This window comes from Salvelinus namaycush, chromosome 10 (assembly GCF_016432855.1).
Source record: "Salvelinus namaycush isolate Seneca chromosome 10, SaNama_1.0, whole genome shotgun sequence".
Classification (NCBI taxonomy): Eukaryota; Metazoa; Chordata; class Actinopteri; order Salmoniformes; family Salmonidae; genus Salvelinus; species Salvelinus namaycush.
Window position 1 is genome coordinate 18,948,914 of NC_052316.1, and position 144,179 is coordinate 19,093,092.

At 44.7% G+C, this 144,179-nt stretch overlaps 1 protein-coding gene across 1 annotated transcript; it reads right to left on the minus strand.

Moving 5' to 3' along the window:
- Nucleotides 1-8,789: 8,789 nt before the first annotated feature.
- On the minus strand, nucleotides 8,790-80,545 carry sema6bb (sema domain, transmembrane domain (TM), and cytoplasmic domain, (semaphorin) 6Bb). The gene is made up of 16 exons (XM_039001895.1): nucleotides 80,440-80,545; nucleotides 79,214-79,328; nucleotides 75,517-75,577; nucleotides 75,358-75,420; nucleotides 62,514-62,612; nucleotides 60,275-60,365; nucleotides 59,812-59,931; nucleotides 59,226-59,314; nucleotides 58,092-58,309; nucleotides 52,611-52,742; nucleotides 51,525-51,674; nucleotides 50,514-50,693; nucleotides 48,692-48,832; nucleotides 47,917-47,994; nucleotides 45,446-45,504; nucleotides 8,790-9,658 (listed from the first exon to the last, which is right to left on the minus strand). Exons 1-16 carry the CDS (start codon nucleotides 80,543-80,545, stop codon nucleotides 8,790-8,792), a joined length of 2,571 nt encoding a protein of 856 aa, XP_038857823.1.
- Nucleotides 80,546-144,179: the final 63,634 nt, after the last annotated feature.

Sequence of the window (144,179 nt, forward strand, 5' to 3'; positions counted from 1 at the left end):
AGCTACTGTATATTCTGTTTTGGCCTAGTGAATGCTGTAACTTGAAAAATCATAAAAAATCTGATAGTTATACCAATATATTAATTATATACATATTTTCCAGCTGTGTCGTCTTTTTTGAACAACTGAAGGGTAGCTTATGTTAAAAACTGTTCTGTTTTTCTGGACTTAACTTTTGGCAGGTTATTGTCTCCCCCCTTGTGTTCAGGCTGGTCATCACACACTGCTTTATGCTAAAATACATTCACATTTATATTGAACGATAGATATTTACATGGTTTATATTGAATAATCAATATTGACATTGTTTATATTGGATAATGGATATTGACATGACTTCTAAAATCTGAAAAAAATTGTTGAGGCAATATAAGTGAGAATTGTACAAATTATATACAGTTGAAGTCAGAAGTTTACATACACTTAGGTTGGAGTCATTAAAACTCGTTTTTCAACCAAACTATAGTTTTTGCAAGTCGGTTAGGACATCTACTTTGTGCATGACACAAAGCTTGGAAACAGCTTGGAGAATTCCAGAAAATGATGTTGTGGCTTTAGAAGCTTCTATAAATAATTGACATAATTTGAGTCAATTGGAGGTGTACCTGTGAATGTATTTCAAGGCCTACCTTCAAACTCAGTGCCTCTTTGCTTGACATCAGGAATGGGCTAAAATTTACCCAACTTATTGTGGGAAGCTTGTGGAGGGCTACCTGAAACGTTTGACCCAAGTTAAACAATTTAAAGGCAATGCTACCAAATACTCATTGAGTGTATGTAAACTTCTGACCCACTGGGAATGTGATGAAAGAAATAAAAGCTGAAATAAATCATTCTCTCTACTATTATTCTGACATTTCATATTCTTAAAATGAAGTTGTGATCCTAACTGACCTAAGACAGGAATGTCAGGAATTGTGAAAAACTGAGTTTAAATGTATTTGGCTAAGGTGTATGTAAACTTCCCACTTCAACTGTACACTCAACATTGAGAGTCATGTACACTGAGTGTACAAAATGTTAATGACGCCTTCCTAATATTGAGTTGCACTGCCGAAAGCGCTCCACAGGGATGCTGGCCCATGTTAATTCCAATGCTTCCCACAGTTGTGTCAAGTTGGCTGGATGGACCATTTTTGATACACACAGGAAACTGTTGAGTGTGAAAAACCCAGTGAAAAACCCAGCAGCGTTGCAGTTCTTGACGCAAACCGGTGCGCCTGGCTAGGGCGTCACGAAATGTCGTCAGCCAGTGATTGTCAAGTAAATACCTGTCCGTCTCACGGTAATTGACCGTTAATTAACAAACATATTTAGCACCTCCTGGCTTCCACACATGACGTTAGCCTACAAGCCACTGATGCAGACCTTTGGAACATTTACATTTTAAAAAGTCTAATAAATCTATGTAATATAGCCTGCACCTTCACAATAAATCCATTATTTATTTTAGACAGGTCTAAGGACACATGATATGAAGAAAATGTTGTCTATTTCTGAAGAACAGAATAGCATACTCTGAGTTGTCCTTATGTCAGGTCCTGATCTGGCTATGCCATATGGCTGTGGGCTACACTAGTTCATTAAGCAGACAAGATTTGTTTAGAATTCCATGGCATTAAAAAAAATATATATATATACTGTATTATTTTATAGTATGAAGAACACAATTGAACAAAGCTGAATAAAATAGAAAGGATATTTTCTCCAAACGATTTGAGGGAGAGCGCACATGCGGCTATTCTGTGTTGAGTGGTTAACAAAGAAATAGGAACTCCTATATGCTAAATTTAGATTTATTAATGTAACTTTAGTTGTTCTACGTTGGGCAAATGTTGGGCTATATGTTTTGATTTTTAATACATTGTAAGGCTGCATGATGCGACTCTAATGATGATTTGAAAAAGGTTGCTTGAAAGACATGAGCTCTGCTTTGTTTTTTTGCGCAGGCTGTACACACTTCATCAGTCTCTCACTCACAATTTGACAAGCACTTGATAATGCCTCGAATTTCCTGGCGGCATCCCCTTTGTGTGGCCATGATGCACCCTAAAAAAATCCATGCCTTTTGCAGCCAGTGGCCGTTGTGCCCATCTCCCTGAGTGCTGCGTACTCCGAAGCACCTCTCACTCACATGGCTCTCCATCAGGTGATCGGGTCTTTCTCACAGGCTACAAGTGAAGACAGACACTTCAGGGATGCAACTCGGCACGTCCTTATCCAATTCTGAGGTGCATATTGAAGATATTGGAAGAACTGTCCACATTTACTTTTCATCAGCCAACAAGATGAGTAGGCCTAACAAAAGCACTAGCCTCTATCAATCTACTATCCCTCATAGTACAAAAGTGGACCTATTCTATTCACCTATTCTATTCTGTGCGAGAAATAAATATTCCAACAAGTAGTCTGGGACAGTTGTGGGATGCAATAGATCCCAAATTAATACAACAACTAGCTTCAAAAAAACGTTTTTACGCATTGAGGCTGAAGCAACAGATCAGAACATTTAGTTTAAAATGTTGATCAACTATTTGGCTATTTCTTCACATTATAAGCGCAGCAATGCGCACACTGCAGTAGGCTATAAGCACAAATGTTCCATTACGGGGAAAACACTATTAACAAAAGTGACCACAAATGAGATTATGCATGTAATGCTTTTATTATAAAGGTGCATTTTTTGGTGAAAATTATCTTCCCCAAACTTGAAACTCACCCGCTGCTTGTATGCCAGTTAGGCTCTACACCCCTTGTAGAGCGAATTGTGCTTAATTTTAATAATTTATTTGGCATGTAGACCAATGTCCACACTTATATTGATTGTGTAATTCTATAGTCCTTTACTGGATGTGTTGTTGTCAAGCTTACTGTACATCTGTCCGGCCCTCTGTGCTTGATTGTCTGTGTTGGTGCCTGAAAGCAAACAGACAGAGCATTAAACAGAATGACCTTTTCCTTCTCTCTCTCAGAGGTGCCTGATAAATATGTCAGATAGATGGGCCTCAAATTACACACTGTGTCTTGTATCATGTTCATGATGTTAACACCATTCAGCCCTGTAATGAATGCAAAAAGACAAGGTGTGGCTGGAATCTGAATACACAGAACAGGGCTGTGAAGCTGTGAGTTAGCCTGCAGTGAGCTCAGCTGTGGGTCAACCTGACAGTGTCCGCTGGGCTGGCATTGGTCCAATCCATTAATGAATCAGATTCATCACATGAATGTGCCCCTGGCTCAGCTGATTGATTTTGAGATTTATGATTACGTGATGGCCAGCAAGGGCTGCGGTGGCGGAGGGAGGGAGGACTGCGGGGCAGGCAGGGCTCCAGCTCCATACTGCAGCACCAGGGGCTGAGGACCCATAAAGCAGCACCAGGGAATGGGCAGCTCTGACAGGCCTCACAGCCCCTTTACCTGTCAACAGATGTGTTACTGTCTCATACACTCCCCTGAGAGAGAGGTGTGCTCATATCATTAATACTGACAAAGCTATTTGAGTTCATTTCTATTATTCATTCTGATGCTTTTCGATGGTAATCCTCAGAATTGTCAACAGTGGTATTACTCATGTTGGCAAAGTGGAGGACCACACTGGACTGCCATGGCATACGAAGAGGCATGGTTCAGGTCTTATTTTATGGCTGTCAAAGGCCGTTGATGGACCAACAGCACCATCTGCTGGACAGTGGGGGTATTTTCAAACTACACCATAGCTACAAAGAGAAGTGTACTAATGTATTTGACACAAGTGATAGCAAAGTATTCATTTTTGTGTTTTATTTAACCTTAATTTAACTAGGCAAGTCAGTTAAGAACACATTCTTATTTACAATGGCGGCCTACCCCGGCCAAACCCTAACCTGGACGACGCTGGGACAATTGTGCGTCGTCTTATGGCCAGTTATGATACAGCCTGGAATCTAACCAGTGTCTGTAGTGACACCTCTAGCACTAATATGCAGTGCCTTAGTCCGCTGCTCCACTTGGGAGTTAAGAGAATGCCAAGAGTGTGCAAAGCTGTAATCAAGGCAAAGGATGGCTACTTTGAAGACTCTGAAATCTGAAGTATATTTAGATTTGTTTAACAGTTTTTGGTTACTACATGATTCCATATGTGTTATTTCATAGTTTTGATGTCTTCAGTATTATTCTACAATGTAGAAAATAGTAAAAATAAAGAAAAAACCCTTGAATGAGTCGGAGTGTCCAAACTTTTGACGGGTACTGTATATATACATATATCCTTGAGGAGGAGAATAAATAGTCAAAATAACTGGAGTAAAAGAAGATACAAGAAGATAGTTAATGTCTGAGTGGTTTATTAGAATAAGAAAGTTGACAGAGAGCAAAGTCTCCATGCTAAGTGACAGGCAGAGCTGAGGACAATGTTGAAATGGTGTTCAACTGCTGAAGGGTGTGTGTGTGTGTGTGTGTGTGTGTGTGTGTGTGTGTGTGTGTGTGTGTGTGTGTGTGTGTGTGTGTGTGTGCAGTTGTTTGAGGGTGCATGCATGTGTTTGTGTGATGGACAGATTTGCAGACACAAGCACACACACTTGCATGTACTGTATAAATTCACACGTTGCTACTTCTGTACACACAGAGGCTGTGTCATGCAGCTACTGCACTTAAATTACATTTAAGCATTGAGATTATGTACACACAGGGACACGTTGTGTCATTTAATGACAGTGTCCCTGGTCACAGGCAGGGACAGACAGCCTCTGGTGAGAGCCACAGGACTGCAGGAGTCTGTCACTGTAGCAGGAGACTCGACTCTGGAGGAGTGGAAAAGTTCTCTTTGTTGTGATTCCAGTCTGTATCCCCTCCTCCTCTCCTCTCCTCCTCTCCTCTCCTCCTCCCAGACACAACTCAGACACAGCACAGGCATCAGAGTGGGAGCAAATACTGAGATGCTGTTCACAGTACAGAATCTTCATCATCATCTTCGTCAACTTCATCATTATCATCAAACTCACACACCAAAGAGGAAATAGAAAATCCAATACAACAAATCCCAAAAACTCAAACCAAATATTACCACAGAAACAAACAAAAAAAACATGACAAGAATGATCAGTGCGGACTAAATAGAATGCTCTCTACAACTTTACAAAAATGCTAACATTTTTTTGTGCTTATCTTTCGATGATAAATATGTCTGCTGCCCGTGTTTATTCCTTAACAGATTCGGTTACATGTCTTCTTATTTGGTTTGGGTCTTTCTAGGGCATCCCATCCTGGCATTGGCAGTTTCTGGCTGGGGGGCATTAGCTAAATCACTGGGTTACTCAGGAAAACAAGCCAACAACAAACAATGGCATGGTTTCAGGGACACACACAGTCCATGATATTTATACACACAGATCAGGTCATGTGGGTTGGGGGTGGGTGGTGGGGGTGGGGGGAGAGAGAGGAACACTCTGTGAGCTACATATCATGTCCAGCAGAAAGTAATGGCTGCCAAAGAAAGCAATTTACTGCATCAGCGGATTGCAAATGTAGATAAAGGGTTAAAACATTTAAAAACTGATTTCAAAAGAACAAAGATTTTTGAGCGCTTCACAGTAAATTACCCAGATTTCTCATTCTGGTGTTGACACATTTAAAACTACCTCTGTTTGATTGTAGCTGCTAATACAACATATAGAGAGGGAAAGGCTGATTGTGTGTATGTGTCTGTTTGTCTGTCTGTGTGCAAACCTGAAGGGTTGTATTATGGGGAACCACAGATTCCTTAACTGTTTAGTCATGGTGGACTAAGATAATCATGTGTGGCTCTTCCAACGAGCAAATCCCTGGGTCTGAGCCACAAGTTTGGCCTCCCTCCTCCCTGGCCTGGGGATAACAGCGGATCGTAATTCAATCGCATCCTGAATTTGATTAGGGAGCAGTGTGTGTGTTTGAGTGTGTGTATGTTTATGTGTGTTTAACTGTGTGATTGTGTGTGTATGGGGGGATAGCTGCAAAGGAGAGTGGGTGCTCGTCACCCTCTTGATGTGTCTGTGCTAATCTTCTCAGGGGCTCATCACGCCATTAGGGGCTGGGATGTACTTTGCCTAATCAAGCATGTTTAGTGAAACAGTGTAAGAGAGGGAGCTGGAGCATGCCTGGCTGGGCAGGCAGAGTAGGCCTCATTCACTCACTGCACTTAGGGGACACCACTAGCTGGGAGAAAGAGAGGAGACAAGAGGGGGCACCAGGGGGCCACTACTGCTTCAAGGCCCCATGTTCTCAACCAATACTCCTCTCAGGGCTATAATGGAGATAGGAGGAGGACGACGACGACAACGTGGAGGAGTGGTTTTGTCTACTACAGTATGGAATGTGCTATTTCAATATACTCCCCAACCCACCCGACTACTTTACTCATTCATGGCAACACTCACTACTAATATACTTCAAGTACACAAAAACCAACACACTCACATGAACGCACACATGCATACACACTCATTCAGTTGTTGCTTTGTCTCCCTGGACTCAGCCATGAGTGGGCATTTTTACCCAGCTAGATCATGTGTTTACACTCCATGAATCTCTTTTAGTATTCTACCTCAGTGGTTTAGCCCTTTACATATTAAGACAAACAAATCCACCGTAAAACCTGGCTCCTCTCCTCAGCCCACCACACAGCTGGCTTTCTATACAAGGCCAGGCCTCCCCTCTATCTGCTCCCCCTGTTTCAGAGCAGCTCTGAATGTAGCCATAGCTTTGTATTGAAGCCCTGCTAAGATTTATGTTTGTGCTCTCTGGCTCTGTTGTGTGTTTCTCTAACACCACTCTCTGCCAGTCCTACCCAGATCAGCCCAGCCTCTGCTCCTCCCATGCCCCTCCAGCTCCATCTCTCTCCAGCTCTCCTTCTCTGCTCCTCCCAGCCCACAGACCCACTAATGAAGCCAGTCTATGCGCTCCCATGCGTGTTGCCGACGAGCGCTCAGGGTGAGGGTGCAGTTAACACTGATTTGTGAATGTTGGGGGATTGCGGCAGAAATCACTCAGATAATGGCTACCGGGCCAGAGAACTAGAGGGAGAACAAGGAGATTATGGACAACTTCCGCTGTAGCCTGAAACAGAGCAGCATCCACACACACAAGTCATGACACGGATGAAAAAACACGAGCCACCGGATCTACAGACAGGGGAGTGAGCAGAGAGGCGGACAAAAGGAGAACATCAAACAGAGAGAGAGAGAGTGGAGGGAGACAATCCACGCCCAAACAGTTCTACTTTGCTTTGTTGAGCCAGTGTCCCTTGTGTATAGATGCTGAAAGGCAGGGATATAGAAGTGATAGCAGTCTGAATGATGCCAGTCTCCTAGCCCCAGCCCTATCGGCCCATCCCTGGCCTACCACCCTGACTGGTCCCAGCCCCAGTCCCAAACGGTGCCAGTGTCTGTGAGGGGGGCCGGAGGGATGGGCAGGGGGGCACTGCTGTCCTCATTGATATTCCGCTGGGCTGGGGCACTGGGTTCGCCCCTGACTCTTAACGGCTATTTGTTGCAGCCATCTCCTCCTGCTCCGGGGCACAAAGAGGCTCAGTGTCAGGGAGAGGAGCCTGAATGGAGCTCCCCAGTGGCAGGGCCCTGGGCCCGCTAACTCCCACAGCCAGGCTCACATTCCCCTAAATGGGCTATGTGCACTTCTCTCCTGTCCGCAGGCCTGCCGGGTAGCCCAGGCCTCAGGTCAGGTCACATAGATCCAGGGAGAGACAGACAGAGAAGGAGGAAGGGAGTGGGAGGGACAAGGTTGTCTTATACCACTGTGCCCTCTGACTGTCTTTCGCGGTTCCCTCAACTTCTCCAAGGAAACACAGAGATGTTAAGGTACCATCCTCTCTTATCTCCTCCCTGCTGGTTTTTGTCCCCTCCACCTTAACATGTTCAAGTCCAGTGCTGTTGTTGCTAGGTCTGGGCTGCAGACTGGGGGAGGAAACCGTTACAAGGTCTGATTCTAAACACATAATAGAGCTTTAGAAACACACTAGAAATGTGTGGTTTTTCCATGATTGTTAACACAATGGGATGGATCGTTGACATCATTATCAAGCATATTCCAATAAAGATCCAGTGTGTTGTATGCCCACATTAAGACAGGAACCCTTTCCCATACTGCATGATCCAGTGCCACCTGGCATTGCTAATATCTATCAAACACAAGCTGACTGATAGAGCTGACTGATAGAGCTCACTGATAGAGCTGACTGATAGAGGTGGCCAGAAAAAAAACAAGGAAAAGCACATGGTTGTCTGCTGGATGCTGGCACAAAAGCAAAGCAGAAATAAAAATGTCACACCCAAAGAATGACTTGCAGAGCACAAGATAGTAGAATGAGACCTTTCACAACTGAAACTGAACTAAATTATCAGTGAAGCGGTTCTCATTTCTTTTTGTTTTTCCTTTTTCACAAAATGTCCTTTCCCTTGCACCCCTTCCTAGTCCTTGAGGTTGGTTTTATGGTGTCCAGTCCATGCTCTGTGGGTTAAACCACGTACGGAGCAGAGGGGTGCACCTCTCAGGGTGATAGCAGAGCTGCAGCCATGAGGAGAATAACCTCATCTCTTTAACTCTCTCTCTCTCTTTCTCTCTCTAAACTGCTGGCTTCTGGAGACCCAGTCTCTTCAGTCAGTTAGTCAGTCAGGCTTCACGCCGGGGGATGTCAGAACATTGAATGACAGTGAGAGAGGACAGACAGGGCAGGATTCGGGAAGGGAGAGTGAGTCTGAGGGGTATTCCAGTTGCTGAGGGGAAATGGGTTTCAGAGAGGGGGGTTCATTGCGCTCTTCTCCTCACTGGCCACTAGGGGTGGGCTCGCCGACGCTCTTTCCCATTAGGTGACTGAAGTCGGCAAGGCCGTGGTGGTTGGCCCGGATCAGGCCCGGGCGCTGGGAGGGGTAGGGCGCTCCGTTATTGCTGTTATAGTTGAGTCCCTCGTGAGTCCAGCGGGGAGGCTCCCCAAAGTCCATCTGGGTGCTAGGGGCTGAGACCACCCTCCTGCGGTCTGGGGAGTCCTGTGGCGTGGCTGGGTAGTTGTATTCACCTGCAGAGTTCCTCAGGGTGGTCCTGGGTTGTCCCCCATGGGGCTCCCGGTTGCTGGCCAGGACCAGGTAACGTGTTCGCTCCGTGTTGGGGGGCCCCACATCCCCTGGGCCCTCGTGCCTGCCACCTCTCTCCTGCAGGAACTTGGAGCTCAGGTAGATGACGGAGTTGGCTGGGCAGGGCATGCCCACTGAAGTGAGGAAGGTCTGACTCTGGTCCCAGTCTACATCTCTCATGCTGGGTGGAGGCCGTTTCTGCTGCAGGGGGGTCTGTTCTGGAGTAGGTAGGCCTGGATCCATCTCTCCTTTAGGCCAGCCGTTGGGCATTACAAACGGGTTGTCTGCCTGAGAATGTGACCGGGGTCTCTCGCTGCCGCTGGTACGTGTCACGCTCATCACTGAGCCGCTCCGGCCCTGACCCAGCATGTTCTGCTCCTTGTCCCCTTTACGGCTCCTGTTGGCTCCTGCCCCTCGTGTGCGGTGGCGATGACTCATGATCCAGCAGACAGCCAAGCCCGACAGCACCGCCCCCGTGGCGAAAGCTGAAACTGCAGACACAACCAGCAGGTTGACTGACACCAGACCATCTGGCTCGTCAATGAAAGACTCCTGCAGGAGACCTACAGACAAAGAGAAAGACAGACAGATGAACAGAAAAGGCTGTCAATGAGTCAGTGGATACGGTGGATATGTGAGAGGGTTCAGACACTCCTGGGGAACAATGATGTTGAAGAGAAAAATACATTATAAAACAACAATACATTTCTGCATTTAGCCTTCATCAGGGTTCTAAAGTCTGTAAACAGAGCACAGTTAACATCATCTCAGCTCTGGCCTTAGTAAAGTGGGAGATTACAGCTTGAGAAAGTGGCCTATTTCCCTGTGCCTCAGTGGGTGGGGAGGAATGCTCTTCTGCGAAGATATGCTATTGGTGTAACGGCTAATTGTGTTCATTACCTAAAGTGGATGGTGATTTTAATGGCTGTAATAACTGTCTTCCTGATTGAGAATATCTCCCAACCCCGAAGCGTTGCAGAACATTTACTTTGCAGCGGAAGATGCCTGTACATTCCGGAATTAAAGGGATAGTCCTGGACTCTGAGAAGTGGATAAAGGGCTTCATTGAACTATCCCTTTAATAGTGAGTAATTTTTTATTTTATTTATTTTTTATTTCACCTTTATTTAACCAGGTAGGCTAGTTGAGAACAAGTTCTCATTTACGACTGCGACCTGGCCAAGATAAAGCATAGCAGTGTGAACAGACAACAACACAAAGTCAATAACACAGTAGGAAAAAAATAAAAATAAAAAATGAGTCTATATACATTGTGTGCAAAAGGCATGAGGAGGTAGGCAATAAATAGGCCATAGGAGCGAATAATTACAATTTAGCAGATTAACACTGGAGTGATAAATCATCAGATGATCATGTGCAAGTAGAGATACTGGTGTGCAAAAGAGCAGAAAAGTAAATAAATAAAAACAGGAAGGGGATGAGGTAGGTAAATTGGGTGGGCTGTTTACAGATGGACTATGTACAGCTGCAGCGATCGGTTAGAGTGAGAATTGCTTTAAGTTGCATACTGTATTAACACATGAACTTCACAAAGTTATTTTCTTCTAACGGCATGAGAAATGGTTTTTAAAAATACAATCACATCTGAAAGAGGACTACGACAATATGCTTATTTTCCCTGCAAAGAACTTGAGAGAAGCTCCTCTGGAGAACAGAATATATGAATTACTAAAGCAGTGGAAAAACAGCAGAGCACAAAGCTGCTGCCATGGATCAATTAAGAAAATGTCAGGAGAAAACTTGTTCTTTGCAGTGCAAGCACCAGGGACAATACCAATAGAAAACAAAGAGCTTACTCCCAGCCAGAGGAGGAAATGAGGGAAAAACTATGAAAGAGTGAGCGAGAGAAAGACAGAGAGGGAGAGCAAGAGAGACAGAGTGAGAGTGAGTGAGTGAGTGAGTGAGTGAGTGAGTGAGTGAGTGAGTGAGTGAGTGAGTGAGTGAGTGAGAGTGGAAGAGTGAGAAAGACAGAGGGAGAGAGAGAGAGACAGAGAGGAAGAACAAGAGCGAGAGAGAGGGAGAGGGATAGAGAGAGAGGAGAGAGGGATGAAGAAAGAGAAAAGAGGCCTTCAGCAAACTACTGCAATAGAGGCCCCAGACAAACAGTAAATGTTTCTTAAATTACTAGAACAGCAAAGGGATGGTGATGGGTGTGTCAGGGAGATAAGATAAGGCCCCACAGGAAATAGATGGATGTCATTAATGGATGTTGGGAGCCACTTATTCACCCCGCAAAGAAAGCAGAGAAAGAACATGCCAGAATGCAGGGAGCAGAGGTCTGCTTTAAACAAACATACCTTTATCATCTGATACATTTATTGTAATGGAGACAAATGGCAATAATTAGGAGCAGGTAGGAGAAACTAGCTAGTAGCTAATTAGTGGGTTTTGGGGCTTGGCGAGACACAGTATTGTTCTCCATGCGTTGACAGGCAGAGAATGGGGACGGCCTACATTAAAAACCATAACAATAGAAGGTGCGAATTGAAAGGCCACAGTGAAAAGGATTTAGTGCTAATCAAGTTGCCATCTTGGTCAATCTAGGTCCTTTTATACTCTTATTAGTGTTTGATCACTTATTTAATAGACCTCGGAAATACATGGCGGATCGCTGGGTACCATAGTTACAGTGAGTGAAATATGTGTTGTGTGTCTATTGCATCTTCAACTATAGAGTGGATATCCACAAAGTACCTGTATGGGTTTTTGGTTTCATATTAACGTGACTGATTTTCCCTTTTCTTTCTTTCCCTTTTACTTCCCTCTATCTGTCACATAGAGAGCTCATCATTCTGCTGGCTAAGCATAGTCCTTCCCATTGTGCTTGTGTTTTCTGCTAAACACTCATTTATCTCTCTCTCTCTCTAAACATATCCCTGATCCATCATCACCAGGCCAGCCTAAAAATATCCCTGATTCATACACTATTTATTTTCTCTTTTCGGACCAATATTCAACTTGGATTCACTGCCAGTATCTATTACATTACTCTGGAAAGTACTGTGCTCCTAAATGATGATGTTCAGTGGCAGCCAGGCAGCAGAGAGCGACAGTGGAAAAAATGACAGGATATGGCACTGCTGTCATATTTATTTACTGCGGCCTGTTTTATTCCTAAACCAATGAGGTAATGAATTGGTTCATGGGTTTGGTAATTCCTAAAAACCACAAGCCTTGATGGCTCTCTAACAACTTTGGACCATAATTTCATCCACATCTGGAAATGTTCATACTTCACTTACACTGAGGAGTTCCCATTCCCTTTTCCCTTTCACATTTCTCCCTGAAAATGCACGTCCGGGGTTCACTATGGAACATCAGATTCAATTCTGTACGGTGCAATAATACGCTGTCGTTTCAGTGTGGGGAGAGGTTGTGATGAGCGTCTGTGTTCCCACACCTCAACTAGAGAATACGGCGAGGAGGGTTGCCCTTTCCTGGTAATGATACTGAACCACCATTGAAATGCATCCGCCCTATCTGGAGCAGCATCATTCTCCTCCCATTCAGACCCAATGTGTCTCCTTTTTTCCCCTCACAGTGAGACGATGCACATCGCACTCTGAAAGGCCTAGGCCATTAGTGATTGTCGCCTTTGGAGCCACTCTGCTTTGTGTCAATGGCTGGGGGAGACAAAGCAGCTGGAGCAGGGAGGGGTGAAGAGGGAGGAGAGGGGAGGGGGACAGGTCTCTCTCTCTGTCCCACCGGGCTGACAGCAACCCTCTCCTCGCCGACTCACTTATTAAACCTTAATGGAAGCCGCCCTGACTGTCAGCCTGACGAACACTGAGCACGTCTTGGGCTTGCAGCTCCAATTACAGGAGAACAACACTGAGGCAGGAGCAGCCTAGTTAGTGGAGGAGATGGGAATGGGCCAGGCGGAGGGATATGGCGCTATGAAGGCAGACTAACTAACTGTCATGTGTTTGTGTTTCTTTCAGGGGGTAGTCACCAAGCTACGGAGCTCACACTCTTTCACAGTCTTTCATTTCTATGTTGCGGTTAATCTTCCCCATCTCTCTTTCCATTTGTCTGCAGCCACCGTCTTCTGTTCCCTCGCTTCCCTGATCTTCTCCTCCTCTCTCCTCCATTCCAGTGGCATGTCCTTTAATCTTCTTCTCTCTCTCTCGTTCCATCTCCAGGGATATCCCTCTGATTCCTTCCCTCCATTCCTCCACCCTCCATCTCAACCTCAGCCCTCCTGCCCTCTCTCCCTCTCCTTCTCCCCCATGGACCCTGGCTCGGAGTAGCCCAGCCTAATGAAAAGCCACAGTGGCCCTGGCTCTTGGTTAAGATTCCCTTCATTAAAACACTGGCAGCGTATGGATTTGCTCTGCCCATGCTTGCAAATTGGCTGGCCTTTTAGTGGTGGGGTTATTGATTTTCAAACCCAACATGGTGTCAGTGAGGCCGGGTATGTTGTGACTGGAAACATGCAGTTATTAACTGTGATGCTGCCTGCTGCAGTGTAGGGGGATAGAAACTACTGTACCAGCAAGTGGGTTGGCTCACACATGAAACACATCCTGCTTTCAAACTACAGCACAAAAGCAGCAACACACTCCCGATGGACATGCATATGACACAAACTGACCGAATACAAACAGTGTAGCTATTCCCTCCGCAAGGCAATCAAACAAGCTAAGCGTCAGTATAGAGACAAAGTAGAGTTGCAATTCAACGGCTCAGACACAAGAGGTATGTGGCAGGGTCTACAGTCAATCACGGACTACAAAAAGAAAACCATCCCCGTCACGGACTAGGATGTCTTGCTCCCAGACAGACTAAATAACTTCTTTGCTCGCTTTGAGGACAATACAGTGCCACTGACACAGCCCGCTACCAAAACCTGCGGACTCTCCTTCACTGCAGCCGACATGAGTAAAACATTTAAACGTGTTAACCCTCACAAGGCTGCAGGCCCAGACGGCATCCCCAGCCGCGTCCTCAGAGCATGTGCAGACCAGCTGGCTGGTGTGTTTACGGACATATTCAATCAATCCTTATCCCAGTCTGCTGTTCCCACATGCTTCAAGAGGGCCACCATTGTTCCTGTTCCCAAGAAAGCTAACGTAACTGAGCTAAACGACTACCGCCCCGTAGCACTCACTTCCGTCATCATGAAGTGCTTTGAGAGACTAGTCAAGGACCATATCACCTCCACCCTACCTGACACCCTAGACCCACTCCAATTTGCTTACCGCCCCAATAGGTCCACAGACGACGCAATCGCAACCACACTGCACACTGCCCTAACCCATCTGGACAAGAGGAATGCCTATGTGAGAATGCTGTTCATCGACTACAGCTCAGCATTTAACACCATAGTACCCTCCAAACTCGTCATCAAGCTCAAGACCCTGGGTCTCGACACCGCCCTGTGCAACTGGGTACTGGACTTCCTGACGGGCCGCCCCCCAGGTGGTGAGGGTAGGTAACAACATCTCCACCCTGCTGATCCTCAACACTGGGGCCCCACAAGGGTGCGTTCTGAGCCCTCTCCTGTACTCCCTGTTCACCCACGACTGCGTGGCCATGCACGCCTCCAACTCAATCATCAAGTTTGTGGACGACACAACAGTGGTAGGCTTGATTACCAACAACGACGAGACGGCCTACAGGGAGGAGGTGAGGGCCCTCGGAGTGTGGTGTCAGGAAAATAACCTCACACTCAACGTCAACAAAACAAAGGAGATGATTGTGGAAAGTTTTAAGTTCCTCGGCGTACACATCACGGACAAACTGAATTGGTCCACCCACACAGACAGCGTTGTGAAGAAGGCGCAGCAGCGCCTCTTCAACCTCAGTAGGCTGAAGAAATTCGGCTTGTCACCAAAAGCACTCACAAACTTCTACAGATGCACAATCGAGAGCATCCTGTCGGGCTGTATCACCGCCTGGTACGGCAACTGCTCCGCCCACAACCGTAAGGCTCTCCAGAGGGTAGTGAGGTCTGCACAACGCATCACTGGGGGCAAACTACCTGCCCTCCAGGACACCTACACCACCCGATGTCACAGGAAGGCCATAAAGATCATCAAGGACAACAACCACCCGAGCCACTGCCTATTCACTCCGCTATCATCCAGAAGGCGAGGTCAGTACAGGTGCATCAAAGCAGGGACCGAGAGACTGAAAAACAGCTTCTATCTCAAGGCCATCAGACTGTTAAACAGCCACCACTAACATTGAGTGGCTGCTGCCAACATACTGACTCAACTCCAGCCCACTTTAATACTGGAAATTGATGGAAATTTATCAAAAATGTATCACTAGCCACTTTAAACAATGCCACTTAATATAATGTATATGCATATACTGTACTCTATATCATCTACTGCATCTTGCCATCTTTATGTAATACATGTATCACTAGCCACTTTAAACTATGCCACTTTTATGTTTATATACCCTACATTACTCATCTCATATGTATATACTGTACTCGATACCATCTACTGCATCTTGCCTATGCCGTTCTGTACCATCACTCATTCATATATCTTTATGTACATATTCTTTATCCCTTTACACTTGTGTGTATAAGGTAGTAGTTGTGGAATTGATAGGTTAGATTACTCGTTGGTTATTACTGCATTGTCGGAACTAGAAGCACAAGCATTTCGCTACACTGGCATTAACATCTGCTAACCATGTGTATGTGACAAATAAAATTTGATTTGAACATATCGGAGGTTGAGTGGGACTGACATTATCGGTGTTATAGAATGATCTGAGGGACTTTGATCTAGGAACCTACTGTTTCTCTGCATGGCAACGTATTTTATATGTACCCTGTGCATGCACGTGTCAGTGCATGTGTGTACTGTATATATGGACATGATTGTGTGTGTGTGTGTGTGTGTAATAGATGAGAATAAGGGACTGCACTCATGGTTCAGTGATTTAGCTCATTATCCTCTCTTTCTTTATCTTGCTACCATTCTTTCTCTCTCTGTTAAAAGACAGACTGCAGGCTCTATCTTGCTACTTTCTCTCGTTGTCTCTATTTTTCTTTCTCTGTCTTTCTCTCGCTCCCTCTTACTCTGTTGGAAGTCTGCAGGCTCTTTCTGGGCCACTCTCTCTCCCTCTTAACCTCTTCCTCTCTCGCTCTCCTGCTGTAATCTGGGTCCCCCTCCTCCACTGCTCTTCGGTCAGACAAATTGGAGTTTCAGAGTCTAAGCCTTGCTACACCATAAACACTGTGTTTACTCATAGGGCTGGTGGTCATGGCATTTATAGTTCCTCTGACTACATTACCAAGGTAGAGTAGTGACTGAGTGAGATTTCTGGAGGTTGTGTAGAACCTTATAAGGTCTGGTCTGAGGTGCCTTTACTGATCAATATGGTAAAACATTTATGAACCCCAGCATGTGTTTTCAATTAAAATTCCATAGCATTTCCACAAAAATCTGCTATTGGAATCAGGCTTTCACATTTCTATTAGACATATTAAAGTTTTACTTAAGGTAGCTAATTCTGTTCTAATTGCATCCACTCAGTAGTCCACTGTGCAGCTACAATGCCCGCTCTGCTGCTTGGGGTAAATGATAGAGTACAGTTGATTTAAATAAGGGTGTGTTAAATTCATATCCATTGCAGGAAGTTAGCGCCCTCCCATGCTGTGGACAATTTGTTGAGCGGGAAACCGTCAGTCAGTTAAGTGGTTCGTTTGTGATATACAAAGCATGATTTTTTTTATTTTAATACATTCTAACCTTGCTTTTCATATCATGCCAGCCTTTTGCAACAACTTAACAAGGTGGATGCTGTTAGCACTTTCAGCTGCATTCAATCCAAATAAAACAGCTGGGCTGTGGATTGTTTTTCAGAAAAGTGTGTCTCGGAGGGATACCGTTTCCAATAACACCCTGTAGCCTACAGTTATGGTTTTGGCTGGCGTTGGGTAGTAATTTATATCCTCAATTTAGGTGTAAAGGAAAAGAACACCGTGTAAACTATTAATAAATATTCAGGAGATACGTCACAGGCAATAAATTATAAACTTGGGCCGTGTTATTAGTCTAACGATCCACCGGGAGTTTCAATCTCTCATTCCCCAATCACGTACATCGCAATTTCAACTTAATCTTTCTCACATGCTAAAGACATACATCTAGTGTGCCATGGCTGTATGCACCATGATATATGACCGCAGGGGAAAACGCACTACTATTTGTTGAGGTTAACACCTCAGTGTTGAAGTGTTGGATTTGTTCCCATCAACATTGCTGAAGGTTTATTAGGTGGATGATTAAACCATCCAGCCTTGGTTGAGACTCCAGCCCATCTGGTTGACTGATTTAATCTTTTCCTCTGCCCTGCTCCTCTGATTTAAGACACACGTTTTATAAAATGTCTCCTGCACCATACCTCCTACGCTGATCCTCAAAATGGGGGTCCCCCAGGGGTGTGTGCTCAGCCCCTTCCTGTACTTCCTGTTCATCCATGACTGAGTGGCCACGCACGACTCCAAATCAATCATCAAGTTGTAGAGGCGCAACAGCACCTCTACAACTTCAGGTGGCTAAAGAAATTTGTCATGGCCCCTAAGACCCTCTATTACCAGGCCATCAACCTGTTTAACAGCCATCACTAGCGGTCTACCAGGTGATGCACACTCACTCACACAAAACACACAAGCTAGCACACACACCTCATACTCACAAACAATGTTTCCTCTAATATTTTTCAGGCACTGAGCAAATTTCAAGTCTGCTGAGCACAAATTTGAACATTGTGAAAATGCTGTGCAACTTCCAGCGTGCGTTTACTGTGAACACTGAGGTTGTGTTTAAGTTACAGTTTTAACAGTGGCCATGTAGGCCACCGTGGCTATTTGATCAACATGTAAGCCTACCAGAGTTGCCTACCATCAAAAACAATGGAGCTAATGTATCCCATTACATTTTAACACGGAAATAGCTGTTCTTTCATTCAATCTACAGTAGCAGCCAATGTGTGGTGTTCAATGTAGGCCTACATTCCATAAGGGGCGGCAGGTAGCCTAGTGGTTGGAGCGTTGGGCCAGACACCGAAAGGTTGCTAGCTCGAATCCCCGAGCTGACAAGGTAAAAATCTGTCATTCTACCCCTGAACAATGCAGTTAGCCCACTGTTCCTAGGCCGTCATTGTAAATAAGGATTTGTTCTTAACTGACTTGCCTAGTTAAATAAAAACTAAAAACATGCAAGGCTTGACATTAACCTGTTTATCCACTTGTCCTTCAGACAAGGAGGTGACTGAAAATGTTGTGTTGTCTGATGCAAGAAACCCCTTTACAAAATAAAATAAATTATTATTCCTATACCATTATTACAGAAAATCTGACAAATTATGCTACCCTCTGCCTTTTGGCTAATTAGTTTCTTCAAAATACAACACTGCCCCTTATTTTTTTTTTTACCTGACTGGCTTTTCAAAGATGTCTAGAAATGTACCCATTTTGTGCTCTTGTAGGAAGCAATCACTCCCCTATTGCTGACTACAAATTATCTATAACTGTGCTAATAATTGAATTTGCTAGTTAGTGAGTTAACAAAATATGCACACGTGGCTACATGCAGCTCTCGCTTTGATCTCAAAACGAGCGCATCTACTCCTAAAATGTCACAGATCCATACAGTATGTGGCAATGGTCTATTTGCATGTAGGCCTACTGCAGCTCTGATTGTTTATGCCACACTGGTCTGTGTAGAGTACCGGCTGAGTGGTGCATGTCAATGCAATACAATCCTACTCCGATGCGTTCTACCTACAACAAAATCTCTTGCATAGTTAGTTTTGCATACTAAGTCTTGCATAGTTCATTTTGTTTCGGTATGTTGCATTGGAAGTGGCTAGTATTGCGTTGATTCGATTACAATTCCCACAGTAAAGGGAAACGTTAATAGTGTTAACAGGGAAAACTCTAGAAAATTGAGTGAAGTTCAATCTTGTGCTTCTCTGTAGGTTGATACTGTATTTCTTCTGCGGGGCAGTCGCACATACACTTACACACACACACTCCCAGCCAACGCTGCTATCCCATGTTATAGAGACATTGAACCACTGGTCAATTCCTGTTTCACACTGTGTATTTAAATACTGTATCCCCGACATAGCTTATTCTAATATTTATTCTACTGTACAATGTATTTTAGTTACACTGTTTATACACATCGGATATTTATTTATATACTGGATTCTTGACATAGCTCACTCTATATTCTATGTACTGCTGTACATTCTTGACATTCGACTGCATGCTTAGGAGGAAGCAACATAAGCATTTCGCTACACCGCTATAACACCTGCTAAACACGACCAATAAACTTTGATTTGATTTGTTACCTGCGAACAGAGTGCTGGATTAGGGACAGTGCTAATCCCATGGGTCTCAAAAGGATGTCACTCTGTGGGGGGTAAGAATGAGGCATTGGCCTCCCGGGTGGCGCAGTGGTCTAGGGCACTGCATCGCAGTGCTAACTGCGCCACCAGAGTCTCTGGGTTCGCGCCCAGGCTCTGTCGCAGCCGGCCGCGACCGGGAGGTCCGTGGGGCGACGCACAATTGGCATAGCGTCGTCCGGGTTAGGGAGGGTTTGGCCGGTAGGGATATCCTTGTCTCATCGCGCTCCAGCGACTCCTGTGGCGGGCCGGGCGCAGTGCGCGCTAACCAAGGGGGCCAGGTACACGGTGTTTCCTCCGACACATTGGTGCGGCTGGCTTCCGGGTTGGAGGCGCGCTGTGTTAAGAAGCAGTGCGGCTTGGTTGGGTTGTGCTTCGGAGGACGTCAACCTTCGTCTCTCCCGAGCCCGTACGGGAGTTGTAGCGATGAGACAAGATAGTAATTACTAGCGATTGGATACCACGAAAATTGGGGAGAAAATGGGATAAAATTTTAAAATAAAAAAAAGAATTAAAAAAAAGAAAAAGAATGAGGCATTATGGGGGCTCTGGGACCCAACTAACTGCTGTTAAGAACACTATTTCTCAGCCATGCAGCATAAAGATGTCGGATCTTAACTTGATCACTCTTTTGCAGGGACTCATGAGTCCCTGAAAAAGAGCAGTTCTCTTTCTCTCCATGTGGGGGCAGTCGAGTCATTGGGATCAGGGCTTGCGATCAAAATCATTTTCTCTCAATGTGTAATTACATGAGTCTGACATGCACAAATTTGGTATATTTGGAAAGAAGCCATCTGGGAGATTATGAGGAAATGATCAGAAGATAGATAATAGTTACATAGTTCAGAATACACAAGATCAAGCACACACAAAATCACCGTTTAACATTTTTCATTGACAAGCTATAAGTGAATTATTGATGGCTAGAGCTGGAAACATATCAGATGGCTTCCACAACATGTGAACAATATCAGAAAAAAATGGGATTGATAGATCTAACAACTAGAAATGGGCATATGTGTTAATAAGTGGTGTCAGGTGTGGTCACGGGACGTTTCCAAGTGTCCTTAAACCTCTCCAAAGTGGCATATGTCTGTAAATTAGATAATTCCAGCGCTATTACATATTTGCAATCCCTAAATGCCATTTGTTCAGTATAAAAACACAATTTCTACCATATCAACCTCACTCAAACATTGTGGTGTTATGGGGTATCCAGGATACATTCAAGTGTCCTCTCAACCTCTCCAAAGTGTCCGAATGTGGTAATTGCACTGTTTTTACACACTGGATGTGCCTAAAAGGGACACTTTACTATAAAAACTAAATTTCTACAACACCAACCTCTCTCAAACATTGTGGTGGTGTTGGGGGACATACAGGGGATATGGATACCTACAGCACGTAAGCAGGCAACATCATATTTTTGATGCACAAAGATAGTCACTCGGTGGACATTCAATGTTGCAATTAAGTCATACATCCCTACCAACCTAAAGATGAATTTGATACCCCCCATGTAGCTAGAGCTCAAACACAGAACGTATCAAAGCTTACCTTGAATGTTTGCTGATCAATAACAGTAGGTCACAGGCAGACAAATAAGATATCCTCATGATCTGTGGCGTCTTGGCTTTCGCTGTGTATCAACGGATTCTGTGTTTATTTCGTTTATGCTTCACAACACTGACCGGAATGTAGATAGCAGCCATCTTGAAATGAGGTCATCGGCTCGGCCTGCCATTATAAATGTGTTTGCCCATATATGGTAGTAAGTCATTCCAAAGATTTGAAGGTACCGATCAATAACCAATATACTCAGCTTTCCACAGACACCCTGCTTTTGCAGATAGGGGCTACCGTTCTCATACCAGACTGAATAAAAAAAATAAAAAATAAAATAGGGTCCCCAAATATGGGGACTTTACATTTAAGAACATAACATTAATAGGAAAATAATAAAATAATAACAAATAGGCTACACCAACATTAGTTTCCATTCATACAGTAGATTTGACATGGTAAACGATGAAATACTTTATTTCTATTGTAAATCGCCCTTAGTCTGTTTGAAAAAGTTGTTCCAATACCAACTAGAGGGCGAATGTACAGTACCAGTCATAAGTTTGGACACATCTACTCATTCATGGGTTTTTCTTTATTGTTTACTATTTTCTACATTGTAGAATAATAGTGAATACATCAAAAATATGAAGTAACCAAAAAAGTGTGAAATGTCTTTCCTTCTTAATGCGTTTGAGCCAATCAGTTGTGTTGTGACAAGGTAGGTGTGGTATACAGAAGATAGCCCTATTTGGTAAAGACAAAGTCCATATGGCAAGAACAGCTCAAATAAGCAAAGAGAAACGACAGTCCATCATTACATTAAGACATCAAGGTCAGTCAATCTGGAACATTTCAAGAACTTTGAAAGTTTCTTCAAGTACAGTTGCGAAAACCACCAAGCACTATGCAGTGGTGTAAAGTACTTAAGTAAAAATCCTTTAAAGTACTACTTATGTCGTTTTTTGGGGATATCTGTACTTTACTTTACTATTTCTATTTTTGAAAACTTTTACTCCACTACATTCCTAAAGAAAATAATGTACTTTTTACTCTTTACATTTTCCCTGACACCCAAAGGTACTTGTTACATTTTGAATGCTTAGCAGGACAGGAAAATTGTCTAACTCACGCACTTATCAAAATAACCTCCCTGGTTATCCCTACTGCCTCTGATCTGGCAGACTCACTCAACACAAATGCTTGGTTTGTAAATTACATCTGACTGTTGAAGTGTGCCCCTGGCTTTCCGTAAATGTTTTTTTTTAAAGTGCCGTCTGGGTTGCTTAATATAAGGAATTTGAAATGATTTATACTTTTACTTTTGATACTTAATTATATTTAAAGCCAAATACTTTTAGACTTTACTCAAGTAGTATTTTACTGGGTGACTTTCACTTTTACTTGAGTCATTTTTTTTTTAAGGTATCTTTACTTTTACTCAAGTATGACAATTGGGTACTTTTCCACCACTGGCGCAATGATGAAACTGGCTCTCATGAGGACTGCCACAGGAAAGGAAGACCCAGAGTTACTTCTGCTGCAGAGCATTAGAATTACCAGCATCAGAAATTGCAGCCCAAATAAATGCTTCACAGAGTTCAAGTAACAGACACATCTCAACATCAACTGTTCAGAGGAGATTGCGTGAATCAGGCCTTCAGGGTCGAATTGCTGCAAAGAAACCACTACTAAATGACACCAATAATAAGAAGAGACTTGCTTGGGCCAAGAAACATGAGCAATGGACATTAGACCGGTGGAAATATGCCCTTAGGTCTGATGAGTGCAAATTTTAGATTTTTGGTTACAACCACGGTGTCTTTGTGAGACGCAGAGTAGGTGAACGGATGATCTCCGCATGTGTGGTTCCCACCGTGAAGCATGGAGGAGGTGTGGTGGTGCTTTGCTTGCGACACTGTCAGTGATTTATTTAGAATTCAAGGCACACTCAAGGCAGCATGGCTACCACAGCATTCTGCAACAATACGCTATCCCATCTGGTTTGTGCTTTGTGGGCCTATCATTTGTTTTTTCAACAGGACAATGACCCAACACACCTCCAGGCTGTGTAAGGGCTATTTGACCAAGAAGGAGAGTGATGGAGTGCTGCATCAGATGACCTGGCCGCCACAATCACCCAACCTCAACCCAATTGAGATGGTTTGGGATGAGTTGGACCGCAGAGTGAAGGAAAAGCACCCAACAAGTCCTCAGCATATGTGGGAACTCCTTCAAGACTGTTGGGAAAGCATTCCAGGTGAAGCTGGTTGAGAGAATGCCAAGAGTGTGCAAAGCTGTCATCAAGGCAAAGGGTGGCTAGAATAATCTAAAATATAAAATATATTTTGATTTGTTTAACACTTTTTTAGTTACTAAATTATTCCATATGTGTTATTTCATAGTTTTGAGGTCTTCACTATTATTCTACAATGTAGAAAATAGTAAAAATAAAGAAAAATCCTTGAATGAGTAGGTGTGTCCAAACTTTCGACTGGTACTGTATCTTGAAAGACTTTGTTTGCAAGCAGGACTAATGTAACACTGACATCATCTTTTAGGGAGCGGTAATGGTGACCAATAATGGTTGCAATTGAGATCAGCTGTGCGGGTGAATTTAGCGTGTATTGATGGTTTAACGAGACATCAGCTTGTGATAATCTTAGTGCGATCGATGGTTGCAATAGGCCCCTTGTTATTTGGTTTATTTTCCATTAGGCTACATTCTGTAGGCTAACCGTTAGCCTACCCATTGTTACACAATGAAAGGTGTGAAAACTAATAATAGGCTGCTATGTTTCCCTGGCTGAGTTGATGAGCTGATTTGGGCCATCAGTTGATTGACAGATGTAGGCCTACTGTAGAACGATACATTTTCCTCCAGTGTGGATGCTCATCCACGTGTTATAGTTAGGCAGCAGGCTATGTATAATGTATCAATATAGTTCTGGTCTTTGGTGTAGATTGAAAGCCTGTATTGTGTGGCTTTAATATTTCATTTTATAAAGCTGTCAAGTTGTTTATGCATTTGAGTCTATCCAAAGACAATTTTGGTGAGCTGAGACACTTTATTTAAATCTTTTTAAGAAGTAAAATGAATAGTCTGATAATTTACACATCAAAGAAACCACAATTAACTTTTGGACCTAATGTAGGCTCAGGCTGGTCACTACAGTATAATCACCCAGCATTGGGTGTGAACTCATGAGGCTTGGACCCTGGAGCGTGCTACGTAGACCACTGCACTACGTCAGTTCACAATGCTCTAGCAAGCACTAAGAATACTATGAATACTGATGATATATAGGTGCGTCGTTTTTTAATGATTTTATTTTAAGCTTTCCCGAAACCTTAACCACTCGGAATTAATGCCTAAACTGTTAACATTTGAGTTGTTTCTGTTTTAACTCTGTATCCATGCGGAATTAACCCTGTAACCACACAGAATGAATGCATCAAAAATAGACCTTCATCTATGAGTCAAAGGGCAGTAGGCCGGATTCAAACCCATGTTGACTCATATGTGTGCCGGGTCAGTGGCTGTAACCGCTGGAACACACAGGCATTGTGGAAAACCAATAATTGACTCTGCCTATTGCTTGCCTTCAACATATAATAAAACAATCGATCTAAAACAATTGCTTTTCCCTAACATAAAATACATCTACCCCCTACAAATATGTCCATTTATTATAATCCACATTAGAATTCACACGAGATGCACTGTAGCCTGCATGTACCCTAAATAAGGTACAATGGAGGTATGGTGGGCATTGTATATACAAACCCCACTTCCAGCTGCCCCCTGGCGGCGGTTATAAATATTTCTTCAGCTATTCAAATCTTCCTGCTGCAGGATTATTTTCCTCCTGCACAAAAGGGATCAAATTAAGATCTGACATCTGTAGGTGGCCCAATGGTGGTGTGTTAGCCAGCGGTAGGGCCCCTCACGACCACTGTTTGCTCTCTCTGATACCAGCTGACGGATAAGAGCTGCTAGCCTATCAGTTTTCACCCTGCTATCTGGTCTCTCTGCTCTCCCTGCTCTCTCTCTCCTGCAGGTGGCTGACACACGACTACCCATCTCTCCTGCCTCTCTCTCCTCACCACACTCCTCACAGGAGAGACCCACGTGAAAGAGCAGAAGCCATCCAGGAGTCCTCACATCTCTCCAGATATTCAGGATTAATGCTGCACTCTTTGAAACGAACTGCACCCACCCCCTTCCCACCACCCGCTCATCCTCTGCAGAGGAACGTAGGCCCTCACATTTCACAAACCCACACCTCTTGTGTAGCGATGGGCGTCAGTCAGAGCTGCAGTTCAAGCATCTCAGATCTTTGCTCCATGGCTGAGATGTGTGTGAGTGCAATGGTAGGCTGGCGTCTGCTGTGTGTGGGTCGCGTCACCCTCCCTCTCGTTGTGTGAGGAGCGGAGCGAAGACAGCCAAGCAGGGATGACTTCAGCGTAGTCAAGGTCACCAAGCCCTCCCATAGCAGACTTCTGCAGTGTCTCAGCCGGGTTCAGCGTCAGGGAACACATTTGTCATCTGGAGGTTTAAATGCTGTACTTACTACTCCCACAATGTAAATATAAAGCACTAATCTTTATCCCGATGTAAATATATAGCACTAGTCTTTACTGGCTCCTTTCAGGCCTCAAAGAGGAACACTCCCTAACCCACACCAACCCGCACCAATTAGAATGACCCGATGTCGTAAATTTGCCAACTAATTTTCTCTCCCTCCCGCTTCCACTCCCCCGGAGTCCTTGCTCTGCAGTTGTCACCCGCTAACATCACGCAACTGCTTCGGTTCACTCATGCTCTCGCTTCATTGATGTGCTGTGGACCTCAATTAAACTGATTGCAACCCGCTGTTCTCCAAGTCAAAACACCGGCTTACTTCGGAAAATATTTTCACAGTGCCATAATTGCTTCCATCTGTAACTGCTCGGCTCGCTGGTGAAGGCATGTCATTATGCCTGAGTGCTTTCACGGCGGCGGGGAAGGAGCGAGTGGCGAGAGAGTGACAAAGGAGCGTAAGAGTTGACTATTGCCTTTTGTCTTTGTTCACACCAGTAGTGGTACGTGGGTAAAAATCGCTGGGGAAGCCAAGCCAGAAAATAATCCATATTACAACCTATGTGTTGTGATAAGTGTGTTGTTTGCTCTATAACCTGTTAGTTCATATGCCTTGACACCGTGATATACAGTATAGGCCTAAGGCCGAGACAATAAGAAGACACAGTGGCAGAATAAATTCAACCACACATTTGTTTCATTAAAAAACTGGAGAGCAACCTCTGTCCGGTGAAGTCCACAAAGCATATTGCATGTAACAAACAGTTACATCATCTACAGCATGGTCAAGCAAGTTGATGTTTCTGACATTTTTTGACTACTAAACAACTATTAATTTAGAACGACGTAGAGTTACCGCAAGTCGCAAAGAAAACAGAAGCTGCCTCCACTATTCCAGCACCATTTCAACATCATCAAATAATCTATGCTTAGTCTAATAAAGTGACAAGTCAAAGATACCAAAAACTATTTAGTCCAATAAACATAAGCTAAATATGATGCTGCTGTCCATGGATCTGATTTCTGTGTGTGTGTGTCTGTGCGCGTGCCTGTGTGTTTGTGCAAGTAGAAAAAGGTTGACTCCCCCGACTTGTAGAGAAACGCCAGTGCCATCCTTCTCTCTTTCATGTTGACGAAACGGTCTATCACTCTGCCATACAGTACACAAATGCATTTGTTGTTGTCCTGCTACCTGGCTGAAATGCTTTCTCGCTAGCCTAACTTAATTTGATGGACAACGTTAGCTAGTTAATATTAGCATTCTACATCTATCCACATAATGAACTTCCATCCTCTCAAGCCAGGGGCACAACAATGTATGAATTAATGGTTAGATCAGAATCACAAGTTATAATCATTGGCCAGTATGGAGAATTAAGTAAAACCACAAGTCCAAATCCCTATCTCCATCAAATAAAATCGCATTTTCACATAGGTGTTCCTCTTGTCCAGGTGGGAAAGGGTAGTGTGGAGTGCAATAGAGATTGCATCGTCTGTGGATCTGTTGGGGCGGTATGCAAATTGGAGGGGGTCTAGGGTTTCTGGGATAATGGTGTTGATGTGAGCAATGACCAGCCTTTCAAAGCACTTCATGGCTACAGACGTGAGTGCTACGGGTCGGTAGTCATTTAGGCAGATTACCTTAATGTTCTTGGGCACAGGCACTATGGTGCTCTGCCTAAAACATGTTGGTATTACAGACTTGGACAGGGAGAGGTTGAAAATGTCAGTGAAGACATGCTCGCAGTACACGTCCTGGTAATCTGTCTGGCCCTGCGGCCTTGGGAATGTTGACCTGTTTAAAGGTCTTACTCAAATTGGCTGCGGAGAGCGTGATCACACAGTCTTCCGGAACAGCTGGTGCTCAAATGCATGTTTCAGTGTTATTTGCCTCAAAGAGAGCATAGAAGTAGTTTAGCTCGTCTGGTAGGCTCGTGTCACTGGGCAGCTCTCGGCTGTGCTTCCCTTTGTAGTCTGTATTTGTATTTGTATTTTGTATTTATTATGGATCCCCATTAGCTGCTGCCAAAGCATCAGCTACTCTTCCTGGGGTCCAGCAAAATTAAGGCAGCTTATACAATTTTAAAACATTACAATACATTCACAGATTTCACAACACACTGTGTGCCCTCAGGCCCCTACTCCACCACTACCACCTATCTACAATACTAAATCCATGTGTATGTATAGTGCGTTTGTTATTGTGTGTGTATGTGTATGTGTGTGTGTGTGTGTGTGCCAATGTTTGTGTTGCTTCACAGTCCCCGCTGTTCCATAAGCTGTTTTTTTATCTGTTTTTTAAATGTAATTTTACTGTTTGCATCAGTTACTTGATGTGGAATAGAGTTCCATGTAGTCATGGCTCTATGTAGTACTGTGTGCCTCCCATAGTCTGTTCTGGACTTAGGGACTGTGAGGAGACCTCTTGTGGCATGTTTTGTGGGGTATGCATGGGTGTCCGAGCTGTGTGCCAGTAGTTTAGACAGAAATAAAAGTAGTGATGAAGTCAATCTCTCCTCCACTTTCAGCCAGGAGAGATTGACATGCATATTATTAATATTAGCTCTCTGTGTACATCCAAGGTCCAGCCGTGCTGCCCTGTTCTGAGCCAATTGCAATCTTCCACTTTTTTGTGGCACCGGACCACACGACTGAACAGTAGTCAAGGTGGGGCCTGTAGGTCCTGCCTTGTTGATAGTGTTGTTAAGAAGGCAGAGCACCGCTTTGTTATAGACAGACTTCTCCCCATCTTAGCTACTACTCCATCAATATGTTTTGACCATGACAGTTTAAATTCTAGTGTTACTCCAAGCAGTTTAGTCATCTCAACTTGCTCAATTTCCACATTATTACAAGATTTAGTTGAGGTTTAGGGTTTAGTGAGTGTTTTGTTCCAAATACAATGCTTTTAGTTGTAGAAATATTTAGGGCTAACTTAATCCTTGCCACCCACTCTGAAACTGTAGTAGCTGGCTTGTATAGTGTTGAGTCATCCGCATACATAAAAACTCTGGCTTTACTCAAAGTCAGTGGCATGTCGTTAGTAAAAATTGAAAATAGCAAGGGGCCTAAACATCTACCATGGGGAATTCCTGATTCTAACTGGATTATATTTGATAGGCTTCCCTTAAAGATCACCCTCTGTGTTCTGTTAGACAAGCAACTCTTTATCCACATTATAGCAGGGGGTGTAAAGCCATAACACATCAGTTTCTCCAGCAGCAGACTATGATCAATAATGCCAAAAGCTGCACTGAGGTCTAACAAGACAGCCCCCACAATAATTTTATCATCAATTTCTCTCAGCCATCAGTCATTTGTGTAAGTGCTGTGCTTGTTGAGTGTCTTTCCCTAGAAGCATGCTGAAATTCTGTTGTTGATTTGTTTACTGTAAAATAGCATTGTATCTGGTCAAACATTTTTTTTCCCAGAAGTTTTCTAAGGGTTGGTAACAGGCTGATTGGTCAGCTATTTGAGCCGGGGGCTTTACTATTCTTGGGTAGCGAAATGACTTTAGCTCCTTCCAGGCCTGAGGGCACACGCTCTCCAGTAGGCTTACATTGAAGATGTGGCAAATAGGACTGGCAATATCATCTGCTATTATCCTCAGTAATCCAGATTGTCAGACCCCGGTGGCTTGTCATTTTTGACAGACAACAATAATTTTTTCACCTCTTCCACACTGACTTTACGGAATTGAAACGTACAATTCTTGTCTTTCATAATTTGGTCTGATATACTTGGATGTATAGTGTCAACGTTTGTTGCTGGCATGTCATCCCTAAGTTTGCTTATCTTGCCAATGAAAAAGTCATTACAGTAGTTTGCAATATCAGTGGGCTTTGTGATTCAATTAATGAAGGAGCTGGCTTTTTTCCCCAAAATTTCATTTAAGGTGCCCCAAAGCTTTTTACTATCATTCTTTATTTAATTTATCTTTGTTTCATAGTGTAGTTGATTTTTATTTAGTTTAGTCACATGATTTCTTATTTTGCAGTACGTTTGCCAATTATTTGGGCTTCCAGACTTAATGCCATACCTTTTGCCTCATCCCTCTCAACCATACAACCATTTCAATTCATCATCAATCCAAGGGGATTTAACAGTTTTTACAGTCATTTTCTTAATGAGTGCGTGCTTATTAGTAACTGGAATAAGTAGTTTCATAAATGCATCAAGTGCAGCGCCTGGTTGCTCCTCATTACACACCGCAGACCAGCAAACATTCTTTACATCATCAACATATGTCTGTAATAGTTTGCAAGCCCTGCCACATCCGACGAGCATCAGAGTCGGTGTAGTACGATATGATCTTAGTCCTGTATTGACGCTTTGCCTGTTTGATGGTTTGTCGGAGGGCATAGCGGGATTTCTTAAAAGCTTCTGGGTTAGAGTCCCACTCCTTGAAAGCGGCAGCTCTAGCCTTTAGCTCAGTGCGGATGTTGCTTGTAATCCATGGCTTCTGGTTGTGGTATGTACGTACGGTCACTGTGGGGATGATGTCATCAATGCACTTATTGATGAAGCCAATCACTGATGTGGTGTACTTCTCAATGCTATCGGAGGCATCCCGGAAAATATTCCAGTCTGTGCTAGCAAAACAGTCCTGTAGCTTAGCATCTGCTTCATCTGACCACTTTTTTATTGATCTAGTCACTGGTGCTTCCCCGCTTTAATTTTTGTTTGTAAGCAGGAATCAGGAGGATAGAATTATGGTTAGATTTGCCAAATGGAGGATGAGCGAGAACTTTGTATGTGAAGTAAAGATGGTCCAGTGTTTTTTTCCCTCTGGTTGCATATTTAACATGCTGATAGAAATTTGGTAAAACGGATTTAAGTTTCCCTGCATTAAAGTCCCCGGCAACTAGGAGCGCCGCCTCTGGGTGAGCGTTTTCTTGTTTGCTTATGGTGAAATACAGCTCATTCAATGCTGTCTTAGTGCCAGCTTTTGACTGTGGTGGTATGTAAACAGCTACGAAAAATACAGATGAAAACTCTCTAGGTAGATAGTGTGGTCTACAGCTTATCATGAGATACTCTACATCTGGTGAGCAATAGCTCGAAACTTCCTTAGATATTGTGCACCAGCTGTTATTAACAAAAATACATAGTCCGCCGCCCCTTGTCTTACCAGACGCCACTGTTCTATCCTGCCGGTACAGCGTATAACCAGCCAGCTGTATGTTAACCTGTTTGGGCTGCAGGGGCAGTATTGAGTAGCCAGATAAAAGGTGCCCATTTCAAACGGCCTCGTACTCAATTATTGCTCGTACAATATGCATATTATTATTACTATTGGATAGAAAACACTCTCTAGTTTCTGAAACCATTTGAATTATATCTGTGAGTAAAACAGAACTCCTTTTGCAGCAAACTTCCTGACAGGAAGTGGAAAATCTGAAATCGATGCTCTCTTCTAGGGCCTGCCTATTAAAGTCCTTGATATTTATTCGTTTAGATGCACTTCATACGTCTTCCACTAGATGTCGACAAGCAGTGAGAGAAGAAATGGAGTGTGTAACTTGATCTGGGCTCGAATAATTGCTCTTTGTATGACGTGTCACCAGTTTCCTGTTTTCTGGAGAGCGCGTCAAGGGACCTGGATTTGCCTTCTGATAAGCTGTCGTTATGGACGACTAATATCTCCGGCTTTGATTTTATTTGATACATGTGACAATATCATCGTAAAGTATGTTTTTTCAATATAGTTTAACCTCTTGAGCCTATGGGGGGTGCTATTTCGACTTTGGAAAAATGAGTTCCCAAATTAAACTGCCTCGTACTCAATTCTTGCTCGTACAATATGCATATTATTATTACTATTGGATAGAAAACACTCTCTAGTTTCTAAAACCGTTTGAATTATGTCTCTGAGTGAAACAGGACTCATTCTGCAGCACATTTCCTGTCAGGGAGTGAGATTTCTGAAATCGAGGTCCCTGTTCTGGGGTCAGTTTATAAGTCCCTATGTACGCTGTGGGGCTACAAACACTGCATACGCCTTCCTCTAGATGTCAGTAAGTGGTGAGAATTTGAATGGAGTGGATTGCACAATCTGGGACCTTATATAAGACCCTGGAGCGGAAGTACCGTCCTTTTCAACGTTGCGCCTGGCGCAGTAGGGACATCAGAGTGGCCTCCTGCCAAGCTTTCGTTTTGCCAGTTCTATATCTCCGGTCATGTTTTTATTCGTTATAGTTGTTAAAGACATCATAAGGTAGTTAATTTAAACCGACTTATAGCAATTTATATCAGTTTATTGCGATTTTCTGGCATTTCTTTGTGACGCGCTTTCAAGAGTTGGACACCTTTCCGGCACATGCCGAACGTTAGCGGCTATTTCGACAGGACAAGAGGACAGCTTTCAACCAAAAGACGATTGTTCTGGACAAAGGACACCTTTCCCAAGATTCTGATGGGAGGTCATCAAAAAGTAAGAACTATTTATGCTGATAAATCGTTGTTCTGTTGAAAAATGTTAAATGCATAAGCCGCCATTAATTTCAGTGTAGCCTTGCTTTAGCGCACGCTGTATTGCGCAATAACGTTAATTTTAAAAATGTAACAAAGCGATTGCATTAAGAACTAATTTGTCTTTCATTTGCTGTCCACCCTGTATTTTTTAGTCAAGTTTATGATTATTTATTGATTAGAATAGGTGCCTCTCCAAGATGGCGCCCGACATTTTCTGGGCAGCTTGGCAACTTTTCTCATTGTATAACCACGATTTGTGCCGCTAAATATGCACATTTTCGAACAAACTCTATATGCATTGTGTAATATGATGTTACAGGACTGTCATCTGAAGAATTCTGAGAAGGTTAGTGAAAAAATTAATATATTTTGGTGGTGAATACGTTATCGCTATGTTTGGCTGGAATCAATGCTGTTGTGTGGTTTGCTATTGTGCTAAGCTAATATAACGCTATATTGTGTTTTCGCTGTAAAACACTTAGAAAATCTGAAATATTGTCTGGATTCACAAGATCTGTGTCTTTCAATTGCTGTACGCTGTGTATTTTTAAGAAATGTTTTATGATGAGTAATTAGGTAATACACGTTGCTCTCTGTAGTTATTCTAGTCGCTTTGGGGAGAGTTGTGATGGTGGCTGCAATGGTAAACTATGATTTATACCTGAAATATGCACATTTTTCTAACAAAACATATGCTATACAATAAATATGTTATCAGACTGTCATCTGATAAAGTTGTTTCTTGGTTAGTGGCTATTTATATCTTTATTTGGTCGAATTTGTGATAGCTACTGATGCAGTAAAAAAATGGTGGAGTAAGAAAAGTGGTGTCTTTTGCTAACGTGGTTAGCTAATAGATTTACATATTGTGTCTTCCCTGTAAAACATTTTAAAAATCAGAAATGATGGCTGGATTCACAAGAAGTGTATCTTTCATCTGGTGTCTTGGACTTGTGATTTAATGATATTTAGATGCTAGTATTTACTTGTGACGCTATGCTAGGCTATGCTAGTCAGCTTTTTTACTGGTGGGGGTGCTTCCGGATCCGGGTTTGGGAGGAACTAGAAGTTAATCAGATTATTGAAATTTTTTCGGGAGTTTTGCCGTGTTCCGTTCTCTGAGTTTGTTGACGATGGAGAGATTCGCGCCACTTGGCAAGTGTGCTTGCTAAATCGAGAGGGAAAAAGGCCGTTCTAAATCCAAACAACGATTGTTCCCGACAAAGGACCCCTTGTACAACATTCTGATGAAAGATCAGCAAAAGTAGGACCCATTTTATGATGCTATTTCATATATCTGTCGAACATGTTGTGCTAGTCGTTTGCGCCCAGCTTTTGGGTACTCTCTCGCTATACCTAAGCTGGATGTCGTAATGAAGTTATTTTTAGAATTCTAACACGGCGATTGCATTAAGAACTAGTGTATCTATCATTTCCTATACAACATGTATTTTTTAGTTATGTTTATGAATAGTTATTTGGTCAGAATATGTGTGTCAGAAAAAGTGTCCGAAAAATATCCGGACGTTGTGGGAAAAAGATGCTACGTTAGCACAATGTATAACCACTGATTTCAGCTCTAAATATGCACATTTTCGAACAAAACATAAGTGTATGTATAACCTGATGTTATAGGACTGTCATCTGATGAAGCTTATCAAGGTTAGTCAAAAATTATATATCTTTTGCTGGTTTGTTACGATCGCTAACTTTTGCTACTGGGGAATGGCTTGTGTTTCTGGCTATTGTGGTAAGCTAATATAACGCTATATTGTGTTTTCGCTGTAAAACACTTAAGAAATCGGAAATATTGGCTGGATTCACAAGATGCTTGTCTTTCATTTGCTGTACACTATGTATTTTTCAGAAATGTTTTATGATGAGTATTTAGGTATTTGACGTTGGTGTCTGTAATTATTCTGGCTGCTTTCGGTGCAATTTCTGATTGTAGCTGCAATGTAAACTATGATTTATACCTGAAATATGCACATTTTTCGAACAAAACATAGATTTATTGAATAACATGTTATAAGACTGTCATCTGATGAAGTTGTTTGTTGGTTAGTTTGGTTGGTTCTTGGTTAGTTAGGTTGGCTTTGTGCATGCTACCTGTGCTGTGAAAAATGTCTGTCCTTTTTTGTATTTGGTGGTGAGCTAACATAAATATACGTGCTGTTTTCGCTGTAAAACATTTTAAAAATCGGACATGTTGGCTGGATTCACAAGATGTGTACCTTTCATTTGCTGTATTGGACTTGTTAATGTGTGAAAGTTAAATATTTCAAAAAAATATATTTTGAATTTCGCGCCCTGCACTTGAAGTGGCTGTTGTCATATTGTGGCCGGCCTCGGGCTTGCAGCCAGAAGAAGTTAATAGTGTCGTCGTTCAAGTATTATAGTTTTAAATGTCCCGTTGGCAGTTTAATCTTCCGCGTAAATCATCGATTTTATTCTCCAAAGATTGCACGGAAGTGGAAGGAAGTGAGGGTGGATTCGATCGCCTACAAATTCTCAGAAGGCAGCCCGCCGTCTGGCCCCTTATTCTCTGCCTCCTCTTCACGCAAATCACGGGGATCTGGGCCTGTTCCCGAGAAAGCAGTATATCCTTTGCGTCGGGCTCGTCGGACTCGTGAAAGGAAAAAAAGGATTCTGCTGGTCCATGGTGAGTAATCGCAGTCCTGATGTCTAGAAGTTATTTTCGGTTATAAGAGACGGTAGCGGCAACATTATGTACAAAATAAGTTTAAAAAAAAAAGTTACAAACAACGCAAATAAACGAACAAGAAACAATAGATTGGGGACGTCTGCCTTCCTCTCCGGAGCCATTTTACAGCTAGCTCCATTTGACAGCTCCATCCATGTATAATTTAGGAAAATGCCAGTTTTAGCTAGCTAGCTAGCCACTGGAGGGCAGAAACACAAAGAGATGCAACAATTCAAGTTGTTTCTGTCAATGACGTATGCTCTCGATGCGATGTGATTGGAGAGAAGCCAAATCCAAACTGGCTTCCCTTGACACTTTTTTTTGGTGCACCAGCACCATTCACAGTTGAGGTGACAACAATGTCATACTCTTTTGCACCAGACAGCATCAGATAGATGGTCTACACATACAGAGACAGAGGGGCACTGTTTTGCTCGCTCGGATGCTTTCTCCGGTGAGATACATTCAGCCTCTTGTGAATTGAAGGAAAATTATGAAACACAGAGAGCCAAAAGAAAAATAATTGTATATGTTTCTTTTTGTTCTTTTTTTGTAATTTTGAATACATGCCACTGGTTCACACAGACGGAAACACACTCGGCTTCCCGGTGACGTCTTTCTTTAAAAAGGCAGATTTGAAATGTGCTGACTTGGAACAACAAGGGATTGTGCCAGTGGGACTCGGTGTTAATTGCGTCTATGAAAATACTGACAAAAATATTTGTCAAACTGTAACAAGTGCGCTGACAGTCGGGAAGCAAGTTCAGGGAGTGAGTGTTTTAATAAATAAAAGAAACAATGACCACAAAACACAAACAACGCACAGAAAACAGAGTCAATAACACCTCAGGAAAGAACCAAGGGGAGTGACAGATATAGGGAAGATAATCAAGGAGGTGATGGAGTCCAGGTGAGTGTCATGAGGTGCAGGTGTGTCGAGACGATGGTGACAGGTGTGCAGGATAATTAGCAGCATGACGACCTAGAGGCCGGAGAGGGAGTATATGTGACACAAACACCTATTTCTCAGTGGCAACTGACGAGACAATAACTGACTAAATAGACTCAGAACAAACTATAACTAAAATAATTGTTCATTTCAGTAGACAAAAACGAGACAAGACAAAATCATCTCTGTGACTAAACTATGACTAGTAAGTGGACTGGACAAGAGTTTTTGGAGCGATTGAGAGCTTTTCAGTGTTATTTGTTTGGTCTAATCAAAAGCGTGCATGACATTAGCAGAATTGTAAGGCTTCTTATTGCAATGTTGCAATGCTGTTATTATTGGAAAACAAATATCATGACCAGGTCATTCACAAGTCACCTCTCTGCCCGGCAACCGTACTCCAATCTGGCAGCAAAAAATCATTGATGCAAATAATGCACACGCCATAGCTACTCTCCCGGTGGTACAAGCTCCACGTAGAAAAGTGGAGCCACTTTACTTATCGAGCCAATTCAAACAAGATCGAATGCAACATTTCTACACCCACAAGTTGACTCAAGAGACATCTGAAAGTACATCATTCCAATATATAAACTCAGGTAATAACCGATTGATTCTAGCTAGTTAGTTTGTTGCAACCTATCAGACCACTACTTATGACAGAACTTTGATTACAATATATCTACAGTATAACTAAATGGTCAAGACTGCGACCATTTAGTCACATTTTGCAACCCTTTGACTTGGCTGTGCGAGTAAAACATTTAATTAGTCGCATCAGTGCGAGCTGAACATTCATTACAAGGTCACCTCAATCAAATGTCTCAAAACGTATTTTTTTGGCGGTTAAAACCATTATTTGGTCCAACAGTAAAGTGCATTATCCTCATTATTCCTGTAATGAAAGTGTCAGCTCAGCCCCTAGGCCTGTTTCCCTAGGGCCTGTTTCCCTAGGGCCTGTTTCACTAGGGCCTGTTTCACTAGGGCCTGTTTCCATAGGGCCTGTTTCCATAGGGCCTGCTGCTGTGATGAGTGAGCCTCTCCCTCTCCCCCGACAATCACTGGATGATGTTGCACATCAAAATATCTTGTATCATGGATTCCTGCTTAGACATGTTAGATGAAATGACGTACTTATTGAATAGCCATCGCAGTAGTCTATTACACAGTCTAAAGCACTGAATGACTTTATAAGGTGATTACAATTTTTTTCGACAACATTCATGTGTCCAGTTTTCTGAGGGTGAGGAGAATATTTCATCAATGTCCCACCAAACATACATGGTTCCCACGTTCTCAGAACATAAGATAATGTTCTAGCCATGTTTCATGGGAACGTTGCAAGAACATTCGTGTCCAATATATTTTTTTAAATCATTACACAACATGTCTTGTTACTGTTGCCAAGCCAATCAAGGCCCTGATTGGTGAACTATTGATCCATTCATAGCTCTTTGTCTGTTGGCAAGGTTAGGGATACTCAGATACACAGTGCTTTTAAGATACTGTGTTTTCAATGTATAAATTTGACATTAATGATTACATTGTGCATGTTCAATTAATCTCCATCATCTTCTTGAAATCCACATCACATACTATGTACAGTGGGGAGAACAAGTATTTGATACACTGCCGATTTTGCAGGTTTTCCTACTTACAAAGCATGTAGAGGTCTGTAATTTTTATCATAGGTACACTTCAACTGTGAGAGACGGAATCTAAAACAAAAATCCAGAAAATCACATTGTATGATCTTTAAGTAATTAATTTGCATTTTATTGCATGACATAAGTATTTGATACATCAGAAAAGCAGAACTTAATATTTGGTACAGAAACCTTTGTTTGCAATTACAGAGATCATATGTTTCCTGTAGTTCTTGACCAGGTTTGCACACACTGCAGCAGGGATTTTGGCCCACTCCTCCATACAGACCTGCTCCAGATCCTTCAGGTTTCGGGGCTGTCGCTGGGCAATACAGACTTTCAGCTCCCTCCAAAGATTTTCTATTGGGTTCAGGTCTGGAGACTGGCTAGGCCACTCCAGGACCTTGAGATGCTTCTTACGGAGCCACTCCTTAGATGCCCTGGCTGTGTGTTTCGGGTCGTTGTCATGCTGGAAGACCCAGCCACGACCCATCTTCAATGCTCTTACTGAGGGAAGGAGGTTGTTGGCCAAGATCTCGCGATACATGGCCCCATCCATCCTCCCCTCAATACGGTGCAGTCGTCCTGTCCCCTTTGCAGAAAAGCATCCCCAAAGAATGATGTTTCCACCTCCATGCTTCACGGTTGGGATGGTGTTCTTGGGGTTGTATTCATCCTTCTTCTTCCTCCAAACACGGCGAGTGGAGTTTAGACCAAAAAGCTCTATTTTTGTCTCATCAGACCACATGACCTTCTCCCATTCCTCCTCTGGATCATCCAGATGGTCATTGGCAAACTTCAGACGGGCCTGGACATGCGCTGGCTTGAGCAGGGGGACCTTGCGTGCGCTGCAGGATTTTAATCCATGACAGAGTAGTGTGTTACTAATGGTTTTCTTTGAGACTGTGGTCCCAGCTCTCTTCAGGTCATTGACCAGGTCCTGCCGTGTAGTTCTGGGCTGATCCCTCACCTTCCTCATGATCATTGATGCCCCACGAGGTGAGATCTTGCATGGAGCCCCAGACCGAGGGTGATTGACCGTCATCTTGAACTTCTTCCATTTTCTAATAATTGCGCCAACAGTTGTTGCCTTCTTACCAAGCTGCTTGCCTATTGTCCTGTAGCCCATCCCAGCCTTGTGCAGGTCTACAATTGTATCCCTGATGTCCTTACACAGCTCTCTGGTCTTGGCCATGGAGAGGTTGGAGTCTCTTTGATTGAGTGTGTGGACAGGTGTCTTTTATACAGGTAACGAGTTCAAACAGGTGCAGTTAATACAGGTAATGAGTGGAGAACAGGAGGGCTTCTTAAAGAAAAACTAACAGGTCTGTGAGAGCCGGAATTCTTACTGGTTGGTAGGAGATCAAATACTTATGTCATGCAATAAAATGCAAATTAATTACTTAAAAATCATACAATGTGATTTTCTGGATTTTTGTTTTAGATTCCGTCTCTCACAGTTGAAGTGTACCTATGATAAAAATTACAGACCTCTACATGCTTTGTAAATAGGAAAACCTGCAAAATCGGCAGTGTTTCAAATACTTGTTCTCCCCACTGTATATCATAAATTGAAAAGTAACAAAAATGGATGTAGCATGGATGTTTATACTTGGTGGGATGTTGATGGAATATTCTCCCAATCCTCAGAAAACTGAACACAGGAATGTTCTTGCAACGTTCTCATAAAACATGTCTAGAACATTAATATCTTATATTCTGAGAACATGGTAATCATGTTCTGTGTATTTGTGGTGGAACATTGATGGAATATTCTCATAACATAATGCTCACATTGTATATAGACTTATTTTTCTACTGTATTATTGACTGTATGTTTGTTTTACTCCATGTGTAACTCTGTGTTGTTGTATGTGTCCAACTACTTTGCTTTATCTTGGCCAGGTCGCAATTGTAAATGAGAACTTGTTCTCAACTTGCCTACCTGGTTAAATAAAGGTGAAATAAAATATATAAAAATAACCTTCAGAGAACTTGACACATGAATGTTCTTGCAACGTCTCATGAAACGAGTCATCAATACTGTATATTCTGAGAACATTAACCACATTCTAAATGAGTTCTGTTTGACATTAAGGGAATGTTCTCCTAACTTTAACACGAAAACATGCTTAAAATGTTCTCAGAAGGTTTTTGCTGACATACAGTTGAAGTTGGAAGTTTACATACACTTAGGTTGGAGTCATTAAAACTTGTTTTTCAATCACTCCACAAATTTCTTGTTAAAACAAACTATAGTTTTGGCAAGTCGGTTAGGACATCTACTTTGTGCAAGACACAAGTCATTTTTCCAACAATTGTTTACAGACAGATTATTTCACTTATAATTCACTATCACAATTCCAGTGGGTCAGAAGTTTACATACATGAAGTTGACTGTGCCTTTAAACAGCTTGTTAAATTCCCCAAAATTATGTTATGGCTTTAGAAGCTTCTGATAGGCTAATTGACATCATTTGAGTCAATTGGAGGTGTACCTGTGGATGTATTTCAAGGACTACCTTCAAACTCAGTGCCTCTTTGCTTGACATCATGGGAAATAAAAATAAAAATCAGTCAAGACCTCAGAAAATAATTGTAGACCTCCACAAGTCTGGTTCATCCTTGGGAGCAATTTCCAAACGCATGAAGGACCACGTTCATCTGTACAAACAATAGTACGCAAGTATAAACACCATGGGACCACGCAGCCATCATACCGCTCAGGAAGGACACGCGTTTTGTCTCCTAGAGATTAACGTACTTGGGTGCGAAAAGTGCAAATCAATTCCAGAACAACAGCAAAGGACCTTGTGAAGATGCTGGAGGAAACAGGTCCAAAAGTATCTATATCCACAGTAAAACGAGTCCTATATCGACATAACCTGAAAGGCCGCTCAGCAACGAAGAAGCCACTGCTCCAAAACCACCATAAATAAGCCAGACTACGGTTTGCAACTGCACATGGGGACAAAGATCGTACTTCTTGGAGAAATGTCCTCTAGCCTGATGAAACAAAAATAGAACTGTTTGGCCATAATGATCATCGTTATGTTTGGAGGAAAAAGGGGGAGACTTGCAAGTCGAAGAACACCATCCCAACCGTGAAGCACACAGCATCATGTTGTGGGGTTGCTTTGCTGCAGGAGGGACTGGTGCACTTCACAAAATAGATGGCATCATGAGGCAAGAAAATGATGTGGATATATTGAAGCAACATCTCAAGACATCAGTCAGGAAGTTAAAGCTTGGTCGCAAATGGGTCTTCCAAATGGACAATGACCCCAAGCATACTTCCAAAGTTGTGGCAAAATGGCGTAAGGACAACAAAGTCAAGGTATTGGAGTGGCCATCACAAAGCCCTGACCTCAATCCTATAGAACATTTGTGGGCAGAACTGAAAAGCGTGTGCAAGCAAGGGGGTTTACAAACCTGACTCAGTTACACCAGCTCTGTTAGGAGGAATGGGCCAAAAGTCACCCAACTTATTGTGGGAAGCTTGTGGTAGACTACCCGAAACGTTTGACCCAAGTTAAACAATTTAAAGGCAATGCTACCAAATACTAATTCAGTGTATGTAAACTTCTGACCCACTGGGAATGTGATGAAAGAAATAAAAGCTGAAATAAATCATTTTCTCAACTATTATTCTGACATTTTCACATTCTTAAAATAAAGTGGTGATCCTAACTGACCTAAGACAGGGAATTTTTACTAGGATTAAATGTCAGGAAAAGTGAAAGACTGAGTTTAAATGTATTTGGCTAAGGTGTATGTAAACTTCCGACTTCAACTGTAGATAGAATGTTCCCATAACTAACGGAAAACTGGACACTCAAACATTAGGGATTACATTACAAAAACATTCTCTCTCCCTTGAATTGTTAGCTGGTACATCACTTTAGGGTTCTAGCCTTTTCTTATTGACTTTGTTTCACATTTTGCGAGAGCTAAAGGTCCCTTACAACAAATGAAATAGTAGATGTTTGAAGTCTAGCCCGACACTTAGCCGAGCTTACCCTGCTGAAACCAATACTCCTGCCAGGCAGGTCACGACCTGGAAAACCTGAACTCTGCGGCCGCGTGGGGCAATAACCGCTGGTAAGTGGAGCTGACATGTTAGATCATCCGTTGACACCAGGGATAAATCCTGCTCATTATTGTTTTTACACCTCTGGAATTTATTACCTGACATGTTTAGAGGAGGTTTCAGAACTGACTGGGCTCAATGTAAACATGATTAGAAGTATACATCCAGCATTAGGCTTAGAAAGCTCTGGGGACAGAGTGATTGAGTTGTAGGCTGTGGGTCTGATGCGAGGTAGGATAGGCCCAGGCCCTAAGCATGCAGAGCCACGCGCATGCAAAAGCACACACACACACACACACACACACACACACACACACACACACACACACACACACACACACACACACACACACACACACACACACACACACACACACACACACACACACACACACACACACACACACACACACACAGCTCTGATTGGACTCAACTGACTGAGCAGCCATTCACCACAGGTCAGCTCAATTAAAAGCTGTGTTGTCTACATCTGCTTTGATCAGGCCTTATTTAGAGGAGACAAGCATAACAAGCTCCTGTCCTGATCTCTGAAGAAGATCTCTGTGTTGATGTGTAAAGGAAGAGAGACAGCAACCGCTGCCCTCTTATCTTGGACTGGGCTGAGGTAGACCACCATGGGATATACTGTACATGCACTGAACCTTTGATACCACAGAGGGAGAGGTTGAGGTAGCAGGAGAGGGCGAGAGAGTGTGAGAGTGAGAAAGAGAGCGAAAGAGGTGGGAGCAAAAGCGAGGTGAGAGAGTAGGAGCAGGCAGCCTCCATGTGTCACCTGGCAGAGTTACTGCCTCATCACGCTGTCGGTAACGGGAGCATTGACAACTTGGTGACACCAGAGATGGCGGTAGCCTCCTCACTCCATCTGTTGCGCCCCTGTCCAGGACCCCAAGCTCTGCCATGCCTCCGTCCTCACCCCCCTCATCACCTTCTTCCCTCACCCTCTCCCCTCATCACCTTCTTCCCTCACCCTCTCCCTCAGCTCCTCATCACCATCTTCCCTCACCCTCTCCCTCAGCACCATCTTCCCTCACCCTCTCCCTCATCACCATCTTCCCTCACCCTCTCCCTCAGCTCCTCATCACCATCTTCCCTCACCCTCTCCCTCATCACCATCTTCCCTCACCCTCTCCCTCATCACCATCTTCCCTCACCCTCTCCCTCAGCTCCTCATCACCATCTTCCCTCACCCTCTCCCTCAGCTCCTCATCACCATCTTCCCTCACCCTCTCCCTCATCACCATCTTCCCTCACCCTCTCCCTCAGCTCCTCATCACCATCTTCCCTCACCCTCTCCCTCATCACCATCTTCCCTCACCCTCTCCCCTCATCACCTTCTTCCCTCACCCTCTCCCTCAGCTCCTCATCACCATCTTCCCTCACCCTCTCCCCCAGCCGTCATGGCTGCAGACTGCTTTATAGATTCACTCCTGATATTTATTTGACTGAAATCGAGCTAAAGAGCAGATGAAAATCGATTCCCCCTCCTTTCCTTCGTGCGGCTACTTTTCTCTGACTAAGGAGCGGGAGAGGCAGTTAAAGGCAAGTTATCAGAGCTGTCCATCCATCTCCCTCTGTGGGCCGCCGACAGGCCTGGACTGGGGGGAGGGAGTGTGGTCTGGTTTGCGCTTGGCTGTGGCTTCGGCTGTGTGCAGTGTCACCACTGAGGAGCTGCAGAGCCCAGCTATGCTCCCTCACTCAGGGAGAGTGAGGAGGAGGGAGGGAGAGGGTGATGAATGTTGCATTATCCCATAGAGAGATGGATGGAGCATGGCAGGCTCTCTTCTATCTGCCTGCTGGAGATTCAGACAGGTGGGATGTCAGATAGAGGTACAGTATATGGACTCAGCTGAGATTCTTCTGTCTAATCTACCTCAGAGCTTTGCAGACTCACACCTGTGTGTGTGTGTGTGTGTGTGTGTGTGTGTGTGTGTGTGTGTGTGTGTGTGTGTGTGTGTGTGTGTGTGTGTGTGTGTGTGTGTGTGTGTGTGATGGACTGATGTGACAATTCACAGGTTTCAAATAGTAACACTGAATGATGAAAGTCATAACTGGTTTCCTTTCTACTTGCAGCTTTTTGTCTTCTTCAGACTGTCTATTGAGTCTGTTGATGGCTACAGAGATCTGTTTAGACCATCTGAGTGTTGTACACTGGGGAAGCTATGTACTGTAAAAACTAAAATAGCATCAATATCAGACAGAGGAAGAAATTGAAGCACAAGTTCATCACTTTCTAAGACACAGAGCTTAATGATTCTGGCAAACGATATGATGCTAGCGCATCCTTTTGGCAAGCGTACACAGGGCTATTCAGCACCATTCATCTTGTGACAACCAACAGCACCTTTGTCAGCAGAAGTCAGGACCGCCACGCGTTTGTCATGTCAGTATCAGAACCATTATCTAAGACAGATCAGATGGGAGAATCCTGGCAACATCCTCAAAGAGACGCTGGGTGCTGAGGCTAATGCACCTTTATGTATACTGGCCGACACAGGGTCAAGCAAGCTTAGAGGAAGAGTCACAAGCCACCGGACCAGCACCCCCAGACAGACAGGGACCAGGGTCCAGGGGGGTGCAGAGGGCTCCAGGGGTGAGGGAGCATCTTCAAACAGCCCCTCTGAAGACTTATGTAATATTGATCTGTGTGGCTCTCCAGGTGCATGGCAGATGAACTTGGAGAACTTGAAGAGGCGGAGGATTCATTTGCACGAATGCCTCATCAGAAGTAGCGGTGGGATCAAAAGAGCCAGGGAGTCGAGGAGATTTCTGTCTGAGGGATCGCTTTGCTTTGCTGTGCCGCCGTCATTTTCATATCAGAAAACAACTAGGAAAACATCAAGGCGAGGCTATCCAGAGACGCATAATAATTAACCAGAAGTATAAACAACTACAAAGCAAAGCTACGGAAGAGCAAAAAGAGAGCTTCTGAACATTCAAAAGAGAGAGAACATCCAAAAGAAAGAGTAAACAGAGGAGAAAACAAATATGGGTAAAACATACATGGGGATTTCTACATCTGCATTGCTTGCTCTTTGGGGTTTTAGGCTGGGTCTGTATAGAGTTTTGTGACAACTGCTGATGTAATAAGGGATTTATTGTCACGCCCTGGCCTTAATATTCTTTGTTTTCTTAATTATTTTAGATAGGTCAGGGTGTGACATGGGGAATGTATGTGTTTTTTGTAGTGTCTAGGGTGGTTGTAAGGTTTAGGGGGTTTATTAGAGTAGTTGGGTTTATGTTTAGTATAGTAGTCTAGCTGTGTCTATGGTTGAGTGTAGGTTTCTAGGAAAGTCTATGGTTGCCTGAATTGGGTCTCAATTAGAGACAGCTGGTTATTGTTGTCTCTGATTGGGAGCCATATTTAAGGCAACCATAGGCTTTAGCTGTTTGTGGGGAATTGTCTATGTCAGTGTGTAATGGTCAGTGTCAGCACCATTTTGTATTTATAGCTTCACGGTCGTCTGTTTGTTGTTTTGTTTTGTTTTTTCCTTCTTCAAATAAAAAAAGAAGATGTACTTTCCACGCGCTGCGCCTTGGTCCTCTCTCAGTCCCGTTGACGATCGTGACATTTATAAAATACATTTGATTGATTGATTAATGATGATATGGAGCTAGACAGCAGTAGTAGCAGCAGGTAGCATAGAGGTTAAGAGCGCTGGGCTGAAAGGTCACTAGTTCAAATCCCAGCGACGACTAGGTGAGAAATATGTTGATGTGCCCTTGAGCAAGGCAGTCAACCCTAATTGCGTCGGTAAATCGCTCTGGATAAGAGCGTCTGCTAAATTACTTAAATGTAAAATGTAGTGTATGATGTTCTACCCTAGAGTAGGCAGTTATGCAAGAAACACTGAATCAACACAAATACAGCTTAACATTAGAGGATGGCAATAAACAGAAAGAAACACTTCTCTTACCATCACAGTCGCCCAAGTGGGACACGTTCCCATGTTCTATGTCCTGCTCGAACGGCAGTCTGGAAGAGGGGAAAGACGATCATTTATCAATCCACACATAAACAATACATAGGCCTACTGCAAGCTTTGGTCACTGACAGAAACCTCTGCTTTTCTCTGGTAAACAAAACATTGTACCAGCAAAGGACAGGAATACTTTTTTTGTGTGGAGTTGAGAGAAATAATACTGTATTGTATATCCCCAACTCTGAAAGCAGGTCTGGATCTTTCAATTCGTATTTAAAAAATAATTGACCATTTCTACTTTTTTAATAGGAGACCTTGGAAAATCAAAAGGGGCTTTGACATTATATGATGAAGCGACAAAATTAAAATTAAATTAAAATGGGTGTGTTCCAACGGCAGTGAGACCAGACCAGGTGCATTGACCTCCCCTGGAGACAGCCACCCTTAGTCATGGGCCATATCCACAGAAACATCAGCTAGTTAGACTGTGAATGTATACCATAAAGGTCATCTAAAGAGGAGAAATAACAGCAGTTTGTGCTTCAAAATGGCCCTTGTCCAATGAGGTAATTTAAACATGGGAAGTGCTCAAGGCTAGAGGGAAGGCTGTATCGCCACAGCCACAGCCACAGCCACAGCCACAGCCACAGCCAGAGACAGCTCACTGGGATGTGTCTCCTGCTCTACAATTAGTTGAAAAGGCCCAAACAACAAGCAGGCCAACAGAGTGTTTCACTGCCTGAGAATAAGTTTACACTGGAAGTAAGTTTACACTGGAAGTAAGTTTACACTGGAAGTAAGTTTACACTGGAAGTAAGTTTACACTGGAAGTAAGTTTACACTGGAGTGGTTGGAGGGTTATTGTGGATATATTGCTCACCCTGATAGGGTATATTGTGTTGGGTAAATGAAGGCTGCAGGCTGTAATCTTTAGTGTAAGAAGGCAATGTTTTGTCACAATACCCTCAATGGTGAGAATGTGAATAAGTTTAGGGATTTATTGTCCCGAGTCTAAAGGAGACCAGATTACAGGTACATTTATAATTGAAAGAAATATGAAGGCTAATAAACAGACGCAAAACACCTACAGTAATAAAACAATATCAACAGATAGACTAATCAGTAAGGAGCCTAATTATCTTTGTTCCAATATAGTCCATGTTACACTCTTACATTGCAAACAACGGGGAGTTTTTTCATCACCCAGCATCGTCTTCACTTTTCCAAATGGAATTTATCCTCAAACTGGAGCATCACTTGATACAGGATCAATGGACAGGTTGACCGCCCTTGCTAAATCAAATCACAACACAGGACCCTTAATTGTATAACGGTGAGGCTGTAAGGTGCTCTTTAAGGCTCTGTTGTCTGTAACTGCTGGCACTGTACCTGTGTTTGCACACATAATTCAATAAGCAGCCTCTCTAAAAAGAGATTTGATTTCACTGGGCTGGGCGGACGTGAGGCAGAGCGGGAGGGAGTGGGAGGGTTTACAGCCCAGAACAAGAGGTGAGCTGCCAAGACAGCCAGGAATCGTTCTGTGGCAGGCGTACAAGAGCAACGCAACCCTGACAAAGATGTACACCCAGCTCTGGAAATCAAGCTGTGTTGAAGAATGCAGCATTGTTGTGAACACACAATGGCAATAGCAGATATCCTGGATGAATAAATGTACACAGCTCGCTCTGACAGGATAACTAAATGAGGACATGTTTGCCTAGCCACAGCTTGTGTTGCAGGCTTATAACTGTAGGCTCTGTCAGAGCTTAGGCCTAACACTCAGTATAAATAGAGAGTGTCACAGCAACCCAGGTGGTCCAGGCATCGACTAGACAGAGAACCAGAAAGAGAACCAGACAGACAACCAGACAGACAACCAGACAGACAACCAGACAGACAACCAGACAGACAACCAGACAGACAACCAGACAGACAACCAGACAGACAACCAGACAGAGAACCAGACAGAGAACCAGACAGAGTACCAGACAGAGTACCAGACAGAGTACCAGACAGAGTACCAGACAGAGTACCAGACAGAGTACCAGACAGAGACCAGACAGAGACCAGACAGAGACCAGACAGAGACCAGACAGAGACCAGACAGAGACCAGACAGAGACCAGACAGAGAACCAGACAGAGAACCAGACAGAGAACCAGACAGAGTACCAGACAGAGTACCAGACAGAGTACCAGACAGAGACCCAGACAGAGACCCAGACAGAGTACCAGACAGAGACCCAGACAGAGACCCAGACAGAGACCCAGACAGAGAACCAGACAGAGACCCAGACAGAGATCCAGACAGAGACCAGGTATAGATATGACAGAGGTCAAACGGATGCCAGACAGAAACAAGACAAAGGTACAGGCCAGACACGGGGCAGGTCGATAGCAGACAGGGACCAGGCATAGAACCAGACAGAGGCCAGTGCTGTGCCCTCGTTCCCCCCCAGCACCTCACCTGGTCCCGGGCCTGAGGAAGGAGCAGGTGCTTCCTCTGGTCCAGCCACAGTAGGGGTCCCTGGAGGAGATACAGTTCCTGGAGATAAACAGAGTAAACACAGTCTTTAGTGATGCACCACCCAGGGCAGACAGACACCATGGATTCATTGAACACATTACACGTTTGACATATAGGTTACTGTATGTCACGCCTCACTAGGTTTAGAGTCTGCTGGCATCAAGGCAATACGACTCAGTGGTGAGTCGTCAGCAAGGCCAAAGAGCAAGAGAGTAAGACGTGTGTGTGTACGTGTGTATGTGCGTGTGTATATGCGTGTGTGTGTTGAACTACTGTGCCGAATAGATTTACTGATCTGTCGAAGAGCACTTGGGGATGTGGTAAAGTAGTTTGGTGCACCGAGGGTAGGCTGTATAAGTTGGCAGATGGTTTAGGGCCTGACTAAAGGTGTGATTGTAATGATTGGTGGTGGGCGGGGCTTAGGATGTGTTACAGATATACTGTATGTGGCTGAGAGGTGTGTGGGGGCTACAGAGCTGTGGGTGAGAGGTGTGTGTGGGCTACAGAGGAGTGGGTGAGAGGTGTGTGTGGGCTACAGAGGTGTGGGTGAGGGGTGTGTGTGGGCTACAGAGGAGTCGGTGAGAGGTGTGTGTGATGTGTGTGTGTGTGTGTGTGGAGCTGAAAGGTGTGTGTGATGTGTGTGTGTGTGGAGCTGAAAGGTGTGTGTGATGTTTGTGTGTGGAGCTGAAAGGTGTGTGTGATGTGTGTGACTTACTTCATGCAGCGTGAGTAGAGCTGGCATCGTGCCACAGGGACCCTGACCACACAAGAGGGGAAGGCCAGCAGCAGAGACTGGCTCACCCAGTCCAGAGTCAGGGACAACAACTGCCTCGCCTGCGGAGAGTCCTCCCCACACCTAAAAACACATACACACACAGAGAGACAGTGAGAGTGTTGCCTTATTGCACCTGCACAACACACAGTCGGCTAAGGCGCAGCACACCATGATGAGGTCAAGCTGACCTCATCATATCACACACTAACTGAACACAACAATACTCTACATGATCTCACTGCACATCATATCAACACAACACATCACTGCTTCATTAAGTATAACTCAAACCAGTTTATGACTAAAAGCACAACAATAAAAGGGAAAGCAGTAAAAGGCCTTCGGAAGCATGGAAATGCCTGTTTGTCACAGTGTCATCTTTAGTATGCAGTGTGTTGATGGCTGATGACTGAGGCCTGGGGTTGGATGGGCATCAAAGCCACCAGCTACATCCTGCATTAGCTCTAATTGGTACTTAGCACTTCCATATTATCCAAACACCTGCCTTTGTAGGCTGGATATATATATATTTATATACATATGTGCACTCCTGCATGGGCTTATTTGGATGGTTTATGGTAATAAACATGGCTGACAGCTGAGGAGTCATTAGGGGGAATTTATCACACACTACAGTACCAAGTTGTTAGTCATACCTCACAGCAAACAAACTATGTGAGAAACCAGACTGACGGAAGGAGAGCGCGAGCGATGGGGAGGGAGAAGAGCGTGAGCGATGGGAAGGGAGAAGAGCGTGAGCGATGGGAAGGGAGAAGAGAGCGAGCGATGGGAAGGGAGAAGAGAGCGAGAGATGGGGAGGGAGAAGAGAGCGAGAGATGGGGAGGGAGAAAGAACAACTAAACAAGTAAACAAAATAAGTAAAATGGAGACAGGTTGAGAAATAATGAAAGTGTGGCCCATTAATCTCTCCGTTTCCCCCGGGTCATTTCATGGTTCATTACCAGGTCGAAAATATAAAATATAATCATTATGTCAGACAGCCAATCAAAAAACAATTTGGGCTTTGAGGATCTCTATCTGTGATGTGTTCCCGTTGCCCCTGCGATAGTGGCGGGTGCCGTCTATCTACCCTGGGCCCATTAAGAGAGTTAGTCTGGGGTTAAGGAAGGGCAGGCTGGGAGAAGGCTGATCTGATTACTCCAGTCCCTCTCTCCTGATTAGCTGGCTCCTTGCGTTGAGGGAGAATGCCAGCCCTGTCACACACCCCTATACCAGGCTCACAGCCACACCACTATCACAGCACAGCAAATCACCCCCAAACACACTCACACACCGGCAACACCGCCGCTATTGCTGCAGCCTTAACTCATCTGCCCTCTGATCTGATTCCTCTGCTCCCCATTTAGTTGTTTGTGGAATGGAACCTCACATTGACGCCTACATGAATGCGTTGTTTTGAAGGGTGGGAAGTAACGGTTTTAACCTCCTTTCACCTGCCAACGAGGTTTGTGCTACAGTGTTTCTTACTACAGTAAATGAGCCCCGTTTTCCCCTCAGTCTGAGCAGAGAATAGATCAGGGGGCACAATTAGCAGCCCCGCCGCCATAGCTCTAGTTAGGAGACTCTTGCTTAAACATTTCTAATTGGGCTCATTGAAAGATAACCAAGTAATACCCCATCTGTTTGCTTCCTATCCCCCCCGCGGTCCCATGCATGTGTTACAGTGAAACACTTAGAGATAATTAATAAGACCATCACAACAACACCCATTAGAGACTGTCTGTAACCCGTTAACTCTTACTTGTCAGGGATGAAGCCCTCCAGCTCCTCCAGGAAGACATTGCTGCTGGACACGGTGTTGTCCCGGTTGGGGACGATCAGGAACTTGAGGATGGTCCCCCGGCTGGAGCCCAGGAAGAGCACTGTGCGGTTTCTGTAGGGGCCAGCCTCCGTGTCCATCGCCATCTTATTCAGCTGGTACCTAAGGGGAAGAAGACAAGATGATGATATAGAGACACTGTGTTTTTCACCCAATCCTCTCTTGACCCCTTGTCCTGATTAACCAATAGGCTATTGCGTTGATCTGACAGGATTTGAGTTAGCAATATAGAGATAATTCCATCTAGCCTATCAAACAGCATAGTGGAGCTTCTGTTACAATAACTAAGCTTACATGATCCTATCAAATAGGGTAGGGTCTAGGGCTCAATTTGGGACACAACCAATCTGCATACCTCTTACTGTCATTCACTAAATGAAATTCACACAGTAAAATATTCATCCAATTTACATACAGAACTAATTACCAAGAGCAGTCATTAATATCATTCAGATGAATGGACTTGTCTTGAAACAGTAGCACCGTAGCTGAACTACACACGTCCTGTGTGTATGAGTCAATGTTCTAAAATAGAAGAAGTCGTTCCACTGGGTAATTCATATTCCACATACAACTTGTCACAGTAATAGTCTCCTCCCTCTGGCTCGGCTGGTGGCCATTGTAGTTTGATGCATCCCAGCTGCTTGCCTCCTGCAGCAAACTCTCACAGCGAGCGGATCAACCGACCGGCATAAACAGAAGGAGAACCAGCCCAGAGGCTAATTTGTGTCCATGCAAATATGTGTGTGTATGTGTATGAGTTTGCCCTGAGACATGGCTGTAGACTCCTATGGTGTCTAATGGTATGAAGCCATACAAGTGTACATGTCTCAGGGAAACAGCACAGGATGCAGGGAAACAGCACAGGATGTGTGCGAAAGGTTTCCTAGTTCTGAGTCTGTGATGTCCCCTGATGCGATCACAGAGCCTCACCTGACCATGGTTCTGACGATCCAGGGCCTCTGTCCCAGTGAGGGCACGGCCTCGTCCATTAGGGGGTGGGTCTTCACAAAGTTCAGCATCTCATCAGGGAAACCATTGGATGAGTTGAACCTGGAGCCCTGAACAGCACAGCCCCCTGGCCTGTTGGAGGAGGGTGAAACACAGGGGTTAGCACAGGCTCCCCCTTACTGAGGCACAGGCTCCCCCTTACTGAGGCACAGGCTCCCCTTTACTGAGGCACAGGCTCCCCTTTACTGAGGCACAGGCTCCCCTTTACTGAGGCACAGGCTCCCCTTTACTGAGGCACAGGCTCCCCTTTACTGAGGCACAGGCTCCCCTTTACTGAGGCACAGGCTGACCCTTACTGAGGCACAGGCTGACCCTTACTGAGGCACATGCTCCCCCTTACTGAGGCACAGGCTCCACCTTACTGAGGCACAGGCTCCACCTTACTGAGGCACAGGCTGACCCTTACTGAGGCACAGGCTCCCCCTTACTGAGGCACAGGCTCCACCTTACTGAGGCACAGGCTCCCCTTTACTGAGGCACAGGATCCCCCTTACTGAGGCACAGGCTCCACCTTACTGAGGCACAGGCTTCCCCTTACTGAGGCACAGGCTCCCCTTTACTGAGGCACAGGATCCCCCTTACTGAGGCACAGGATCCCCCTTACTGAGGCACAGGATCCACCTTACTGAGGCACAGGATCCACCTTACTGAGGCACAGGCTGACCCTTAGAGGGCACAGGATCCCCCTTACTGAGGCACAGGCTGACCCTTAGAGGGCACAGGATCCCCCTTACTGAGGCACAGGCTGACCCTTACTGAGGCACAGGATCCCCCTTACTGAGGCACAGGCTCCCCCTTACTGAGGCACAGGCTGACCCTTACTGAGGCACAGGCTGACCCTTACTGAGGCACAGGCTCCCCCTTACGGAGGCACAGGCTCCCCCATACTGACCAATTTCAGTGTTATCTGTGGTCAGTTAATGGTGTCTTACACTCTTACACTTTAGACTCACATAAAGTACATCAATATGAGCCAGGAGATGATTGCCAGGTAAGGCAATACTGTACCTTGGTTTGGGAATGAGCTCGTCAGGAACAGGGGTCCAGATAGACTCAGGTGACTTCTGCTCCTTGAATCTCCCATCAAACACCCCAGCCAGCTGCTCCATGTCGAAGGCACACACAGCCGAACCAGGGATACTACAGAGAGAACCAGATACAATGGATAAGGCAGGGGTGGATAGAGTGGCGCAGCAGTCTAAGTCACTGCATCTCAGTGCTAGAGGTGCCACTACAGACCCTGGTTCGATTCCAGGCTGTATCACAACCGGCAGTGATTGGGAGTTCCATAGGGCGGCACACAATTGGCCCAGCGTCGTCCGGGTTTGGCCGGGGTAGGGCATCATTGTAAATAAGAATTTGTTCTTAACTGACTTGCCTAGTTAAATAAAGGTTAAATAAAAATATATATATAAATGGACAATTAAGGTTATAACCTGAATGAAGTTGGCATACAACATTGAAGTTTTGTGTTAGAATCCGGGAATACACAGGAAATAAGTAGTCAACAAATGAGGAATTACTCAGAGGAAATACTGTAGAGACCACACAACATGTTCCAGTAAAATGCTTGCACACCTTGGCTGTTGCTAAACTCCTATTGAACTCACTGACCCAGAATGGAACATCTGCTGTGAAAAGAAGCTAAGTCCCCCCACACTGAACGAAGCGCTACAATACTGTTACTGTAGTGTCGAGTGTGGTAGTTAATGGAGGTGTACACAAGAGAGATGGAGAGAGAGAGCAATGTCAGGACAACAGGGGGTGAATACTAGCGTCTCTCTTTCTCTCGTCTCCTGCTCCGAGAGTTCTCTTCCCTTTGAGACATCATGTTTTTGCTAAGAAGTTGTGTGAGTCTGTGGAGTGACTAGGACTTCTCTGGTACAGCACAAAGTGAACCTTAGGGAGTGACTCAGTGCCTGCCGAGCACTTCACGCCTACTCTCTTTTCCCTTTCCTAACTCTGACACTACGTCCTGAGAGAGGGAGGGAGAGAGAGAGGGAGAGAGAGGGTGTGAGAGGGTGAGAGAGAGTGAGAGAACTCCAGAGAGGGAGAGAAAGAGAGAAAGTGAGAGAGCACTGCAGAGAGAGGGAGAGAAAGAGAGAAAGTGAGAGAGCACTGCAGAGAGAGGGGGAGAAAGAGAGAAAGTGAGAGAGCACTGCAGAGAGAGGGGGAGAAGGAGAGAAAGTGAGAGAGCACTGCAGAGAGAGGGGGAGAAAGAGAGAAAGTGAGAGAGCACTGCAGAGAGAGGGGGAGAAAGAGAGAAAGTGAGAGAGCACTGCAGAGAGAGGGGGAGAAAGAGAGAGAAAGCAGCAGAGAGAAAGGCTCTCACTCTCACTTTGCTGCTCACTCCAACACTCCATTACTCCAGTGTTAAGGTCAAGTAGTGCCTGTGCTCAGGTCTTGACACAAACAGACAGATGGGCTTATGGGCTCTCTCCCTGCGCTGCCCCTGTGCCCCTAGGCCTGCTGGAGTAGGTATCCAGGGATCCTCTGAGAACTGTTTGTTTGGGTAAGCTGTCTGAGTTTTGCCTCTCTCTGCTGCGAAACCAGAGGCTTTTTCCAGCAGGGTGACATGCTAACCTAATACATCATTTGACCAGGTCAACCTCTCTCCAACTGTCTGGCAGCCTACCCTGCCTTTGCCTCTATATTTCTGTATTCTCTTCTCCTTCTTCTCTACCTGTATAATTTCTCTGTCCTCTCTGCTCTTTCTTGCTCTCTCTCTCTCCCTCTCATCCCTTTCATCCTCTGTTTCTCTTCTGACCTCTCTTTCCTCATTTGTTTGAAATGAATTGGCATCAGTTTGGCTATGTACAGCTGTTGAATTGTGGCCGTTCAAATTTGATGTACAGTGAGAAGGGTTGACTGACAGTCAGTACAGGCTGGGGAGGCTGGTGGAGGGGTCAGACTTCGTGCCAGACCACACCCTCACAGTTTAACCAGCTCTCTGACAGCTCTCTATAGCCCAGCTCCGGTGACAGCATGACAGCTGATGGAGGCTAGTGGAGGGGAATTAGTTCTTCAGTCTAGGCTAAGGTTCAAGGAAAGGTGAGAGGATTGTTTATTTTATTTTATCCACCTGGGTCTTTACATCTTTTACGTCTCTTCCACCTCTCTGTCTCTTCCCCCTCTCTGCACACACATTTACCTTCTTCAACCTTTCTGCTTTGTCTTTCTATACTTCTCTCATCTGCTTTCTCTCCACCTCTCTCTGTCTCTCCACCTCTCTCTGTCTCTCTGTCTCCCTCTGTCTCTCCACCTCTTTCTGTCTCTCCACCTCTTTCTGTCTCTCCACCTCTTTCTGTCTCTCCACCTCTTTCTGTCTCTCCACCTCTTTCTGTCTCTCCACCTCTTTCTGTCTCTCCACCTCTTTCTGTCTCTCCACCTCTTTCTGTCTCTCCACCTGGTAAGGACCAAGTATGTATTCAGCTCCTGCCTCAACCCAGGGCCCAGGGGAGGTATCCAGCTGTGACTGCCACCGCATCTCCCTGGTGGCACAGCCTCAGTGCTCTCCTGTCAACTTGAGACGCCTCCCTCTGACACCATGTCATCTTAATGGCTCCTATGAGGCTGGGTCTCCAGAGGGCCCCCTGCTCTGACTAACTCCGAAGCGCCGCCGCAAAGCGTTATATTTTACAGTGAATGCTGCAGAAGAAGCGGAACTCCTTCGTAGGCGACTCTTTCGTCCACGTGCACACGGCTGGCTGGTGGGGCGCCCCGGCTGACTGAAAACAGGCTATACTATATCTTTATCTATAAAAATGTATCTGAGCTGCATGTGATTGAACAGGAAGCATATGCAATCCTTTCATTTCCTTCCTTGTAGACAGAATAAAACATGGTTGTGAGGAATACTTGAAAAATGTACTAGCCTAATCCGTAAGTTTACTAATACATTAATTAACTAATACAGAAAAAAATGAACATATTCAATAGTCTACAAGAAACAAAGAAAAGTTATTTTAACCTGGTAGAGATTTATTTTCTTACAATTTGCAATATAATATTATTATCAATAATAAAACTAGGCCTAGGGTATTTAATTGAAAACTAGACTCAGACAGCATATGTTGGATAGGAAGTGCCTTCAGCAAGGCACTGAGGCTTGTTCTGGCCGATCCCCTCAAACTTGTCAGCAGCACACCGAATCGCTCCATCCATTGGAGGAGTATTAGGCTACTAGTGATTGGCACCAATATGTCAAGTCTCACTGTAGCCTATTAATAGTATACCAGTTGCATTTTTTTTCGATTCGAAAAGAAGACAGAATGTGACTGACCTGGACAGATAGGAATGTGTCCAGACAACTGTGTGCTGATTGACCATAGGCTAGGTGTGTGTGTTCTGAAAGATTATTCTAACCAATCATCTGAATACTTTAAGAGCCCCTATCGACACCTGATGGGCCATCAGCGGGACAATTAGTCAATATCCCTAAATTGCTGTTGGTCATCTGCTATTGCCTGTTTGATTTAAAACAGCATCTAGTAAGATTTAACAGAGAAAGCAAGGATGTTTCGAATGGGATTTGCTTCTTCAAACAGCCCCCTGTAATTCATACGCAACATTGTTTCACATCCTTTAATAACAGACTCATAAACACGCAATAGGCTACAGCTCGCTTCACAGCTGTTCCCCGACGAAATGGAGGGAAAGTCGAGGTAGGCTATTGTAGCCTACGGTGCGCTGAGGGCTTTGTACGCAGCGTTGGAGCCTCGGTGCCACGTTTTGAAAAACAAAAAGCAGCGTAAGTGACTAACTCACCCCAGAGCCCTGCACTTCCCTGGAGGAACTTCTCCAGCCGAGGCCCAGGCACCATCTTTTCAGGCCATGTCTAGTACTGCTAAGCCCACCTTGCCCAGTAGCCAAGTAGCCTAGCCCCAGGCTAGTGTATAGCATAGCCTAGCCAGGCTTGGCTCACCTCCATGTTATCTTCTCAAATAGTCTGTCTCTCTATCCTGCTGCTATAAAAAGCACCCTTCCCCTTTATCTGCAGGCTCAGAGGCTCTCTCATATCCTCCTCTCATAGCCTCCACTGCTCCTATAGATCCCAGACCTCCTGCAGCTCCGGGAGGTTTGGCTGGGCTATGCAGTGAGAAGGATCAGGTGCTCAGAAGAAACCCAAGCCTACTGTTCATCCCCTCAGACAGGAATGACCAGAGGTAGGAGAGGTGGACACACTGAACTGTCAACCAGTCAACCAAGGAGGATTCGGTGTTGCTAGGCTAGCTAGCTAACGCCACAGACCAGGAAGCTTCATGGGGCTGTAAACTCTATCCTGGTTTTATAGGCATGATAAAATAATTAATAACAAGCAAACATTGAGGGATGCTGGTGGGAAACTATTAAACCAGAGCTCTTTTTCCACAATTCCCACAGTGGTAGCAAATGTGCACATGCGGGAGATGATACACTATCTCAAAATGGCCACTCCAGATTTCCCAAAACCTCTCCCCTGCTGTGCTCACCACACGCAACCGGCAAAAGCAATATGTCTGGTAAGAGCTTTAAAAGTATGCTGCAGCGGACCACACAGTGTTGGGGAGGTTTACAGCGTACCTCTCTCGCTCTCTCTCTGATTTATAATGGAGCACAGCGGCGGCGCGGTGCCTAGGCAGGTAGTGTGTGTTCAGCTGGGCCTCTCCCTGACACGCTGGTCACAGTGTTATCTGTAAGCCGTTGTTGGCCCTGTATAAACCATCCATCTCTCTCTGCAGGTGCACCGCTCCCATCTAGCCCCCATCCCTCTCCCAGCCCTCCCAGCCCAAAGATAAGATGCAGCTGATGAAACAGTTTTAACTCTTAAAGGGTGGCGGGGGGTAGCGCTGCAGATGTTTCCCATTATTGACTTCCTTGTCCTTGAACGGGTTTGAGAGGGTCTTCCTCCTCTCTCTCTCTTCCTCTCCTGGCTGCCACAACAGCAGCCATTATGAGTAGAGGATGTTATTAGAGCTGGCATTAGTTGAGGTTTGCTCTCTGCTGATAGGCATCCTGCTGACTCATCGGCATGGGAGACCTGTGTCGAATCCCTTTTAGAGTCTGCTCTGTATTCCACACACACACACACACACACACACACACACACACACACACACACACACACACACACACGATAGCCTGAAACTTCTGCATGATATATAACACAGGAGGCACATATGCATGCGTGTGTATAGGCGTCCGATCACACACCACCCTCATCTTTCCTCTACTCCCTTGTGCTGTTCCTTCTGTTTATTGTGCTCTCTCATGCTTTCTCTGCAACCATCTTCAGCCTCATCTAATCCTCCGCTTACCCAGCAGCATCCCTCATTCCTTTTCTTTCTATTTCATCACTCCAATCTGTTAACATAACTGTCTTCCTCTCTAAAAGTAAACCCATGAAGCAAATAAATGTGTTCCGCCTAATCGAGAACTGTATCTCCCCCCATAAGCCCTAACCATCTCCCTCTCTTCAGGGACCTCCTCTGTCTGTCGGTGTGTGTGTACCTGTTGGCGGGGGTGGAGAAGACTCCCAGGATGATGTCCCTGCCGTGCATCCTGATGACAGGGCTGGTGGAGTGGAGCACATTGAAGTAGAAGTGGGAGTCTCCAGGGACGGAGCAGTTCAGTCTGGCCTTCAGGAACGACGTCCACTGCTTCTCCAACACCCTCTGAGAACCACCCAGGTCCCCCTTACACACCCGAGCCACCCGAGACACCTGTACCTGAACACACGTGCACGCAAGCACGTGGAACAGATAGAACAGTCAATGAACTTGCACCATACTACACATCAATGACTATGCACAGAGTTTTCCGCGCTGGGACAGTTGGAAGCACACATATTTCACACAGTAGATTTAGTGGTTGCAATATTCATGGAATCATATTCATGGAGAATGTATAATAAAGTTTGGCAGATTTAAGTCAGAACAATCGTTCAAAATGATGATAAAAACCTTTGGGTGAACTCATAAAAATGTTAAGTATTTGCAATGCATGATACCACATTTGACAGATCATTGTTTTAAAATGGTAAATTAAGATCTAGTATTCATGAAAACGTCAGTGCATTTGAAAACTGCTTCTTTGGACAATCTCATCACAAACTACCGTGGTACAGTGTAAGTATCCACTTACTGGGAGCCCTACAAACATGCAGCACGAAATGCCTGCGCTAGCACATTTACACCAAATGTGAATTGCTAATTTATTAGATAAAAAGGATTCTTGTTATGATCATATTTTTTGCATGAGCACGTATTTCCACTCTGATATGACTGATGCCATTTGGAGCGGTTATGAAAAAGCTTTTCCCCGTCTAGATATGTAACAGCACAGATACACAGAAACACAGATACACAGATACACAGATACACAGAAACACAGAAACACAGATACACAGATACACAGATACACAGATACACAGAAACACAGATACACAGAAACACAGATATACATAAACACAGATACACAGATACACAGAAACACAGATACACAGATACACAGAAACACAGATACAGGGAAAAAGATCATCAGAAGTACTAGGCTGGTATTGACATTTGAATAATAACATGAGATGGAACATCAGACACACGACACAGAGGGGCGTGTCCAAAGCTTTACCATTTTGTCTCGTACCTTCTCCAGGTAGTTAAACTCCACGGCCATCTCTCTGAAGAAGAAGTAGATGTGAGGACCCCATTCCACTGAACTGACAAAGTAGGGCTCTGGAAAGGACGGGAGAGGACCATGTTACACAGCAAGAGTAGCTTGAACAAACACATCTCCATAGAGCTGTAAGAGACAGAGTAAGATACCTCCATAATCCCAGACACAAACACAAGCATTGCTAAGCAGGCATACACTTTGAGCATTTTTTTTTAAATTGAGGAGGCTCATTTTTGTTGTCAGTTTCAAAACCTGTTATTGTTTGGTTCCTACTGAATAATACTCAGGCCATCCAGCCACATACAGACACAGAGCAGACCTGATCTCTCAGCCCTGGATCCTCTGACCTCAGCAGGGATGCTGCTGACTAAGGCAATGCAGTGAGTCTGACACAGATATTGATCCTGATAGTAAGTGATGTAGACATAAACAGAGCCTTCTAACAACAGAGGCAACACACACACAAACAAATACAAACAAATACACACACGCAGGCGGATACATACACACACAGATGCACACACACGCACACACAAATAAATACACGTGGAAGTACCTCTGAACCATTTGGAGTCATGTTTGACTGTGCGGAGTGCAGGACTGTCCCCCAGGCTACGGTAGATCACAGCGTCTATCGCCAGGAAGTCCGTCACAGTGGCCGTAAACAGATTCCCCTCTGGCAAAAAACACACAGTCAGATACAATGGGAACAGCTCAAATCACAGCATAATAACAGCTCATATCACAGCATAGAACATCGCAGAAGGTAGTTTGACATTACATTACACAACTCAATGCATTCGACTGTTGATCAATGAACAATGTATAAGTACATTAGAGATAATTACAGTGGTGCAACAGAGCCTCTAGTGCCGAGTGGACAAATCACTCTATTTCTACTGCTCAGTAATGTGCAATAAAGGCTTCCTATTGTTTCAATCACGGCCAAAGATTATGTGATGACGGGGAACTACTGCAGCTACACCACGAGGTGTTTAAAGCAATGAGTGTTTCCAAACCTGCGAACAAAGCCACGTTGGCGTGTTTAGGATCATAGGGACAGCGGGCCATCCCACTGACTGTCTCTCCCACCATCTCCAGAGTGTCTCCCTGGAAAACACACACACAAACAGTTCACTATACTGTATAATGTTGCTGGAAAACAGAGTGAGGTTCACCTTCACATACAGTAAACATTCATGCAACTGCCAAAATGAAGAAAACTCCAACATAAAGTGTCTTAATTGGGCGTTGGGCCACCACAAACCAGAACAGCTTCAATGCTGTTTCTGGAACTCTATGGTGGAAAACGCTGTCTGAGGTACCACTCCAGAATCTCCCATACTGTAGGTGTTCAATTGGTTTGAGATCGGGTGACTGAGATGACCATGGCATATGGTTTACATAATTTTCATGCTCATTAAACCATTCAGTGACCACACGTGCCTTGTTGATGAGGGCATTGTCATCCTATGGGGGCATAGCCATTGTAGCCAAAATAATCGCCAAAATAATGGCCTGCCCAAAATTGTTATACATGACCCTAAGCAAGATGGGATGTTAATTGCTTAATTAAGTCAGGAGCCACATCTGTGTGGAAACACCTGCTTTCAATATACTTTCTATCCCTCATTTACTCAAGTGTTTCCATTATTTTGGCAGTTACCTGTACATGCCCACAGAGTATGGCAATTAGCATATATTATAAAATATTCACTATTATTATTCACCCTCTGCAATTATGCAAATGGAACAAATACACACAAACACAACCTTTTGAAACGCATGCAGCTAAACAACCACAGGAGAAATCGTCACACAGACACACCATCACCGATTGAAAATTAATTAAATTAATGAAATACTGCGGTTGTCATTAAAACTAGCTGTAAATAAACCCTAGGTTCTCTAACTAGTCCCAGGAGAAGCCCTAAGCACGTCAGCCCAGCGCCGGTTGCACTGCTTAGGGTCATTAACAGCCAGAGATAATGGGTCAGGTATAGAGGAGGGAGTCAGTGTGCTGGTATGTTGGAGACGTGACAGACTGAACATATCACTTATCTGAAAGCCTTTGATGGTGAAACTGGACCCCCCCTCCATCCACCTCCTCCTTTCTCCCTCCCCGTTTCCCTCTGCTAATAGATATTCTGGAGGAACGTTGAGAAACCGACTGAGCAAATGATTCATATTTATGCAGACGTTTTTGTTGTTGTCTGATTGGCAGAGCAAGGATGTGGTTGTGATATGGAGCAGGTCAATGGGGTACGTCTGAAGAGGGCTCTTTCAGGAAAGAGTGGGTCGGGTGGTGAGCAGCTCCAGGTACATGAGCAGTGGAACCACTTAGCGTTTTCCTTCCAACTGGCCTGGCTGGGTTTCACCAGAGGGGAAGAAACTAACCATCCAGATACATCATAAGCACAGCCTCCTCCTCAGTTCTGGCTCACACTCTCCCAGCCCTCATCTCTGTACTCGGATCATCTTGTTAGGTTATAAATGAACCTTATAAAATTTCACGGATGCTTAATAAAGCTCAAACCATGTTTATTCCCCGATTGGGTCATACAGCTGCATAAGACAAAAAACACATTCACACAAGCACTGATATTTAACCCTACCTCCTATGCTGAGTCTCCTCCTACACATCTGAACAGCCAATGCATCTCTGTTGCTAGACAGAACCTTAGAGATATCTGTTCTTCCTCACTTCATCTGACCTGACTTCTGCTCACTCCTCCCCAACTCACGGCTGGCATGTTGACTCGTACCAGACTGTGTCTCTTTTCCTCCCATAGGATCCCTGAAGGCTAACAGTAACATATCCGGACAGAATGTAAACGTTATACAATCCCCTCTCTCCCCCAGTGACATGAATAAGAACATTTCATATTTTCAGAACCCAACAATCTGCAAGCTCCACATACAAGTGTAAGCATTGTACAACAGCAACCGATATCTGAGGAAAGCGGGCCTTTGTTGCCTTGCTAAGGGCCTCTGTCTCTCTCTGCCTTAGGTATCGAACAAATGAGGCAAATAAGATGTAAATGTGCAAGTAAGCAATATGCCTAATGGTGTTTGTGATTGAGCTCTGGGTTCCAGGAAAAACCATAGTCCATTAATCAGTGACGCACCAATCATTCAACTCTGATGCATGACTGACCTGCTGACAGGCAGAGATGTGCTCAGCTTCCCCAAGCAGTAATGACTGCTGTTTGTGTAAGAGAGATAGTGTATGTGTGTGTGCGTTCTATAGGTACTCACAGTATAGTTGGCACACAGCGGATTGAAGGCATTGGTCCCACATACAAACAGACCTCCTTGTCGACTCAACAAAACCTTCATGAAGTTCCGACACTCGTCCTGATAGGAGACAGAGGGAGAAGAAAGGGGGGTAGAAATCAGTATGGATCGTCTGTGACTTATTATCCTACTGCTAGGTGAAATTAGGCTTCTAAATGCATGATGGGAGGAATTATCACCTCATTATTCAGCCCTATGGAGGCTCCCTGTCTGCATGCCTGCCGCATCAAAGAGTTTCCATTGGCTCACAACAGCTATTGATTGACAGATGGTAATCCCAGCTAACCTTGAGTTTTCAACCAGCACTCGTTTAACTGCAGTAGTACAACCCTTATTACCATGTCATGTTAATAAGCAGCATGCCAATCCCTAGCAGATACAACATGTTATTGATAGTTGAACAGGGACCATGTATATTATTCCTGTCACCTGTGTGAGTGTGTCTGCAGTGAGTACTATCCCTATACAAGTAAATCCCTAGTGACCCGCTCCCCCCTCCCTCCCCTCTCCTGTCCCAGTGAGCGTGGCTCCAGCTCCTGGCCCTGCACCTGGTGCCTCAGCCTCTGACCCTCCACCACGGGGGTCCACTCACCGAGCAGAGCCTCTGATGTCATTGGAGGGAGAGGGGGAGCGGGGATGGGAGGAGGAGGGGCTGATACTCCAGATGCTCCAGTCCCCAACAGGGTTCTCGTTTTTCCACGGCCGGGGGGGGGGGGGGGGGGGGTTACGTGAGGGGGCGGCAAAATGTGTAGAGTGAGGCGTGGTGAGAATTCCTCACACTGCGGTGGTACTAGACAGGGAGACGAGTGACATACGAGGAGCCACTGCTCAATGCATACTAAATCATGACTGTGTGTGTGTGTGTTTGTGTGTGTGTGCGTATATCTGTATCTGTGTGTCTCGGTCTGTGTGTTTGTGTGTGTCACTCCACAGATTCAGTGTTCGTGTCAGTATGATTTGCATGTTTGTTTTTCAGTGGGACTGCAGTCTGAGCGGAAAGCTTAAAGCCAGATGTAACACACTGCACGTACGCTTAATGACAAACGAGACAAAGTGCCAAAATCAATAAATACTTATAAGAGCACATAAGCCTAACTAACACACAAAGTGTGGGCTTTTGGCATGGCCCTGCAGCGTAAATTGAAATACAGGATGTCTGCAGTATAAACAACAGGGATTTATACTGTTTGGAAGCCTCTCATCTCTTACATCATTGTGATCCATGGTGTTTCGCTTTATTTGCTTGACGTTTTATTATTTTATTGTCATAATCTGCCTTCATATACAGAATTTATTTGGCTCCTATTTTAAACCATACAGCCTGAAGTCTACAGTACTGTATATAGTGCCACATTCAGCTCCCCTTCCCCCTGTTTCCCTACTCCTCTCCCCTCTCACCCCTCCCTCTCCATGGGCACACTCCAGACAAAGCGCCACCTGTGCTGGCTGGCAGTTCTTTCACTTGACCCAGACCCAGATGATCGCAGCTCCACTTCTCACTGTTTGTGTTACACCACTGCATTATTAATACAGAGCAGTCCGGATGAATTATGCAGTGTGCTGCACATATGAATACAAACATGTTGGTGTTTGTGGTATTGTGAGTGCATGTGTGTGTGCTTCCACAGGGTTCAACAGAGTACATAGGCAGCAGGGCTACAGTACAGTACGACTCTGAGCTTTGAGCCAGATGTGTGTGTGGGACTGAACACACTGAGGGTTCGTTCCTCTACAGATGTTGACCTGAACAAGTGCATTCATCTCCCTGCTGATTTCCAGCATGTAACCCATCCCTCAGTCTTTACCTTCAGTCAGACCCAGGCCTTGCTCAGAGGAACAACAACCCTCTGTTACCACAACACATCTGCTCACAACCCACCACAGTCAGAGAGCATTACTACTGAAGACTCCCTCCAACAACCCACCACAGTCAGAGAGCATTACTACTGAAGACTCCCTCCAACAACCCACCACAGTCAGAGAGCATTACTACTGAAGACTCCCTCCAACAACCCACCACAGTCAGAGAGCATTACTACTGAAGACTCCCTCCACCTAGTGCATCTGGTTTCCACTGATCTAATCCTCCTGATGTTGAACTGGTTGCAAAATCGTACACGTCCCCAGTGTGTCTTCCCTTTGTTTCATAAACCTACAGTATGCTATTCACTAAGCATAGAGACTTAAGAAACTCCACTAAATGAAACGTACTTCCTTGGACCATGATGTTTTCACTAAACTGAGGATGAGCTAATTACCATAGCCAAGTTTAGAAATGCTCGAACAACACTGGGCAGAGATACATTTTGTACATTTTTAAAGCTAGTTTCCTGCAATTCTACACATTTTGTCATGGCTTATGCCGTGTTCTTATGCTATCAGCGACTCAAACATTAAAACCAAATCATGGCATTTTTGGAATTTTAGATTCTTCCTGACCGTCTAGTTTTTATTTTGGTGATTGTTAGTTCTCAAAAATATATACTTAAATTATATTTTCTACATACTTTATCAATGTTTTACCATCCCAAAAAATATTTAAAATAAAAATATATACAGTACCAGTCAAAAGTTTGGACAATAAAGAAAAACCCTTGAATGAGTAGGTGTGTCCAAACTTTTGTCTGGTACTGTATATTTTTTAATCATATTTTTGAGACCGCCGCAGCTAAATGAATATAGGGGAAACATCGTACCATCACAGCTTCTCACTAAAGCCTCAAAAGTTTCCTTAGCATGCTCGAATGGCCCCATCACTGCTGGGACCTGCCAAGACCTCAGAGAGAGACAGAACTCTTTCCACGCTCCAGCAGGCTACTTTCCTTTTCTCCTCTCCTCTCACTTCCCTCTCCTTGGGTGATTCACGCTTGACTCTGATCATCAGAAGCAGATCTGTCATTTCAAGGCAACATTCTGACTTAGACTTTGATGTAAGGCAGAGTGACTGGGGCACGAGAGGGTGGGGGGTGGAGGGCGAATACGGAGGACAAATTAACAGTAGTGCTAAATTAGCACAAATTTGCCCGTAAAAAGGCGCTTCCTGCCCACGTCCTCTCTTACTCAGCATGTTAGTACTAATCCTCTCCCAAGCTCCTCTTGTATCTCACAGAGGCTGTTTGATGCTAATCCTGTGTGAATGCACTACAGGCCAGCATCAACATCTCCCCTGAAGAGGAGGAGGAAGGGGGAGTGAGATTCAGAGACTATCTAAGGCAGCTATGTGGCAGTAATGGTTAGGACACCTGACGGCTGACCCAGAGTTGCAGGGTCAGCTCCCTGTCGGGTACACTGTGATCTCTCCTTGACCAAAACACTTAACCCAAATTACTGCAGTATGTGGCCTGCTAAGGAAATGAGAAGCATGTTCATGTTCGGCTGGAGAGTTGGTATATTTAGGGCATCTGCAGAAACACAATACAACAAACATATAATAAGATGTGAAACCATATCATGGCGAGACTGGTCTTGTCTTGTTCAGAGGACTGAAATGCAGACCCCCTCTGAGAGTTGGTATTAACAACATATTGATCAAACAATCTTACTAAGTGCTGCATATAAGAATGCAAAACTGCTCTTTAAAAAGCCTATATGGAGTTTCCTTTGTTTGCATACTGGCTGACCATGCCCTTCAGCCAGCTGAGGCCAGGGATTGCTTGATATTCTCTCTCTCTCTCTGAATCTGAATTCAGCTGGACAATATAATGGCTCCTTTAAGGTCCACCAGGAGGAGAAAAGGCAAAGGATCAGGATATTGAATTTACCGCACTTTCTGATCAACCAACCCGGAAACATTTAATTACAAAACCAATTACTTTGGTGGCGAATGTATCACATTGGCCAAAACCATCCCGGGAGCAGGACAGGACATTTGCAGGAGGTGAAGTGGATGAGTGGAGGTTTGGGGTGGAGGGTGTGAGTGGAGGGAGGATTAGGAGAGCAGAGGGTGAGTGGGTGACAGGGGCCTAGAGGATAGAGGCTTGAGGGAGTGTGTGCAGGGCTGGATTAATGCAGGGGTTTACCGGGGATGAAGCCCCTGGGCCCAGACCTGTGGGGCACCCGAGAGGAAGCAAAACAAATATATATATATGCATATACACACACACACACACACACATGTACTGTATATAGTATTTTTTTTACTGCAACCGCCAACCACAGGAGGACTCAGGTGTAGACAACCTGCTGCTGCCTGCTGTCGCAATGCTAATCATAAGATGGGGAGAGGAGAGGGGGTGGTGCCCTCATTGTGACTGGTTAGTTGGGTGTCAGGGGCTGAACCCAATCCCATAAGGGGCCCAAGAGACAAAATATTAAGAAATAATGTTATTTTTAAAAAAAAATCCAACAATAGGAGTGTGCTCTCAATGTTCAAAATACACCAGATAGCATAATTTAGAAACAGAGGAGCAATCATTTATTAAATAATAACTAGGGATTAAGCTTTATCACAAATGCAAACAGGTATCTGCCAAAATAAAGGATGCGCCTTAATGCGCATTGGAATAGATTCTACAAGTGGATGTAAACCGTACCAGGAAAATACACCCCACAACATACAGTAACATATACTTAGTATCCCTTGTTTACTCAAGTGTTTCCTTTATTTTGGCAGTTATCGGTTTGCCAGTTGAGAAGGCCACAGTTTGGGCAGCATGGTTGTCAAATATACAGCTTGTTGCGTTGTGGCCATAGACATATAATACATAGAAGGGTTTTGTAACCTCTTAACCTGGGAATTTGACAGTTAAACTCATGGGTACACGAGCAAAGGATGCCAGTCCTTACTTGAATGGGAACTGGTTGGTTGTGTGAAAAACGCGTGAAATTGCGTTTAGAACGTACAATTGGGAAAGCAACTGCTGAAAAGAGAAGACTAATCTGTCCGTAGAACCAACATACTTTTTTTCTCAACAACTCTTAGCTAACATAGGCACTGATTTTCAAGTAGCTCATCTTGAGATAAGCTATTTCCACAACAAGCGCATCGGCCATCACCGTGAGTAGCCTAAGGCTTCATCTTCATCATTAGGTGAGTCAGTGTGCCATTGGAAATTGTACAGTACCAGTCAACAAAAGGGGGTTTCTTTATTTTTACTATTTTCTACAAAACCAGCCAACAAGTGCTCAGCATGTGTGGGAACTCCTTCAAGACTGTTGGAAAAGCATTCCAGATGAAGCTGGTTGAGAGAATGCCAAGAGTGTGCAAAGCTGTCAAGGCAAAAGGGTGGCTACTTTGAAGAATATCAAACATACAATTATTTGTTGAACACATTTCTGGTTACTACATGATTACATATGTGTTATTTCATAGTTTTGAGGTCTTCACTAGTTTTCTACAATGTAGAAAATAGTAAAAATAAATAAAAACCCTGGAAGGAGTAAGTGTGTCCAAACTTTTGACTGGTACTGTGTTAAGTATCCTACTGTAGCCTATGCTATATATACTGTATATATATTTCCTCCTAATATTCTACAATCAGTGCGTCACTTCATTAGCCTGGGCTATTGTTGGTTTGAATTCAAGACCAGATTGATCTCAGTTTTTCAGTGAGAGCAGCCACTCATTTTGGTGGTATTAAAAAAGATTCAGCTGATGTTTTTTTGTCATGTAAATTACATAGAATCACATGAAATGCGTTTTCAAAAGGGGGGCTATAAAATAAAATAAAAGCGCTGGGGCCTATGATTTCTTAATCCAGCCCTGAGTGTGTGTATGTATAGTGGGGTCCGAAATTATTGACAACCTTGATAAAGATGACTGTATAAGAAATTACTGTAGAAAATACTGTACAAGATAAATTATTAAAATACTGAGCTATATTGTATGCCACCCCAAAATGGGAAATTATATTATTTTACACTGATAGAATTGCTCAGAGAAAGAGATTTTGTTTTACAAGTAATATATATTTTTTAGAAGGTAGGGGAAACATTACTGACACCACTGTTTTCAATATGTTTCAATACCTCACCTTGAGACAATAACATCACTGAGCCATTTTCTTAAATGTTTTATGAGATTGGAGAACATATTGGGAGGGATCATAGATCATTCCTCCATACAGAATCTTTCAAGATCCTTGATATCCTGTGTCTGTGCTTATGGACTGCCCTCTTCAATTTAAACCACAGGTTGTAAATGGGTTTCAAGTCGGAGACTGAGATGGCCATTCCCAAATGTTGATTTTGTGGCCAATTAACCACTTCTTTTTGGATTTTGATGTGTGCTTAGGGTTATTGTCTTGCTGGAAGATTAACTTGCACTCACAGCCTCCAGGCAGAGGCAACCAGGTTTTTGGCTAAAATATCCTGGTACTGGGTTAAGTTCATGATGCAGTTGAACGTAACAAGGGCCCCGGGACCAGTGGACGCAACATATCCCCATCCATCAAAAATCCACCACCCTATTTTACAGTAGGTATGCGTGGGGTTATTTTCTGTTCATGCATTCTCATTTCGACACCAAACCCACCACTGGTATGCATGGCCAAAGAGCTCTATTTTCAACAAAGCACCGGTTCCAATCCAGTGCCAATGTTGTTTAGCAAACTCCAAGCATTAACATTGTTGGGTGACATTAAAATAAAGCTCTGGTGGGTTTGGTGTTGAAATGAGAATGCACAAGTAGAAAATAACCCCCCAAAAACAAAGATGTCTTGATTGCGTATGTCTTCATACCCCAGAGTTAATACTTGGTGGATGCACCTTTGGCAGCCATTACAGCTGTAAATGAATTCACATTAGTGACGGGAATGTCATGAACCGAAAGACATGTTTGCGTTGCAGCTCAAAAGTACTGTAAATGTCACAGTAGCCACTAGCCAGGAGGCTAAGCATAGAAAACTATTCTAACTAGCTAGCTACTAGCTAATGTTAAGAAAACAACTCTTAATTTATCTACCATATAGACTCGTAATTATTGCAACAAAACCATATTACAATCTTGAATAATGCAACAATTAACAAGAATGTGCAGACAATTAGAGGGTTTATTTTCTTGTCTGTAGCTCCAAGACAAAAGCACAGTTACTGCTAGCTAAAGCTAACAACATATCTTCATCAAGTAACATTATCCTATCAAAAACGAACAATTAACCCTCTTATACAAATATTAAAGTGCAGTAGGCCTACCTAATTTTTATAAATATCATGCAAATCATTAGGCTACATGTGGCAAAATCAAATTGCCACTGAAAACGTGGCTAGGCTATAATTCACCGGGGAGTTGAGATGTTGAGCTGTTATATGTGGAAGCCCATTCCCCCCACCCAAAAATAAATACATATACACTGTAGATACATATAAATCACACATATAGGTTATGTTTCTTCATTTGTAGCATTGTGTGGCTATTTCCATCAATCCATGTTGCAGAGTTCAGCACAGCAGTGCCACCGGCAAACGTGTGGCGAGTTGGCATTTTCCCCAGCCCTTTTGATTTGGTTTAATAAAAAATATTGGCACAAAAGCGTTGGGAAGATGGACAAAGTACTGTTGTTTAAAAGGTTTTTTTAAAACAACATATGACCTGATTAGAAAAAATCTGGTCCGATCATAGCCCATATAAACTGTTTTTTACAGCTGATTTATTACTATGTCACACCCAGAGTTTTACCTGGTTAGGAAATCAACTCCCCCACCCACCACTCTGGGACCTGTGGTGGCACCTCTGAAATCACCACACAATGTTAGAAATGAAAAAAATATATACTTTTATTTGTACAATCTACTATCTCAAAATGTTCACGTAGTGTGACTTGCATATCTCAAAATGTTGACTTACATGTCAACATTTTGAGATAGTATCGACATAAAAAAAATTGAGGCGGGAATGGCCTTCCATAGTTTTCTGTAGCTCAACTCAGCCAACAAGTGGCAGCTACAGCGAAAATGTCAAAATGCAATTTCAGCTAAAACTTAAAATATAAGAAAAATGTCTGTACATTTCAGCTGTTTCAAAAACATTGCTCTGCTATTACCATTTATACTGTAGGAGTGTTGCGCTCAATGAGACAATTCTGTTCACACTGCCCTGCTGGGAGGGGCCAACTTTTGAGCGAGATGTGATCATTTCGCAAGTTTACACAACAGTACTGTCTCTCGAGATTCGATGCCTCTCGAGAACCTCCCGAAAATGTCCCCCAATGTGAAAACGGGCTAAGATTATACAAACTTAGCACAACTCTTTGGCCAACATACTGTATATCCATTGTTTGTCAAAACTGCTCAAGCTCAGTCATTGATCGATAGCAATATTCAAACCTTCAGGACTGAGACTGGACCACTCAGGAACACTTAACACCTCTTGGAAAGCCATTCTGTTGTGTCTTTGTTATTAAAATGTGTGTAATTGTCTCACTGAAAAATAAAACTCTATCCCAGGGTTAGGTTTCAGGAAGACATAGGCAGGTTTCCATTAATGTTTTACCTGGGTTTGCTCCTTTCATATGTATTTTGATCCTGACAAACTCCCCAGTCCCTGTTGGTGAGACGCATACCGATAACATAATGCTGCCACTACAATACAGAGGGTTTATTTTCCCCTCTGTCTTACAGTATTACTTAAAATACTTGTTGCAAACAGATTTTTTTTTTTTTTTACACAGGCATCCTTCTTTTCATTTTGTCATACAGGCCAGTGATGTGGAGTGAATGCAATGTTGTTGATTCTCTGTATTTTCAGGTATAGCATCATGTTATGGGCATGCTTGTCACCGGCAGGGACTGGGGAGTTTATCATGATTAAAATAAATATGAAAGGAGCACGGCCCAGGTAAAAAGTTAGAGGAAAACCCACCGTAGTCTTCTGAAAACCTAACCCTGGGATAGTGGGACAATTCCACACATTTAAATGCCAAAAACACACCAGCGGCTTTCCTGAATAGTCCAGTCTCAGTCTGACTTAAATCTGCTTGTCACGACTTCTGCCGAAGTCGGTTCCTCTCCTTGTTCGGGCGGTGTTCGGCGGTCCACGTCACCGGTCTTCTAGCCATCGCCGATCCATTTTTCATTTTCCATTTGTTTTGTCTGGTTTTCATTCCCTCATTACGTGTTGTGTATTTAACCCTCTGTTCCCACCATGTCTTTGTGTGGTATTGTTTGTTGTAAGTGCTTGTGCACATTGTTGTCTGGTGCGCGACGGGTTTTGTACCCATTCTTTATTATTCTGGATGCCGGTGGTTATATATATGTATATTAAACTGCTCCGGTTATTACCCAGTTCTGCTCTCCTGCGTCTGACTTCGCTGCCACCAGTTACGCACCCCTTACAGAATACCACACCCAAATATGGAGTCAGCAGGAGCAGGTCCCCCTGGTAGGGGGTCGAGGAGCGCGTCCAGGAACACACAGCGATGCTCCACCATCTCGGCGCCGCCATGGACCGCGTCATCGAAGCTATGGACCGCTGGGAGAGACGGAGAGTTCCTCCAGCACCTCCACCAGCACAACAGGGGCCTCCACTACTCGCTCCCCCTGCACCCGGTTCCAGTGGGATTCGCCTCGCCCTCCCCGGGGAGTACGATGGGACGGCTGCCCGCTGCCAGGGTTTCCTGCTGCAGTTGGAGTTATACCTGGCAACCGTCCACCCGGCTCCTTCAGGCCATGAAAGGGTGTCCGCCCTCGTCTCACGCCTCTCGGGGAAAGCCCTGGAGTGGGCCAACGCAGTGTGGGTGAAGGAGATGCGGTGTTGGACCACTTTGAGGAACGTCTTTTCCACCTGCGGCAGGGGATGAGGAGCGCACAGGAGTTCACTTTGGACTTTCGGACCCTAGCCACCGGAGCGGGATGGAACGACAGGGCCCTGATCGACCACTATCGCTGCAGTTTGCTCGAGGACGTCCGTCGAGAGTTGGCCTGCAGGGACACCACCCTCACCTTCGACCAGGTGGTGGACCTGTCCATTCGGCTGGATAACCTGCTGGCTACCCGCGGACGTCCAGAGCGAGGTCTGTCGGTTCCATCCCCCAGCACCACCGCTCCGATGCCCATGGCACTGGGAGGTGCTGCGCCCAGGGAGACCGGAAGAGGTTCTGTCTCATGCACCATCTGTGGACGCAGAGGTCACACTGCCGGTCGGTGCCGGGTTGGTTCCTCTGGGGGTCGAGGCAGCAGGCAGGGCACTCTGGCATCACCCCAGGTGAGAAGGCACCATTCTGACCCAGAGCCCTCTGTTGCACACATGTTTTTGTTCGTTACTTTTCCTGAGTTTTCCCCGCATTCCCAGCATAAGGCGCTCGTCGATTCAGGCGTGGCTGGGAATTTTATAGACAGATCATTTGCCCATAGTTTAAGGATCCCCATCATTCCTGTGACTATGCCCTTCCCAGTTCAAACCTTAGATAGTCGACCATTAGGGTCAGGGTTAATTAGGGAGGCCACCGCTCCTCTGGGCATGGTGACGCAGGGGGGTCACACGGAGAGAATCAGTCTCTTTCTCATTGACTCTCCTGCGTTTCCAGTGGTGCTAGGCCTACCCTGGTTAGCTTGTCATGACCCCACTGTTTCATGGCAACGGAGGGCTCTCATGGGGTGGTAACGAGAGTGCTCGGGGAGGTGTTTAGGGGTTTCCGTAGGTGCTACTACGGTGGAAAGTCCAGACCAGGTCTCCACCGTGTGCCTTCGCCCCGAATATGCCGATTTGGCTCTCAACCCCCATACCAGGGGCACTGCGGGATGTTCCTCCGCCCCCAGCGTAATCCGTTCGTTCCATACTGGATTCGAGGCGTCGGGCGAGGGGCCTTCAGTACCTCGTGGACTGGGAGGGGTATGGTCCGGAGGAGAGATGCTGGGTTCCGGTGGAGGACGTGTTGGACCCTTCAATGCTGCGGGAGTTCCACCGTCTCCGTCCGGATCGCCCTGCACCTTGCCCTCCGGGTCGTCCCCGAGGCCGCGCTGCTGAAGCCGCGCGTCAAGGGGGAGGGGGGGTACTGTCACGACTTCTGCCGAAGTCGGTTCCTTTCCTTGTTCGGGCGGTGTTCGGCGGTCGAAGTCACCGGTCTTCTAGCCATCGCCGATCCATTTTTCATTTTCCATTTGTTTTGTCTTGTTTTCCAACATACCTGGTTTTCATTCCCTCATTACGTGTTGTGTATTTAACCCTCTGTTCCCACCATGTCTTTGTGTGGTATTGTTTGTTGTAAGTGCTTGTGCACATTGTTGTCTGGTGAGCGATGGGTTTTGTACCCATTTTTATTATTCTGGATGCCGGTGGTTATACATATGTATATTAAACTGCTCCGGTTATTACCCAGTTCTGCTCTCCTGCGTCTGACTTCGCTGCCACCAGTTACGCACCCCTTACACTGCTTGAAAACCAGAGACAAGATTTGAGTATTAGTGTCCAAAGATTCCCAACCAAATTTACTGAGGTTGAGCAATTTTGACATAAATAATGGATATATGTTGCCCTAAGAGATGTGGAAGGTTGGTAGAATCTTATTAAAAAAGATTCACAGATGCTAATAGCTTTTAAAGGTGCTTCCACCAAGTGTTAACTCAGGGTGTGAAGACATACGCAATCAACACATCTTTAATTAAAATATATATATAATATATAGGTTGTGTAGATTGGTAGAAAAAAAAGCCAATGTAATCCCTTTTAAGATTTATTTTTAAGGCGTCAAAATGTGAAGACTGTGTGTTGACTTTCACTAGTAACTTTAGCTCAGTTTTTGACTTATTTTATACAGTCATTTCTGCTCATCTTTATCAAGGGTGTCAATCATTTTGGACCTCACTGTACAGTACGTGTGTGTGTGTGTGTGTGTGTGTGTGTGTGTGTGTGTGTGTGTGTGTGTGTGTGTGTGTGTGTGTGTGTGTGTGTGTGTGTGTGAAGGCCAGGCCACAGAGAACAGGATGAGGGGCCTGGTGCTCTTATCTCTGCCTCATTTCCGTGTGACTCACTGCATTACCACTGTCATTAGGGCCAGGATGGCCTTTTATTCTTCTCAGTCAGGTCTGTGGCCCCCCTTAGGGGCATGCAGGTGGGACTGACTCCCCCTCTCTCCCCCATACCCGTCTTTGTTTCCTCCACCTCCCTCTCCCTATTCTCCATTGTGCCTTTGTCTCGAGGTGTCTCACACAGATTTGATGTCAGGTGTTATTTTCAGTGTTAAATCAGTCATTTTTTCTGCCTGGTGGGGCTCAACCTGGACTGCCTTCACTCCCCTCACTTTCCCACACAGACACCTTTCAATAATTCTCTGGTCGGTTGGTGTGTGAGCTGGGATAATGTGTTTGAAGTCAGACAGGAAGGCACTGATCCGCTATGTGGTGGCTGGGAGAGAGAAGGGCTGAGGAGAGAGAGTGGGTGTGTGAGAGATAGCTGAGGTAGTCATGCGTGGGTTGGGTTGACTGTGGGGACTGTTTCACTGTTCATTATTCACCACATCTCAGCTCACCTCCTTGGTTTCACCGCTCCCCTCCATTTTGTGAGGGCACACACCGCAACTGGAATGTTTTGCGGGGCGGCCAGGTTTGTAAAGGGTGGGAGGGCTGGACCTGTGAAGTGTGTAATGATTTAGGTGAGCAGGAACACTGGGGTGACACATGGTCGGTCGTGCCCCCTCCGCTAGTTAGAGCCAGCAGGATGCCAGTCAAACCGTTGGCACCATGAATGCCCTGCTCCAGGTGGCAAAGTGGGGCCTGTGCCATGTTTCAGTGTGTGTTTGTGTGTGTGTGTGTGTGTGTGCATGTGTGCAAACCTGTAAGTGTGTGTGTGTGTGTGTGTGTGTGTGTGTGTGTGTGTGTGTGTGTGTGTGTGTGTGTGTTTGCGCGATGCACGATGATGCATTCCCCAGCCCACCTCGTGCTTGCCCTTCATTCGGCAGGTCCTGATGTCATTTTTGTTGGACTCCCATGTTCTCTTCTACAACAGACAGACACAGAGAGAACAGAGTAGTTAGCATGGTCAGATAGTACTGTAAGATGTCACTGAGGTGTGAGTGCATGGAGAGGGCCTCACCTTACTGTAGAACATCTCGTCTCCCGCCACATTGTCCAGCTCCACGCGGAAAAGGTCATCTCTGACAGACAAAGAGCACGGCAGTCAGCCAACAGTAAGACAAAGCTAAGTCTTAGACAGGCACTCAACTGCAGTCCACATGCATTTGCACATAATGCCTCTACAAATACTCTACTGTCCTATGGACAATTCTGGACATGCTACAGAATAATGATTGGAGAACATTGAAGATTGAATCCAAAAAATGTAAGAATCCACATCATCTTTGTCTGTTCATACACTGTAGGCTATGACATATGTGGGCTATATCTATGCAACATTTTACAATAAATCTGAATAAAACAGATTTGTATTCAGTTCTGTATAATGTGGTTCTGTAATGTGATGCATTTCAGGCTATGGGTGATGAATAAAAATGTAGAATTGCATAATAATAACTTGTTTTTTCCCCTTGGTTTTGTTTAGTCTCATTTGAGTTGACAAAATGTGGTTTTGCTGGGAGGCCTGAATTCTCCATATCTGTCTCACTTGGGAAGAAATTTAATTAATAGATGATTTAATCAAGCAGTTTGCCCGCGTTCATAACCCACCCCCACACAGCAGCACACAATGCCAATGAGAGGACCCATCATATAATACCATCTCCATGCATTCACGCTACTCACTGCCCCGCACTGCACTCACTGCTAATGCATTAATCATTCTTGTATAACCTTGCCGTGCCTGTGAAAGTGTCTTTGGAATCTGAGTTAGGGTAGGAACCTCAAGGAAGACGCTAACAGCTGATGTTGCATATTGATAAAGGACCTGTATTTACCATGAATAAGATGGAGGCTCATGCTGTGCTGAGCTCCTTCCAGACACCGGGCATTGAATGTTCTAATCTGTAAATCTGCCATAGCTTGTATTGCAGCAGTATCGATCTTATCTCCTAGATCCTGCTCTGCCTGCCATCGGCATTGCTCTGCCTTACTCCTCTCATCAGCAGAAGGCAGGATCTCTCTGAGTGTTTGTGTGTGTGTGTCAGAGTGTGCGTGCATGTGTGTGTGTGTCTCTGGTGAGGGGAACAGGGTAAGCCTTAGCGCTACTCTAGTGAATTATTCACTGGTGGCTCCTCTAGGTTTGTTAAATGATTCCCTCCCTAGGTTACCTCCCTCACGATGCAGGACATGGCTAAGTAGTGTGGATAGAATTACTATACACTTACTCTGTGCCTCGCTCATTGGGCTGAGTCAAAGTTTAAGCAGGCTACAAACATTCAAGTAGAGCAGTTTGTGTGGCATAATCACATCTAGAGCACTTCAGCCCTGTCCAGTATTAACATATGAAAATGTGAACAGGCCTCCTAGTCGGTGTGGTGAGCAGCCAAGGCTGCTGTGGTTTGAAGAGGTCTGAAGATTGTTCCGCTCTCTCTCCTATCTGACTCTGTCTCTATCAGGTTGTTTGAATGATGCAAAGCATGAGGCCTGCTGTCTGCCTTACTGTTGCATTTGACATTGTTTATGTTGCAGGATGTTCAGAAGGCAGGCTAGGCCGTCAATCTCCTTGACAACCACTCATTATTCCTCTGACTGGTATTTGAAGACCTGCAAATTGAGTTAACAGGTGTGTGTGGATCGCCGCTCGTATTTATAGTTAAGAACCCTGTGAACTGTCCAAAATTGACAAAAATAATGTTATTTTTGGGCCGTTTAGACACTGAGCTTCTCTGAGCCTTTCTGAGTCGGCAGACACTGACTTTGCAGAGAACGCCACACAAATAAATGAAACTGAAAACAAACTGAGAAACAAACAGAGCCCCGCTTTGTAGAAAACCGCAGGTATCTAGCTCAAAACGTTCAAAACTAAAGACCTATTTTACAGGAGCTACATTTTTTATATTTCTGGCACAGATTGCAGGATGCTCTTAAAGGTGTACACACAAATTAATCATCATGAGTAAGGGACTATGCAAACTATGTAAATTGTTAAAATAAACAGTATTTCATCTATAAAAAAGTTTTTCACAGAAAATCGATGATTGCAGTATGGATCAGATAAGATTGAGGTCATTACCACTAAATACATTAATAGAGACATTTTAGGTGTGCAACAGAATGTTTTATCCCATCAAGGTGTGCTACACTACAAAAAAGGTTATGAACCACTGCTCTAGATGACCCCCCCCGCGGTGACCTCTGAGGTCAGTGTCTCTCCACGGCCACGGTCACTGCCAGTGGCTCTGCTCACTCTCGCTCTTCAGCCTCTAATGGAGAGATATATTCTACTTCCTCCCTCCTGCTGCATATGGTAAAATCATCTTAAGGTTTGCCACAATTGCAAATCAATTAATCATGTATTGGCCACGTTCCTTGGTAACTTCTCTCTTCTCTGGAAGAACACTGCTCAATTGGTTTATTTGTGTGGATTAGTCCAGTGGATCTGGAGCTGTGCGACAGGTTCAGGGAGTCCACACATCTGATTACAGAGAGGAGAATTCTGGAGCGTGGTTAGCTAATACAGTAGAGAGACTAGGTGTGGGTACTCTCTCTCTCTCTCTTTCTTTCCCTCCCTCTCTCTCCATCTGTCATCAGCCAGTAAATGGGAGAGGACAGAGTGACAAAGCGGTGGTAGCTTCCCACGAGTACTTGGGGCTCGGGCAGGGCTTTAATAGTCCTTGCAGTATGAACACCTATGCTAATGGTGACAGGATTTGGGCTCACTGGAGCCTCTTATCAGGCTAGCCACTCTGCTACAGCTTTCAACCAATCAGCCGGCCTCCCCACAGGTACTCCCCAAAGGCGCCTTCGCACTTTTAAATCTCTCACTGCTTGGCACTCGGCTGCCCAGCTCAACACACACACGATCACAGAAACAGGTGCGCACACACACACACACAGTCAGGCAAAATAAATCCCCTGCTTTCCAATCAGATCACTTTCTGTCGGGGACTGCGAAGACCGCCATCAACCACTACTTATGTAGAAATATACACCGTTGTTACAATGGTAGCGTTCTCGTCCCATCAAGCTATTGGATTTCACCATCATCCGGTTCACTGAGACATAGATATTAGTTGACCTTTTCTATCCTGTAACAGCGGTACTAAAAGATGTGTCAAAGTGTCTCCTGGATGTGGTTGCGTTTTATCACTAACCTGCAATCAGACAGGCAGCAGTGACTATAGCCCTCCCGTATTTTGGCTTTAGGTTTTATTATTAGGCTGTGTAGCCAGAGTGTCTGGAGCCAAATGCTGCAGGAATTTACATAATTATTATTAGGCCTCTGGATTTTAGGTTAGAGAAACGCCAAAGGCCATAGATCGGGTCATTTCATGACCCAGTATGGGGCTTCTAATTGGGGATGTCTATGGCCTAGCTACCTCCTCTGCTGTAACCACCACCATATGTCTGCCCTACATGGACATATATATATATATATGAGTCTTTTTAATAAGTTCCCAGTAATACGGAGATTGTCTGTGACATTAATTCATCTTTTGGAGAATTAGAAGAAGATTGATTTGTGTTTTCTATTTCTGGTTGGCTCCTGGTTAGAGGGCAGACAACATGACTTCCTCAACCTGTGTGACCTCTGGTCCGACCCCACCCACCACAGATTACTGCATTTACTTGAATATGTGACTGAGGAAACACAGACAATGCAGGGTTATAAAAGATGGCTGAATACATTTGGTTGCTTGTGGCTAGAAACATACCTGGCTCCAATGTAGAGGGTCCGGTTCACCTTGAGGACTCTCTGAATATGCAGTGGCTCCTGTCTCAGGGATGAACGATGTGGCCGACCCAGAAACACTGGGTACCGGTGAACCACTGTTTAGAGCGAGAGCGAGAGAAAGAGAGAGTGGGGAAGGGAGAGGGATGAGAGAGAGGGATGAGAGAGAAAAGGAAGAGAGAGGGATGAGAAATAAAAAGAGAGAGTTACATCACCTTCCTATCATGATAGTAGTTCTCTGGGGGGTGAGCGGAGAGGGGGGAGAGCAGAGGGAGGACACAGGGGAGGGAGATCCATACATCAGCTGGGTTACCATGGGAGACAGAATCTGCCATCTCTCATTGGCCGCCTCCTTTTTCTGCTGTGTCCTTCCACTATTCTGTCCATCTCTGTTCCTATCTACCCATCCCAGATAAAGGCCTAGACTGCTGCCTCTATATGAGACTGAGTAAAGAAAAACCTCTCCTTCTCCTTCTTCTGTGTCCTGTCCTCCCACTATACTGTCCATATCTATTCTGTCCATATCTGTCCAAATCTATTCTGTCCATATCTCTAATCTACCTATCACAGATGGGTAGATTAGTGGGCCGCATAGACTGAGGATAGACTGGCTGCTGTAGTACGGCTTCATAAGAAAATACCAGCCGTTTACCAACTGCCAAAAATAGACTGATCTGCCCTAATCACGCATATTAGCATTGATAGCCTGAGAATGGTCTGAATTCAGCTGGGAGGTATTTGGAAGACACTATTGAGCTGTGATCAATCATAGTCAGCTCTGTTCTGGTCTGGAGGAGGCTCAGAGTCTGGCCGTCTGTGGGAGCAGTCTGACCTCAATCCCGACTCTGACCTCACACAACTCACTGACTGCCCTACTCCTCACACCATGCATGTCAGCCCTGACCTCACTCTCACTCTTACGACTCTAACCCTACTTCCATAACCTACACCCTTACACTACTCCACACCTTCCGTGTGAGGCCCTGACTCTTTCTGACCTGATTTCGGAGCTGATTTACTGGTGTTTTTACAGTCTTTTATGTCCAACAATGAAAATGCAAAACAAAAAATATATATATAGACTAATAATATTTTTGGCTCAGAAAACTTTGGGGGCCAAAGAAAACCGCCACCAGTTGGGGAGCCCTGCTGTACACCCTGTGAGTGAGAATAAACCCATACATACTGAGTATGAGAGAGAGGTGTTACCTTCAATGGAGATAAAGTTCAGAGGCCCCGGTTCCTCCGGAAACGCAGTGCTGGCCAATCGTAGGAGCCAGAACAGCAGGAAGAAGGGTGGTGCCAGGGTCGACATGGCGGCACCAGAATACAGCGTCTGTGAAGATAAAGAGAAAGAGAGCGAGCAGTCAGTCAGATTAAGCCGTAACAGTGACAGAGCAGTACACACACACACCTTGTGTGACAGGCTCACACTACCATGCACTACACACACTGACTGACTGTCCAGACAAAGCAGGTACCCTATCTGCATTCCCACAACATCTCTCCCTACAGCTGGACAGAGAGTCAGCCTGAATAGTCTGATCACTGGGGGAGAGCAGAGATCAGACCACAGGAGCCCAATGACACGAGACACAGTGGAGGAAGGGTGGTTTACAACAAGAGGGCAGTAGATGGAGCGACATAGAGAGAGAAAGAGAGAGAGAAGAAGGGGTGGAGAGAGAAGGCAGGAGAGGGAGTGAGAGGAGAAAAAAAGGAGAAACAGACACAGACAGGAATAGAAAGAGAGACACATAAAGAGACAGGGAGAAGTGGGAGAGTGAGGAGTGAGGCGTGTCAGGCGACTGTTTACTCAAATTAAGATGAGATCGTACTTTATTACATCTTTGGCAGTTGGTAAATGGCTGGTATTTTCTTATGAAGCCGTACTACAGCAGCCTGAGTAATAAGGAGAGGATGGGAGAGGATGTAATGCACATGAAAATACAAATGATAGCCAAATTAAGTTAACGCACTCAATCCATCGAGAAAACTACTCCTGCACTTAGGAGGAGGAAAGCCTTGGGGATTGCTATTGACTGTTGTCATAAACCTCAAACCCCATCGCAGAGCAGAACAGAGCCACTCTTAGTGCTGGAGGTAAAGTACACTGTGTAGTGACTCTTTATTATGTATAATAGACATAGCACTCTCCATGCTTATCATTGCATCCATCTCTGCCTCTCTTCCTGGATGATTATGCTACTGTTCTTTTCACATAAAAGCTGAGCGTGACGATGTCAGCAACAATGTGTCACCGGAACAAAAATGTGTCACCTGAACAAAACATGAACTATTCAAAAATGAAAAGGATGCCACTTCTTTAGCTTATTACATTATTACTGTTTATACTGACAATAATTTGCTTTGAAAATCTAAACAAAAAGCTGTCAGTCACAGTGTCTGACAGCACAAACAAATTATTGAATGCTTGGGTATATTCAGTGGTGTAGTGCTGTAGCAATTATTACATTTGAATGTTCAAGGTTGGATTTCTTTATTCAAAACCCTTTTCATATTTTACTGTGGTTACAAACACATTGCATGACATACTGTAGATGCAAATAAGGGCACTTTCATACAGGGGCGTCATGCACCCATTATTTTAGAGGGGGCACGAAGTACTTGAAGATGGATTTTTCCCCTGCAATCTATAGCCATAATCATTATGCCTAATTATATGTGTTTTCTGCATAGGTTATCAAGCATACCTCTTTACCTGTTCAGTTGTCATTTAATTAATGATTATTTAATAACTTTTGATTATATTATAACTTTTATGCCTTAGGCGTTCAGTACAACTGTCAAACTGGTATATAGTATTATAACCCAATAACTAAACACATTTTGGGCCTACTTAGTAGTCGCCAAAGTTCCGGAGCATGTCTTTAAAAATTAAGTTTAGTACAGTGTTTCCGCTGCAGTCATTTAGTTGTGTTGCTGCACTATTCAGTCCCTCCAGGATTCAGCGATCACATTATTCAATGCAAAATCAACCAATCAGCGCATATTATTCGAGAGCTCGCAATTGTGACCAATCCCCGCACTTTTAGCGCATAAAAGGGTCCAATCAAAAGCAGGTTTGCAATTTTTACCAATTACTGCACTGTTACCGTGGAAAATGGCCCAATCCAACCACAAGTCAACAAAGTTTTTTCCCCCTGGCCTGTCACCGTATTCATGTGCGAAGATGATGGGTGATTGTTGATGGCTGACACAGTGAACAGAAATCAATCTCATTTGCCAGCAAAAATAACAGCTAAGGAGCGTGTCGCAAAATCAAGCAGTTTTGGCTGCAGAAATCACAGAAAAAATTTGCGAAATCCTGGAGGGACTGACTATTAGCAAAATCTTTGCCGCCACGGCAAAGAAATATGGAACATGAAAATATATTTCTCCCGAGGCACACTTTGAAGATGCAAGAACAGTCCACATTAACTATTCCTCTGCAAACAAAAAGATTAATGAACAAAAACAGACAACCCCATAGTAGAATAGTTTATCCATTTACCTAGTCGGCTTGTAGTGTGTTCTATGAGAGAGAAATATTTCTCTCAAGTTGTGAGTGCCATAGGGAGGGAAACATGCATTCTGACAAGCAGGCAATGCACAACAATTCATAATCCAATCCTGGGGAAAATAGCCGTTTTAACGGCGTTTGTTAAAAAGAGGTGGTTCCCAGCTTTCCATTCCTACTTTATTTATTTCTCAACTCCTAAATATGTGCGAACTGCACCATTTTAAACCCCGAGTTTTTAACAGAGGCATGGCTAAGTACTTTACCACTCCGCAATTCGGTGTGATTGCATAGGGGACAGTGGGGATGAATGTAACACGTGTCAATTGTAGGGTAGACTCGTCGCAAACCATCTTCCCTAGATGGGAAGCCTGGGGAAGTTCCAATGCAGAAATCAACTAAAGAGGGGTCGGAACCCGGTGTAAATCAGTGATGCCTCGCAACATGTCAAACCAATCAAATGCCTTGCTTAGGCAGAGCTCCAAAGGTGTCCACCAGATTAGTACCGTAGGAGCAACAGTGAGGACTAAACAGGTCAACAAAACAACCACTGGTGACAAAATAAGTTTTCAGCACGCTGGTTTTCTCAGCATTTCTGTCATTTCAAGATGAGCTAAAGCTGCAGCAAGAGGGGAGAAATGGTCTACAATGCTGGCCATATCTATATTTACACATTTCTGAAGTGATATTTGGTTAAAGGATACTGTAGCATGAGGGACAAGAAGTAGCTAGCCACTATGAAGTTTATTTTTTGAAAAGTCAGCTAACCTTGTAAACTACCTAGGTACAGTATAACTAACTAGCTACTAGCTAGTTAAATGTCTCTCATGATTATAAAGAGAACATTTTCATAAAAACGGCATATTATTGACCTAAAAGGTTAGCTATGTTAGCCCAGTTGCTATCTTATCAAGGGTCAGTGATACATAGAGAGACAGTAGTTGCTCTATGGGAACAACTGCAATCATTCTGCAAGCAACATTACTAAAATTAATCAAATAAAATGAACCTGCTAAAATGTGAATGCCTGTAATGATCATCCCCCATAGCCTAAATGTTGCCTGTAATGATCATCTCCTGTAGCCTAAATGTTACCTGTAATGATCATCTCCTGTAGCCTAAATGTTGCCTGTAATGATGATCTCCTGTAGCCTAAATGTTACCTGTAATGATCATCTCCTGTAGCCTAAGTGTTACCTGTAATGATCACCTCCTGTAGCCTAAATGTCACCTCCTTATTTTCATACTGTAAATTACAAGGGTTGGATTTGCACTAAACAATTTTACATGTCAGCACTTAAAAGGCATGTACAAAATCTGGTATACGGTTTGCCTCATATATATTGTCTACTGGTATCATTTTAAATTGAGAACATGTAAACAATGTGTGGATTATCTGCTATTATCTGCTTCAGATGGCAGATGCCCATAAGGCCAGTAATGCAATCATACTGTAGGCCTATGGCGGCATTGGTGACGTATGCCATATGATAAGCTGCTAAATGGATTCACATAGCTGCACATAACTGAGAGAGTCACAATCAAATAAAACACATTGGAGATCTTACAACTAGACAAAAAGGAAATGTTGGATTAGAGAAAACACAGCAACACAGACTCATTAGACAGAACCCCTTCCCTTCTTTACTGCAGGATTGTGATATGTGATTAATCAACATTGACACTAGTTCATTTTGAATATGAGTTAAAACAAGTTTAAACACTTCACTTCAAATAATCAACCCTTCATCACATCACTGTTGATGTGCCCTTGAGCAAGGCACTTAACCCTAATTGCTCCTGTAAGTCACTCTGGATAAGAGCGTCTGCTAAAATGCACAAAATTTAAACTCAAATGTAGATAATTGAGTAGTAACAAGTAGGCTATTATTACTAAAGCATCCTTTCATGTGAACAAAAACAACTTTGCTCCACTGATCCCTGATCTACTGGGTGAGCAGACTTTTATTCCATCCCAGTAGTAGCACACTTTATGAGCACACAACTCATTAGATTGATAAGTTGAATCAGGTTTGTTATTGCTGGGCTGAAACAGAACCCTGCACACCCAGCCGACCACCAGCAGGGTTGGCCTGCTCCAATTGTAATAGGTTTATACATTGTGTATGATGTTTAACTATATTTTTGTAAACAACATTTGCTAACATAGGTAGGCCTACACATATAACCAATGGCACATAGGATATGCCCTTAGTCTCTTGGGACATTCATTGGGACCTCTCTCTTCATCTGCAAACAGGCTTTCACAGCGTTCCATATCTGAGGACAGAAAACATCAAAGAAACAGGCTTCATTTTGCTCAAATTAGACAGCACTGAATATTATGTTGCTATTATATCTCTGTCCTCAAAGTTTTCCCTTCTAGGGACTGGAACTCGATAATATTTTAATAATGTCATCCCACAAAATGACCTGCCGAGGCTATCCAGTAGCCTAGACTCTCTCTTTACTGACAGCTGGAGCTGCAATTTCACCCTCTTCCATGGCTGTTATCTACAAATACATTTGGAGACTGTGTGACATTTAATTCACTTAGCTAAACAGCTAAACTAGCTAGCAGCTCAGTTGAGTTAGCCTACAAAGTGTCATACTGTAGCTAGCTAGCTAGCTAACAATACATCGTTTAAAGAAAATAATAGATGAATGTATTTACTTGAATACGTTCTCCCACTGCCTCCATTTCGTGGGTCCTAACAAAAAGAAAATACTAGGCAATCTTCACGATATTTGCGGTGGTAGCAAAGCGCAGCCAGCTGCCATGTGGACGAATGGAGACAAGGGAAAAAGTCTGTTTGTCACCAGAGCGGTTTAGAACGTGTTGTGACATTTGACTTTACCAGCATAATCCCCTTTCAATTTCAGTAAATATTAAATCGCAGACTGTCTGCACACTTGATCATTTGAAAACTAGCACAGGCAACAACTACTGGAGGGAAAACAGTGACGCACATAACATACAGCACCCCTTCTATGGGAGGGTTCTTGAAATGTAACATCCAATCAAAATATTGCTGCTGGGAGCCATCTGACCATTTCAATCGTTTTTGCAATACAAAATTCTCCAGACCTCTAAGGGATGTGTGATAGTGACATGATTTTGTAGGTATGGCAACACAAGACTAATTGTAGGGTAACTCGGGGTAAATCGCCTGTGACTTAAATTTTGATGAGACAGATTAAATGTTTTAGTTGAGCAAGAGTAGTGGCAACCAGGGAAAGTTGGAGGGGATGAAGTGGTTTCTGTGAGAAGTACAGGCAGGGGCGTTTTACCCCAAGTTACCCTAACACATAGGCCTACATTATATTCACTTAGTTTATGCAAGTTTTTTTGAGACATAAAATTCATCAATATGATGCTAACTAGTTAATTAACCAGCTAATGAATCAGCTCAATAGGGTAAAAACAGATAGACTGAAGCATGGGGTTGCCTATTTATTTATAGCCACTATGCTGTTATCAGTTGGGCTACAGGTGATAATGCTTATTGCTAATAGCATACCTGATAATATTGACCATGCATAGGCTATATAATTTAACCAAATCATTTGACCAATATGTTATTTGGGCTCATTCTAGAGGTGGATATGCTATTTTAGATGGTGTCAGCATCATTTTTTTTCATTCATTTTGGAGTACAATGTAATTTTTTTTTAAGTAACCAGAACTGAGCTTCTCAGTACTTCTACATAAAAATGATCCCTAACCCCTGCTACAACACTGCTCTCCTCAACATTTTCCCCAACCGCTACAAATCTTTCCAGAGGAAACACTGGTGTAGTCATTAATTTAACATCTGAAACATTTTAAACAGGAGCAATCTGAGGGAGCACAAAGGTGGTGTAGTCATTCATTTAACATCTGAACATTTTAAAAACAGGAGCAATCTGAGGGGGCACATGCCTTTGTGCCCCCCATGGGCATGACGCCACTGATTTCATACACTTCCCACACTCTAACTGTCTCTCCTCAGCATAGCCACACAAGCAGCCATTGTAGATCCATCTAGCCATCATTATAATGAGGTGGTGACTCACACACAACTTTATCAGGAGATCTCATCTTAACAAGGAATTGCTCAAATTCCCCTCATTGATGTCAGAACAAGAGAAGGCCCATAACACTAATTGCTCAACACCCAAACCACAAAATTAGAGGAGGATGAGAGAGGAGAGAGTCACAAGCTGAAGAAAGGAGGTCAGAGGAGAGGAGAGAGGGAACGAGAGAGGAGGAGAGAGAAATAAACGTGGAGGAGAATAAAGAGTAGAAGTGGTAAGTCGGTATTACCAGAGATTTCATTGTGTCTATTTATTAATAATGTATGACTAAATGTCAGGTTTCACGCATTTGATTAGCATAATTAGAAACTGAGGGCTATAGGATTTCATGGGACAACAAGCTAAGCAGATACAGAAGACTTCCAGGGCCAAACGAAGCATACAGCTCCAGAGCAAAGTCTTTTCATAATTATGACAAATAGCTGCAGTGGAGTCAATTCAGTGAACAGGGCTAGCCTTTATATTATAGTCTGTGGCCCTTACTTTAACTGTAGCCCCAGTCTACTGTAAAGGATTCCTCAGCATCCTGTAGTTGTAGGCTATACTGTATTTACTACAATCCACACCCACTCCACCAGGATTTACACATTCATTCGTCCACTCCCACAGACCCAGATCAATGTAATTACAGACATTTAGCCAGGTAATTTCCCGAAATAAGTCATTAAGACAGATCATTGAGGGTCTGAGACGGAGGGGTGGCGGCAGGCGATATCTTCAGAATGACCAACGAGGGGCCGCCACTGGCTTAGATATCAAATCACTGCGAGAATCAATGACGCCTCAAGTCTTTAGAAATTCTTAATGAGGAGTGATATTGTGCTGATAGAGCGGATAACAGAGGTCTGACAGACAGACGAAAGGAGGCAGGAAACAGGGACCAGGCATGCAGGGAGGGAGTCAGGGAGGCAGAGGGTCGAATGTGTGCAATGCAGCATCAGGCTCTGGGTAAACAAAGAGAGTAACCCTATACTCTGGGTTGAGATGCTTAGCATGCATATGGCACAGCTCATACTTGAATGCTTTTGTTCCTTATTATGGTTGCCATGGATTCCTCTCTCTTCTCTCTGCCTTGGCGCTAATATGTGCACTCCTGAGAAAGTGCTTCCAATACATAGCCCTAAAACACTTGTACTATAAATCACACCTTGGATTGGACAGGAAACCCAGATTATACATGTCCTTGAAAAATAAATGATAATTAAATATTTTGTGGTGTGTTACAGTACTCAGCTGCAGGAGATCGTGTCTTATTATACAGTGGCATCACACGACAAGAGAAGGACTATCTCCACTAGTAGTAAATAGCTGAGCTCTGGTACAAAAAGACAAGCACTAATGACCAGAGTGCCTTTATCTGTGATTTTTACAACCCAGCGATCTAAACTCAATACCATGGGTCAATATTTCAAATACTTCAAATAGGTCCGTGTGGCTCAGTTGTTGGAGCATGAGGCTTGTAACGCTGCGGTTGTGAGTTTGATTCCCACGGGGGACCAGTACGACCCAAGTATGAAAATGAATTCATTCACTACTGTAAGTCAATCTGGATAACAGCATCTGCTAAATGACTAAATTGTAAATGTAAAAATGTATCCAGCAGACCTACATGGGAAAAGGGAACAGAAAAGCCTGAGCCAGTGGAAAAACTGTGCTCTGCTTTTCCCCACTACGAATGATTCCCTATATTGTGTGCTACAAGCCCCACTTCATAGATCTTATAGCGGCTCATTGTCAAATCAGAGAGGGGAGGGTGTGCTTTATGGAGTGTGTAGAATCAATGAGACAGCCTCATCCAGTTTGGATCGCTTTTCAAGTAGCACTAAAAGTGAGAGGAGACTGATAATGAGAAGGAAGAGACGGGATGAGGAGAAAGTGAGAAAAAGCGAATGTGAAAAGGTAAGGGCAGAGAGTAAAGCAGAGAGCAGTCAACGAATCACGTTGGACATATGGAAAGTGAAGCCAAAGTATGTGAGGAATGCTTTCATAGGTTGGAGGCTGGGAAAGTTGCTGAGAGCGGAAGAGCACAGAGCCAAGACTGGACTGATTCTTTCCTGAACACACCCTAAATCTGCTCCAGTGACCCGGGACGCTTAACCTCCCCTCCTTCTCTCCCTCCCTCCTTCTCCTACCAAGGGACAAGCCAGTCAGCTCAACTCTAAACACTAAACCACCAGGACACACTCCGCTCACTTACGCCTTCATGTAAAAACACTGCAGGAATCCAGTCCACTCAACCAAAACATGGCTGTTTGCATGAAGACTGATGTGACTACAGGGTTGTTCACTAGACTTTGGGTCTATGGCAGGGCTTCCCAAAACTTTTTGGGCCCATGACCCCATGTTTATCAACAACATAAAATGTGCGACCCCACCATGTAAAAAAGTGATGTAATCAACGGCCTATGTTGACTTTTTTTTTAATTTTTTTTTAATTGGGGCTATAACAGACTATTACAAATCAGTCTGACAGTATGCTCGTCTGTGTAGAAAATAACATCATTGTTGATGTTATTTTCCCCAAGTCTGATTTAGTGCCTGGTCTTGTCCAATCTTTTAATGTGCATTGTAGAGGGCTTGTGGCCATTGTAGAGAGAAACAGAAGACACATACATCTTATCTTTCAGTGATGGGGTCATAATATGTTGTTAGCTTAAACGGTTGAAAAGAAAGATCCACATTTGTAGCGAAATGCTTGTGCTTCTAGTTCCGACAGTGCAGTAATATCTAACAAGTAATCTAACAATCCCACAACAACTACCTAATACACACAAATCTAAGTAAACCCTAGTTTGGGAAATGTTGGTCTATGGGGTGGAACCGTGGAGAAGATAGCATAACACCAACAGATATACTGGGTGCTTTGAACGCATTCTTAGTGTGTGTCATCTTTGGACGCAGCCATTTCCCATGCATGAGTGACAGAATATAGCTATGTTTATTTATGGGGTGGGAACTATGGGGCCGTGCATTATCATGCTGAAACATGAGGTGATGGCGGCAGATAAATGGGACGACAACGGGCCTCAAGATCTCATCGTGGCATTCAAATTGCCATCGATAAAATGCAATTGTGTTCGTTATGCCTGTCCATACTATAACCCCACCGCCACCATGGGGCACTCTGTTCACAACGTTGGCATCAGCAAACCACTCGTCCACCTGACGCCATACCTGCACAGTACAGATGAAATCGGGATTCATCCGTGAAGAACACAGTTCTCTAGCGTGCCAGCGGCCATCGAATGTGAGCATTGCCCACTGAAGTCAGTTACGACGCTGAACTGCAGTCAGGTCAAGACCCTGGTGAGGACGACGAACACACAGATGAGACGGTTTCTGACAGTTTGTGCAGAAATTCTTTGGTTGTGCAAACCTACAGTTTAAATGGTTCAGACCATCCTGCAGCTGAAGAAGCCAGATGTGGAGGTCCTGTGCTGGCATGGTTACACGTGGTCTGCGGTTGTGAGGCTGGTTGGACGTACTGCCAAGTTCTCTAAAAGGACGTTGGCAACAGCTATAGTGGACATTCCTGCAGACAGCATGCCAATTGTACGCTCCCTCAAAACTTGAGACATCTGTGGCATTGTGTTGTGGACCACACTGCACATTCTATAGTGGCCTTTTATTGTCCCCAGCACAACGTGCACCTGTGTAATGATCATGCTGTTTAATCAGATTCTTGATAAGCCACACCTGTCAGGTGGATTGATTATCTTGGCAAAGGAGAAATGCTCACTAACAGGGATGTAAACAATACACTTTTTGTGCATATGGACATTTTCTGGGATCTTTTATTTTTGCTCAGGAACCAACACTTCATATTTTTGTTCAGTATACATGGCCTCTTACAGCACGGCTACATCACTTTTTATCTCAGCAGCAGACCCTGGGAACTTTAGTTTCTACTAATTGTAGTTACAAGCCATCATTCTTCAGCATTTATCTGGTTAAGAGCAGAGCAAGAATTGAAGGTCATAGCTGGATTAACATCATCTTCAACTATTTATCTTAGTAGAATATACAGTATCTCACTGTTGAGGGTATGTGGTTAGCACTGAGCAGACAGAATTGCAGAGCCGTGCCTGGCGGAGTACAAAAGTAATACCTGGGCTTATTGTTGCTGAATGGAGTTATATCTCCAGGTATTACTGTAGCGGTATCTCCAGCCCTATGTCACTCCCATTAACCTTCTCACTCATCATCATTACAACTACTGAGGGGCTGGAAGGAATGAGGAGGGTGTGGGGCAGAGATAGCCAGGAAGAATATGCCAACGTCTGAGAATGCCTGGAGTAGTCTGCAGCTTAATTGTGGGTCTCTGTTTCTAAGTCGTATCCTCTTTCCGGGAGCGGTAACGACCATCGGTAAAAGCTCATCAGATAAAAATAGTGTTTATTATGACATTTCAACCTTTAGGTTGTTATCGGTTCTATCCGTCCATTATGAACACATGTTCTGTCACAGAGACATAAACGCATCACAACGCAGGACATTAGAGTGACCTTTAACCCCCGGCCCAGTTTATAGCTATCATTAGCAGGTCAGGGATCAGTATTGTAAATTACACATCAATCAGGAAATACAAGGGGGACTACTTCACGCAGTAAAAGTAAAAGAAAAACATTTCGGAGAGTGACAGGAGAGTACTGCCATACCGTAGCATCCATCACTATGAGCATCTAAAAACCCAGGCAAGAGGCTAACAGAGGGGAGATCATCTCCAGCCTGTCATAAATAATAGAGAAACCTGCTTAATGGATGTGAGGTTTGCAGCATCACACACAATAAACCTTGATGTGATTATTCTCCTAAAATTCCCCCACACCATGTATTGTCTTACATACGTCAATATACAGGGAAACTTAATATCTCAACTTGTTCTCATCCAGCTGCCATTTGCTCTTTCGCTCTGTGAATCACGAGGGGAGATGGATTTATTATGGAAACAACAGTCTGGGTCTCAGCCTGTCAGAGGGATAGGGGAGGGAGAGTGGAAGGGAGCCTCGAAGCTGTCAAGGTAAGCAACTCCTCCTCCCCTTCTTTTCAGAGGAGGAGGAGATGTCAGAAGGGGGAGAGATACAGAGGGGAAAGTAAGAGAGACAGGGAGGGAGGAGAAGGGAATGAGAGAGGGGGAAAGATAGGAAGGGTTGTATAAATTATGGTATTCAGAATGACACCTCAGTATACTAATTGTGTTTTTCTAGTTCTACAAAATGTCCTCATGCTTCCGTTTTTCCTCCCTCTCCTTTCCTCACTGTAGAGCTGGCTGAATCTGCTGACTGCAGTACTGTTTGGCCATCAGCACCAAATGAACATGATAAGAAGAAGCCTGCCTAATGGTCGGGAAAGAAGAACACAACAGCAAGGCTAGCAGAACATGCAAAGATAACTTGAATGTGGTCAGTATCTCAACAGAGTCGATGGGAAAACCGCGGCAATCCTCTCTTTCTCTTTTTGTCTTCCACATCTAGTTCAGACGGTAACAGCATATTCCTGGAGGAAATCAGCTCAGGAGAAATCTCACTCTCACGCTTCATCAAAAACAATATCTAAAAGCAATTCCCCAGTTTAGACAGTCTGGTTGGAGACACTAAATGTAATAGAAATGCAGGATATCCTGTTCCCTCATCGGTTGAGATCGTCACAACGCAATGGTAAAGCAGAGATTGATAGAGGAGAGTACGGGTATAGAGGAGAGGTGTATAGATTCTACAGCCATCATATCCCACACCACAGCCCCTTGCTGCAGGCAGTCTAACTACTCTACACATGCAATCAGACACCATCCTGGACATATTTATTCAGCAGATCATTTGTCCATCTGCTCCCCCCATCCCCTCCTCCCCTACTCGCTCTGTCTCTATCCATTTCCCTCTATCGTTCTCTCTTTCTCTCCCCTCCCTCTTTTCTTCTCTCTCCCGCTCTCTCTATCCAGAAATCAGCCACCTGCTCATCCAATTTAGTGAGATAAATTCCCCAGTATCTATTTTAATAGAGGAGTGTGCAGTCCTGTCTGCCTTCCTTCCTTTCTGTATCCTGCCTGGTTTCTCTCTCTCTGGTTGAATTAATGTCAGGTTTCAGACGGTGCACACGTATAGTACATACAGTATACAAGTACAATGGTAACACCCACACATTGTGTCAATCAAGTAACATGGTAATTGTCAATTATGCAAAGACAACAGGAATGCAGACGATCACACACTCACACACAATTATACACACACTCACACACAAATCTTTCTATGAGTAGCATGCAGGCATAACTCCCAGCTCTGACTGTGGCTGGTTTGATTCTCCGCACCAGGAATGAGAGGCATGTTAATCAGGGTGGAGGGCTGCCAGCTCAGCCATACACATCTCTCTCCCCTGTTATCGCTCTCTCCCTATCTCTCGCTCTCTTTATCCCCCTCTCTCGCTCTCTCTTGCTTTATCCCTCTCTCTCTCTCCCCCTTTATCCCTCTCTCTCTCTCCGTCAGTCTCTTTCTCTCCCTTATCTCTCATGTTACCACCTTTCTATCTCACTCCATCTCCCTCTGTCTACCATACCGTTCCATATATTTTTCTCTTCTCTCCCTTGTCTCCCATTTCCCTGTCTAATAATGCATTTTTCTCTGTGTTAGTGTGATGAGATTTGTGCTGGGAGGGGTGGTGGCAGTGGTAAATAGTTTATTTAGCAGGACTTCGTTAAGATCACTCATTCCTCTTTCTCTCCCTCTAGCTGACAGTTTTATTGCCCTCCTCTCCTCTTGTCTCTCTGACACCGCTCTGTACAGCCCTCTGTGCTGTTTACTACAGCGTTAATAGAGACTGGGTTATGCTGAGCAAATCTGGGTGGGTGGGAAGTAGGTTGCTGTAAAGATTTCAAGAGGTGTGTGTGTGTGTATATATATATGTAGAGGGTTATAGATTGAACCATGTCAGTCTTGACAGGAAGGTTGTGGGGGCTGGATGGGCAGGGAATGTTATATGACAAAGAGAAAAGGTTGATCCAGTTTTAGTGTTTACCGAGCCAGTTGCTAGGGAGATGCGAACCAAGGGACAGTTTTAGTCAGAACAGAATCATAGACTGATAAAAGTGCAGCAGCAGCCATTCACAGTTAGCAATAATCATACACATGTTCAGACAGACAGAGAGGGAGGGGAAGAGAAGGAGGGACGGGGGGGGAGAAAAGAAATGAGTGCAAAGAGGAAGAGAAGGGTGGGAGACAGAAAATAAATAAAGGGGAACTATGGGTGAGAAAGAGAGGGGGGGGGAGAGTGTAAAAGAGCGGTGCAGTCAGAGAAAAAAGCGTGCCCATTCAATGCCCACATATGCGTGGAGGAGAGAGAGTTCACAAGAGTCACTCACACAATAATAATCAATAGACTGAGCTGAGTGATGGATTAAAGGAGACGCTTCTACGACCTGAATGATCTTGTCAGACCCTCCACAATGATATTATGGTTAACAGCTCCTTTTATTTATTTTAGTTTGCTGGTTTTTCTGCTCCGTCCGCACAATAAATAGGTTTAAAATGACATCCTCAGACCCTTCAAAATAATATCAGCAGGAGTTCCTGAGTTCCTTTATCAAAACATCCAATAATATCCCTGATTTACATAAGCCCCTGTACTCACGCTACTTGCCAGTTGGAGGGTTATTTGACAGGGTCATTTACTACCTGGCATCTCAAGGAGCGAATCAAATCAATAAAGCCATTTCACTCGAAATGGATTGGCCTCCGTTCCGTTTGGCAATTCAATTCTATGAAGAAGAAGAAAAAGTGCTGTAGAAAAGTCTCTGTGGGGTCCAGGCAGGCTAGGTGAGGCTGAAACTAGAGGAGAACAATTTATAACAACAGCACTTCAACATGTACAGCTCCATGTTGTAGTCAGACAGAGAAGAGACAAACAGGTATGTCCTTCATACTTCACAGGAATGTATTAAAGCCTATGATGGTTAAGGCTAGAGGTCGACCGATTAATCGGAATGGCCGATTAATTAGGGACGATTTCAAGTTTTCTTAACAATCGGAAATCAGTATTTTTGGACACCGATTTGGCCGATTAAAAAATAATAATAATAATTACACCTTTATTTAACTAGGCAAGTCAGTTGAGAACACATTCTTATTTTCAATGACGGCCTAGGAACGGTGGGTTAACTGCCTTGTTCAGGGGCAGAACAAGAGATTTTTACCTTGTCAGCTCGGGGATTCAATCTTGCATCTTTACGGTTAACTAGTCCAACGCTCTAACCACCTGCCTTACATTGCACTCCACGAGGAGTCTGCCTGTTATGCGAATGCAGTAAGAACCCAAGGTAAGTAGCTAGCTACCATTAAACTTATCTTATAAAAAACAATCAATATATCATAATCACTAGTTAACTACACTAGTTAACTACACAAACTACACTAGTTTATCTAACGTGTCCTGCGTTGCATATAATCGATGCGGTGCGCATTCGCGAAAAAGGACTGTCGTTGCTCCAACGTGTACCTAACCATAAACATCAATGCCTTTCTTAAAATCAATACACAAGTATATATTTTTAAACCTGCATATTTAGTTAATATTGCCTGCTAACATGAATTTATTTTAACTTGGGAAATTGCAACAGAGTCAGGGTATATGCAGCAGTTTGGGCCTCCTGGCTCGTTGCGAACTGTGTGAAGACTATTTCTTCCTAACAAAGACAGCCAACTTCGCCAAACGGGGGATGATTTAACAAAAGCGCATTTGCGAAAAAAGCACAATCGTTGCACGACTGTACCTAACCATAAACATCAATGCCTTTCTTACAATCAATACACAGAAGTATATATTTTTAAACCTGCATATTTAGCTAAAAGAAATCCAGGTTAGCAGGCAATATTAACCAGGTGAAATTGTGTGTAACGGCTGTCCTCGCTGACAGAAGGAGAGGACCAAAACGCAGAGTGGTTAGTGTTCATTATTTACTGAAAGTCAACAAAACACTTCAAAATACAAAACAACCAACAAACGTGACAAAACCGAAACAGTCCCGTGTGGCAAAAAACCTGACACAGGAACAAACACACGTGAAATCCAGGCTGCCTAAGTATGATTCTCAATCAGGGCCAACGATTGACAGCTGCCTCTGATTGAGAATCATACGAACACAAACATCCCAACATAGAAAATCACACATAGACAAACCCACCCAACTCACGCCCTGACCAACTAAATAAATACAAGACAAAAGAAAACAGGTCAGGAACGTGACATTGTGTCACTTCTCTTGCGTTCATTGCACGCAGAGTCAGGGTATATGCAACAGTTTGGGCCGCCTGGCTCGTTGCGAACTAATTTGCCAGAATTCTACGTAATTATGACATAACATTGAAGGTTGTGCAATGTAACAGGAATATTTAGACGTATGGATGCCACCCGTTAGATAAAATACGGAACGGTTCCGTATTTCACTGAAAGAATAAACGTTTTGTTTTTTAAATGATAGTTTCCGGATTCGACCATATTAATGACCAAAGGCTCGTATTTCTGTGTGTTGTTATGTTATAATTAAGTCTATGATTTGATATTTGATAGAGCAGTCTGACTGAACGATGGTAGGCAGCAGCAGGCTCGTAAGCATTCATTCAAACAGCACTTTCATGCATTATGCCAGCAGCTCTTCGCAATGCTTCAAGCATTGAGCTGTTTATGACTTCAAGCCTATCAACTCCCGAGATTAGGCTGGTGTAACCGATGTGAAATGGCTAGCTAGTTAGCGGGGTGCGCGCTAATAGCGTTTCAATCGGTGACGTCACTTGCTCTGAGACTTGGAGTAGTTGTTCCCCTTGCTCTGCAAGGGCCGCGGCTTTTGTGGAGCGATGGGTAACGATGCTTCGAGGGTGGCTGTTGTCGATGTGTTCCTGGTTCGAGCCCAGGTAGGGGCGAGGAGAGGGACGGAAGCTATACTGTTACACTGGCAATACTAAAGTGCCTATAAGAACATCCAATAGTCAAAGGTATATGAAATACAAATGGTATAGAGAGAAATAGTCCTATAATTCCTATAATAACTACAACCTAAAACTTCTTACCTGGGAATATTGAAGACTCATGTTAAAAGGAACCACCAGCTTTCATATGTTCTGAGCAAGGAAATTAAACATTAGCTTTTTTTACATGGCACATATTGCACTTTTACTTTCTTCGCCAATACTTTGTTTTTGCATTATTTAAACCAAATTGAACATGTTTCATTATTTATTTGAGGCTAAATTGATTTTATTGATGTATTATATTAAGTTAAAATAAGTGTTCATTCAGTATTGTTGTAATTGTCATTATTACAATTAATAAATAAATAAAGTCCGATTAATCGGCAGTGGCTTTTTTTGGTCCTCCAATAAATCGGTATCGGTATCGGCGTTGAAAAATCATAATCGGTTGACCTCTAGTTAAGGCACAACACAAGGCTGGGTGAGTGGCCTTCTGTCTATACAGTGTACAGTCGTGGCCAAAAGTTTTGAGAATGACACAAATATTAATTTTCAACGTTTGCTGCTTCAGTGCCTTTAGATATTTTTGTCAGATGTTACTATGGAATACTGAAGTAAAATTACAAGCATTTCATAAGTGTCAAAGCCTTTTATTGACAATTACATGAAGTTGATGCAAAGAGTCAATATTTGCAGTGTTGACCCTTCTTTTTCAAGACCTCTGCAATCCGCCCTGGCATGCTGTCAATTCACTTCTGGGCCACATCCTGACTGATGGCAGCCCATTCTTGCAGTTTGTCAGAATTTGTGGGTTTTTGTTTGTCCACCCGCCTCTTGAGGATTGACCACAAGTTCTCAATGGGATTATGGTCTGGGGAGTTTCCTGGCCATGGACCCAAAATATCGATGTTTTGTTCCGCGAGTCACTTAGTTATCACTTTTGCCTTATGGCAAGGTACGTCATCATGCTGGAAAGTTCGTCACCAAACTGTTCCTGGATGGTTGGGAGAAGTTGCTCTCGGAGGATGTGTTGGTACCATTCTTTATTCATGGCTGTGTTCTTAGGCAAAATTGTGAGTGAGCCCACTCCCTTGGCTGAGAAGCAACCCCACACATGAATGGTCTCAGGATGCTTTACTGTTGGCATGACACAGGACTGATGGTAGCGCTCACCTTGTCTTCTCCGGACAAGCTTTTTTCCGGATGCCCCAAACAATCGGAAAGGGGATTCATCAGAGAAAATGACTTTACCCCTGTCCTCAGCAGTCCAATCCCTGTACCTTTTGCAGAATATCAGTCTGTCCCTGATGTTTTTCCTGGAGAGAAGGGGCTTCTTTGCTGCCCTTCTTGACACCAGGCCATCCTCCAAAAGTCTTTGCCTCACTGTGCGTGCAGATGCACTCACACCTGCCTGCTGCCATTCATGAGCAAGCTCTGTACTGGTGGTGCCCCGATCCCGCAGCTGAATCAACTTTAGGAGATGGCCCTGGCACTTGCTGGACTTTCTTGGGAGCCCTGAAGCCTTCTTCACAACAATTGAACCGCTCTCCTTGAAGTTCTTGATGATCCGATAAATGGTTGATTTAGGTGCAATCTTACTGGCAGCAATATCCTTGCCTGTGAAGCCCTTTTTGTGCAAAGCAATGATGACGGAACGTGTTTTCTTGCAGGTAACCATGTTTGACAGAGGAAGAACAATGATTCCAAGCACCACCCTCCTTTTGAAGCTTCCAGTCTGTTATACGAACTCAATCAGCATGACAGAGTGATCTCCAGCCTTGTCCTCGTCAACACTCACACCTGTGTTAACGAGAGAATCCCTGACATGATGTCAGCTGGTCCTTTTGTGGCAGGGCTGAAATGCAGTGGAAATGTTTTTGGGGATTCAGTTCATTTGCATGGCAAAGAGGGACTTTGCAATTAATTGCAATTCATCTGATCACTCTTCATAACATTCTGGAGTATATGCAAATTGCCATCATACAAACTGAGGCAGCAGACTTTGTGAAAATTAATATTTGTGTCATTCTCAAAAGTTTTGGCCACGACTGTACAACACTAATTTATAACTAAAACAATCCCACACAGTCTCATTGATCACCTCTCATCAAGCCTCGAAAGACCTATGCTTTACAACACACATCCATTCTTCTCCCTGTCTGCTCCTGGAGATTTAAGAGTATAAAACCTATTTATTGTCCAAATCACAGAGTAAGTGATGTGCCATTGATTGGTGTTTTCCCAGGGCCTTCTGACCGGAGATTCCCTGCTGCTTCTGTTGACAGATGCACCAATTTATGTACACAGAAAGGAGAGGGTCAAACAAAACCCAGACAACACACATCCTGCACAGCTCTCTCAAGACACCCACATTCCGACAAGTTCCTCAATAGAGACGTAGAATAGATTTCCATTCATCTTGTGTTACTCATTGTAGTAGCTAAAAATGATAATTTCTGAAGATTCTGGTACCGCACTATTGATAAACAGAACATGAATAGTGACAGAACAGTACCATCCACAGTGTGCTACTGGTACACATCCTAGCTGGTGGAAAGCATGTACAGCTCAAATGCCAATTAAAGTTGAAGTATTGCACAAGACCTAGTAAACACGATTGATTAAACAACTTCGGCAGGCTGTTTATTGATTATCTCCAAGGTTCAACTTGAGCAGAGCGCCCAGGGCCATACAGCCATACTGTGTATTGAGCTACAGACTGGGTCTCTGTCTGTGTGAAACAGGCCCCTACTATTCAATATCCCCTAGTAATGGTTTCTTCATTTTCTATCAGTCCACTGGTTCGGGTTCTATCCCATCCATCATTCCCAGGACTATTGTCTTACCAGCACAGATAGAGGAGATAGATAGAATAAAGGCACTGCTCTGGTTAGATCTGACTAAAATCCAACTTTGCCCAACATTAACCATTCACCACCCAACATTCACCATTTACCATTCTGCAACATGCCTCACTTGGAGATCTGATGCAACTGAAGGACAGAAGGGCGCCTGTCAAGCAAGGAAAGTCTGATTTGAATTGGTTACAGAGATTTGATATTAATCCAGAGGTGAGAATAGGAAAGATGGAGAGCACAAGAGAGAGGGAGAGAGAGAGAAAGAGGGAGAGAGAGCCGATAGGGAAGGGGAGAGAGAGAGGGCCGATATGGAAGGGGGGAGAGAGAGGGAAAGAGAGGGAGCCGATAGGAAAGGGGAAAGAGAGAGAGAGAGAGAGAGAGAGAGATAGAGAGAGAGAGGTGATAGGGAAGGGGAGAGAGAGGGGGAGGGAGAGGGAGAGAGGAAGAGGGAGAGAGCCGATAGGGAAGGGGAGAAAGAGGGAGAGAGAGAGAGGCGATAGGGAAGGGGAGAGAGACAGAGGGGGAGAGAGAGGGGGAGAGAGAGAGAGAGAGAGGGAGAGAGAGAGCCGATAGGGAAGGGGAGAGAGAGAGAGCCGATAGGGAAGGGGAGAGAGAGAGAGCCGATAGGGAAGGGGAGAGAGAGAGAGCCGATAGGGAAGGGGAGAGAGAGAGAGCCGATAGGGAAGGGGAGAGAGAGAGAGCCGATAGGGAAGGGGAGAGAGAGAGAGAGCCGATAGGGAAGGGGAGAGAGAGAGAGAGCCGATAGGGAAGGGGAGAGAGAGAGAGAGCCGATAGGGAAGGGGAGAGAGAGAGAGAGCCGATAGGGAAGGGGAGAGAGAGAGAGAGCCGATAGGGAAGGGGAGAGAGAGAGAGAGCCGATAGGGAAGGGGAGAGAGAGAGAGAGCCGATAGGGAAGGGGAGAGAGAGAGAGAGCCGATAGGGAAGGGGAGAGAGAGAGAGACGATAGGGAAGGGGAGAGAGAGAGAGACGATAGGGGAGGGGAGAGAGAGAGAGCCGATAGGGGAGGGGAGAGAGAGAGAGCCGATAGGGGAGGGGAGGGAGAGAGGGAGAGAGAGCCGATAGGGGAGGGGAGAGAGAGAGAGCCGATAGGGGAGGGGAGAGAGAGCCGATAGGGGAGGGAGAGAGGGAGAGAGAGCCGATAGGGAAGGGGAGGGAGAGAGCGGGGGCATAAAATAAATTTAGAGTCAGAGATGACAGAGGGAGATAAAACCAAAATAGAGAGAGCTTGATGGAAAGTGGTGGAGACAAATGGAAAGATAGGAGAAGGCAGCCTCCCCAGCGCTGTGGTAATACCGCTCTCTCTCTGAAACAATTCTGCTCATGACAAGATAAGGACAGCCATCACAACCTGAGCCTCCATTTTTTAACTCCTCCCGAGTGGCAGCTAAATAACACTGCCAAAATTCCTCTCTCGTCTCGTTTGCTAGCTATCAAATTCTGCTATTGTTCAAGCTAAAGTAAGAAGGAGAAAAACAGACGGAGAGGGGGCGACAGAAGCAACACTGGCTTTAAATGGAATTTAATGGCATTTGCTGTAGAACAGACACAGGACATCAGTTTACATTGTGTTGTATTAAAGACAGGGTTTATGACTGCCTTAAGTCCTTAATGATGCAGCCTCGGTCCATTTCTCTCAGAGCGGATGGCCAGAGCTGTAGACAAGGGATCAGACCGGTGAAATGTATGGGCTATGCGCTTTGAAATGGCTGCCCACCACAGCCAAAGAGATCAGAATAATTTATTCTCCAAGAGACATGTTAGAGAGAGAGGAGTGAGGGTAGGGGTGGAGGATGTTTAACGGCTGCAGTTTACAAATCAAGCACAGAGTCATGGCGCCTAATTCCCAGAGTCAATCAGAGGAAGAACCTCCCTCTCTCTCTTTCTCCCGCAGTCTCTCTTCGCCACCCCCTACTCCCCCGGCCTATCTCGCCCCCATTTCTCTGCCGTTCAGTCAGGATTGCTGCGTCCACACTGCCAATGGGCGCTATGGCAACAAGACATTCCCTCTAAGTGTCTCGGCATATGTGAGTGTCAGTGTGAGACGTGTGTGTCTGCCTGAACGTTTGTCTAATCCTCTGCCTATTATTTTACTGGTCTGATATGATAGGGAATAAATGCTAAATGTGTTCCGGCTGAGTATATAGGCTAAATATGCTTACATCACCAAAATAAAACATCAAGGGAAGCAAACGTATTCCATATCCTATGGGACAAGCCATTTCAGTACATCTGCTTTGAAAAGAAAACAGAAAAAAATCATCTAAATTACTTTTTTTTGTCTGTTTTTATATCTGTAACCCATCAACAGTTTCCCTGACTGCTTTTGAACCATTATCCTGCCCTGTCAGCCAGGGCTGATTTCTGCCTTGGGCCTAGATTAAATGAGAATGTGTTATCCTCTGCTCACGGTAGTGTACAAGTTACCTCTAATGGTCCCATACTTCCCAGACCATCGCTGAGGATTCGCACCCATTAATTTAAACCCTTTACAGATGATGTGAAAGTTGCTAAGTATTTTCTTCGGGTGAAAAAGCGCACGGTCAGAATGTTTTGATTTGGATCAGAGTTCTTGCTTACTGGAAAAACAAACCCAGTAACTAGTGAGCTCCAACTTGTCTTTCAAGGATGTGAAAAACTGAGGGCGGAAGGCAGCGCTCCCATTGAAGTGTCCTGCTCCAGCTCCAGGTCTTATCTCAGGGCCCTGCAGGACAATCCCTAGCCCAGGGAGAGACAGCCGCTCAGTGGTAGAGGCAGCAAAGTAATGAGGCTGCTCCTACGGAGCTTTGGAAAGATGTTACGCACAGAAGTCTCAAGCCCAGAGAGCTACTTTCAAGTGATCCCAAGAAGAGCCTGGCTCTGCCTTGCAGACTGCGATGGGGATGCAAGTATGATGCATGTATTGGGGTGACCAGATGTTGAGATTTACATCCCATTAATATGCCCTCTTACATTGGGAAGGAGGAGGCTTGTCAGAGAGCTGACACGGTTTTCTGATCTGATGCAGCCACGGTGTATTAGAGAATAGAGGTGCTTTGATAACAGGGAATTTCTTCTCCAAGCTTTGATTGCATGAATATCAAAGGCACCAAACAGAACTAAGTGACTGGTGAGTGTCAGATGAAACGTCTACAAAATGTACAGTTTACGCATTACTCACAAATAACACTGAAATATAGCCTGCAGTTTAAGGCTAGTTATATGGAAATATAATTATGTTGGAAAAAATAGCATTACTGTAATGACAAGTAGGAGTTGTTTAGAATGCGACCTGCAGAGTTGAGGATGACAAACAAGGCTGAGGTCTCTCTCTCTTCTCTTACTCAGTCCACAGCAGCACTTACTGAAAACACATTTGAGGTCTGATCACGCTCTCCGGTAGCACATGTATCCTTGACTAAAGATGCAAATTACTGTTAAATCTATGGAAATGGGGAGTATTAGGGAGGCGGTACGGCCTGGTTTCTCCAGGGCATGTTCTCTGCACTCCTGTACCTGCGGATAGAGAGGGGGCAGAGATTTCTCCCTGTGATCCACACTACAGTATGACAGCTTCCTTCCCACTGCCAAACACTTATTGGACGGCAGCCTTCGCAATCCTCCACAGCATCATTATAATCAGACCCACCATCAATTAACAACCTCATCTGAGTCAATCAGAAGATGATTCAGTGTCAGCTCTTTCCCATCATCCTCCTCCTACTCAGAAAGAGTGAGGCCACGTGCTGTGTCATGATGTTCTGTTATACGTCAACTGGAATGTGCGGGGATGAAACTCCTATCTCTTATTCAGTCGGTCAGATGGTCCAATGGTCAGTTGGTCAGAGGGTTGAGTGGCTGTTGTGGGCTGGGGCGTGACCCCTGTGTCTGTCTGTCAGAGTGTTGGTACAGTGTTGATAGCCCCTCCTGCTCCAGCTCGGCTGTGTGAGCTAACCCTGTCACTCAGACCCCAGCCCCGGCTAGTCTGTCAGTGCTGCGGGGGGGGGGGGGAAGAGATTGAATGGCTAGAGCCCTGGAGGCTTGAGGAGAGGAGGAGGGGGTATTCTGCCACTCTAGCAGCCTGGCATCAGCCCAACCCTGGGCCTGTATGGAGGCGGAGTGACAACATCTGATCCAACCAATCATGGTGTACCGGCCCCTTCTACCGAGCTGTCGATGTCACGTGAAGTGCGAACACGCAAAACCTGCTGCCCTCCTAAAATGGCACGGTGAGTGTCATCCAGCTTGCCCCGGTGAGCTGTCCGCGCAGGCTCTAACGGATCTCTATTGATCATCCCATTTCCTCTTTATCTTTAATCAAAAGCTTGAGAAACTCTGATGTTTAATTAATGAGGTGCTGAGAGAGGCCCACTCACAGGCTCCAAGAGCCCGCTTTAATTCATTATTAATGAACGCACGCTAATTATCCAAGTGCCGCGTCGTGCGCCATGGCGTTCGGACGGGAGAGCGAGAAAAAGAGAGACGGAGAGAGAGAATCAGAGTGAGAGAGTGGGAGGAGGCTTGTCACCTGTCCCCTTCATCCACATCCAATCCATCTCCATTTCATCACCACTCATCTCCATTGCAACAAACTTTCTCTCTCCTTTTTATCCGCTTATTAAAGCACTTTTATATGCTCGGGGAGGGACAGAGTGAAGAAGGGAAGATGGGATGGAAATAAAGAAGAATAATGCATCAGGGCTCATGCTCTGTGTGTGAATATATATATGTGGGCTCAACTTCTCCTTTAATATCCACTCATGAAATCATCAGAAAGTTCTTCAGAGAGCTGCTGCTGTGGATCCCCGAACTTAATAAGAGATGGGCCTGGGACGGGTCGTTTGCTGCAGATGGATGGGCTGCTCCTCTCTAACATGGGCCCATCTGTAGGTGTAGTGACCCACATGCCACTGCCTAATGCCCATTGATTCATCACTAGGCTGTGTGACGGTGCTGCTGGGGAGGACTGCAGGGAAACTAGGATGGCTGATCAGATCCACAGCTCCAGCACCTGACTCACTGTTACTGGCTCCTGCTGCTGCTGATGCAGAGACTCTCTCAGTAACAAGGTGTGTTCAGTGTCTATGGAGCACAGAGCATTTGACAGCATTGGCCCCATGATCTCACATCCAGATTATGAATTGTATTTCTACTGAATTTATTCAACATAGAATCCTACAAAATTGTATTAGAATAAAGTTATACGATAGTTATGGGAGAAGTTACTTTTTCTTCACATGCTCACTGTGCCTCACGTCTCTGGTGCCTGTTCTGCCTTTCCCTCACCTCCTCCCTCTCTCCTATTCCCTCTCCCCTATTCCCTTCTTTCCCCACACTGTGCAGAAATGAGATGGAGGAGAGGAGTTGTGACTGCAGCACGTTGCCCTCTGAGTTGGATCCTCCTATACCACACTGATCTCCTTGCCTAACACTCCAAAGTTCCCTCCATCATCCTGTCCTTCAATAATAAACACTGTAACCTCTCCTCTTCCTCCTCTCTGTCTTGTTCCTCGTCACCTTGGGCAAGCTGAGTCTCCTCTGGCCATGCTATCCTCAATCTCCTCTGCACATCTCCCTGGCTGCTGTCCTTTCTTCCTCTCCCTCTCTCATTCCCTCTCTCTCTCCCTCCCTCTCTCCCTCCCTCTCTCTTCGCCCTGGGCCTCCATTCACCCCATCATCTCAACGCACCCTCTGTTCTCTACCCAGGATGCATTGTGCCTCCTCCCCCTAACCTCTCAACTGACTGTGACCTTGGCTTCTTAGCTGAAATGGAATCCAGTCAGATAAAAATCAGAAACTCACATGATCTCAAATTACCCTCTAATGGTGCTGATGAAGGGATCTGTGTGGGACCGGAGCAGGCTGGGGCCAGAGTGAACGACCAAGTTGAACATTTACGAGTTAGTTAAAGATCTACGGTTAATCCGATCCTTGCCTATAACTCTGGTCCTATAGCATCAATAAACATAACACAACGCATGCAAAACGTTAATCAAATTCTCCCATATACTAAACGTTTTCCTAAAACTTTCAAAATAACAAATTCTGTTATTGCGGGTTCGAAAATCCTTCATGAATATTACACACGGAGATACAGTTGCACCAATCTACAGGGAACAGGAAGTGGTTGGTAGATAAAGTGGTATCTCTGATGACACCATCCTAACTGACTCATTCTTCTCCGTGTGGCACAACACTGAAATGAAAAATTAACAAATCAACTAAGCATGTGTTTGAAAAACACATTTCCCCCCCAAAAGCTATAAAACAGTGCCCATTTTCTGTGAAATCGAAACAGACGTTTGCCCCCCCCCCCCTGTACAGTACTATTTCATTACAGCGTGGCCAATATGTTAGAGTAATCAGGAGCTTTCCCTGCTTGTATTGCCATAGTGAGCTGTACTGTACCAGCCACTATGAAGACCTCATATCCTGCCTGGTGTCACAGTGCATCTTTCCCATCTCAGCAGTGGCCTGCCCATTAGGGTGTTGGGGGCGGTGCCCCAATTGTGATTGGTCAACAAAAAAATGTATTTTTTTTTTAAAGAAAGAAAAAAAACAAGAGTCGAAGGACAGAGGGATACACTAGCTAGAACCTTCTCATCGCGGATCTGGTAGGACAAAAAAGCATGGCCAATTTTGTTTCCCCCATGTTGTTCATCAGGTTCTACTGTAGGTGACAGGGCGACATGTTGAGTGGACTAAAACAGCATAAAACCGGGTGTATCACAAAGCATCATCATATTAATTAGCCAGCAACAGTAATTGTGAGAAACATTGAGAAATGGTTTGGTCGATTTCTTTTGTCAAATTAACCAGTTATCTACCTTTGATAGTTGGTAGCTTGCTAGTTAGTTAGCTCCCATGCCAATTTCAAGTCTTTCTAAACTAATATCTGACTAACTAAGAAATATGAAGTTATGTAAGTTAACTGGCTAGTGCATCATGCTTTGTGACATTATGTTAGCTAGTTATCCACAGAAAGATACAACTGTGGCAATGAACGCCACAAAATCCACCTTTTTAACACACAGGGTATCTTATGACTGGAAGAAAACATTTACTACAGGCTGTGGTGCTTCCACTACCATATCTTCACTAGCATCACTTTCTCAATTATTTTAATCGCCTCCGCATAGGAGATTTGATTGAACTTTTTCCACTTCAATCTCCTTCACCCTCACAGGGCACTCCAGGAACTCGGGATCATGATTCCCACCACAATTGTAACACGGTCGTCTTTCTACATACCGTTCTTCTGCACACACCTGAAACATGGCCAGATCCTTTACAATTCTTACACTGCAGTGGGTTTGGGGACGAAAGCTCTTACAGGGTATCTTACATTACCAAGCTTCACATGAGTAAGTATTTGCTCTTTATCAAAAAACAACAGGACCGACAGACTTTCTTCTATATCTCCATTCACCCAGCGGGTCAGACTCTGGGCACCAACCACACCAGGAATTCTCTTCAGGTATTCAACCTGAACATCCGTCGTCGCCCCTGAGATGACTCCTTTGTCAGGTGCTCTACTCTGAAGTTCAAAACACAAAACTTCTGTTGTCCGGATTATTTTGAGGCTCACTGCAATCTTCCTCTGTTCTTCAGAAATACAATGAATCAAAATAAGACCACTCCTGGTCACTCTAACAGACTCCACTTTTCCCAGCGCATACCATTTGACCCCGCAAACGGGTCTCCCACATATGCATGCGTACTCAACAAGAAGCGATTCATTATCATTCATACAGATATCCTCCACTCCAATTTTAGACAATGTCCTTTTTTTCCAGTTATCGATACTAGTGTTGTCCATTCAGAACATCCGTCTTCCCCAATCTTGGGGATAATGAAGACAGCCAAAGAGACATAGATTGTTCAAGATATTTTGGGTGACCAATAGACCTCTTGTGCTCTAAGACAGGGCGGTAGGCTATAGCCATAAGGTAATGTCTACTGCGGAGTGTAAAGGCATGCTGTATGGCTCGTAGTACAGTCTCCATAGTGCACAGCCTCTAGTCTAGTGCATAGGGAAGTAGAGTAGAAGGCCCAGTGTATAGTGCCCTGGCCACTGAGTGTGTTGTCTTTGTCCATAGTGAAGTACCTGGGCCTGCTGGCCATGTCCAAGATACTGAAGACTCATCCCAAGTCTGTCCAGTCCCACAAGGACCTCATCCTGCAGTGTCTGGATGACAAGGACGAGTCCATCCGCCTGAGGGCTCTAGACCTGCTCTACGGCATGGTGCGGATAAGGGAAAGGGGGATTTTAACTCATCATCCATTTCCGACATCTTTCTCCCAGGCCCATAGTTTAGGGTTCAGTTTAAAATCACATTTTAACTCCCGAGTGGTGCAGCGTTCTAAGGCACTGCATCGCAGTGCTTGAGGCATCACTACAGACCCGGGTTCGATCCCAGGCTGTGTCACAACCGGCCGTGACCGGGAGTCCCATAGGGCGGTGCACAATTGGTCCAGCGTCGTTCGGGTTAGAGGAGGGATTGGCCGGGGGAGCTTTACTTGGCTCATTGTGCCCTAGCAATTCCTTGTGGCGGGTCGGGTGCCTGCAGGCTGACTTTGGTGTTTCCTCCGACACATTGGTGCAGCTGGCTTCCGTGTTAAGTGAGCGTGTTAAGAAGCGTGGTTTGGTGGGTCATATTTCGGAGGTCGCATGACTCGTTGGGGAGTTGCAGCGATGAGACAAGATCGTAATTGGATTGCAATTGGATATCATGAAAAAGGGGGTAAAATACAACAAAAACATTTAAAGAGCAATTGTAGAAATAGGCAGGCTTTATGACTCTGTAGCTGTGGTAACTAGTGAGGACCGTTCTCCATGGTGCACTCCTTTGTTCATGAGCTGGCTGCTTGTTCTAAATAGTATGCTAAAGTGAAATAGGTGCATTGATGCTGTTGTTCAAATGCACAAATTGCTTTGTATATCTTCTCAAAGAAACTACCGGTAGTTCGAAAAGTTGGCATCATATTTCTGTCATGCTGCTTTGTTGACAACTCCAGCCACCTTGCGCCCCGGGTATTCAGCCAATCAGCGGCCGTCGCTGTCCCCTCTCAAACAACCAGGCTGATACCGCTGATGGCTCTCCCTGTCGTTACTGTCACTCAGCCGCAGGCCGCACTGCCAGTGTCCACACCAGACAGGAGATACAGGCATATAATAGGCCGCTCTGTGCTAGAGATAGACAGTAAACATATTTGTTTTCAGTTGAGACTACTTCTGGGTAAAAAACACTCACAGGGCTCAGCCTGAGCAAACACAGTAACACGCACACTGAGTCTGAGAAACGCTGGAGACTCAGTCTAACAGTCTCCAGCCAGCTCCCTCTTTTTACTGCAGCCCCCCCAGCCCGGCTCCACGACCCTGCCCCCATCCACCCCCTCCCTGACCATGGACTAAATATAGTGGTGGGCTGGGGCCCGGGCTGTCTGATGGGCTCCATTATCTGCCTGTGGGGCTCTTGTGTTCTTCCATGATGACTGATCTGCACCTGTCTCCCGCCTGGCTTCCCTATGCCACTCAGGTCAGCATAAATATAGCCGCACTCCTAATCCAAGTACCTCTTTCAAACCTCACTTGGAGCTACACTACATGACCAAAGGTATGTGGACACCTGCTTGTCCAACATCTCTTTCCAAAATCCTGGGTATTAATATGGAGTTGTTCCCCCAGTCAAGTTCTTCCACACCGATCTCAATAAACCATTTCTGTATGGACCTCCCTTTGTGCATCGGGGCATTGTCATGCTGAAACAGGAAAGGACCTTCCCTAAACTGTTGCCACAAAGTTGGAAGCACAGAATCATCTAGAATGTCATTGTATGCTGTAGTGTTAAGATTTCCCTTCACTGGAACTAAGGGGCCCAAACCATGACAAACAGCCCCAGACCATTATTCCTCCTCCACCAAACATTACAGTTGGCACTATGCATTGGGGCAGGTAGCGGTCTCCTGGCATCCGCCAAACCCAGATTCATCCTTCAGACAGAGATTGTGAAGCGTGATTCATCACTCTAGAGAACGCGTTTCAACTGCTACAGAGTCCAATGGTGGTGAACTTTACACCACTCCAGCCAATGCTCGGCATTGCGCAAGGTGATCTTAGGCTTGTGTGCAGTTCTTGTGCTGCTGTTGCTCCAGAGGCAGTTTGGAACTCGGTAATGAGTGTTGCATCCGAGGACAGACGATTTTTATGCGCTTCGCGCTTCAGCACTAGGCGGTCCCATACTGTGAGCTTGTGTGGCCTACCACTTCGCGGCTGAGCCGTTGTTGCTCCTAGACATTTCTACTTCACAATTACAGCACTTACAGTTGACCGGGGCAGCTCTAGCAGAGCAGACATTTGAGAAACTGACTTGTTGGAAAGGTGGCATCCTATGACAGTGCCACATTGAAAATCCCTGAGCTCTTCATTAAGGCCATTCTACTGCCAATGTTTGTCTATGGAGATTGCATGGCGGTGTCCTCAATTTTATACACCTGTCAGCAACGGGTGTGGCTGAAATAGCCGAATCCACTAATTTGAAGGGGTGTCCACATACTTAAGTATATATAGTGTAGGTAGAAGTGTAATAGCCAGCTTCGGGTTAAACTTTCCCTAACCCGATAACTTTTATAGAGACACTATGACATTATACTGGCCAGAAATAACAAATGCTCCTCCATTAGCACCGGTGAGATGCCAATCAGAAGTTATCCCCCCCACCCATGATTTCATTCACAGTGGCTAAAATGTGGCTATCTTTAGAAAATCACACAAGCTAACATCAATATTTGTATTGGTTGGAAAACTCTTATCAAAACCTCTGACTGGATGAATGAGAGGTGATGTGTCTTTCTTTGCTTTATGCAAATCCTTATTGACAGGAGGCACAAGAGATTAGCAGCCTGACAGACAGTATTATATTATGGTCTGTCTGTCTCCTTTGCTCTGTCTGGTGGTGACAAAATGTCCAATACTGCAGGCAGAGAAAACCTTTGCAGCGCTGGCTGCAGCCCGAGCCCCCACGGGAGAATGACTTGCTGAGGTAATAAAAAGGGAATGAGATGGAGTGATTAGGAAAATGTCATGGAGTCCCTGCAAGGCATCTCAGCCTCACTTGTTGCAAATGCCAATCAGGGTTATCTCCTACAATGGCCAATCGCTCTTACCTGCAGCCCAGAGAAAACGAGCCGATTCCCCATAACTGGGTCGCTCCACCAATTCGGTGCGTTTTGAGAATTGTAACACTGTCAAAAAAAAATAATGGATTTCACTTCATTTTAATATTCTGTCACAAAGACCACATGTTCAACTTCATTAAAAAAGGCCAAATCAGCAGTAAACTGACAAATAGTATAAAAGCAGGTGATCTGGTTCTCTATCATTTGACTATTAGATGTTCAATGTTTCTTTTGAAAGAAAAAATATTTAAAACGAGAGTTCCGTTCACGTAACAAAGTTGACCTTAAAATGAGGGACAATTAAATCACTAATCACATGAAATAAATAATCTTCAGAAATGACCAAATAAACAAAATAACTAAGGCTTTACAATGATGTTGAAAATGTTGGGTTAATATCTTCCTAGAAGTCGCAGAGGGTGCACTGAGGAACATGTCAAAATGCTGAATTTTAGCACATTAGATGTATTGAATTGTCTATGGGGTCTATATTAAAAAGGCACTTCATTTAATATAACAGGCTTTTAAAAATCAATATTGGTGCACAATTAAAATATCAAAGGGACCCAAAAGGCCCTCTTTCCATGGAACAACTGTTCTTAACAGATAGCATATGCCTATAAAAAAGGCTATTACATAAATGGAAACAGGTCATTATGATTGCAGAAGTTACATTTACAGACCTCTATGGTTATGTTACGCTGTATCGGGCCCAAAACATCCCAATGATAAAACTGTCTCCACCACACCACTACACTCACAGCATATTCTCCCCCGTCTCTGTTACCGTGGAAACTGTTAGCCCTGTTGGAAAAGCAATTCTATTATAGTAAGAGGAGGATAGGCAACCAGTTCCAGTTCCCTCAGTCAGCAAACAGAACTATAAAACATGACTTAAAACAGTCACAGAGAGAGAGAGAGAGACAGCGAGAGAGACAGCGAGAGAGACAGCGAGAGAGACAGCGAGAGAGACAGCGAGAGAGCGAGAGAGCGAGAGAGATGTGGAAGATAAATTGAATCATACCTGGTCAGTGTGACCATGAGAGAGAGAGATGAGGTGTGGAAACATAAAGAACAGGATGTGTTAAACAGCAAATGGCATAAGATAGAGACCACCATTGCATATAAATGACTCCTACTACACGTGATTATAGACAGTACTGCAGGTCTGAGCATGGAGACAATGGAGAGTCAGGAGCCCTAAATTGGTTAAGCAGATTGTCAGATGTAACTATGCCTCCCTCTTATATACATTCATTCAATGCCTCATCTTCACAAATGATAATGGACCTAATGAGTCACTCCATTTGTCTTCCGTCTTATGCCCAAAGCAAAATCCCCTCTCCTTCTCCCTCTCTTCCTTTCTTTTTTCCATTTCTTTTTTCTTCTCATTCTACTTAACACCCCCCACCCCCTCTTAACACAACTCCCATCACTCCTAAGTAGTTGTGTTACTAACAGAGAGGAGAGTGCCAGGCGTCCTCCATACTGGGTCTATACAGGTTGAGGAAAATAGGGGACAGGGTGGAAGGCAGACAGCCAGTGAAGGTCACAGTGGTGCCTGGGGGACAGTGGAGAAAGGCACGAGTGGAGCGAGAGGAGCTACAGATGTAGGAACTTAATGTGTTCACCCTGTTGCAGAAGAACTTTCCTGCAATGCAGGAAATGTAAAACTTGTAGTGTATTTGCGGTTTAAAAAGGCTTCTGAAGTTTGTCATTTCCATTTAGAAATTTCAGACTCGATTTTCCCTTACGCAAAATCTATCAACCCCTACATAAATGTCTGTTAACTATAATCCACATTTCCTGTTGCTACAGGACTATTTTCCTGCTATTGCAAACTGGCTCAAATTAAGATCCTACACCTGTAGTGGCTAGGATCAAATACTAATCAATACCAAGCACATGCTCTCCGAGGGCTTGGGCTCAGCCATGTCCTCTTCACACTATTCCTGCGATGAGCACCATGGATCAGGTTACTCTCCTTTGGCCCATAGCGGGGGAGAAAACAGCTGTCTCAACGACATCGCCTTTCAAATAGACGTTCCTCCCAGTAATGCTGCTGGATGCATTGTTCCTGAGTTGGCAATTATGTGTTATGGGGATGAGGCCAAATAGTCTGTTTGTGAGCGCATGTATAGGCGTGTGCCAAGTAGAGAGAAAAAGAGAGGGAAAGAAAGGGAGAGCGAGAGAGTGAGGAATGAGCGGTGTTTAGAAAGAGAGAGAATGAGAGAGAGAGAGAGAGAGAGAGAGAGAGAGTGAGGAATGAGCGGTGGTTAGAAAGAGAGAGAATGAGAGAGAATGAGAGAGAGAGAGAGAGAGAGGAATGAGCGGTGGTTAGAAAGAGAGAGAGAGAGGGAGAGAGAGAGAGAAATGAGCAGTGGTTAGAGAGAGAGAGAGAGAGAGAGAGAGAGAGAGAGAGCGAGAGAGAGCGAGAGAGAGAGAGAGAGAGAGAGCGAGAGCGAGAGAGAGCGATGTGGTTAGAAAGAGAGAGAGAATGAGAGAGAATGGAGAGAGAATGGAGAGAGAATGGAGAGAGAGAGAGAGAGAGAGAGAGAGAGAGAGAGAGAGAGAGAGAGAGAGAGAGAGAGAGAGAGAGAGGAATGAGCGGTGGTTAGAGAGAGAGAGGAGAGAGGAGAGAGGAGAGAGGAGAGAGAGGAGAGAGAGAGAGAGAGAGAGAGAGAGAGAGAGAGGTGGTTAGAAAGAGGGAGGAAAGGCTTATTTTGAGAAAAGGTGAAACTAGATTGTGGTATATCAGCTCTCCACCACTCGAGGGCTTCCTCTCCAGAGATGTTTCACCCTCTTCTTTCCATTTATATTCCTTAAAATTGAAGATAGTGGTGTGTGTGAGAGTTTGAGTTTGTGTGCGTCTGTGAGAGTGTGTTCCTGCATGTGTGCATGTGTGCATGTGCGTCAGAAAGAGAAATCGTCAGAATACTGGGTTAGTGTGTGTGTGTGTGTGTGTGATTATAGGCATGTGTGTAAAGCCCAGGCAGGCTCTGTTCTTTCATCCCCTCAGCCAGAGGAGTCTCATTGATCCCTGTATCTAGCAGGCACAGAGTGCCAGAGTGAGAAACCCTGATCCCCACAGCTTCATGACCTAGCCCTCCATCCAGTCTCTCAGAGATCTGCCTTCATTCTTACTCATAGCACAATCACTCTCTCAGCCCCAGATGTCTCTGCATATCCCCAACCCCCAGTCCCTCTGACCACCCTTCCTGCCCCCATTCCAGCTCCTATCCTTCTGCCCACCATTCTAGCCATGAGTCCCTCTACTCTCCCTGCCTGTCTCCAGCCCAATTATTACTCTGCCAATCCCTTTGTCTCCAGGAGGTGGAGGTGTCTATATCTCTCTCCCAAAACCAGCCCCATGCAGCCACAACCCCAGTCTGTCTCTCCCCAAGCCAGGCAGCCCCAGTCCCATGCAGCCTCAGCCTGTCTCTCCCCAAGCCAGGCAGCCCCAGTCCCATGCAGCCTCAGCCCCAGTCTGTCTCTCCCCAAGCCAGGCAGCCCCAGTCCCATGCAGCCTCAGCCCCAGTCTGTCTCTCCCCAAGCCAGGCAGCCCCAGTCCCATGCAGCCTCAGCCCCAGTCTGTCTCTCTTCAAGCCAGGCAGCCCGTCTCTCACTTTGTCTCCCCAGGGAGGTAGAGGGGGAGGAGAGGTAGAGGCAGGGAGAGTAATCTGCCGCTCCACAATACAGCCCTATAATCAGGGGCTTTGCAGGGGTTTCACCTCAAAGTTCACACCACATACAAGAGAGAGATACCACCTGGAGAAATAACAACGCCATCTGCCCATCCCCTTTCTTTCACAGTCCGAGCAGAAAGTACTAACCTGTTCATACGGCTGGGAGTGTGAGAGGAATACAAATGTGCAAGTAGCCTACGTTACAGGGCTCCATCAGTCCCTCCCTTCACTTGACCTTCCATTATGCAGTCTTAGTCGCATCTCCGCTCTCAGACTCCCCAACACAGTGTCCACATTGGGAGAATAAATCCTAGATTTGATCTTCATCTTGCCCTGTGATCTTCACATCACGCCATAAAGGGTTTACCCAGGAACTTGTCTATTGGTGGAGATTGAGGCATTGCTGTAATTCATCTGTTGACTATTTTCTAAATTACAATGTAAATTCAACTGTTTTAGGCTGATATACCAGAGTCTGGCTCAGTGGTAAACAGGCCAATTAAATGCTTACTTTCACTTGATTAGTACAGTAAATGTATTATCTAGTAACACGACTCCAGGGGTTGACTGGATTTAAGGAGAATAAACGGCAATTGAATCAATAGTATAAATAAGAGTTCATTAAATAAATGCCGCAATCATTTAAATGACCATCATAATGGTCATTGAAGCATGTAACTTAGCGATGGTTCAGGAGGTACCACAACGCAATTATTTGGCTCAAATATAAAATCAAATACAGTCTGATCTAATTACATGCAGAACAGTTGGTGTGTTTTTCTACAACATAACATTTCCACAGTAAAACTATTTCATACTCAGTCAGTCTAAAAGTAGTTTGGGATTTGATCCTCTATAATAATCCAGTGAGTTTGTGCACAACCTATTTGAAATGCCAATTTAATTCAATTGCAAACATGCCAAATGGTTATTTGCTCCATGTGTTACAATAGACTTTGTGGTGGCTTAACTTAACATTTTCACAGTAAAAATGCTTTATACTCAGTGTTTGTGTAGTCTCACTGGCAGCCGTCGAAAGAGACTAGTGTATGAGTAGCATGGGATTTGGTCTTCAACAATCCAGTGATTTTGTGAGCAAACTAATTAATTCAATATCAAATATGTGCCAATATGCACTTTTGGGTTATAATTACATTTTTTATGTCATAATTTAAATATATGCAATACCAGCATCCATTGCAAATGTATAACCATACTTTAACAGTGATGTTCAGAAATGATTTTTGAACAGAAAGTAGAAAGTGATGCTACCATTCAATATCGTTTGAATCCATCTCAGATAGTGAATTTTTTACATTACATTTGTCCCTGACTGACAAAGACCAACCATTGAAGACAAACGCCCCATTTAGTGTCCATGATTCCTCCTGCCACCCCCAGACCCAGATCTAGAACCAGATCCAGACCTAGAACCAGCCCCAGATCTAGAACCAGCCCCAGACCCAGACCCAGATCCAGACCTAGAACCAGCCCCAGATCTAGAACCAGCCCCAGATCTAGAACCAGCCCCAGACCCAGAACCAGCCCCAGACCCAGAACCAGCCCCAGACCCAGATCTAGAACCAGCCCCAGACCCAGCCCCAGACCTAGAACCAACCCCAGACCCAGACCTAGAACCAGCCCCAGACCCAGACCTAGAACCAGCCCCAGATCCAGACCTAGAACCATCCCCAGATCCAGACCTAGAACCAGCCCCAGACCCAGCCCCAGACCTAGAACCAGCCCCAGATCCAGACCTAGAACCAGAACCAGCCCCAGAACCAGACCTAGAACCAGCCCCAGATCTAGAACTAGCCCCAGAACCAGCCCCAGAACCAGACCTAGAACCAGCCCCAGATCTAGAACTAGCCCCAGAACCAGCCCCAGAACCAGACCTAGAACCAGCCCCAGAACCAGACCCGTCCCCAGAAACAGACCCAGAACCAGACCTAGAACCAGCCCCAGAACCAGACCTAGAACCAGCCCCAGAACCAGACCCGTCCCCAGAAACAGCCCCAGAACCAGCCCCAGAACCAGACCTAGAACCAGCCCCAGCCCCAGATCCAGAACCAGCCCCAGATCCAGACCTGGGTGGTTGTTCTCACTGTGTAGTGCACCTGCATTATTTCAGCAGCGTAAACATGACATGAGTTGGGTAGTGTGGCAACTCCTGTTTTCGCCACTTACAATCACAGGGTGACAAGTGAGAGATGGAGGAGAAGGAGCGAGAGTCCGAGGTGAGATGGAGGGAGAGAGGCACGGAAAACACATTAACCCACTGCAGCCTCCCAAAAGCAGTATGCCTGCCTGACTGCCTTCCTGTGCTGGGCTGGATCTGTAAACAGGATGCAGTGATTAGGAGTGTGGCAGAACGTGTTTTGGGTTCAGATAGAATGGGCGGCCGGGGACCGCGGAGGAGGATTGGCGGCCGGGGACCGCGGAGGAGGATTGGCGGCCGGGGACCGCGGAGGAGAGGAGGATTGGGGGCCGGGGACCGCGGAGGAGGATTGGGGGCCGTGGAGGAGAGGAGGATTGGGGGCCGTGGAGAAGAGGAGGATTGGGGGCCGTGGAGGAGAGGAGGATTGGGGGCCGTGGAGGAGAGGAGGATTGGGGACCGTGGAGGAGAGGAGGAGAGGGGACCGTGGAGGGGACCGTGGAGGAGAGGGGGCTGGGGACCGTGGAGGAGAGGGGGCTGGGGACCGTGGAGGAGAGGGGGCTGGGGACCGTGGAGGGGACCGTGGGGGAGAGGGGGCTGGGGACCGTGGAGGGGACCGTGGAGGAGAGGGGGCTGGGGACCGTGGAGGGGACCGTGGAGGAGAGGGGGCTGGGGACCGTGGAGGGGACCGTGGAGGAGAGGGGGCTGGGGACCGTGGAGGGGACCGTGGAGGAGAGGGGGCTGGGGACCGTGGAGGGGACCGTGGAGGAGAGGGGGCTGGGGACCGTGGAGGGGACCGTGGAGGAGAGGGGGCTGGGGACCGTGGAGGGGACCGTGGAGGAGAGGGGGCTGGGGACCGTGGAGGGGACCGTGGAGGAGAGGGGGCTGGGGACCGTGGAGGGGACCGTGGAGGAGAGGGGGCTGGGGACCGTGGAGGGGACCGTGGAGGAGAGGGGGCTGGGGACCGTGGAGGGGACCGTGGAGGAGAGGGGGCTGGGGACCGTGGAGGGGACCGTGGAGGAGAGGGGGCTGGGGACCGTGGAGGAGAGGAGGATTGGGGGCTGGGGACCGTGGAGGAGAGGAGGATTGGGGGCTGGGACCGGGGAGGAGAGGAGGATTGGGGGCTGGGACCGGGGAGCCATAGTGGAGGAGGATTGGGATCCATCATGGTGAAGATCAAAGGCCTGTCTGCTCTCTGCCTCAGGTAGATAACCTCTCACTTCTTCCTCTCTTTCTCACACACACACACATTGATAAAAAAACACACGCATACACACACACAAACACAGCTGAGACGCAGTAGGGGTGGGGTTAAAGAATGAATAAAACAGAAGCCCCCACAGGCAGTGGGGATCAGCAGGCTGACCTTGATCCTGACAGCCCTCTCACTGGACACCTGTGCCTCTGAGCCAATCACACTCAGCTCTCTGTGAAGCAGCTCAAAGAGTTCCTGCCCAGAGCACACTGGGAGACACAGATAAAACCCCACTCTACATTGATTTTGGGTGCCCTGAGTACAAACATTTCCTCACAACAGGAAGAACAATTTACATTACAATTAAAACAAGAAGAATAAAAATAACCACAAGGCACAACCTCAACCCCACAATGTCAACAAATAAACCACCACAATCAATCAAAACAACTGCAATCCTCAATGAATTCATTCAACAAGAAAGTTCTAAACTGCCCTAGTAGCACCAGTGAATCAAGATGTAAGGAATTTTGTAGGTTATTCCAACAATGGGAGGCACTAAAACTAAAGGAGGATTTACCTGAATTAGTTGAGACCATAAAACTAATGGTGCAATGGTAGACGGCATCCAAAGGTTTAAGAGTAGTGGCTGCTGCAATCTGGTAAAGGTGTCATCATAATCAAGAACTTGCATGAAAGCTGACTGTACAATCTACTTCCTGCTATTCAGGGAGAGGAAACATCTATTTCTATAAAAGAAGCCCACTTTAAATCTCAGCCTTTTAACTAGCTCATCCGTATATGTTTTTGAAACATGAGGTCTTTGTCAATTCAAATGCCCAGATATTTGTAGGCGGGAACCCGATCAATGGGAGAAGCATCCAATGAATAAATATCTAGTCCATCTGGAACATTCTGGAGAGAACTACAGAACAACATGTATTTAGTCTTCCCCGAATTAAGTACAAGTTTTAAACCAACCAGGGCTTTCTGTAAGGCAACAAGGTCAGATTGCAGCTCTAACAGCCTGGCTAACAGTTGGGGCAATGGCATACATAAGTGTCGTCTGCATGCAGATGAATATTACAAGTTAACAGATAGACCAATATTATTTAGACCAATATTATTTATATAAACAGTAAAGAGAACAGGTCTCCGTACTGACCCAGGCCTATTTCAGTCAACCTTTGAATGACAATGTGATGGTCAACAGTGTCAAAGGCCATGGAAAGGTCTAGAAATAAGGCAGCAGAATGATTTTTATGATCCAAGCAATTTAACACATCTTCTAAAAGAAGTGTAGCATCTGAAACAGTGCTGTGTCCAGGTCTGAAACAGGACTGGTGCTCATTAAGAATAGAGTGAGAAGTTTAAAAAATTCATAGCTGAAAGTTGGTCAGGGATTCTAAAACTTTGGAAAGGCAAGATCCTTTGAAGATTGGACGGTAGTTATCTAAGTCAGAAGGATCTCCTCCTTTATGTAGGGGGAGGACGTGCTGCTTTCCAGATCTTAGGGACAACACCAGAAACAACTGTCAAGTTAAAAATATACTGTAGGTCAGTGGTTCTGCAATAAGTGGGGCAGAGAGCTGCGTTAAGGGATCAATTGAAAGACCCTATTTTTTTTTTACATCAATCCTTAGCAAAGCACTTAGTACATCATAGACATCAAAGGGTTGAAATGAAAATAAAGTATGTGAGTCTGTTTGTGAATCATTCTCTATAATCTGTTCTGAGATGATTAAAGGACTCCCTCTAATGCAGTGGTCACCAACCCGGTCGATCGCAGTTAAAACGTGTCCCGCAGACAGTATTTTATGGTGAATGTTCATACAGCTTCCCATGTTGTACATTTTTAACAAGCCATTCCTAGTCGATCACCAAACATTTCTGGGGAAAAAACAACGCTAAAAGACTTGCATTGCTATTTTTTTATTTGTTTCATTCTGTTGGCAGTAGGTGCACTTGATTCAGCAGCCCGTGCCATGAAGGTATGACAGTAGAGCTCCGCCTACCCGGCAGGCCCAGAGAGAAAATCAAGTGCACCTACAGGCCTATGCTGGCTAATCAGAAAGCTCAGATCATCGTTTCTGCACAGCTTCCTCGAGCCATAGACTGTCAAGAGAAGCCTTGAGTGCACAGCAAAGTTGATACTGTGAGATTTCAAAAAGTTTAAAACCATGACCAGAAAGAGACTCAACGAATACAGCAAAGCACTGCTGTTTTTCTAAGTAAGTTCATGTTTAAGTTGTTATTCAGCAGTCAACACATTGTTCAACACTTTCATAAGCCATAAAATGTGCTACAATGAATATAGCAAAGTATTTCAATAAGCTTGCATTGTTATTATTAGCTGTAATATTTCACTTTATCTGGACATTGGATTAACAACATGAATTGGTGCATGAGGCAGAAATAATGCAGTGTGACTTGAGTTTCACCATCAGGTAGAAGACTGTGTCCCCTTTTCCCAGCGGAGGGAGGGAGATCGGAGGGACTGAATCAGGTGAGAGGCAGCTTCATCTCTGCTCTAATCATCAGAGCAGCAGCCTCACCCTCAATCTGACCATCATATGCAGGCCATTAGTCCAGTAAAATCATTTTAAAAAACTAATGATTATGCTCACTCAGCTGCCTCAAAGGTAAAACAACAAATGATCTGTTACTAGTGTGATCATATACCTAAAATGTTTAAATATAATAAAACAATGGTCTGAGAAGAACAACATTGGCAGAGCAATATAAGCATAGCCAATATGCAGTGATAATGTATTGGGCCTATATCCTACTACAAACCACACTGCTACAGACCTGTTTTTAATAGGTTCATGTTGCATTGGTTTACGTTTTTTTTCGTTTTTTTCTGAGCACTAGATCTCGGCTTGCATTTTTACTCAGTGATCTTGGCTCAGAAAAGGTTGGTGACCACTGCTCTAGTGGGATGAGATTCATTTTCAGAGATTATCCTTTCAAACAGGTGGCCAGCTAAACGGTTATTAAAAGCATCACACATTTCCATTTTGTCTAGAATGGGACCAGAGGCTGTGGGGGTGGAGTTTTGTTTCAAAGATTTGACCACTTTCCAGAAGTTGGCTGGATTTCCACCACTCTCAGATACACAATTCAAGAAGTAGGTTGACTTTGCTTTTTTAACCAGGGATAGGCATCTATTTCTCAAATGTCTGAAGGACTGCCAATCAGATGTAGAATCAGTCCGTCTAGCCGTAGCCAAAGCTAAATTTAGTTCCTGTAATTTCTTAGACAATTCATAAGTAAACCAAGGATTACATCAGTCTTTTACCCTTAGTTTTTTGTACAGCACGATTATGCATGTTTATGTGAGAGTTAAACAGGGAAATTTAACTGATCTCATTGGTAAATATCCCATTGACTGTAAACTTATGAGTGGCATTTGTTAGAATAATATCTAATAGAATATATATATATAAATAGTTTTTTTTCAGAGTATTGCAGCATCAAAATGGAGATGGAAAGTTGGACTAGTGCTGCCAACTTTTGTACTACTTTGCAAGATTTTTACAAAGTATGTCTTGTGGTGAAATCTGTTCCGTTTTATTTATTTATTTTATGTTAATGTAGCTTGTTGCTGTTGACCTGAAACATTTTAAAATTCAATTCAGAACATTTGGAAACCCAAACATCTGTTATGCCAGAATACCTTTGGTCCACAGACAGTAGCCAAATGCATTTAGGTTTTTAAACAGGGATGGGGGCCAAACGTGGACTGTGATGGTGCGGAGACAAGATGAATCAAAAGTGATTCTGCTGAGACAAAGCAGCACACACAGCAGCATGGAAATAAATCAGGACAATTCTTTATCTTATCAAGAAACAGGCATTATTGGGTAATATACCCTTTTCTTGCTTCTAACCGAAAGGTCTTGGAGAGGGAAAAGGAGAAACCAAGTTTTTGTTAAATATCTTAATGCTCAATTCAATTGCCAGGCAATTTAAATGCTAATTTGCAGGTTAGCCTATATCTACATGGACTCGTGGGTTATCAAGTGACAAATTGAAGAGATCTCCCTATGCTTCGTCAATCTGGGCTGTTTGTCCAATTAGACTGAGTGTCTATGGGTTTGGCAGTGTGATGATGGAGCACAGCTCTCTCACCTCTCCTCCCCCTATAAACCATACATCTCCTCCCAGACGTGACATGAGGGAAATGGGGAATCTGCAGAGTAAACAGAACCTCTGACCCTGTTTATCCACAACTCCAGTATAGGATGACAGTTCAGCATCCCCCCTTCAACCGGCCTATCAGAAGACAACATTCCATTAGAACTTTCAGCCTGGAGCCAGAGGAGGTCACGATATGCTTGAGTGTTGTGAGATAGAGGTCTCCTCTGCCTTAAAGCATGATACACATGGAAATAAAATGTTTCTGATGTCTGGAGGAGAAGAAACCAATCTGGTGGGATCAAGTCCCCTGATGGGAACTGGAGCCGCAGCAGGGGGAGGAACAAGGAACGTTGAGTTGTGTTCTTGCTGCTGCAACAGGAAACAAACGTCTTCTTAGTCATGAGATTTCAGTCATGACCCCATTAAAACACAGCTTTAGATAGCTGATACAGTGCATGTACAGGAAAACTAGCAGCAGGAAAAGGTGGTCCACCAGCCTGTACGCTAGTAATATCATTCACGCTCAGTTGTGCCAAGGCACTTTCAGGTCAACTCTGTTTCCTTAATCAGAGCTTTTGACCCCCAGGGCGCAATACTCAGGAACAAAACCATGAGCAGAGAGAACAAGAGGGGATCTTAAGTTAACAGGACAAATGGGAGCCAACCATAACAGCTGTTTATGGAGAATGTTCCTGAACGCTGTGTATTACCCTGGCCTGGGCTTGCGGACCCCTAGCGTATCTACCCACACCTTGGACCCTGGAAGCCACAGACCCCATACATACCACCGCCACCCACATACCATGCTGCCTGCTCCCAGCATAAAACATGTTTAACTGCACTGCACCCCCAGGGCAGTGATTGGGTACATTGCCCTGTGTAGGGTGCCGTCTTTTGGATGGGTGTCCTGACTCTGTGGTCACTAAAGATCCCATGGCCCTTATTGTAAGAGTAGGGGTGTTAACCTTGGTGTCCTGGCTAAATTACCAATCTACCCCTCATACCATCATTGCCAACTAATCCTCCCCAGCTTCCAATTGGCTCATTCATCCCCTGTAACTATTCCCCAGGTCGTTGCTGTAAATGAGAATGTGTTCTCAGTCAACTTACCTGGTAAAATAAGGCTTAAATAAATAAATCAAAACTCTATTATATGTATTTACATGTATATTCTTCCACCATAACAAGAGACCAGGAGGGAGAGTGGAGGGAAAGAATGATCTGAGTGAAGGGAAACATACTCAGCAAACAGAGGAATAGCGTGATAGAGGGATGGAGACGCCTCTCCGCCCAAAAATCTTGGGGCTTTATTCTGTCTCTCACATTGCTCAGTCCTTCCACAGCACAACATGTTCATTTACATTCAGCAAAGTCCACATAATTGTCAGGGAACAAATGCACTTTTCTGCAGGGAGGCAGCGCAACATGCTGTCTGGTAAGTGAAGAGATTTGGGCCAGAGGAACCATCTGATAGGTTGATTAGGACTGCTGAGGCCTCAAAGTACAAGCAGGCCTGGGAGGGCCATATTTGCCTACAAGAATAACATTGCAATCCTTGATAGCGTTCTTATCATGCATTTCTCCGTCAACCTTATTTACTCACTCTCTGTATTTTCACCAATTCATTGAACTGATGCACATCTTGGCACACTGAGCACACAATCTATGCCTGGAGCGAGGACATCAGTAATAGCCCGATAGCCGGATCTGACCGTGCTTTAGTTCCATGAAACGACAGTTGGCTAAAGCACTGCCAGATCTGGTGGCTGGCTACCAGGCCACATCAGTATAGTAGTAAAGACACAATCCGTCCATAAGCCGTGGCCTCCTCCCTGAGCACTGTTACTGCTCAGTGATGTCTCTTGCCTAAGGAAACACTTCATGTGGGGGGGCATGTAAGTGGTCTATCAGGAGATGGCAGACGCTCCTCTGCGTTTACAGTGTTTACAGGGGGACAGAAGTTAAATGAAAAAGCTCAGAGAGGCTGCAGCTTTGCAGTCTGCAGTATGCTTCTCCTCCAGTGATGAATATGGCGTTGGTTAATGCTGTGAGAGAAAAGGCTATAAACTAATTCACCCCGTCTCTCCGCAGTAAGCAGCTATGTGTCTCAGAGGGAAGACACAATGTGTTTTTAAAGAGCTGGACTGGGAGCCCAGTGACAGAGGTGAGCTGTAAGGACCTGAATAGAATGTAAGCTCAATAGATCTCATTATCCAACCACACAATTTACAGTACATTTCATTTGAGGGGTGGTTTGGTTGGCTGGGACACTTGGCAGTGCAGTACAAGGTATTCCTCAAGCAGTATTGAAATCAGGCCATTCAACTGCCATGACATTAAAGTTCTGCTTTGTGTTCTTTTTCACTCAATGTATGCCTACAGTGAGAGCCATTACGTGCATAGTATGTGCAGAGCCAGCCAGACGCCAGTCCTACTACTCACTTCTGATTGCATGAGGAAAGGAAATCTCTGATTAGTTTTCTGTGTGTAAAGCGTCTCAGCTAATGCGTTCTGCTCGCTGTCAGGGCTCATTGAAGTGGCCGGCCCTGGCTGGCCCTGCTCAGTGCATGAGGAAGTGCGTGAGCAGGAACAGTGCAGCCCTGCTGTGACAGAATGGGTTGAGGACCAGGGTAAATACTGTAACCCACTGTTTGTCCAGCATCCCACACATTCACAGGAACACTCTCACAAGCAATCCTCTCACAGTGACTGCCAGGCCAGGTACAAAATGTTGGAACAGCCCTCTGATGTCCATCAGTACTTCTAATAATGTTGTAGGTCAGCACTAAAAATAAACAACAGGTTTATGACATGGTGATGTATTAATTATGAATACTGATATGCACGGTTTTGAGCTCTGGAATAAGTGCTTTGAAGATTTCCTGTATGATAATGCCACATTTAATCACCAGGAACCCCGGACATACGCAGGATGGGACATCCATATCATCATCTCATTAGCTAATCCATGTATCATTAACTTTAACTCCACTCAGAGCACAGGTAGGTGCCAGCCAGCTATTATGTTCCATCATTGCAGCTCTATGAACAACAATATAGATGTTTTTATATAAGGACACTTTGCAGGGCAGACTCTAATAAAGGAAATATTTAGATAGGCAGAGCACAGTCACGCATGCAGGCACTGAGCATTTCAGCATGAAGGCAATGGGCCAGACAGAGCAAAGGCTGAGGAGAGAGAGTATAAGGTAGCAGAAATGGGCTGAACAGAGCAGCTCGGGTGAGGGAGCCAGTGGGCAAGGAGTGCATAGGGTCATCCTCTCTCTGTTCACTTGGATAGTTGTCAGCCAGCGTCATCATCACGACGTTTCTCACCACTCCATGTGGACTCACTGTGCACTTTGTCTCCCAGACACCCCAGTCTGCGCTGAGGGAGAGTGCCAGACAGCCATGGGAGAGGAGTGAGGGAGTTGTCATCAAACAACACCCCCCTACCTCCTCTTCCCAAATTATCCTCCCTACCAACACCCTTACAAACGTGGATTCACAGCAAATGAGGCACAGTAAAGCAGGCAGGGGTTCTTTTGGGACGGCGAGAACGTTAATCATTTCCACCAGCACTTTACAAGATCCCAGCATGCTCTGTCTGTTCAGTCCCCCGTGACGCTTATTTACCTACAGTCATCAACATCCTCCTGCCACGCTGCACATACACAGCACATGGAGTGGCGCACACACACAGAGCCAGCCTAAATCCACAGTCAGTCGACATTGAATTCACAGTATGCACAAATGCCCACAAATGATAGAAAATGTGCTATATCAGATGAAAAGAGGACATGTATCACGGACAGAGGTTACATAAATGGAGTAATTTATCGGCTGATGTATCATAATTATCATACTTCAGAAACAAAGGAAGATGTAATACTGAAATCAGCATCACCTCCTCACACTAGATAAGATGCCTATTTTTAACATCCTTTGTTGCTGATGGAATGGCAAATAGCCTGAACTAACTTGGAGTCCCTCTCTCTGGTGGAGGAGAGGAGGGGGCGTGAGAGTTTCCCCTATTCCTGTTTATCACTCTGGTGAATCAGTGTAATTTTTTTGGTTAATTAACTAACTGGTGTCTCCAGGGCTTGTCTGTGCTCCACTTGATGCCAAACTGTATCAAGCCACCCAAGCGTCTCGGAACTTTGGAGACTGCTGCTGGTCTCAAAATGACTTTGTAAAAGCAACAGCGAGGGGGTAAGTACACACACATTCAAATACACACACGAGCATGAACAAAAACAAACACAGATGCATGTGTGAGTGCACACACACACACCCCAGTAAAAAAAAAATCTCTCTCTCTCGTCTTCTTTCCCTACTTCCTGGAACACTCGTTCATGTTGTGCTGATGGTGTTTGCTCCTCAGGGTAACGGTTCATCTGAACTCAGGCCAGCATTGTCTCTTCCTCCTCCTACTCTGCACTCCAAACTCCTCCATTTCCCCTCCTCCTTCTCGGTCTTGGAAAACAGACTTCTTCGGCACTCCAACCAACTTCCACTGGCCCACTTCAAACCCTCACTCTAGGCTCGTTTATTTCTTTACTTTCCTGGCGTGCAGTACACAGCATCCTTCCAAACTCACTTACACCGCAGTGGAAAAAACTCTGGAGATATCCCAGGCTCCCCCTGCCTGCCCTGGCCTACCCAGCAGAGGCCCACAGGCAGAACACTACAGAGGAACTGGATCTCTGGCTTGGCCACAGGCCAAACCCCCAGGCCCAGGTCAGTCTCAGACCGCTGGACTGGAAACACACACGTACTCTCTTACACACTCCACTCAAAAAGCCACTCAGCGCAGCGCCGTCCCCAGGTCCCCATGGAGAAACTTTGAGACGCTCGCTCGGCCACTCTCCTTCCGAGTGAACACACACTGTACCAGGGTCGAAGGCCATTACCCCTCTCATTCACAGATATTGACCTGGGTACTCCTCTTGGATATTGATGCTCAGCGCAGCATGGCTGAGTTTGTTGATGCAATCTATATAATTGGCAGTGATAGTAGGACTGGTTTGGGGGGGGGGGGGTCCTCTGGTTGTCAGGGCTAATCTGGCCAGGCTAACTGTCTATCTAAGTCTTGCCATGGGCACTGAGCCTTCCAGAGGAGTGGTTCTATTATATCCCAGTAAAAGAGCCTGGCTGTATGTCACACACTGACACCCACCATTACATTAAGAGGGATGGTGGATGGGGGTTTCTGGACTGGTTGAAAGGATGCATTTGGATCTCTATATTAAGCATATATAAGCTATATTAAGGGGCTCTTATTAAATATACACTGAAACATGTGACACAATAGACAGTCCCAGACCAATTTCCAAAGCTATTCTGAGTGGAACAAACGAAAACACTTCCTGAAATAACAGGCTATTTACGCTGTGTTCCGGTTGTAATGAAATACATAACCGCTGTAGCTCGGTGACGGGATTGCTCTCGGGTTTTTCTGCTGTCCTCCTCTCTCCACGCTCTCTGAAGTCTGCATTTTAAACAAACACGCTTCTCACTGGGATAATTATCCTAAAATTGCTTAGGCCTTCTTAAAGTGTTATGTTTATGACGTTCCCTCTTTTCTTCAGTGACATCACTTAACAGAATTAATTAAGTAGAGAGAAGACCAGGAAAATATTTCCTTATTTGTTTTTCTGGGTTAAACACCTCTGTTGACAGCCTAGTGTTGCACCGTCCTCCTCCCTAAGGCACAAAACCCACAAAAACAATGAACGCAACAAACACAACACTCATATTAATTCTTAAATATACTGTCACTCAACTTCTAGAGCTACAACCCCACTGTGGCGCATCCTGATTGGCACATTGTCACATACAGGATGTATGCTAAGAGATAGTGGGCTAGAAAACACATTTATAGACTTCTTTGTACGCATGTTTTACATCGAGGTCAGGATTAATTAATTACACCATATCACAAGAACTTTCAGAATAACAGCATGCCAATCTACTTTTAACTTCTCTGATAACCATAGAAACAAAGCGCTAAAGCAGATGCACTATTCTACCAAACCGCTAATTGAGGTGGCAAAGTATCTCTGTCAGAATAGGAGATGTATATTCCAATGCAGTATATATTACTGACTGAGAGATAGCTATATTGACACAGGTCACTCAACCTTGATTGGGCATTCTCATTTTCCAGACTATTTGGCCAGTAACGCTGCGTTGGTCGGTGGGCCTACCTGCCTCTCTGTCAGCTGGCTCCTGACTGGGTTTGAGTGTATAATCATTCACATTAATGAGTATGGTAATGGAATGCAGAGGAATTACTGTCTTGCTGGCAACTCTGCAAGCCTTACAATAATCATGCCATGGGTTTTCCTTCCCCACGACACCTCACAACAATAACAAATGATCTGTATACAGAGAGATGTACAGACAGACAGACTAAAAAATAATATCCGCCTGTGAAACTAGTTTGACACATCCAATATCAGCCTAATGTTAACCATCCTCTCCACTACGGCTGGGCTGGAGCTCAGACTGAGACTCTGTTTACCAACCATAGACTCCAGGGCAGGATCACCCAGAGTATGCCCTACTCTCATAGGGTTTAGTCAGGGAGAGTTAATGTCAGCAGTTCAACAAAGTGCACCAAGTAGCAGAGCACGCATGGCTTTAAGATGTATTTCCACTGCAGGAGTTTAAGCTTACAGCAACACTCTCCCGCAGGACAAAAATATCCACAATATCACACAAACACCATAAAGGCCTTTTCTGTGGCAGAATCAGTTTTGTTGCTGGGCTGTGTGTGTGTCTGTGCCCAGGGTCTCCTTGGCAGTAGTAATGGGCTCTAGTTGGGCACCCTGCCTTGCTGCTGTGAATGGAGGCAAGGATAAAGTGGGTCAGGGGGGGTTCTGTCGGGAGGTAATAAGCCACACACTGTGACAGTGGGTGGGGGGGGGGGGGGGGGGCATGGTAACTCATTAATGCACCTTAGCACCAGTGGCGGGAAGGCCATGCTGGGCACAGTGCCACGGAGCAGCGAGGGGAAGTGTCCTGGTGTCCCCCTTGCCCATGCCAGGCAAGGTAGAGGGCAGAGCTGACTGAGGCCCTGGCTGGAATGCGGGAACAGACATGCTGCACTGGTCAGAGGTGTGACTCATTAACATACACACTAATGAAGAGCCTGGAGTGAGACAGTAGGGCCCAGATGAGGCTCTGGGGAGACACACACGCACACAGAGACACACACCTAGCCTGTTTGGTTGAGCACTGCTGTTGGAAATCTGACACTCCTTCGCAGACTGAGAAGAGGAAACACTGTCTCATTCGAGGTGAAAAAATAGAAAGGGATTATCCGATGGGAAAACCTCCAGCAACAGTGGAGCAGACAAAGACTCATATTTAGACTCATCGTTTGAACAAAAAGCATCTCAGAGGCTGCTTGAGCCTGGATACTGCGTGAACTCTCGATGAAGAGCCCAGCACAGCCACACCAGCAATTACTCGTTATCAGCAGCAGGGAACAAGCGTAACAATGCAGCCAATGCACAGCCCAGTAAAATACAAACCGATTAGATTGCAGCCAGTATAATCAGCTTTTCCACATTCCTTGCAGTGAATATATAGTATATAAATATATAATGGTGTTTTTCGGGAGGACGGCGATCCCCAGCCAGCAAGGCAGCCAGCCATTAGGAGTATGTGAAAACGGTGCTGGACCTGGTATGAAGCTGGGGCTGCGCTGGAATAATGGAGGAGTGTTAGTATATTAATGAAGGGCTCTACACAGCTGCCGACACAGGGATTTGCATGTCCTTTTCTGCTCAGCGCTGGGCTGATGGCTGATTCAGCCCACACATTTACCCCCCCCCCCCCACCATAGACCCCCGGACAGCTCTGTTAGCACGAGTAGACTCCCAAAACAAAACGGCGCGTGTGGAAACCATAGAGACATCCTTGGGAGACAAGGAGGCAGAGATAAAAAGATAGGATCAACCTGCTTTCCATACTGCCAGCTGGTAAATGTCCCCAAGACAGTAAATTAACCATCTGATTAGGATTTGAAACACAATCAAGTATATGCACACGAGGCATCCACTTAACACTAAAAAAGCCAGGCCTTGATGGAGCCAATGAGCAGTAATTTTCACTCTAACAGTCTAATAAATACATTTCATATATCCTATCGAAAAAATAATTATTAGGTTGTGTTTATACATGTCTTGGATAACATCAGAATACTTGATTTTCTTTTAAATAACACAATAGCATTTTCATGAGTATCTGTTGCTGCTTGCTCACCTGTGGAGCGCATGGAACAGTGGTTATTCTTGGAAAAAGTGTAATTTTGAAATAGAGGTCATCCATTTGGTAATGGTAAGGGTTTTGGAAACATCAGAATGAGCTATTTCTGATATTATATAAAAATCTAAATATCTTAACTGTATGTGACTCTGTAGGAGGATTTGAGAAAATGGACATGTCCTCTTAAAACTGTTTATAACACAAATTATGTTTGTGATATAAAGATTCTTACAACATACATGTGTTAAATAGACCTATTTAGGAAAAGTCAAGGACAGAGGAGGGCATGTCTTTAAAAATGGCAGAGATATTTAACTAGAAATATGCCGATAAAATGTTAATATGACAACAGTCACTACATCCGTTTAGAAAACTGATCCATGTCTGTGTTAGTGAGTGTGTCATTTTAAAGCATGACTTCAGGGCCTATTAAGGTTTTAGCTTCCGTCTTTAACATTGATATACTGTATGTTACTATCAAAGCATGTTACTGTATCAACTGTAAAGTATTCCATTTCAAAGTGCGGAATGTTTCACCTGGTCACACACACGGCGTGAGAGAGGGAGAGGGAGAAAGAGAGAGAGTACAGGGGGAGAGTAATTGGCCCAGCTGTCCTGAGGGCCTTATCGTATAAGAGGTGACAGAAATCTGAACTAAGGAACAACACTGGAGCCTCCGAGCTGTCCCTCTATAAGGCCCTGAGCCCTGCGGAGCTTCAAAGCCACTTTGTTGAGACCGTTAATGGTGCCGATGACAACAGCAGCGAGAAGCACCAAGCGGGTGAAATGCCCAGGCCAAAAGAAAAAGTAGCAGAGGGAGGAACACCCCTGTCCAATGGCTATAAAAACCCCATTCTAAAATAACTGCCATCTTTACCAATTGGCAGTAACAGCACTCTCCAGTGTTACTTAAACTAACCACTCAACCCCAGGGCAGCACAATTATATACACTCACTGAGATTCATCAACACAGAAAAAGTGCCAAAAAACTGTTTAATTCCCTAAAAGCCAGGAGCATGCGGTGTAAAAGGGGGCAGTTGAGAATGTTTACAGCTACATATTTCTAGGATGATTGGGCCATTATTTGTGTCAACATGTGCTTACAATTTCCACACCAACATAATATTTGATTATTTTCGTTGCTATTCTTCTTGAGTTGCGTGAACATGGAAAAACTCTGTCATTGCCGTGCCCTTGTTACCCCACCCTTAGCATTTCATGGAACAGGCAGTTATGACAGGTTACAGGCCTGTGAGAGCTGGGTTCTCAGGCATTTCAGCCTCTACTGATTATTTCTTTAGTTTAGACTCAGGGATTGAGTTTCCTTGGCTACTGCAATGACTAAGAGAGATAGAGCAGGCCGGAATTGAAACAAAACAGAGGGGACAAGCTATGCTATTTATATGAAGCAAGCATATAATTGTTTAAAAGGTTAGACTACAAGCAAGGGATAAACAACAGAGAAATCTGGGCAGTGCAGCAGTGTCACTGCAGGCTACTGAGAAAGGCCATTTTCCAGGCCTGTCACATGGCAGAGGAGCTGTCTGCCTAGGAGACACACAGCTCCAGCCAACGGTCTCCTAGTTAGCTGGGCATGCTTCAGAACTCACAGACCAATCACACAATCACCAGCAGGAATGGGGCAATCACTGAAGTTTTATCGTAACACATACATTACATACAGACAGTCATGGCCAAAAGTTGAGAAAGACACAAATATTAATTTTCACAAAGTCTGCTGCCTCACTTTGTATGATGGCAATTTGCATATACTCCAGAATGCTATAAAGAGTGATCAGATGAATTTAAATTAATTGTAAAGATCCTCTTTGCCATGCAAATGAACTGAATCCCCAAAAAACATTTCCACTGCATTTCAGCCCTGCCACAAAAGGACCAGCTGACATCATGTCAGTGATTCTCTCGTTAAAACAGGTGTGAGTGTTGACGAGGACAAGGCCGGAGATCACTCTGTCATGCTGATTGAGTTCGAATAACAGAATGGAAGCTTCAAAAGGAGGGTGGTGCTTGGAATCATTGTTCTTCCTCTGTCAGCCATGGTTACCTGCAAGGAAACACGTACCGTCATCATTGCTTTGCACAAAAAGGGCTTCACAGGCAAGGATATTGCTGCCAGTAAGATTGCACCTAAATCAACCATTTATCGGATCATCAAGAACTTCAAGGAGAGCGGTTCAATTGTTGTGAAGAAGGCTTCAGGGCGCCCAAGAAAGTCCAGCAAGTGCCAGGGCCATCTCCAAAAGTTGATTCAGCTGCGGGATCGGGGCACCACCAGTACAGAGCTTGCTCAGAAATGGCAGCAGGCAGGTGTGAGTGCATCCGCACGCACAGTGAGGCAAAGACATTGAGGATGGCCTGGTGTCAAGAAGGGCAGCAAAGAAGTCCCTTCTCTCCAGGAAAAATATCAGGGACAGACTGATATTCTGAAAAAGATACAGGGATTGGACTGCTGAAGACTGGGGTAAAGTCATTTTCTCTGATGAATCCCCTTTCCGATTGTTTGAGGCATCCGGAAAAAAGCTTGTCCGGAGAAGACAAGGTGAGCACTACCATCAGTCCTGTGTCATGCCAACAGTAAAGCATCCTGAGACCGGGATTGGACTGCTGAAGACAGTCGTGGCCAAAAGTTTTGAGAATGACACAAATATTAAAGTTTGCTGCTTCAGTGTCTTTAGATATTTTTGTCAGATGTTACTATGGAATACAATCTTGGTTTCATCAGCTCACTCACAAATTTGCCTAAGAACACAGCCATGAATCAAGAACGGTACCAACACATCCTCCGAGAGCAACTTTTCCCAACCATCCAGGAACAGTTTGGTGACGAACAATGCCTTTTCAGCACAATGGAGCACCTTGCCATAAGGCAAAAGTGATAACTAAGTGGCTCGCGGAACAAAACATCGATATTTTGGGTCCATGGCCAGGAAACTCCCCAGACCATAATCCCATTGAGAACTTGTGGTCAATCCTCAAGAGGCGGGTGGACAAACAAAAACCCACAAATTCTGACAAACTCCAAGCATTGATTATGCAAGAATGGGCTGCCATCAGTCAGGATGTGGCCCAGAAGTGAATTGACAGCATGCCAGGGCGGATTGCAGAGGTCTTGAAAAAGAAGGGTCAACACTGCAAATATTGACTCTTTGCATCAACTTCATGTAATTGTCAATAAAAGCCTTTGACACTTATGAAATGCTTGTAATTATACTTCAGTATTCCATAGTAACATATGACAAAAATATCTAAAGACACTGAAGCAGCAAACTTTGTGAAAATTAATATTTGTGTCATTCTCAAAACTTTTGGCCACGACTGTATACACACATATGCCTATACAGGCACGCACACACACGCCAACAAACAAAAACACAAATACACACACACACTAGTGATGGCAAAACATCAAGGCTATCGACACACACAGGGGGGCGACAGGTAGCCTAGTTGTTAGAGCATTGGACTAGTAACTGAAAGGTTTCAAGATTGAATCCCTGAGCTGACAAGGTAAAAAATCTGTTGTTCTGCCCCTGAACAAGGCAGTTAACCCACTGTTCCTAGGCCGTCATTGAAAATAAACATTTGTTCTTAACTGACTTGCCTAGTTAAATAAAGGTAAAAAAACACACCAAAAACCAATCGAAATGAAGTGATGACTAAAGCAAATCACCACTAAACTACCTCATAGAGAAATGTCCAAAGCAGAGATCATTCCATGGCATTGTACGACCAGCTTTGAAATAAAGTGAATACTGTCATAGCTAACTGAACTCACTCCCCATGCTGCAAAGTCAAACTTTTCAAGCTGAGGTGTAGATGTACCATTCTGACGATAAGGACTGTTAGAGCTGAACTGCCGAGCTTCAAACGGCCATTCCTGACATGTGAATGAGTCAGACGGGCACTCTGAAAAATAAAAAACGTTTACTGGAAGAACTGTGCAGATGTAAAGTTGGTTAACAGAATTACGGAAAAATCTCCTTCAAGTTTCCCAAAAACATTTCCAAAAATATCTGCTCCAAATTAAGATTCAAAGATGTCTGCAAAAAGAAGGGGGTGTCAGCAATGACATGACACATTGAGTTTGAAAAAAATATAAGTGAAGTGGATTTAAACCTGGTAACAGAATTGCAGTAACGGAATTACATCATGGGTCCCTGATCTGTACTAAGCAGAAATGCATAATTATCAGTATGAACTATTCAGACCCCTTGACTTTTTCCATATTTTGTTACGTTAAAGCCTTGTTCTAAAATCTATGAAATTATTTTTTCCCCCTCATCAATCTACACACAATACCCCATAATGACAAAGGTTTCAATAAATCTTTGCAAATGTATTTAAAAAAATTAAAACATATCCCATTTACATAAGTATTCAGGCCCTTTACTCAGTACTTTGTTGAAGCACCTTCGGCAGTGATTACAGCCTCGAGTCTTCTTGTGTATGACACTACAAGTTTGTCACACCTGTATTTGGGGAGTTTCTCCCTTTCTTCTCTGCAGATCCTCTCAAGCTCTGTCAGGTTGGATGGGGAGTGTCACAGCACAGCTATTTTCAGTTCTCTCCAGAGATGTTCGATCGGGTTCAAGTTCGGGCTCTGGCTGGGCCACTCAAGAACATTCATCCTGTTCCGGAGCTCTGACGTGCACTGTCAACCTTGGGACCTTATAAAGACAGGTGCGTGCCTTTCCAAATCATGTCCAATCAATTGAATTTACCACAGGTAGACTCCAACCAAGTTGTAGAAACATCAAGGATGATCAATGGAAATAGGATGCATCTGAGCTCAATTTAGATTCTCATTGCAAAGGGTCTGAATAATATGTAAATAAGGTTGTTTTTTTATATACATTTGCAAAGATCTCTAAAAACTTGTTTTCGCTTTGTCATTATTTCGCTTTGTCATTATACTGTAAAGTCCATGGAGAATAAGAGCACCTCATCCCAGCTAGGAAACACTGTCACCACTGATAGATCCACGATAATCGAGAATTTCAATAAGCATTTCTCTACGGCTGGCCATGCTTTCCTCCTGGCTACCCCAACCAACAGCTCCGCACCCCCAGCAGCTACTTGCCCAAGCCTCCCAGCTTCTCCTTCACCCAAATTCAGATATCAGATGTTCTGAAAGAGCTGCAAAACCTGGACCCGTACAAATCAGCTGGGCTAGACAATCTGGACCCTCTCGTTCTAAAATTATCCGCCGGCATTGTTGCAACCCCTATTACTAGTCTGTTCAACCTCTCTTTCGTCCCAGATCCCTAAAGATTGGAAAGTTGCCGCGGTCATCCCCTGACACTCTAGACCCAAACTGTTACAGACCTATATCCATCCTGCCCTGCCTTTCTAAAAGTCTTCGAAAGCCAAGTTAACAAACAGATCACTAACCATTTCGAATCCCACCGTACCTTCTCCGCTGTGCAATCCGGTTTCTGAGCGTGTCACGGGTGCACCTCAGCCACGCTCAAGGTACTAAACGATTTCATAACCGCCATCGATAAAAGACAGTACTGTGCAGCCGTCTTCATCGACCTGGCTAAGGCTTTCGACTCTGTCAATCACCATATTCTTATCGGCAGACTCAACAGCCTTGGTTTCTCAAATGACTGCATCGCCTGGTTCACCAACTACTTCTCAGATAGAGTTCATTGTGTCAATCGGAGGGCCTGTTGTCCGGACCTCTGGCAGTCTCTATGGGGATACCACAGGGTTCAATTCTCGGGCCGACTCTTTTCTCTGTATATATCAACGATGTCGCTCTTGTTGCGGGTGATTCCCTGATCCACCTCTACGCAGACGACACCATTCTGTATACATCTGGCCCTTCTTTGGACACTGTGTTAACAAACCTCCAAAACGAGCTTCAATGACATACAACACTCCTTCTGTGGCCTCCAACTGCTCTTAAACGCTAATAAAACCAAATGCATGCTTTTCAACGGATCGCTGCCCGCACCCGCCCGCCCGACTAGCATCACTACTCTGGACAGTTCTGACTTAGGTATTTGTAGTTGTCCACATATTCTAGGTGTCTGGCTAGACTGTAAACACTCCTTCCAGACTCATATTAAACATCTCCAATCCAAAATTAAATCTAGAATCGGCTTCCTATTTCGCAACAAAGCCTCCTTCACTCACGCTGCCAAACATACCCTCGTAAAACTGACTATCCTATCGATCCTCGCCTCCGGCGATGTCATTTACAAAGTAGCCTCCAACACTCTACTCAGCAAACTGGATGCAGTCTATCACAGTGCCATCCGTTTTGTCACCAAAGCCCCATATACCACCCACCACTGCAACCTGTATGCTCTCGTCAGCTGGCCCTTACTACATATTCGTCGCCAGACCCACTGGCTCCAGGTCATCTATAAGTCTTTGCTAGGTAAAGCTCCGCCTTATCTCAGCTCACTGGTCACCATAACAACACCAACCCGTAGCACGCGTTCCAGCAGGTATATCTCACTGGTCATCCCCAAAGCCAACACCTCTGTTGGCCGCCTTTCCTTCCAGTTCTATGCTGCCAATGACTGGAACGAATTGCAAAAATCACTGAAGTTGGAGACTTATATATCTCCCTCACTAACTTTAAGCATCAGCTATCTGAGCAGCTTACCGATCGCTGCACACAGCCCATCTGTAAATAGCCCATCCAATCTACCTACCTCATCCCCATATTGTTTTTATTTAGTTTTTTGCACACCAGTAGTTCTACTTGCACATCATCATCTGCACATCTATCACTCCAGTGTTAATTTGCTAAATTGTAATTACTTCGCTACTATGGCCTATTTATTGCCTTACCTCCTCACGCCATTTGCACACACTGTATATAGACTTTTTCTATTGTGTTATTGACTGTACGTTTGTTTATTCCATGTGTAACTCTGTTGTTGTTTGTGTCGCACTGCTTTGCTTTATCATGACCAGGTCGCATTTGTAAATGAGAACTGGTTCTCAACTGGCTTACCTGGTTAAATAAAAGGGGAAATAAAATAATAAATGGAGTATTGTGTGTAGATTGATGAGGAAAAACATTTATTTAATACATTTTAGAATAAGGCTGTAACGTAACAAAATGTGAAAACGTGCAGGGGTCTATATACTTTCCAAATGCACTGGACAGCATATAGAAATAGATGGGGCTCATGGGTAGGTGTCAGTAAGAGAGAGAGAGGTGACATTAACTGGAGAGAGAGAAGAGAGGCAGAGAGATAAAGAGGGAGTGGTTGTCCAGACTGTTTTCACACTCTTGCTTTGACCACCAGACGACAGAAAGAGAGAAAAAAAAGTTATGAGCTGAACAGAATGAGTTTTAAAATCACATCATAATTCATAAACAAAAAAGTATTTCAGTAAAAATACTGTAAATCATTGGTGGGTCTACCTTTACTTGTTACTTCTGTGAACTTTCAATATCCTCTCTCCTCGTGAGGGAGAGAAATTCAAAAATATCTTTAAAATATGTGGGTTTTTGGTAAAGGAATTACAAGGCAATGTTTCTTAAACTTACAGAACTCAAATAATTGATCCAAAACGAAATATAAGTGTTGATATTAGTTGGCAGGGGTCTTTACTTCAACAAGTGTTTTTATGTATTTCTAATAACGTTTAAGACTTTTTCTGGTAGATGTTTTCTCAGACCCCTTTTCCATCGATTTGACCAGAAATCAAGGGCATTATTTATGCCTCATTTTTAAGATGGAAAATTGCTGAAAAAGGTATCTATGCCTTCATGTCCCCAAAAAATAGACTCCTAGCTTTTATTTGACATGCTCCTATGAACTTAACATGTTGGTTCTCATGGGTTCTTTCAGATGGAAATTACCAGCCATATTCCTCTCAATCACATATAAATTGCTCTTTGAGCATGCAGAACACTCACAGATTGATTTTCTACCTATAACCCAAACCACTCATCTGGAAAGATTGTGTTAATGCCATTTAATAATCAAACACCCACAGTCAATTTCCACAATTATCATGTCCCTTCGACCACCAGCTCTTCGATCAATAACGCTTAACTGCACAACTTGAGCTGATAGAGGATTTCAGGTGACAGATTGTGGCCTGTTAGAAGAGAGGATCAGACAGGGGGTCTTGGATGGGGGAGACCCTGGCTCAGACTCTGGCACAAACCCAGGCCATGAGATGCTCTGATTGGAGACCGCCTGCTGTCCTGAGACCTGTTGCCTCCAGATGGCCCCTGGGCCCCTCTTCTCTTCCCTCCATCACATGTTCCCTATCCTCCTCTCATCATCCCCTCATCTCTGACTCACAGGCCCTGGCTCTCTGACTAGCTCCACAGAGAGGGGGCAGAGCAGACGCTCAGCACAGCCAGACCCCTTTGATTCCTCCCACAAGAGATGTCGGCTCCATACATTAATTGGTGCTTGTGAACCGTTGATTTAGTGCTTTCGAGGGCCCATTTCATCTGAGTAAGTGTCTCCAGAGTCTATTCTGCCTCTGCCCACCCAGTGGAATCCTGCAGGTCTTCCACCCATGCTGTATCTCTGCTCCCTGACTCTGACCGTCATCCCCCTCCCATCCATCCCCCTTCCTGGGTCTTTGAGAATATTAGCTCACACTCATAGCTAGCCTTAACCCATCACATAGTATAGCCAGGCCTTGGCACTAGTCCCTCCTCCCCTCACCCTGCCCTCCCCTCAGTACAGAGTCTCTTCAACATGACTGCCTCACGCATGACTAGATCCCCTGGTTCACAGAATGCAGTAAGCCATTAATTACTTCAAAACAGAAAACAAGTGGCACTGTGCATGAGAAAAATAAATACAGCAATATAGGCAAGCAGGCAGAGAGAAACAGAACGGCCCGGTAATGACGAGAACCACAGTACACTGACAACAGCAAGATGAGTCTCTAGGTAAAGAACGATAAACAAGCACAATCTCACAGTTTCTCAGCAAACATAAAACTATCGGAGAGAGCAATCTGAGTATATAGTCCCTAAAACCCAAAGCTGACATAAATGAGGAGCATCCTATCCGTGGGCCTACAGGGCATACATCCACAGCTTAACACTGTGCTGGTCATGTTTGAAGTGTGACTCAGGATGTCCGTGTCATTGTTTCTCTGTACAATTACTTCCACATCCAACAACAAGGACCTGTTAGTCAACACCAACACAATGAGAAAGAGCCAGGCTCCTTGCAAGCCCCCTCATTGTGTGTGTGTATGTGTAGAGAGTATAGGGGGGACCAAACTGTCCACATCTCTCCTTGCGGTGGCCCCTCACTAGTCCCTCCCCTCATTAACAAACCTCTATACGCTACAACGGCGATGTCAGCGGTCTCATGCATTGAGGGGAGAGAGCCATGTGAAAACGCCTCAATGACAAGCAAACAGGCTGTGAAAATCATTCCGCCAAAGGCATGGAATGATTTTCATGGTGAAGTTATATATTAACCATATAGGAGGATCTTTATTCAACAGCTAGCCTAGTCAGTCCTCAGTGAGACTGTAGCATTGTGCTCCTCCATCATCCCAGGCTTATGTAACAGATACCCTTCACCTTCTCAGAGACTTTTCAGAGTCCACAGACAGCAAATTAAAACATAGAAGACAAATTACTCAAAACGAGAGAGCAGCAATGTGAAAGCTGTTGAGGGAAAATGAAAGAGCTCTCATTATTGACTATTTCAGGGGACGTTCTCTTTGAACTTCACTCATTTATCCTCCTGCCTTGCTTTAGTATTGCACTAGATATACAAATTATTAGAGGAAGGAGAGATGGAAGATAAAAGGGAGAGTGCGGATGACGAGAGAGAGGGAGAGTGTGATTAAACGACAGAGCCGGTCCCTGTGGGATAGAGGGCTTATTGCATTTTAATGGGTGGATTGGTGGCTTGGTGACCCCTGGACAGCTCCAGCCGCACCTCTCCACAGGTCAGGGGCAGCCGCCACCCTGCAAGCCCATTGGACCCTGGGAATAAAAGCTCCAGAGGTCACCGGCTAACCTGTTTATCCTGCAGCCATAGCAACCCCAGTACTAGTCTTGGGCAAACATAAACAGCGGGAGCAGCGGTGGGCTGCTGTGTGCTGGGTGTAAATGGCGAGGTCAGATGGATATAATACAAGGCACTGCTGATTCATGCAACAGGAGCCCTGTCTGTCCACTCCTCACGCTGCTCTCTGCAGCACGGCCTGCCACTCACCAAGCCTCTCTTTCACCTTCCCTTTCTCCCCACTCCACATGCTAAGTGGTAACATTGTTACGGTCAATTTGTCCCATTCAGTCCCAGTGGGCAATGTCCTTCTCGTGACAACCCACAGAGAGACCACACTGCTTGGGAGGGCCTGACACCAAGGTCCAGCGGAGGGAGAGGGGGAGAAAGGGAGTGGGAGGGGCGGCAGAGCAGGTTAGCCTTGGGGCCCCCAGGCAGGCAGCTCAATTGTATTGGTGTTAGGCAATCAGTCAGAGGGTGGTGGAGATGTCGCCAGCTCTCTCACAGAGCCTGTGATCGGGCTCCTCTGGCCAGGTGACGTAACACCCTGGAGGGGGTAGCGGGGACAGGATTAAGTCCTCCTGCAACAGGACAGGGGCACCTGTTATTTTAGCACAGTAGGCACAACACTTGCTTTGGGGGGTGCTGGCCTGCACAACTGTTAGAGAATGGAGAGGGTGCTAACAGGGCCCCCATTCAACAAACCCTGGACGGCACTGAATCACACACACACAGGAAAACTAACAGACTGTGACAAACATATTCTCCCTTTCTTTTTATTTCTTCCTTGGTCCCCCTCTCTCTCACATACACACTCAGACAGATCCTGCAAATTAGTTGAGAATTCCACAATGAGAGCAGTAGGGGTTCTTTGGCCCAGAGTGCAGGGAGGGAAGTAGGGAGGGAAGTTGTGGATCTTTCCAAATTAAGTAACTTTATAATAAATCACTGTGCTCTGCTTGCTGGGGATTAGCTGAGCTTCACTGGGCAGTTTGTTAAGCTGTGAGGAGCACTGGAGAATAGGAAAGCGTCGCACAGAAAACAGTGAAATCAGCACCACCTTGGAGCAGTGAGAGAGTATAAAGTTACCGTAGGCCTACTGATAGGGGTCTGTTTGCTCTTATACATCCTCCTCGGCTCGAGGAAATTAAAAAGGAAAGTACAATGAGGAGATCACAGCATTTATCAGACAGGTGTTTCCTCTGTTCTTATCACCTAATGTATTCCTTATGATATTTACTCTGTAACGAGTGCTAGTGGGATGATGAGTGTACAAGAGGAGGTTGAAGGCATTAGCCGGGAGAGCGGTGTGGGAGAGAAACTCCCTAGCCAGGAGAACACACAGCACCAACAGATGAATCATTAGCCAGATGCAGCCAGCAGCCCTCCACTCTCTCTCTCTTATTCTCTTTTCTCCATTTAGCTCTCTCTCCCTCTTCACACAGGCAAAGAAAACAATGGCACGAAGCTGGGACTAGAACAACAGCCGGGCATTAGAAGAGTATAGGTTAGAGAAGGTAGGTAGGTATGCAACCTGTGGCAGAGTCCAGGGAGAGAGAGAGGGCTTTCAGGGGATATTAAAGAGCCCCTTGTCCTTCGAGCCTGATTGACACATGAGAATGAGGGGAGGGCTTGTGCTATTCCCTTGGCTATATCTTAGCTTTCACAAAACTGTCTCCACTCCCTAGCCCCCTTTTCTCTCCCGCTCTGCTCTCCTCTCTCACACTTGGGCTCATTATTGGAATGCTCTGACCCTTGGGGACTTCACTTACTTTTCTCCCTTTCCAGTCACAAACCTCAGCGCCCAACAAAAGGCAGCTCAAAGGCAATTTGAATTTGAAACCGGGAGCACAACAAAAACCTGCACCTTTCTCCCAAAATAAGAAACTTTGGGGAGCTCAGTGTCATTAATTCAGAAAAACGCGAATTTGATTTTGACACTAGCCAGCCGGGTTAACTCAGTGTACTGTAAAGACAGCAGCAGCTGCTGTAAAAAGAGAAGGACAGAGGGAAAGGGTGAGAGAAGAGCCCGAGGGGAGGACGGGTGTAGGGACACCCGGGCCTTGGACAGGATCACAGCGCAGCATACACAACCACTAGCAGCGCCACTAGACAGACACACACACCAGTCACAGAGGGCTGCTGCTCTCATAGTTGCTGCTCTCTTCGTGTGAAAGAAGAGTAAAAGGAAATGCAAGAAGAGTAAAAGGAAATGTAAATGCATTTTGTGCATTTACATTTTTTGCTTACATTTAATCAATAATAATAATACAGTTTTAGTGTTCAATTCATTGTAACGGTAGGCTAGTTGGGAAAATACATTATAGCAAAAGATGTCAGTCTCGGTTACTTTCCTAATATATAGGGAAGTCATAGACATTAGCATACCTTCTTATAGTCGTCAACAATAAATCGTGCTGTGTCTGTTACAACAACAAAAAATGTATGTAGCTTGGACATGGAGCTACGCACTATGAAATCGAGAAACTACACAATGCTAGAAAATCCAGGTAATATTTGCCTATTGAACAAAATTGTAGCCTATAATTATGTCACAATTATGTGTGTCGACGTGTGTGAATGTCAAGTAAGTTCCCCACATAAACATCGGCATGGCGCTACGGGAGAGCATAGCTTGTCCCATAGCGCGCACCACCACCCCCAACCACCGGACCCCAACGTTGGACAGCTCTGCCCACTTACCGCTGATTGTCGAGTAAAAGGTGCGCCCGGAACGCGACGATTACACAGTTCCTGCCTCCACAGTATGATTTCCCCTGGATTAATATCCAGTATGGAAGAAGAGAATAGACAGGTCCGAGGTTTTCGTCAACACCAATCCCAACGTCGTTTGTAAACTACTACTCCTCTCTGTCGCACCTGTCTCTGGCAAAAACGGATCCCGTACGGCGGCGTGACATCCCTAAAACAACTGTCTCTCGGGTTGTGTATTCATATACCCCCACCAACCCCCAGCACACACAACACCACCTGTCCCGGTGGACCAGACACCACAAAGCGGTTCTTATGTCGCGCCACGACACATGGCATTCCCGTTGAGCTCTGCAGCAATATTGCTCCTCAGACAGCCGTCCGGAATTCCTAAATCATTTGGGATTGCTGGTAGCAGTGGCTGATGTAGAAGGACTGATTGCAATAACAATCCATGCAGCACCCAGTGGCACTGAACCAGCTGTAGCGTAAGAAAATTACATCTGTTTCGCTCTCCCGGCCTGCACTATAGCAGTTGCGTTATCAATCATCTATCCCCACAATAGTTATTTTGTGCTCGATGTAGCTGCGCACGGCTGCTGCTCTTGCCAGTATACTGTCATTCATTACTGCGTCTTTTCACTTCGGGTCTCATTGAGAGAAAGGGCTGTTCATCAGTCTGGTATGCGCCCCTTTTCCAGTATGCTTCTGCTTCAGGATTCCGCGGGTAGAAAACTCCCATTCATCAGCTTATGAAAAAGATGTATTTTTTCTGTAGTTTACCCATCAGGGGCTTTGTGAAGATAGGAAGATCACAGGGTTTTTCTTTACTAGCGGTGGAATACAGATTATTCACTGCTCCCTCCTGTCACCCACAGGGACAGAAAACGAGGCGATACCAAAACCTGAAGCAGAATTACGCAGTGACTGGAATGGAATTGATTACTAGATAATCATATTTAATTAGGCAAATTATTTTATTCTTAAATAAAACAGTAAACATCATATCAATACATTTTATGCACGGGCCTCTTTGTAACTCCAGAAGAACAATAAGGAATGAGTTGTTCCAAATAGTCAGATGGGACTTTTGGAGTCTTCAAACTATCTACCAGAGCCCGCTATCGAAAATATTGTTTTGTATCATGCTCGATGAATATCCTCACATGGATAGCATAATACGATTTACCACTTTCCAAAAGCCATTA

Excerpts from the sequence above, each read along its gene's own strand:
- sema6bb (XM_039001895.1), bottom strand. The coding sequence starts at position 80,545 with ATGTCGACCCTGGCACCACCCTTCTTCCTGCTGTTCTGGCTCCTACGA. Across the intron at positions 59,932-60,274 it reads CAACGTGGCTTTGTTCGCAG|AGGGGAATCTGTTTACGGCC; the intron begins GTTTGGAAACAC and ends GTTTTTTGCCAG. Across the intron at positions 52,743-58,091 it reads TTCTCCACCCCCGCCAACAG|TATCCCTGGTTCGGCTGTGT; the intron begins GTACACACACAC and ends TTCTCTCTGTAG.